Below are 122,468 nucleotides of genomic sequence, written 5' to 3'. Positions count from 1 at the left end.
AAAAATATATACATTTACAGATTGTGAAATTTTTAAGAGAAATTTTCTACTATGTATGCTGGCTTATTTTTTAATTTAAAACAGGGTTTCCGTGAGCGCTGTCGGAGGCGGGGGAAGAGCTGCAGCCCCTCCCTCCCTCCCTCCCCCACGGCAGCGCTGGGGCGGAGGGTTCCGAAACTCTGGGAGTTGACAGAAACCTGCTGAGTGTATTTTGCTGTTTGTTCTGGGGGGCGGAGCTGGGCCGGGGCAGGAGCTGCGGCCGCGCAGGGGCGGGCGGGGAGCGCTGGCTCCGGGCTGCCCTCCCCTGCTTCCCTCAGGCAAAAAAAAAAAAGGTTTTGGTGCGTTTGGCACTGAGCAGTGCTGAGCCCTGGTTTGAATAAAGACAAGAACCTTTGGATTAGAAACACCAGCCTGTCTCCATTTTTCTGGTTTTTGGGGTTTTTTTTTTGCTTTTGTGAGTGTGGGTTTTGTGGAGAAGTGCCTTGGGAGTCCTCAGGGGGTGTGGTGGCAGCAGCTGTGTCCTGTGCCTGTCCTGATGGGTGGCACTGCCAGGATGGGCTCTGAGCTGGGGAAGGATCTTCCAACCTGGATCAGATCCAGCTGTTAAAGAGCTTTGATCCAACCTGGTGTGGTGAAGGGATTGGACTGGGTCCAACCAGGTGAAGGATCCTCCCACCCTGGACCGGATCCCACCTGAGCCCATCCCAGGGAAAGGCTTTGATCCAACCTTGTGTGAAGGGCTTAGATGTGCAGGGGTTCCAAGGATTCTGCAGCCTGGATTGGATCCAGGCTGTGCTCTGGCCTGGGGCACAGCTGATGTGCTGAAGGGTTCCAACCTGGATCAGATCTGACCTGACAAAAGGCTCCTAAACCCCTTGGCCTGGCCCCATCCTGGGTCACACATGGTGGTGGCAGTGACACAAACGCTGCTCTTCTCCCTTCACCTCAAGGCACTGCAGAAAATTGGGTTATTTATGATTTCCCAGCACCTTTGGTGGGTATCAGTAACTTTGCCTTGCATCTTCTGGACTTTCACCCTGGGGTTTGGGGTGGAATTTGGGGCTAAGCTGAGGTGGGAGTGTCCCTTGGCTCAAGGGCAGCCCCAAATCCTGCCCGTGGATCTGTCTGCTGTAATTAATCACTGTTAATGAGGTGGAATTGGGGGTGTGTTGGGATGTGGAGGTCGCTGGGTCGCTCCTGGCAGGACTTGCATCAGCTCAGAGCGTATTTTGTATTTTGTATTTTGTGTGGATCTGGTTCTGCTCGCTGTGAATCCTCCGGGCTCGAATCCTCGCTCAGTTACATCTGTGAGCTCAAAACTCACTGGAACAGCGATCTTTGTGCGGTGTCACTTTGAGTCCAACAGGAGCCCCTCGGGAAATGCCCCAGCACCCCTGGACGCCTGGAGCAAGGACACCCAACACCTTCACCCTCTGCTGGGATAAAAGATTTGGATCCCGCCTGTGCAGAACCAGCTCTTCCAGCCCCGTGTGGGTCTGCAACCTCCAGCCCAGTGCCAGACCGGCTCAACCTGTGCCCAACGAGCCGGTTCCTCGTGTCCTCACCGCAGAGCTGCTGGCTCCCGTGGGAAGAGGAAGATCCGCGGGTGAAACACGAAGGTGGCTTCCAAATATGTGCGGGATGCTCCGAGCTTGTCCCTGTGCCCTGTCACTGCTGGGTTCCACCTTGTGCCAGCGGGACGGAGCGGCTTCATTGGAACCCGAAGGGCAGGTCCAGGGGGAAGGAGGACGCTCCGTCCCTCACGGTGTCGCCGCGGTGTCCCCGCGCTGCGGGCGCGGTCCCTTTAAGGGCAGTGAGGGCGGAAGTGCTGCTCGGGCGCGGCCCCTTTAAGCGCAGTGAGGGCGGAAGTGCCACTCTCCGCCCGTTCCGCCCGCGCCGCTCTCGCGAGATTCGCCGCTTCCGGCGCGGGCCCGGCCTTTCCGAGCAGCCCCGGCCAAGATGGTGGGTGTGGGGGAGGCCTGCCCGGTGCTATCGGGCTCCATCCGCCGCCATCCGCGCCCCATCCGGGCCTCACCCACCTCGGCGGCGCGGCCCAGGGCTCGGGGCTTCCCTGGGGGACGGGGAATGGGCGCTGCGGGGGCCGTGGGTGCCCCGGCCGGACGGGGGGAGGGAGAGGCCTGGGCGCCCCGCGGAACTCGGTGGGGCCGCGGCCTTCCCGTGTGCGGGGCGGGGAACGCGGGACCTTGAACCCCCTGATCCCCCTCCCGGGCGGCCGCGACCCCCTGGCCTGACCCCCCTCTCCCGCTGCAGGCGGAGGTGGAGCAGAAGAAGAAGCGAACCTTCCGTAAATTCACCTACCGCGGGGTGGACCTGGACCAGCTGCTCGACATGTCCTAGTAAGGGCTGGGAAGTGCCCGGGCTGGGGCTCGGGGAGCTGCCCCGTGCTGGGGATGTGTTCAGATACCGGCACTAACGCGGGGTTGGGTGTTCAGCTGCTGCTTTTGGGGCTGTTTAAAGTCCCCCAGTGGGTGACACCGTCAGGGTGGGGTCCTGGGGCCCTGCTCCACACGCGGTTGGTGATGCTGTGGGTGTGCGGTCCCTGGAGCTCCATTGGGGTAACACTGTTATTTTGGGGTGCTCGGGGGTCTCCCCAAGCTCAGTCTGGGTGACACAGCGGTTTTGGGGTCTCCTCGAAGCTGTACCCCAGTTCAGTTTGGGATCCCCGAGGTCTTCTCAGGCTCACCTTGACTCTTGGGGGTTTCCCTGGGGACCTTAGTTTGGGTAATCCTGGCTATGGGGTCACTGGGGGTCTCTCCAGGATGTACCCCAAACTCAGTTTGGGGTCCCTGGGGGTGTCCCAGGCTCAGTTTGGGGTCCCTGGGGGTGTCCCCAGGCTCAGTCCAGGTGACACCCCTGGGTCTGGGGCCCTGGGAATCCCTTGGAGCTGTACCCCAGGCTCAGTGTGGATAACTCTGGGGTTGTCTCTGGGACTTCCCCAGGCTCAGTTTGGGACCCCTAGGGATGTCCTCAGCCCATACCCCAGGCTCAGTTTGGAGTCCCTGGGAATGTCTTCAGGCCATACCTCAGTCTCAGTTTGGTGTCCCTCTGGGGGTGTCCCTGGGCTGTTCCCCAGCTCAGTTTGGGGTCCCTGGGCTGTACCTCAGGCTGTGTTTGGGGTCCCTGGGTGTCCCTGGGCTGTCCCCAGGCTGTGTTTGGGGTCCCTGGGTGTCCCCAGGCTGTGTTTGGGGTTCCTGGGTGTCCCCAGGCTGTGTTTGGTGTCCCTGGGCTGTTCCCCAGGCTGGGTTTGGGGTCCCTGGGTGTCCCTGGGCTGTGTTTGGGGTCCTTGGGTGTCCCTGGGCTGTGTTTAGGATCCCTGGGCTGTTCCCCGGGCTGTGTTTGGGCTCCCTAGGTGTCCCTGGGCTGGGTTTGGGGTCCCTGGGCTGTGTTTGGGGTCCCTGGGTGTCCCCAGGCTGTGTTTGGGGTCTCTGGGTGTCCCCAGGCTGTGTTTGGGGTCCCTGGGCTGTTCCCCGGGCTGTGTTTGGTGTCCCTGGGTGTCCCCAGTCTGTTTGGGGTCCCTGGGCTGTTCTCCAGTCTGTTTGGGGTCCCTGGGCTGTTCTCCAGTCTGTTTGGGGTCCCTGGGTGTCCCCTGAGCTGTGTTTGGGGTCCCTGGGCGTCCCCTGAGCCCCTGTCCCGTTGCAGCGAGCAGCTGATGCAGCTGTACAGCGCGCGGCAGCGGCGGCGCCTGAACCGGGGCCTGCGCCGCAAGCAGCACTCGCTGCTCAAGCGCCTGCGCAAGGCCAAGAAGGAGGCGCCGCCCATGGAGAAACCCGAGGTGGTGAAGACCCACCTGAGGGATATGATCATCCTGCCAGAGATGGTGGGCAGCATGGTGGGCGTCTACAACGGCAAGACCTTCAACCAGGTGGAGATCAAGGTGAGCTGGGGCCTGGCAGGTGGTTCTCACACCGAGCTTCTGACTCTAAATCCTGCTCGTTCCCTGTGTCTGGGAGGGCTCCAGGCTCCTCCTTGGAGCGGGGTTGGCTCAGAGGGACACCTGGAGGTGCCATCTTGGGAGCTTCAGGATGCTCCTTGGAGTGGGCTTGGCTCAGAGGAACACCTAGAGGTGTCGTCTTGGGGTTTTGGACTCCTCCTTGGAGGGTGGTTGGCTCAGAGGGACACCTAGAGGTGCCATCTTGGGAGCTTCAGGATGCTCCTTGGAGCAGGCCTGGCCTGGAGGGACACCTATAGATGTCATTCTGGGGGGTTTAGGCTCTTTCTTGGAGCAGGGCTGGCTCAGAGGGACACCTGGAGGTGCCATCCCAGGACTGGCTCAGAGGGACACCTGGAGGTGCCATCCCAGGGCCGGCCAGCTCCCAGAGGGATCTCTGTGGCTCTGAAATACCTGTGGGGTGTTCATGTGCTCAGCCCTGGCTCCCAGCCTGCCAGCACTGCTTTGGGATGAAACAGATCCCTGAGCAATCCCAGGAGTGGAATTACCCACAGGGTGGTGTCACTTGATGCCACCAGAGGGATTAAATGCCCCTTGTTGCTCTGAGCTGGCATCAGATCCCACCTGGAAGGGCACAAATGCCCTGGTGGCTCCCGTGTCCCCTCTCTGGGAGGGGCAGAGCTGGGGAAGCCCCTCTGGCTCCACATCAAGCTGCAATTACCAGCTGTGCCAGGCTCCTGGGGATGGGAGGGGGTGTCCCTGTGCCCCCTGGCACTGTCCCAGCAGGGATCTCTCCTCTTGCAGCCCGAGATGATTGGCCACTACCTGGGCGAGTTTTCCATCACGTACAAGCCGGTGAAGCACGGCCGGCCCGGCATCGGCGCCACCCACTCCTCCCGCTTCATCCCGCTCAAGTAACTCCTGCAGGGAGGGGAGGGGAGGGAGCCTCGTGCAGTGTAAATAAAGAATTTCCACCTGGATCTGTCTCCTGCCTCTCCATTCCTTGGGGTGTGCTGAACTCCAGCCTGGTTGGGAGATTTCCTGAGTGTTCCCAGGTTTTTTGGCGCTGCTTTCTGTGGGCACCTGCAGCAAACAAATGGTGTGGGTTTAATAAATGAAGGAAATTCCTTGGTCTTTGCTGGAAATGGGGAATGGCACGTTAATATTTACAGCATTTCCATGTATTTAACTTTATTTGTTAATACAAACACTGGGAATGTGGGATTGGGGGAAGGCAGGGGAGGTTCCCAGGGCTCAGACCCAGCCTGAGCTCCAGGAGAAGCTGCCAAGGCCCATCACAGGATGTTGAAACCCCAAACCATCGTTTTCTCATCTTTAATTTGGGAACCCAAAGGGTTCTGGTGACAGGGGTCACAGAGTGGCATCAGGAGGGGGTGAACTGGGATTTGCAGCTCAGGCAGGGAGGGAGGGATGTGTTCTGGGGAATGCTCTCAGGGATGAGGGTGAGGATGGGAAGGAAGATGAGCTGATCTCGGCTGGATGATCCAGTTTGTCCCTGAACTGAGCCAAAAGACCCCAATGCTCATCACCACCACCATGTCCCACGCTGAAGCCATCAGTGAAGAAGGACCATTTGTCCTCAGGGTAGTCCTGCCTTGTCCCTGCTGCTGGCCAGGGTCCCTTGGGGGTTCCTCAGGGCTCCCTCAGGGCCCAGCTCAGCTCTTTACATCTCGCACCCTCCCATCCCTTTTCTGTCACCAGTGTGGCTGGGGCCATTTGTCCTTTAGGGAAGGTCCCCAGGCCCCTTTCTGCTCAAGCAGTGTGACCTTGGGACTCCTCCCACCCTCACTGGTGGCAGTGGGGACAAGAGGGCTGGGGTCACTTACTGTCCAGCTGGGGTCAGTGTCCTGCTGGGGTCACTGTCCAGCTGGGGTCACTCGCTGTCCAGCTGGGGTCACTGTCCAGCTGGGGTCACTCACTGTCCAGCTGGGGTCATTGTCCAGCTGGGGTCATTGTCCAGCTGGGGTCACTCGCTGTCCAGCTGGGGTCACTGTCCAGCTGGGGTCACTCACTGTCCAGCTGGGGCCATGTGGGCACTCAGCCCCGGGGGATGCCCCAGTGGGGCGTGGGTGACAGTGGCCTCGGTTGGTGACAGTGACCTCTGTGGCTGACAGTGACCTGAGCACATGGCAGGAGCCACGATCACGGGAGGGATCAGGGTCGTCGTGAGGGTCCCTCTCATCCCGGGGGGGACACCGGGGCTCAGCCGCTGCTGCCGCACCTTGGGTGGGTCCCCAAGGACATGGGGACAGCACCGGGTGGCTCACGGGGACAGATTGAGCCGGTTCGGTGTGAGGGGACCGGTTCGGTCTGGAAGGGCAGGTTCGGTCTGGGGGGACCGGTTCGGTCTGGAAGGGCAGGTTCGGTCTGGAGGGACCGGTCCTGCCGGGAGCTGCAGGTGCGCTCCGGGACGCGGGGATGGGGACGGGGCCGATCCCGGCGTTTTTGTGGAGGCTCAAAAGAGTCGGATGGAGGAGAACGGAGCCCACCGGGGACCCCCGCCCGGCACAGTCCGGGGGGGCCGCGGGGAGCCCCCGGTGCCGCCCTCTAACGGCGGCGGCGCCGCTGGAAAATCCCGACCGGGAGCGGGGGGGCGGGGGCGGGATGCGGCTGCTCGGGGCCGCGCCGGAGCCTCGCCCAGCTCCGCACCGCTCCGCACCGCCCCGCGCCGCTCCGCACCGCCGGGGATGAGGTACGGCCGCACCTGCCCCGCACCCCCGAGCCCCCCGAGCCCCCCGGGGGTCCGCCAAGGATGGGGGGAAGCGGAGGGGGGGCTGCGCGGGGAGATCGGGGTGCGGTGCCGGTTTGCGGGGGTTGGATGCAGGGGGGGTCCCGGGATGCCCCCGGCCCTGGGTGCGCTGCGTCCTGCGGCGGGCGCGGCTCCGATCGGGGGGATCGGGGGGATCGAGCGGATATTGGGGGTCAGGAGGGTTCAGGGCGGATCGGGGGGTTCAGGGTGAATCGGGAAGGTCGGGCAGCGTTTATCGCCCGCATCCTGCAGGGACAAAAGGCCGGACAATGCCGGGGCTCGGCGGGGTGTCCGCGGCGGGGGGGGGAGAGGAGCAGCACCTCCCGTCCCCATTCTCACCTTCATCCCCTTCCCATCCCATCCCATCGCCATCCCCATCCCATCCCCATCCCCATCCTGCGGGCGAGGCGGGGGGGTCACCCCTGGGCTCACAGCAGCTCCCCCCGCCCCGATGCGAGCTCGGCTCCCCGCAGTTTCCCCCTCCCGATGCTCCCCCAGCGCGGCTGGGCCGGGGATTGCGGCTGAGCCCCGAACCTGGAGCCCCAAAACCTCACCCAAACCAACCCCACCCCGAATCCACCTCCCAAACCGCTCCCTCAAAAACCTCGGCCTCTAAACCAGCACGAAAACCCCCCCGGGGGGCACCCCAAGGGTCTCAGTGCGGTGTCCCCGGGCAGGGGTGTCCCCAGGCACCCGGAGCGGGGTGGGGAGGTGGCTGCTGGCCCCAGCACGTTCCACCCTCCGGCTCCCCAGGGTGTGGGGTGGGTAAGGGGGGCCCTGCATTGTGGGGGGGCTGTGCTGGGGGTGTTGGGGACCCCGATGCTCGCCCCACCGGGGCCCCACATCCATCCCCAGGCCGCGATGTCGGGGTGTGTGTGTGTGTGTGTGTGTGTGCAGGGGCTGTGCGGGGGCTGCGGGGTCCGTGCTGTGTCAGGAGAGGGTGACGGATCACAAATCTCTGTGTGTGCCCCCACATGTGTGCAGGGTCGAGATGGAGGGGGGGTCTGTGCTCCCCGGGGGGGGTTTGCTGCGGTCGGGGGTCCCCGGGGCCGGGTCGATCAGCCCGGGCTGGTGACAACATGCTGTTTGTTTAATGTCCCCGGGGGCTCCGGGGGCTCAGCTGTGGCTTTGGCGATGTGGCTGCACTGGGCTGATGGCTGCCGTCCTTGTCCCCAGCCCCTTCCCCAGAGCTGCTGCCAGGCTGGAGTGAGCCTGGAGGGCTGCAGGGAGCTCGGGGTATCCCCAGGGCCCCCCAGGCCCTACCCTGGCCGAGGTGGCATCACATGTGGTGAGCAGTGACCGGTGGGCAAGAAAGACACTGCGGTGATGAGCAATGCAGGGGGTGGTGGGGTGGTGGGCAATGGCTACTGTGGGCAGTGCTGTGGGCATTGTGGGCAGTGCAGTGGGCAGTTGGCACCCTGGACAGTGGGCAGTGGCCTCCCTGGGCAGCGTGGAGGACAGCAGGGTGTGCTGGGCAGTGCAGCTGCTGCTTCATCTGCTGCAGCACCTGCCCTGCCAGGAAATTGCTGGATGGATCCAGGCCCCACCAGCGGCCGCAGCAGAGAGAGGCCTGGGGTACCCGCAGCAGAGAGAGGCAGATTTTGGGGGTGGGAGGAGACACACCCAGCACCCCGAGCCCTCACATACCCCCAGGGTCAGCCCGTGGCCCCATGTGGGATCCAGCCCATGGGGGGACCCCGGGTCCTGTGGGACAGTGACCATCACTGTGCTGGAATGTACCTGCAGATGCACCTGCAGCCCTGGTCCCCTTTCCCACAGCCCTACCCCCCTTTCCCACCCTCCTGGCCCCCTTACCCGCAGCCCTATTCCCCCTTTCCCACCCTTCTGGCCCCCCTTTCCCTTTCCCGTCGTGTCTCGCCGCTCCGTGGTTGCAGGTGCGGCCCCAGCCCCTCCCCGCAGGCTGCAGATCCCGGCGCCGCTGCGGCCGCTGCGCTCGGCCGGCCCTGCCAGGAACTGGGGGGGCAGAGCTCAGCACCGCGCCCATAAACCCCCCGAATATTCCAGCCCTGACCCCCCGGGAGGGGCAGCCGGAGCACCCCGGCTTCTTACAGGGTGGGGTCCCCCAGGGGAGAGGGCTCTGACTGAGCAGTTGGGTGAGACCCACATGTTTGGGGTGCTGGGGAGGGGGGAACGTGTTTCCCTGGAGGAGTGGAAGCCCCTGGCTCTGCAGGGCTGAGCCCCCCCATCCTCCCCGTCTGAGTCCTCGGGAAGGGCCGGGAACCGCCTGTGCTCCCCCATCCCTGTCGCCATGGCAACAGCAGGCCGAGCTCATCCCGCATCCATCATCCATCATCCCGCATCCATCATCCATCATCCCTCATCCCTCATCCCGCATCCATCATCCCTCATCCCGCATCCATCATCCCACACCCCACATCCCGCATCCACCGCCCCACCTCCCTCTGCCACATCCTGCGTCCACATCCCCCATCCCTCACCCCGCATTCTGCATCCCTCACCCTGCATCCCGTATTATTTATGGGATAAATAAACCACCGATCATCCCACACCTCGCCCTGCCTCCGTCATCCCTCATCCCTCATCCCTCACCCGGCATTCCATGTTTCCACATCCCGCATTCCTCATCCCCCATTCCATGTTCCCGCACCCCTGATCCCGCATTCCGTGTTCCCTCATCACTCCCCCACCCTCCCCCATCCGTCCCTCCCGAATCTCTCATTGTCCATCCTGCACCCCCAATCCCCCACCCCACACCTCCACCCTTCCTCCCCCTGCTCCCCACCCTCTCCCGGGGTTATTTCTCTCCCGTGGGGAATTTTTGGCAGTTGTGGGGGGTTGGTTTTGCCTCCCTTGGGAATCGCGAGCAGATGTGGGTGCTGGGAGGGGGGGACCCCACAGAGCAGGATGTGGGATCCACTCCCTGTGGGGTGGAGGGTGAGGGAGGGGATTGGGGGGCCCGGGATGGCTCCTGGGGGTGTGAAGGACATCGATGGGGCCTTGGGGGGTGCCGGGTCCCATCACTGCCCGGTGGGGCCTCTGTGCTGGAACGGGGTGCTGGGACACCCAAACGGACTCAAGGAAGCAGAAGGGCCCCAGGGAGCCGCTGCGGGGCAGATTTGGGGGTGTCAGAGCCGGGGGGGGATCGATCCCTGCCTGCCCTAAGCTGCTGTTGGGGGGGATTTGGGGTGGGGGCAGCAGAGGGGAGCCCCAACCCCCCCATCGTCCCCCATCGCCGGCTCCCCCGCTCACACGTGATGCTGATTGAGGCTCCGCGGGGCCACCGAGCTCCCGCTGCCGGCCCGACCCTCTGGGGGGGTGACGAGGGGTCCCCGGTCCCCCCTCCCCGCGTGTGACATCGTCCCGTGTGTCCCCCCCGGGCAGGTGCGAGGGGCGGCGGCGCTGCGGCAGGAGGAGGTTTGGGGGGCTGGGGGCGGCTGGGGGGGCACGGGGGGGCTGGGAGGGTTTTTGGGGGGTGCAGAGGGGGGCGGGGGGGCCGTGCAGGGGCCGGGGCTGCCCCCGGTGCCGGAGGGAGCGGAGCGGGAGAAGGTTGGGAGCGGGAGAAGACAAAAGCGAGACAAAGGGAGCGGAGAGCGGAGCTCTGCGGAGGGTGGGAGCCAGGCGGGGGCTGGCGGGGCTGGGGGGGCCCTGCCTGGGGGCGGCGGGGCCGGACCCCCACCCTGAGCCTCTGGGGGGGCTTGGGGGGGCACCAGCTCCTGCAGAGCTCAGGGGGGGCAGGTGTTGGGGTGCCCAGCGCTGTGCCGTGACCCCAGGCGGGTGCTGGGTGCTGGGGGGCTCTCTGAGGGTGCTGGGGGGCTCTGAGGGTGCTTGGGGACCCCCCCCGGGTGCTGCCCACCCCCAAACCCCCCCCGCAGGCGCTGGAGGAGGTGAAGATGTCAGGCTCCATCGCCTCGTACGACCAGCTGGTGCGGCAGGTGGAGGCGCTGAAGAAGGAGAACAGCCACCTCCGGCGGGAGCTGGAGGACAACTCCAACCACCTCTCCAAGCTGGAAAATGAGACCTCGGACATGAAGGTGGCGACGGGCCCGCTTGGGAGTGGGGCACAGACCCCGAACTGGGGGGGTTTCCATCCAATCTCCCCCTCCTCAACGGCTCCATCCCTGTTTTAGGAGGTCCTGAAGCACCTCCAGGGCAAGCTGGAGCAGGAGGCCCGGGTCATGGTGTCCTCGGGGCAGACGGAGGTGCTGGACCAGCTCAAAGGTGAGTGCCCGGGCAGGGTGGGGAGGGGGTGACCCCGCCAAGCCCACCCTGACAGCGCTGTCCCCACCCCCAGCCCTGCAGATGGACATCACCAGCCTCTACAACCTGAAATTCGCCCCGGAGGTGATGAGCACCGGGCGGGGCGCCGAGGAGAGCCCGCCGGCCCCCGCCTCGCACCGGGACGGCCCCGGGGAGCTGGGCAGGGCCACCTTCCGCATGCTGGAGGAGCTGGACCGCGAGAGGTGATGGTCTGGGGGGTGAAAGGGGCTGGGGGGGCCGGGGGCTGTGCTGAGGGGTCCTCCCCTCTCCGCAGGTGTTTCCTGCTGGGGGAGATCGAGAAGGAGGAGAAGGAGAAGATCTGGTACTACGCGCAGCTGCAGAGCCTGGCCACGCGCCTGGACGAGCTGCCCCACGTGGAGACGGTGAGCGGGGGACACCCCTGTCCCCTCCACGTCCAGGCCACGGGGACCCTGCCCCGCTCACGCCACCCCCCGTGCCCCCCAGTTCTCCATGCAGATGGATCTGATCCGGCAGCAGCTGCAGTTCGAGGCGCAGCACATCCGCTCGCTGATGGAGGAGCGCTTCGGCACGGCCGACGAGATGGTGCAGCGGGCACAGGTCGGGTCCTTCACCCCCAGAATCCCCCTGCTCCACTTCTGGGGGGGTCCAGATTGATGGGATTGGCTCTGGGTACCCTCACAAGCAGTTCTGGGTACCCTACAGCAGCTCTGGGCAAACTACAGCAGCTCTGGGCACCCTACAGCAGCTCCTCACACCCTGCAGCAGCTCTGAGCACCTTACAGCAGCTCTGAGCCCCCTACAGCATCTCCTCATATCCTAAAGAAGCTCCTTACACCCTATAACAGCTGTGGGCACCCTACAGCATCTCCTCACATTCTAAACCAGCTCCTCACACCCTACAGCAGCTCTGGGCACCCTACACTGGCTCTGGGCACCCTACAGCATCTCCTCATATCCTAAAGAAGCTCCTCACACCGTACACCAGCTCCTCACACCCTAGAGCATCTCCTCACCCCTACAGCATCTCCTCACACCCTACAGAAGCTCCTCACGCCCTACAGCAGCTCTGAGCATCCTACACCAGCTCCTCACACCCTACAGCAGCCCTGGGCACTCTACAGCATTTCCTCACACCCTACAGAATCTCCTCACACCCTACAGCAGCTCCTCACACCCTACAGCAGCTCCTCACACCCTACAGCAGCTCCTCACACCCTACACCAGCTCTTGGCATCTTACAGCATCTCCTCACACCCTACAGCATCTCCTTGCACCCTAGAGCAGCTCTGGGCACCTCACACCAGCTCTTCACGTTCCTTGCACACTCTCACCCCTCCCTCCCATCTCTGGTGGTCCTGGGGGGTCCCAGCCCTGTCCAACCCCCTCTGTGCCCCCAGATCCGCGCGTCCCGGCTGGAGCAGATCGACAAGGAGCTGATGGAGGCGCAGGACAAGGCGCAGCAGCCGGAGCCGCAGGTAGCGGGGCCGGGGCGATCCCGATCCCCGCGGGGAGGGGGGAGGAGGGTCCAGCACGGCCCCCCCGCCATTGTCCCCGCGCTGTCCCCACGGGCACAGCCAGGGCTTTGTGCGGCTCGGGCACCGTGAAATGGGCAGTTGCCATGGCGACCAGAAGTAGGCCACGGCGGGCGGGCGGCGCGGGGGCTCCGGCGGCTTCTGCTGAGCCGGGTGGGCAGCGTGCCATCGTCATCGTCACCGTCATCCGCACGGGCTGCCATCACCATGGCTCCACTGTCACCCACAGCCCTGCCATTGTCACCATCACGGGCTGCCATCACCATGGCTCCGCTGTCACCCACAGCCTCAGCATCGTCATTGTCCCACAGTCACCCACAGCCCGGCCATTGTCACCATCACAGCCTGCCATCGCCATGGCTCCACTGTCACCCACAGCCTCAGCATTGGCATTGTCCCACTGTCACCCACAGCTCCATCATCATCGTCATGGGCTGCCATCGGCATTGCCACACTGTGACCCGCTGTCCTAACACTGCCACCACGCAGTGTCACCCACAGCCCAGGCAGTGTCACCATCACGGGCTGCCATCACCATTCCACTGTCACCCACAGCTCCACCATCATCATCATCGTCATCGCCACACTGTCACCCACTGCCCCAGCATTGCCACCACCCACTGTCACCCACAGCCCTGCCACTGCCACCATCACGGTCTGCCATCACCATTCCACTGTCACCCACAGTCTGGACATTGTCATTGTCACAGGCTGCCATCACCATCGCCATTCCACTGTCACCCACAGCCCTGCCATCAGCACAGTCCCATCATCACCCCCCTCCCACATCACCCACAGCCCCAGCTGGCAGCGCCCCCGGCCCCATCACCCCCAGATCCTCCCAGCCCCCGTTTCCATCCCCTCCATCAGCCCCAGCCCCCTCCCCGCCGCCCACCCGCTCGCTCGCCCACGCTCTCCCTTCCCCCCATCCCAATCATCCCTGATTTTAGCTCAAAACACCCCCTGGCACTGACAGAAGCGAGATGGGAACTCAGGGGGTGGCGGGGGAGCGGGGAGGGGCTGCCATGGGGGCTCAGCAATGCAGCCCCCCCACCTGCCCCCTCCTCTGCAGCTCTGCGGGAAGGTCCCGGGCACGGAGGGGGACCCGGGCAGCCTGGACCCCCCGACCCACCCCGAGGAGGGCGGCAACACCAAGGTGAGGGGCAGAACAGAGCCCGGCTGGGGCGGGCTGAGCCCGGGGAAGGGCTGGGAGTGACCCCCTGTGCGCCCCGCAGGTGGAGGTGGTGTTCTGGCTGCTGTCCATGCTGGCCACGCGCGACAAGGAGGACATGTCCCGCACGCTGCTGGCCATGTCCAGCTCGCAGGAGAGCTGCCTGGCCATGCGCAAGTCGGGCTGCCTGCCCCTGCTCATCCAAATCCTGCACGACTCCGACGGGGAGCCGGGGCCCCCCGAGAGCCCCACGGGAGCCAAGGACGCTCGGATGAGAGCCAACGCCGCCCTGCACAACATCGTCTTCTCCCAACCCGACGAGGGCCAGGCCAAGAAGGAGATGCGGGTGCTGCACGTGCTGGAGCAGATCCGCTCCTACTCGGAGACCTGCTGGGACTGGCTGCAGATGCAGAGCCGGGACGGGACACGGGGCCCCGAGGGCGCCGGTACGGGAGGGGCTGCGAGGGGCTGGGAGGGGCTGGGAGCGTCCTGTGTGACACAGGGGACTGAGCCTCATCCCCTCGCAGTGCCAGTGCCCATCGAGCCGCAGATCTGCCAGGCCACCTGTGCCATCATGAAGCTGTCCTTCGACGAGGAGTACCGGCGGGCCATGAACGAGCTGGGTGAGCGCGGGGAGGGGGCTCCTTCCCTCTGCACCGCACCCACACGGGGTGCTGGGGGTGGGGGAACCCCAAATGACCCCTCCCTCGTCCCGCAGGTGGGCTGCAGGCCGTGGCAGAGCTGCTGCAGGTGGATTATGAGATGCACAAGATGACCAACGACCCCCTGAACCTGGCGCTGCGGCGCTATGCGGGCATGGCCCTCACCAACCTCACCTTCGGAGATGTGGTCAACAAGGTGGGGGGCGGTGATTTGGGGGGGTCAGCAGGGTCTGGAGGTCACGGTGTCACCCTCACCACTGTCATCCTCCCCCCAGGCCACACTGTGCTCCCGCCGGGGCTGTATGGAGGCCATCGTGGCCCAGCTGGGCTCTGACAGCGAGGAGCTGCACCAGGTGGGTGCTGGTGGGGTTCCCTGGGGTGGGGGACAGGCAGGGGACAGTCCCCGTGGTCACTCACCCCGCTCTGCCCTTCCAGGTGGTCTCCAGCATCCTGAGGAACCTCTCCTGGCGCGCTGACATCAACAGCAAGAAAGTGCTGAGGGAGGTTGGCAGCGTCACCGGGCTGACACGCTGTGCCCTGCACGCTGGCAAGGTGAGCCTGGGGTGGGTGACAGTGGGCACAGGGTGACCAGACAGACCTGGGAGGGTTGTGTGTCCCTTTGTGGTGTGTGACAGTGAGCACAGGATGACCAGACAGACCTGCAGGGCAGAGTGTCCCCCCTGGGGCAGGTGACAGTAGGCACAGAATGACCAGACAGACCTGGGAGGGCTGTGTGTCCCCCTTGGGGCAGGTGACAGTGGGCACAGGGTGACCAGACAGACCTGGCAGGGCTGTGTGTCCCCTCCGGCGTGTGTGACAGTGGGCACAGAATGGCCAGGCAGACCTGGCAGGGCTGTGTGTCCCCTCTGGAGTGTGTGACAGTGGGCACAGGGTGGCCAAGCAGAGCTGGCAGAGCTGTGTGTCCCCCTGAGATGGGTGACAGTGGGCACAGAACGGCCAGACAGACCTGGCAGGGCTGTGTGTCCCCCAGGGGTGTGTGACAGTGGGCACAGGGGGACAGGGACAGGGCTGACAGGAGTTGTGTGTCCCCTCCCGGGGCAGGAGTCGACACTGAAGAGCGTCCTGAGCGCGCTGTGGAACCTCTCGGCGCACAGCACAGAGAACAAAGCAGCCATCTGCGGGGTGGAGGGGGCCCTGGGCTTCCTGGTCAGCACCCTCACCTACAAGTGCCAGAGCAACTCCCTGGCCATCATCGAGAGCGGGGGTGGCATCCTCAGGAACGTCTCCAGCCTCGTGGCCACGCGGGAGGATTACAGGTGAGGGGCACCTGAGGGACCCAGGGCACCACCGACCCCAGGGTGGCACTGGGGGATGCCATGGCTGGGGGCAGGATGGGAATGGGGGACCCTGGGTACTGTGAATCCCAGGGATGGTGTTGGGGGATGCTGTGACTGGGGGGGTAGGACAGAGATGGAGATGATGGAGATGGAGTTGGAGGAGCTGAAGATGGAGATGGAGATGGGGATGGAGATGGAGACGGAGATGATGGAGATGAAGGACTTTGGGCACTATGGATGTCATTGGTTGGCCACGGTTGTGAGTGAGGATCACCTTGCACCCCTGGAATGGGGCAGGAAGGACTTCAGGACCATCCTGACAGAGGTTTCCCCTCTGTCCCACAGGCAGGTGCTCCGGGACCACAACTGCCTGCAGACGCTGCTGCAGCACCTGCGCTCGCACAGCCTGACCATCGTCAGCAACGCCTGCGGCACCCTCTGGAACCTGTCTGCCCGCAGCCCCCGCGACCAGGAGCTGCTGTGGGACCTGGGGGCCGTCAGCATGCTCCGCAACCTCATCCACTCCAAGCACAAGATGATCGCCATGGGCAGTGCGGCCGCGCTGCGCAACCTCCTCACCAACCGGCCCCCCAAGTACAAGGACGCGGCCGTGGTGTCGCCGGGCTCCTGCATGCCCTCGCTCTACATGCGCAAGCAGAAGGCGCTGGAGGCCGAGCTGGACGCCAAACACCTGGCAGAGACCTTTGACACCATGGAGAAGCAGAGCCTGAAGGGGCAGAGCGCCAAGAAGCCGATGCGGCACATGGAGAGCCTGGTGAAGGACTACGCCTCCGACTCCGGCTGCTTCGACGACGACGAGGTGCCCAACATCTCCACCGGCGTGGAGACGGCCAGCGCCTCCGTGCTCTCCATGTTCCTCAACTCCTCCTTCCTGCAGGGCCAAGCGCTGCCGCGGGCGCTGGCGCAGCGGCGCTGCCCGGAGCCGGAGAAGGACGGCAGCGGGAAGGCGGCCGAGCCCAAGAAGCCGCCGCTGCCGGAGGACGACGTCTCGCTGGCCGCCGAGAAGTTGGCCAACAAGATCTCCAGCACGGTGGCCAAGATCGACAAGCTGGTGGAGGACATCTCCACCATGCACAACTCTTCGGACGACAGCTTCAGCCTCAGCTCCGAGGATCACTGCCTGGACTGGCAGTACGGCCCCGAGGACGGGCACGAGGCGCGCGCCCAGTCCTGCTCGCCGTGCCGGCTGTCGGACGCCGGCTTTGCCAAGAGGGAGAGCCTGAGCCGGGCGCACACGCTGCTGCGGCTGAAGACGGCCTACACCAGCCTGTCCACCGACAGCCTCAACAGCGGCAGCACCAGCGACGGCTACTGCACCAAGGAGCACATGAAGCCCTGCCCCAGGGCTGCATTCCTGGACTATCGTGATGAGCTGCAGCGCTACCAGAAGCGCCCCAGCCGGCTCGACCTCAAGAACATCCTGGGCAAACCAGAGCGGGCAGAGCCTCCTGCGCGGGACCCGGCCGAGCCAGACAAACCTGAGCAGAGGGAGCTGCCCGAACGGGCCAAGAAGGTGGTGACTTTCCCCAGCCCCAAGGTGCCAGAGAAGGAGACGGAGTGGAAGAAGGAGGTGGGCACCAAGCCCCCCACTGACCCCCATGTTCGCACCATCAAACTCTCTCCGTCCTACCAGCACGTCCCCATGCTTGAGACGCTGGCCAAGAGCAGCGCAGCTGCTGGCCACCAGCCCTCCCTGCTGGGCAGGAAGCAAGCCTGGCTCCCCCCGGCGCTGCTGCAGGCGGCCGAGCCCCTGAGCAAGATCCCAGAGAAGCTGCCGGCCCAGCCACCGCCCTCGGCAGAGCAGGAGTCGGTGCAGAAGTACTCGGTGGAGGACACCCCAATCTGCTTCTCCCGGTGCAGCTCCCTGTCCTCCCTCTCCTCAGCAGACAACGTGCTGGACGGGCAGAGCCACAGCGAGAACGACCTGGATAGCGATTCCTCCCTGGAGATCCTGGAGATGGAGGAAGGGGACGCAGAAGGGGAGGATGGGAGGCAGGAGAAGGAGAAGGCGGTGGATCCGGGTCCCACCACGCCGGTGGGGATCTCCCAGCCCATCACCATCCCCTTCCCGAAGCGGGACAAGGTTTTCCTGCGGGAGGCTTCGCCCTCACGCCAGGAGGATCTGACGCCCTCGAGCTCCTCGGAGAATTACATCCAGGAGACGCCGCTGGTGATGAGCCGCTGCAGCTCCGTCAGCTCCCTGGGCAGCTTTGAGAGCCCCTCCATCGCCAGCTCCATCCAGAGCGACCCGTGCAGCGAAATGATCAGCGGCACCATCAGCCCCAGCGAGCTGCCCGACAGCCCCGGGCAGACCATGCCCCCCAGCCGCAGCAAGACTCCCCTCTTCGAGCTGGGCTGCCAGCCCGAGAAAGAGACCAGCCAGTTCAACATCCAGTGGGAGAACAACGTCAAGAAGTTCATGGAGATCACCGACTTCAAGGAACGCTTCCAGCTGCCCCAAGATCTGGACTCCATGGTTTACTTCACGGTGGAGAAACCCAACGAGAACTTCTCGTGCGCCTCCAGCCTGAGCGCCCTGCCCCTGCACGAGCACTACGTGCAGAAGGACGTGGAGCTCAAGCTGATTCCCACCTTCCCGGAGAAGAACAGCCTGAACTTCGCGGCTCACGAGAAGAGGGAGGAGCGGCGGGAGGAGCGCTACCTGGAGGGCAGGCGAAGGGCCGAGCGCCCCGAGCCCCCCGACGACGACGACATCGAGATCCTCAAGGAGTGCATCAGCTCGGCCATGCCCTCCCGCTTCCGCAAGGTCAAGACCTCGCTGCTGTCCGGCCAGGTGCTGCACCCGCAGACCAAGAAGCCGCTGCACGTCCCCGTGTACATGCTGGTGCCGGCCCACGCCCACCCCGGTGTCCCCAAGCACCTGCGAGCCACCGCCCGCGACCTCTTCAAGGACGACGACTCCTTCACCGACTCGGCCGACGGGACCCCCGTCAACTTCTCCAGCGCCGCCTCTCTGAGCGACGAGACCCTGCGGTACCCGGCGGGCGAGGAGGGCGAGCAGCCCGTGCCCGAGCGGCGCCGCCAGCCCGGCAGCATCCCGGCCCGCAGAGCCGCCTCCGGCAGCTCGGCCCCCGCCCGCCTCGGCTCGGCCGGGAAAGGCAAAGCGGGGCCGGGCCGCGGGGATGGGAAGCGGAGCCAGACGCTCCCGAAGGGCACAGCCAGCCTGGAGCTGGGCGTGGGCAGGGCCAGCGGTGGTCCCGGGAGGAAGGATGACGCCCTGGAGGACGGGGTGATGTTCCAGTCGCTGTGCCACACCACGCCGACGGAAGAAGCCGTTTACTGCTTCTACGATCCGGAATTGGACGAGCTGCCCGAGGCGGGCAGGGACGGCTCCGGCAGCAGAGCCCAGCCGGGCCGGGCGCCGCGGAGGGAGCGCTGGGGAGGCTCCGTCCCCCACAAGGACCCCGAGCCCGGTCCCCGTCCGGCCAAGACGAAGCCTCAAAACAACCTGATCGCCGACGAGACGCCGCCGTGCTACTCGCTGAGCTCCTCCATGAGCTCCCTGAGCGATGCCAACCTCTCCGAGGGCGAGGAGCGGGGCCAGCCCTGCGGCAAAGCCACCTGGCCGCGGGCAGCTGCAGTGGGGCAGGCGCAGGGGGGCTCGCCCAGCTCCCCCAGCCTCAATTCGGAGGATGATCTGCTGCAGAAATGCATCGGCTCGGCCATGCCCAAGCGCCGGCGGCCCGTGGCTCGCCGCAGGCTGGTGGAGAGAAAGCAGAAAGCTCCAGGCGCCGGCGGGAGGGAGCGGAAAGCCGAGACCAGGCATCAACACCCCGAGGAAGACCCCAGCTCCGACCGGGGCTCGGACCTGGACAGCGTGGAGTGGCAAGCCATCCAGGAGGGAGCCAACTCCATCGTCACCTGGCTGCACCAGGCTGCGGCCTCGCTGTCCCGGGAGCCTTCGTCCGAGTCCGACTCCATCCTGTCCTTCATGTCGGGGCTCTCGGTGGGCTCCACGCTGCAGCTCTCGCTGGGCAGGCAGGAGAAGCAGCGGCCGGGCAGCGCTTCAGGCCGAGAGCCGGCGAGGAGGGAGCTCAGCAAGGGCCGCCCGGAGCGCAAGGACGCGGCCGGGGCTCGTCCCGCCGGCCGGGCCAGCTCCAGGCCGGAGCGGAGCCCGGCGCCCGCCAAGCCCGTGCCCAACCTGCCCGTGGTCTTCCGCGGCAGGACCGTCATCTACATGCCCAGCCTGGCCAAAGATGCCCCCAGCCCACGGGCTACCCCGAAGAAAACCCCCGCGGCCAAGCCCGAGGCGCCGCCGGCCAAGAACCTCTCTCTGAGCCAGCAGCGCTCGCGGAGCCTGCACCGGCTGGGCAAAGCCCCCGAGAGCGCGGAGCTGGCGCTGCCCAAGAGGAGCACGACTCCACCCGCCCGCATCGGCAAAGGCCCCCCCTCCTCGGGCTCCTCCCGCACCTCCACGCCCTCCCAGCACGCCCCCAAGAAGCTGCCGTCGCCCTCCCAGGGCACCAAACAGGGCAGCCCGGCCTCCGGCAAGGCGAGCGGCTCGTCCTCCCCGCCGGGACCCCCGGGCAGAGCCCCGGCCCCCAAATCCCCGGCTCCCAAGCAATCCAAGACGCAGAAGTCGCCCGTGCGCATCCCGTTCATGCAGAAGCCCAGCAGGAAGGTGCTGCCGGGCCGGGGGGCCATGCCGGTGCTGGAGGAGCAGGTCGATGGCTCCAAGGCTCGGCCCGCAGGGCCGGGGGGCAGCCGGCTCAACCTGGTGCGGATGTCATCGGCCCGCTCCAGCGGGAGCGACTCGGACCGCTCCGGCTTCCTGCGCCAGCTCACCTTCATCAAGGAATCCTCGAGCCTGCTGCTGCGCCACCGCTCCGACCTGTCCCCGGCACCGCCGGCCACCTCGCTGCCTCGCCGGGGCTCCCCCCAGCGCAGCCGAGCCGCGCTCCCGGCCGTGTTCCTCTGCTCCTCCCGCTGCGACGAGCTCAAGGCGGCCAAACCGGCCACCCCCGGCCAGCGGCCGCTCATCCCCAGAGCCCAGCCCGGCGGCAAAGCCACGGCCGGGGTCAAACCGCCTCGCCGGACCAGCTCCGAGAGCCCGTCCCGGCTGCCGGTGAAGACCAGCGCGCCCTCGGCCGAGCCCTTCAAGCGCTACTCGTCCTCTCCCAACATCAGCGTGCCCAAGCGAGCGGCCAGCCCGTCCTCCGTGCGCTCCGAGGCGGCGGCGCGGCGGCGGCAGAACGAGCCGGCTCCCGGGGGGCCGCCGGGAAAGCCGCCGGTGGTGATGATGAAGGGCACGTGGCGGAGGATCCGCGACGAGGACATCCCGCACATCCTCAAGAGCACGCTGCCCTCCTCCGCGCTGCCGCTGGCGGGCTCCGGCGACGAGGAGGAGCCTCCCGGTAGCCCCGGCACGCCCAGGAAGACCAGCGACGCCGTGGTGCAGACCGAGGACTTCGCCACCTCCAAGACCAACTCCAGCACCTCTCCCACGCTGGAGAGCCGCGAGGGACCCCCGCACCCCCGAGTCACCGGCGATGGTGAAGCCCCCGCGCCCTCCAAGGCTGCTCTGCCCATCTCCTTCGGCCACGAGGCGCCCGCCGGGACCTTCCCCAGCAGCCGGCACGGCTCGCCCAGCAAGGCCGCCCGGGTCACCCCCTTCAACTACGTGCCCAGCCCCATGGCGGTGACGGCGGTGGCCGACAAGGCGGTGGAGAAAATCCAAGCTTGATGATGCCCCAGTGAGGGTGGTGTGGCACTCCCGGTCCCGCGGGAGATGGCCAGGACAGTTTTTGGGACACACATGGGGATGTGGGACAGCTGGGGACCGCTGAGTCACCCCGAGCCGCTGCTGGCCCCGGCTGGGGTCGTGCTGTGCTGGAGCATCGCAATTCCCAGCAGCAAGGGCTGGACAGAACTGGGAACGTTCTGGGTGTGACACCCCGAGCTGGGGCGGTTCTCACGGACCATCTCCTCCCACTGATGGACATCCAAGCTGAGGTGGGGCCGTGTCCCCACGTGTCCCCATCCTGCTCACCCAGGGGAGCTGGCACAGCACATCCAGCACCAGGAAAACCCCACACTGTTCTGCTTGACTGGCACCAACTCTAGCAACAACGATGGCAGCTCATTTATTATCAGGGGACGGGATGCAGGGGAGAGACTTTGGAGGGGGAGACAGGGACAGAGACCCCCGTTTGTGCTGCTGGAGGGTCCTGGTTGCTGATGGGTGGTCTGTGCTGCTCAGAGGTGGTGGCAGGAGGAAATGTGCAGGAGGAGCAGGGCAGGGCTCGTGGGGGAGGCCGGGGTCCCCATGGGCTCATCCCAGAGGCTGCTCACAGGGTGCTGTCACCAGGCTGGGGGGCTGCTCTGGAAGTGGACAGGGTGCTGAGCTGGCACCGGGATGCCCAACCCCCAGGAAAGGGTCTGGGGTCCCTCACCCTCACCCAGAGCCCCCCAGCCTCCCACCCCCAGGGCAGGAGAGCCTCAGCTGGCAGCCAGGATCCCGGTGTGTCCTTGTGGATGTGGACACGAGTCCATCCAGGACTGGATTACGCCCACATCCCCAAAACCCTGGGGACATCCCCCCCTCCTGCTGCCAGCCAGGCCCAGGTGCTGAAACTGGGCTGTGTGGGAAGTGCCTCACCCCTGGGAGTGGGATGGGCTGCAGAGGGACCCCCAGTCCAGGTGGTCCCAGACCCCTCGGATACCTCCCAGTCCTACAGCCCCTGCTTTGGGTGGGGTGACCTTTGTGCCCCCCATCCCACTGGGGGGGCTGCAGGGACACACACAGGGCTATGGGGACACGTGCAGGGGACACACCTGGGCGGCAGTGGGTTGTTGGGGGCCAGGGGGACGCCAGGACTTTGGGGATACACAGGGGGTCCCCAGGGATGTGCACTGGGGTCGGGGGGTCAGGGGACACACCCTGATGCCCACCGGAGCCCCCCTGCCCTGGCTGTGACCACCACGGAGGGACCAGTGGCCGGGACTGAAGAAAAGGAGGAAAACCCCAGGAGTAGCAATCACTCCCGAGTGCAGGGAGCACAGGGGTGGCAGCAGGGCCAGCATCGCCCCCGGGGGCCAAGCCACCGCCCTCCCCCTCCTCCACCGACAATCCCGCCGGGCTCCGCTCGCCGCCGCTGTATCTATGTACTAAGGATGTTCTTTTACCAGACCCTGGACAGTATTCCCAATTAAAAGCCAACCTGTGTAAATAGGAAGGGGTGTTTGGTCTATGCCGTGTGTTTGGGCTGGGCGGACCCACAGCCCTTCCGCAGCGTTTTCTGGATCCATTTCTTGCACTTCACGGTCGAGGTGGCCACGGGCGGCTTGAAAGGGTCAGTGGGGTTCTTGCTACTAAAGGACATCACTCCTGCCACCGCCGGCCGCTTCCCGCACACCAAGGGGCTCCCCGAGTCACCCTGAGGGGGGGGTCACACCGGGGAGTGGATCCCGACCAGGGGACAGGGACCCCCAACATCTCACCTGCTCGGGGGGAGCATCCTCCGCACTTTGCACCCCCAAGCTCTCACCTTGGCGGGCGCGGAGCCGCACTGCAGCCCCTGGAAGCAGATCATGGCCGGGCCGATTCCGCCCTTCCAGAAGCGGCTGTTGTTGCACATCCGCACGTCCATCACCGTCACCTCCATCTCCTGCAGGGTGGGTGACAGCTCCCCGTCCCCGCGGGACCCCCAGCCCGCCAGGCTGCACCGCGCCCCCGCAGCCGGCTCCTTCCTCGCCAGCGGGATCAGCCGCCGTGTCCTGCTCGGTGTCACCGTCGCGTTCAGCTGCGGGCGGGGGGCGGTGTCAGACCCCCCCCCCATGGGCAGGGAGCACCCCAACACCAGGGGTGGGGGATCGGGGGGATCCCGCAATACCGCAGGGGAGGGGTCAAAGGGGAGCACCCCAAAACCGCAGGTGAGGGGTCGTGGGGAGCCCCCAATGCTGCGAGAGGGGGGACAAAGGGGAGCACCCCAGTGCTGTGGGTGGGGGGTCTCGGGGACCCCCAATGCCACAGGTGAGGGGTCGTGGGGAGCCCCCAGTGCTGTGGGTGGGGGGTCACAGGAGAGTACCCCAATGCTGTGGGTGGGGGGTCGAGAGGGAACACCCCAATGCTGTGAGTGAGGGGACAAAGGGGAGCACCCCAATGCTGTGGGTGGGGGCTCGCGGGGACCCCCAATACCGCAGTGAGGGTTCAAAGGGGAGCCTCCAGTGCTGTGGGTGAGGGGTCAAAGGGGAGCACCCCGAAACCGCAGGTGAGGGGTCGTGGGGAGCCCCTAGTGCTGTGGGTGGGGGGATAAAGGGGAGACCCCGGTGCAATGGGTGGGAGGTCGAGAGGGAGCACCCCAATATCGCAGGTAAGGGGTCGTGGGGAGCCCCCAGTGCCGTGAGTGGGGGGTCATGGGGAGCACCCCAGTGCTGTGGGTGGGGGGTCTCGGGGACCCCCAATGCCACAGGTGAGGGGTCGTGGGGAGCCCCCAGCGCTGTGGGTGGGGGACTGAGGACGAGCCCCCCAACACCACGGGTCGAAGGGAAGCACCGAGCCGGTGCAGCGCCCACGGGAGCGCGGAGATGACACCGAGGTGTGAAACCTCTTGCGGGTGAGAAACGGCAATGTCACCGAGCCGTGCCAACAGAACACCCCGCCCCTTCCCGGCACCGCCGCCGCTCCAGCCCCGCCTCGGAGCCTTCCCCGCGGCTTCCTTCCCACCTGCAGCAGGAGCAGGTCGTTCTCCATCGTCTTTCGATCGTAGCCCGGGTGGGGACAGGCAGCTTGGATGGAGAATCTCTGCGTGCCCGAACCGCGATCCCGCCAGTTGTGCAGTCCCGCCACCAGCAACCCTTTGCGCCACTGCCTGTCCCGGCCCGGGAGCGGTGTCAGCCCGGTGCCGGTCACCCGGAGCCCCGTCCCTTCCCCGGGCAGGACACAGCCGTGCCGGACTCACCTGTCATCTATGCAGTGCGCGGCCGTCAGCGCCCAGCGCCGGTGCACCAGCGCTGCCCCGCAGGAGTGATTCCAGGAGCGAGAGCGAGACTTCCAGAACTGGAGGGACACCATGTAGGGCCGGGAGTGGGATTTGGCATCGTGTCCTCCGATGATCGACGGCTGGAGCAAGGGCTCGTCCCCACCAGCACCTGGCACCGGCCCGGGCAGTGAGTCCGAGCCCGCGCTGGCCACGCCGGACGCACCGTCCAGGTGCTCAGCCCAAGGGAGGGACGGCAGCAGCAGCAGCAGCAGCGGCCCCAGGCAGCCTCTCGCTCCCATCCCGCCCGCTCCGCCTGTCCCGGGGCTGCTGCCGAGCTGGAGGAGCCCCAGGTCGCGTGTGGCAGCAGAGCAGGACAGCAGCGGGGTCCCGCTCAGGGGGGCAGGAAGAGGAAGCAGCACCCACAAGGTGACACCGGCGGGGGTGGGAAACGCCCACGGCCCCCCCAGCGCTCGGTTTGCAGACAAAAAGTGGCACCTTCAGCTCCCGAAAATGGGGGGTTGTGAGATTTAGGACAGCTCACAGTGCTGTGTGACACATTCCCACCACCTTTATTAGCAGTTTTTTACACCCTGGGGCCGTGCTGGCCACCCACCCAGCCCCTCTGGTGGTCCCTCAGTGTGTCCCCTTGGGCGGGACCCGCCTGGCCCCGCGGCCCGGGCGGGACCTCAGGTTGGCCAGGAGCCGCTGGAAGAATAATTCATTCTGATATTCCAGCGCGACCAGGTGCTGCAGGAACGAGGGCATCTCGTCTTTGGTCACCCCCACGCGCACGGGGAGCACCTTGGGGTCGCGCCGGTGGATATTGCGGAACAGGCTCCACTGGGACACGCGCTGGCACCACGGGTCGCCCACGGACTTGGGCGAGAGGAGCAGGATGGCCACTCGGCTGGCCTCGATGGCCTCCATGGCCGTCAGGATGACGGATGTCCCGGCCACTCGGTCCTGGTGCTCGGTAAAGCCCCGAAATCCCTCCTCCCTCAGGCGCTCCGCGATGCGGGAAGCGACGTGGTCATCCTCGGGGCAGTACCAGAGGGAAAAGTCGTAGGGAGCAGAGGACGTGTCACCCACGGAGGACATGGCAGCCGCCTCAGGGGCAGAAGGAGGGGTGCAAGCCTCGATTCCAGCACCAGGAAGGTGCCCCCGGGCTGTCCTGGCAGATCCCAGCGCTCCCTGGGTAAAGGGTGGGGTGCCACAGTCCTGGCACACCCGGATCCTCCCGATGCAGACGCTTTGGTGAAGGTGAAACCACGGCGTGGGGTGCCCACCGCGATTCCTCAGAACGCCTTTTGCCTCATCTCCGCGATTCCACGCTCCAGCTCCTCCCCGACCCTCCGCAGCTCCCGGCGCCGCTCCCGCAGCCGCTCCCGGGACTGCTGCAGCCGCTGGTTCATCCCCACGTAGGAGCGGATCTGCCGGTACAGCTCCTCGGCCGCGGGCTCGGGGCAGCCTGGCGGGCAGAGCCGGGGCTCAGCGGGGCTGGGGGGGATCCCCACGTCCCCCCAACCTTCTCCCCAGTGCGGGCTCACCTGGAGCGGGGCCGTGGTCCTGCGGGGGCTCGGCGGGGAGGACGAAGACGGGGTCGGTGGGGAGCGCGCCCCGCACGTCGGCCAGGATCTGCTCCACGCTGGGGGGCTCAGGGCGGGTGGGCAGCACCCGCTTGGCCTTGGAGCTCATCCCGGGGGGCGCGCATGTGGCGGGGGCTGGGGAGGGGGGAGGGTGAGGGTGCCGGACAGACAGACAGACAGACAGACAGACACCCCCACTCTTCTATTCCCCCAGGACGGACAGACCTCCTGTGCTGCCCTTTGGACAGACAGATGGACACTTCGCAGCAGGGAGAGCCCCCCGGATGGACAGACAGAACCCCCCCCACCTTCCCGTCCGGACAGACAGACACCTGCTCCTCCCCCCCAGTTAGACACACAGATCCCCTGTGCTGCACCCCCCCCCAGACAGACCGACTCCGCTCCCCCCACACTGACAGACTCCCCACCTTCCCCGCCCTTTGCACGGACAGACAGACGGGCAGACCCCTCCCTGCCCCCACCCCCGGACAGACAGACAGACGGACAGAGCCCCACCCCCGCACAGACAAACCTCCCCCCTCCGCCCCCCGGACACACAGACAGAGCCCCCGATCCCCCTCGGCGGACAGACCGACCCCCCTGTGCGGCAGACGGACCGACAGACCGACACCCCCGTCCCGGCCACCGTCCGGCCGCACTTCCGCCACGCCCCGTGACGTCATCGAGATAGCCCCGCCCCTTTCCCAAAGGCTCCGCCCCCCTCCCGGCCGCTCTTAAAGGCGCCGCGCGGTGTCACGGAACAGGTGGGACGGGAGCGGCGCTTGGGGGCACCGGCGTTTATTGGGGGAACAACAGACTGGGACTGGAGAAACTCGGGATCCCGGACGGGTTCGGCCCGGGCTGCCCGGTACCGTGAACGGGGCCAAGGTGCCGGTACTGGGAGCACTGGGAGCCGGTACCATGAACAGGGCAATGGTGCTGGTACTGGGAGCACGGTGCCGGTACCGTGAACAGAGCCATGGTGCCAGTACTGGGAGCATTGGGAGCCGGTACCGTGAACAGGGCCATGGTGCCGGTACTGGTAGCACTGGGAGCCGGTACCAGCGTCTGTACGGGGGACTTCAGTGCCAGAACGGAGGATGCCGGTACCAGTACCGGGAGCATGGTTCCGGTACCGGCTTCTGTGCCGGTGGCAGAATGGGGGCTGCCTGTACCAGTACTGGGAGCGTGGTGCCTGTACTGGGGCCGCTGGTGCCGGTACTGGTCCCGGTACCGGGGCTGTAGTGCCGGAACCAGAGGCCTTGATGCTCTTCTTACTTCGCCTTCTGCAGGTTCAGGGCTGGTTTGATGCCTGCGGGGACACGGGTGGCGTTAGTGGCTGTCCCCGGGGCAGCGGCCGGTGTCCTGAGGCACTGCCCGGTGTCCTGGGGCACTGCCCGGCCCGGCCCCGCGTCACCGTCCCGTTCCCTCCCTGTCCCGCTGAGCACGGGGGTGACAGCCCGCCCTGCCCTCCCCGCCCTCCTCCAGAGGGGAGCAGCGCTGAGGAGCAACAGGGACGGACACACGGATGGAAACACGGACGGACACACGGACAGACACACACGGACGGACACACGGATGGACACACGGACGGACACACACAGACGGACACACGGATGGACACACGGACGGACACAAGGATAGACACACGGACGGACACAAGGACGGACACACGGACGGGGTCTGGCTACAGAGAAGCGGGAGGGAAGCGCCTGCTCTACCCACGCCACGGGAGAAAGGGCCGGGGGTGCGGGAGCCGCGCCGGTGCCTGCGGGAGCAGAGCGGCTCGGGCGGTGCCACGGTGGGCACGGGACCCGGCGGGCGCCTGGCATGGCCCGGCCCCGTTCCCGTCCCCGTACGGCCGGGGGGCAGCGGGAGCCGCGGCTCGTTACATACGGGCAGGCTGGGCTGCGGGGCCACCTCGGCCGCCAGCCGCGCTCTGCTGTTGGCCAAAGTCCGCAGGACTGGACCGTGCAGCACAGAGAGGAGAGAGAGGTTAGAGAGGGACTGTGCCTGTCCCGGGGCACCGAGAAATCATCACTCACTGCTAACTAAACCGAGCTGCCCACGCCCCTGCGCTGGGAAAAGCGGGACACGGAGCAGGATGGAGGGATGGGGGACCTGAGTCACCTTCTCGGGTGACAGTGGAGGCGGCATCCAGGGCCTTGGTGCCGATGTCACCCATCACGTTGTCCACGGTGCTGTGGTGCTTAAGGAAGAAGGGCCGGATGACATTGTGGTAGATGACCTGGGAGCCGTTCCAGGGCACTGGGGCCATGCACCACACCAGGAACACGCACTGCGGGGACAGGAGGGGCTCAGCTGCTCCACATCCAAGGCTAGGGTTTGCTGGAGGTCGCGGGATCTGAGCTGGGTGCAGCTCCCTGCTCCTGCTCAGAGCCCCCCACACTCAGCTCCTCCCTGTTCAGCCCCAGGACGGGAGCAGCCCGGCACAGCCCTTACCTTCCCGGCATAGTAGAAGGGGAACCAGTAGAGGAAAAGGTCGGAGAAGAACTCGGCGACGCTGAAGACGCCGTACACCACCCAGTACGTGAGCCACATGGTGTCATCCTCCTTGCTGTTGCTCTCGATGGCTTTGATGCTGTGGCAGGACAGGGGAAGGAAGGACATGGCTGCTGCAGGGCTGGGATGGGCTCCCCAAACCCCCCAAACCCCCCAAACCCTCCAAACCCCGAAGGGAACCTGCCCGCTGGTGCTCTGGGCTGTCACGGTCCCCGCGTTTTCAGGAAGGTCTCAAGAGCAACCCAGCCACGATTGCCTCTTCACTGAGCAGGGAGACCCTCAGCGAAGGGCAGGGAACGCTCTCCAGGTGTGGACAGGTACTTACGACACGTAGGCGGGGTAGACGAAGCCGATGATGTTGCAGAGCAGGGAAGCGCCATAGCCGAACATGAGGTACAGCCCCAGGAAAGCCACGGAGCCTGCGGGGCACAGGGGACGCTCTGGTGCCTGCTGTCACCAGGCTGTCCTGAGCGGGATTCTCATCCCAGAGCCGTTTAACCACCACCCCCAATTAATTGCAGGACGCCGATGTAACGAGGCACGTGGCGGAGTGTCCCCCGAGGTCCCCGTGACCTGCTCCTGTCACCGTCCGTCCCCTCCAGCGGCTGCTTTGGGACTTTAGCACCTCAATCTCGCAGCGCTTTCGCTCCTGGAGCGCGGCCAGGGCGGCAAGGAACCAGAGACGCTGACAACACACAGCCATGGTCCAAAGTCAAGGCTCCGCTCTCCTCCCCCGGAGCCGCTCGGCATTCCCAGAGCTCCCGCTCAAGGACGAGCTCTGCTCCCGGATCAGGCGCCCGGGATCGCGGCTCCTCCCGCAGGCGCTGCCCGTGGCAAAGGAAGGCTTGGCTCCCCTGGGAGCTGCAATCCAATCCCGCTTCCCTGCTACTCAATTAGATCGTTAAATTAAATGTGAGCCGCGGGCTTTGGTGGCCTGGAGCCTGCCCAGAGCTCGGACACTCGCTGGAGCAGCGGAGCTGGGAGAGAGGGGCAGTGGGGAAGGTGGGACAGGGAGATTTTGGGATGAAAAGCACAGCACAGCCTCGCTCACAGCAGGGCTCAGAGGGCAGGAGAACCTCAGGGATACACGGGACAGAGCATTTTGTCCAGCCCAGCAGCTTCTCCCCAGCGCTGGAACAAACTCCTCCATCAGCAGCAAGGAAGCTGGGAATTAACCTGTCTGTGCTGGTGAATTAAAGTCCTTGCTCGGGCTTGGAGGGCGGATTATCCCAGCTCTGCTCGCTGCAGCATTCCTGGGCTGAGCTGCGGCCCCGATCCGGGGCACCCACAGCTCCGGGTCTTTCCTGGGAGACGGGCAGGAGCAACGTGGCTTTGGAGCAATCCCAAACCTCCCTCCGAGGAGGGCAGGCAGGTCCAGGCAGTGCTGGGTTTCATTCCCCAAGAGCCTTAGAAGGGATTTTGCAGGATTTTAACCCCCAGAGAAATTTATGTAACAGCAAAAACCAAGGGAAAGGCTTTGCTGAGGGAGCAATTCGAGGTGGTGCTGCCCAGGGGTTGCTCCAAACTCCAGCCCATGGATCCAAACTCAAATTAGGGATTGCTTCAGAGCCATGGGAGGGAGAAATCGGGAATTTTTAGTTCAGCAACAGCTTCTCCTTTCCAGGACAGGGATCCAGAAAGCAGAACCATCACTTTTTGGTGCGCCCACTCTTGTTCTACCCCCAGAAGTTCATCACTGATCAAATCCCCGGGATTGTTTGAGGACGCCTGAGTGACACCACATCCAAACACAGCAGCCCGAGCTCCTTCACGGACACTGCTCCCCTCAGAGTGGGAACCAGCCCTGCTGCAGGGGAAGGGACAGCAAATCACACCTGGGGGCCAAAGGCCTGGAGGGACACGGCGAACAGGGAAGCCCCGAGCCCTCCCCGCAGGAGGTCTGATATGATATCTCAAATTGGAGCACGTGGCCGAGGCCGGCTGGAGTTGGCAGAGAGGGCACAGGGCCGAGGGTCAGAGAGAGGGGGCACAGTGTGCCAGGAGGAGGAACCCTGGGGAGAATCCGGCTGGTTCCTCATTAATGAACAACAGGGATCCGGTTAGAGGCCGGATCCCCACGGTCCCACCGGTGACACACGGGGACGAGCTGCCATCCCCAGCGCCCCATCTGACCCACCACGGTCTGGGGGCTCACCCAGAACCGGGACCCCCACTCTGCCAGTGCCAGGGGTCTCGAGGGTCTCTCTGACACCTCTGACACTCGGACCCCGCGATCTTCGGGATTTCGGGATCCGTGCCGGCGGAAGGCGAGGGCAGTGCGGTGACAGCGGCGTCACCCCCGGTACCGCCAGTCCCCTCCAGCACGGCCCCGCTGTGCACCCCCAAACCTGCCTGCCCTCCCCGTGCCCCCGTGCTGAGCCCAGAGCCATGGCGAGCAGCCACCAAGGCACCCCAGGATACCGGGGAGAAGGGGACAGAACCGGAGAACCGGGGAGACCCCGCGGTACCGGTCGCACCTGAGGCCAGGTAGAGCCGTTGGACGCCGGTACGGGCTTCCAGCTGACCCAGCAGGTCACCGATCGGGCCGGGGCTGTAGAGGAAGCGCTCCAGGCGCTGCTGCAGGGAGCCCATGGCGGCGGTGGCGATGATGACGGTGATGAAGCAGCGGCGGCGGCCCCGGAGCGGCCCCGGACCGACCCCGCGCCCCGGGCAGTGCGGCCGCTGGGGGCGTGGCCAACGCAGAAAGAGGCGTGGTTAGACCAAGGGGCGTGGCCAATCAACAGGTGGGGCGGGATTAACGAGGGGGCGTAGCCAATGAGAAGGCGGGGCGATGATCAATGCTGGCCAATCAGGAGAGGCCATACAGAGGGGCGGGGCCCACGCCGTTGCCATGGCAACGCGTGCAGCGGCGGCGCGGCCTCATGGCGGCCCGACCCAGGCCCGGCCCGGCGCTCTCGCTGTTCCCGGTGCTGTTCGCGCTGCTCGTGGTGGCCGCCACCGCCCCTCCGAGCCTCGCCAAGCCCCACGTGTACCTGAGCAGCTGGGCCGTGCGGGTGGCGGCGGGGCTGAGGGACGCCCCGGCCCTGGCCCGCCGGCACGGGCTGCTCTACCTGGGCCAGGTGCGGCCTGGGCGGGGAAGTTGGGCCCAGCCCACCCCGTGTGCCCCTGGCCCGACCTTCTTGCTCGTAGCCGCCTTGTGTCGCCATTGTTTGTCCCCTTCGCCTGTGCCGTTGGCAGCGACGTCTTCCATTAGACCAGGCTGCTCTAAGCCCTGTCCAACCTGGCCTCAAACACTTCCAGGGAATGTGGGAATCCTGTGCCAGTGTTCCCCCCACCCTCAGAGCAAATAATCCACGAGCACGCAGGGCTGAGCGAGAGACCCCCAAGGGCACTCACCCCCTCCCCAGGACTTCATTCTGTCTCCAAGTGACACTTTCTGCTGCTCCTGAACTACAGCTCACCTTAAATTCCCCATTCTGACCTGCACAGCCCATGCAGGGCTGGCACTGTTTATCCCAGAAAAGCTGACAGCAGCTCTTTGTGCCCGCAGGTGATGGAGGGAGAGCCCTTCCATCACTTCAGCCACCGCGGCAGCAGGCAGAGAGCGCTGAGCAGGCACTGGGGGTGGCACATGCGGCTCAGCAGGGACCCCCAGGTAGGGAGAGGGGCACAGGGGACCCGGGGGACAGCTGTGGGCAGGCACTGCCTGGCACCCACAGCGCTGCTCCCCGCCCAGGTCCTGTGGTTTGAGCAGCAGACGCTGAAGAGGCGCTCCAAGAGAGGCAGCGGCGTGGTGCCCACGGACCCCTGGTTCCCCAAGCAGTGGTACATGGTGAGAGCAGGCTGTTCCCCTCCTAATCCTCCTCAAAATCAGTGATGAAAGGGACCACAGTGGGGTATCCAGTGCCACCTCCCTGCTCAGAGCACAGGATTGTGGCTGGATTGTTCTGGGGTGTCCCCAGGGAGGGAGACTCCACAGCCTCTCTGCTCTCTGTTCAGGGCTCTGCACACTGAAAAAATTCCCTGGGGGAATTCCTGGGAACTGTCCCTGCCTGTTCCTCTGGTGCCGCTGCTGGGCCCTCCCCTGACACAGGGACACACAGGGACACCCAGGGACACCCAGGGACACCCAGGGTTGGGGGTCCCTCCCAAGGCTGCACACCCCCAGCTCCCTCAGCCTTTCTTTGTCAGAGATGCTCCAATCCCTTCCTCAATTTGTGACCCTCCCCTAAAGCCTCTTCAGGAGCTCCATGCCCTGAGGATCCCAGAGCTGGACACAGCACCCCAGAAGTGCCTCCCAGGGCTGAGCAGAGGGGCAGGATCCCTCCCTGCCCTTCCCAGTGCCCTGCCGAGACATAAACCGAGCTAATACCGGCAGTGATGAGGCAGCAGGAGCCCTCCAAGGTGACCCCGGGCTGCCCATCAAATTTAATCTGTTTTCCAGAACAACGACATCCATCCCGACCTGAACATCCTCACGGCTTGGAGCAGAGGCTACACGGGGCTGGGCGTGGTGCTGACGGTCCTGGATGATGGGCTGGAGAGGGATCATCCCGACCTGGCTGCCAACTACGTAACTATGGGGGGTGCAGGGGCCAGTTCCCTTCAGGGAGGGGGGGTCAGTGCCTTCATCCCACCCCTGACTGGGCAGGGGGAGCTCGGCCTCTCCAGGGCTGGCTCCAAGGTTTGGAGTCTCCTGCAGTGAAATCTCACACTGAGGAAATGTTAGAACTTGTACACACACCAGAGCCCCCGAAATAGGTGTAATCACAGCAAGCTGCAAAGCCAGTAAAGCTGGTAAACACTGCTGTGCTCCCCGGGGAAGGAAAGGCAATCCTGGGTGTTTGTAACACCACCAGTTCCGTGGTTGTGGTTCCTCTGTCCCGGCTGTGTGGCCAGCGAGGGGCAGCCTCAGGTGATTGGGCTCTGTCAGGGAAACAGCAAAGCTGTGCTGCTTTCAGCCCTTTCTGCAGAATCCCAGAGTCACCGAGGTTGGAAAGGGGCTTCAGGATCACCAGCCCAGAGCACCCAGTGCCACCTCCAGGGATGCCTTGGACACCTCCCGGGATGGCCACTCCAAACCTCCCCTTTCAGTTCCTGCCCACCCTTTCCATTAGGAAATTCCTGCTGCTATCGCACCTAGCACAGCTTGAGGCTGTTCCCTCTTTCCCTGCTGTCCCCTGGGAGCTCAGCCTGACCCCCACGGCTGTCCCCTCCTGTCAGGGGGTTGTGCAGAGCCAGAAGATGGCCCCAGCTCCTCCTTTTCTCCAGCCTGAGCCCCTTCCCAGCTCCTTTCCCCAGCTCCCTTCCCTCTCAGGACTCTTCAGCTCCAGCTCCCAGTGCAGCTGGGCACGAAGGGGCCCCGCCGTCCCCCCGGGCTGGCAGGCGGTGCCAGCGCCGGGCTGGGTGCCAGGCGCCTGTGCCGAGCTGTCACAGCCCAGCCCGAGCCCTTGGGCTCACGGCCGCGCCTCCTCCTGTAACAGGACCCGCTGGCAAGCTACGACTTCAACAGCAACGACCCCGATCCGCAGCCCCGATACGACGACGGGGACAACAACTGGTGGGTCCTGCCCATCTCCCCACACTGGGGGGGTTCATTCTGGGGGGGCTGGGGCTGTCCCAGGCCCCCCACCCCTCACAGGGTCACTCTGTCCCCCCAGGCATGGCACACGCTGTGCAGGGGAAGTGGCAGCTGTGGCCAACAATGGGATCTGTGGTGCAGGTGTTGCCTACAACGCTAAAATAGGAGGTGAGGAGGTTGCCCCCGTGGGAGGGAAGTTGGAAATGAGCTCCAGCCCGCTGTGGGAATGCCCAGGTGGGGCTGCTCTGGGTTTTAGGGGTGTCCAGGGTGCTGCAGTGTCACCCCCACACCAGGGGTTTAATGCTCAGCCCGACAGGCAGCAGGGCAAGCTCAGGCTCTGCTCTGGCACTGAGGGTGGCAAAGGGGGTTAAAAGCCGGGAGCACTCCCTGGGCTTAATTACAAAAGGCTTAAGGAGGAGCTTTGGGAAGCTGCTCATGGGCACAGACCCGCTGGGGCCTGATCTCCTTAGGGCAGGGTCATGTGAAAGCTGCTGGAAGCTGGGGGGGGCCAGAGGGGCCTGGCCAGGTGCCCCCAGGCCCTTCCCTCGCTGTGGCACGTGTGTGGCTCCTGTCCCCTCCCCGTGGCACGTGTGTGGCTCCTGTCCCCTCCCCGTGGCACGTGTGTGGCTCCTGTCCCCTCGGTGCCACCACGGCCTCTGGCGCTGCCGGCCCCCAGGCGTGCGGATGCTAGACGGCTCCATCATGGACATAGTGGAGGCTCAGGCCCTGAGCCTGCAGCCCCAGTACATCCACATCTACAGTGCCAGCTGGGGCCCTGAGGATGATGGCAAGACAGTGGATGGGCCTGGAGTCCTGGCTCAGGCTGCTTTCCACAGAGGGGTTGTCGAGGTAAGCCCAGCCCTGTCCCCAGGGACCACAGGGACACGGGGACACCCTGCTCACCCCTCTCTGCTCTTCAACAGGGGCGGGGTGGGCTCGGCTCCATCTTCATCTGGGCCTCAGGCAACGGTGGCACCAACTATGACAACTGCAACTGCGATGGCTACACCAACAGCATCTACACGGTGTCGGTGGGCAGCGTGCTGGGGGACGGGCAGCGGCCGCGCTACAGCGAGAGCTGCCCCGCCATCCTCACCACCACCTACAGCAGCAGGACCAGCAGCAAGGTGCAGATTGTGAGTGTCACAGCAGCTCTGCCATGGCAGCACCACCAGCAAGGTGCAGATTGTGAGTGTCACAGCAGCTCTGCCCCAGCAAGGTGCAGATTGAGTGTCACAGCTCTGCCCCAGCAGCAGCAGCACCAGCAAGGTGCAGGTTGTGAGTGTCACAGCAGCTCTGCCCCAGCACCAGCAGCAAGGTGCAGGTTGTGAGTGTCACAGCAGCTCTGCCCCAGCAAGGTGCAGACTGTGAGTGTCACAACAGTTCTGCCATGGCAGCACCACCAGCAAGGTGCAGATTGTGTCACAGCAGCTCTGCCCCAGCAAGGTGCAGATTGTGAGTGTCACAGCAGCTCTGTCCCAGCAAGGTGCAGATTGTGAGTGTCACAGCAGCTCTGCCCCAGCAAGGTGCAGGTTGTGAGTGTCACAGCAGCTCTGCCCCAGCAAGGTGCAGGTTGTGAGTGTCACAGCAGCTCTGCCCCAGCAGCAGCACTAGCAGCAAGGTGCAGATTGTGAGTGTCACAGCAGCTCTGCCCCAGCAAGGTGCAGGTTGTGAGTGTCACGGCAGCTCTGCCCCAGCAGCAGCGCTGGGGCAGACACAGATCCCAGCACGGGCTGGGCTGGTCCCAGTTCTTCTCTCAGTGCAGAGCTCAAAAAAAGAGGGACCCAAAAGCAGGATTTGCTGGAGGTGCCCAACTCCAGGCAGATTTTTTGGAATCAGGGCTGAGACCCCTCTGTCCCCCCAGGTGACCACAGACCTGCACCACCGCTGCACAGACAAACACACCGGCACCTCCGCCTCGGCCCCACTGGCCGCGGGCATGGTGGCCCTGGCACTGGAGGCCAAGTAGGTGACACTGAGGGACACCACCCAGGGATGAGAACGGGGAGGGACAGCAGGGGGGTTGGGGTGCAGAGTTGTGGCCTTCCCCCAGGGCCAGGGGAGAGCAGGAGGGTTGTCCTCTGGAGCTCCTTGCTCCCATTTTGGCACTGAAGGACGTTGTGGGGGGGATCAGTTGCTCTACCCACCCCAGCAGAGCCAACCCCCCCCCTTAAAAACCAACCCAGACCTCTGTCCCCACATCCCCCTTGCTTCCAGCCCAGCCCTGACCTGGCGTGACCTGCAGCACCTCATCATCAGAGCCTCCAAACCCGCTCACCTGCAGGCAGACGACTGGGCTGAGAACGGCGTGGGGCGCAGGGGTGAGTGCAGGGCCCGGCCCCTCCAACACCTTCCAGCAGCTCCCGGTGCCCTGGTGGCACTGAGGGGTCACGGCTCCCTCTCTTGGTGCACTGAGGGGCTCACGGCTCCCTCTCTTGGCTGATCCCAGTGAGCCACTACTACGGCTACGGGCTGCTGGACGCGGGGCTGCTGGTGCAGGCGGCCACCACGTGGGCAGGGACTCGGCCTCAGGAGAAGTGTTCGGTCCAGGCCGTTCAGATGCCCAGGTAAGGGACAGTGACACCAGGTCCAGCCCCCAACACGGGGGGGGTTAATCTCCAGTGGGGACGGGGCTGGCCAGTCCCCCCACCCCTCACAGGGTCACTCTGTCACCCCCAGGTATGGGACACTCTGTGCAGGGGAAGTGGCAGCTGTGGCCACCGCAGGCACAGGGACCCAAAAAGTGCTGCACAGGGCTCTGCTGTGCTTGGAGGCCACAGGGGAGGGCAGGTTGCCCATGGCAGGGGAGGGAATGCCCTCACCTGCAGCTCGTCCTCCACAGGGACATCGGCTCCAGGCTCACCATCTCCACTGATGCCTCCTCCTGCTCCAAGAGCATCCTCTCCCTGGAGCACGTCCAGGTCCAGCTGTCCCTGAGCTACAGCCGCAGGGGGGACCTGGTGGTGGCTCTGAGCAGCCCCATGGGGACAACGTCCACGCTGGTGACAGTGCGGTAAGGACAGGGCGAGCACCGGGGCTCCCGTGGGCCAGGAGGGTCCCACAAAGGGCCCAAAGCTCCTCTGGAGCCCTGCCTCGTGGGAATGTCCCCTCAGAGCAAGCACAGGGTGACCCTGCAGGTGACACCCTGCCCCTGCAGGCCCCTGGGCTGGCACTCCCAGCTCTGCTCTCCTCCTGCAGCCCCTACGACACCAGCCAGAACGGCTACCAGGACTGGACCTTCATGTCCACACACTTCTGGGATGAGAACCCCAAGGGGATCTGGACCCTCCAGCTGGAGAACAGGGGTGATAACAGGAACACAGGTGGGTGTGAACCCCACTTTTACTGGGGTTACCCTGTGCTTGGTCATTCTTCCTTCCCCCACCTGCATGGGCTTGTTGCTGGTTTTCTTCTCCTTTTCCTGTGTTGGCTTTGAGAGTCTCCCTGGCCACACAACCCCAAATCTTGCAGTCACCTGGCAGCCCCCTGTCCCTCCTGTCCCCAGGCCAGCTGACCAGCTTCATCCTGCACCTGCATGGCACAGATGAGGACATGCTAGCCAGGCGTTCTGCAGCCACCGGCACCGATGAGTGCCTCAAGAGGGACGAGCAGGGAGCCTGCGAGGGTGAGTGAGGTTTAGGGGGGACAGTGCCAACGCTCTGCTCCCCAGAGCCTCACCCCAGCCTCTCTCCCCAGACTGTGGCAGCTCCCTGTACACCCACCACGGCTCCTGCCTGTCCTATTGCCCCCCACACTACTACGGCCGTGCCAGGAGTGCCACCCCTAGGGACACCGCCCGCGTCTGTGCCAGCTGCCACCCCTCCTGCTACACCTGCCAGGGCGACTCTGCCCACAACTGCACGTCCTGCCCCTCCGGCCGCACCTTCGAGGGCACCACCCACAGCTGCCACCGCCCCGTACAGGGCCCCCCCGACCGGCTGGGGCTGCACAGGGAGCTGGGGGCTGTCACTGCGCTGGTCTGCACCAGCCTGGTGCTGGCAGGGGCGGTGTACCCCATGTACCGCAGGGTCCTTCGCTCTGGCCAAGCAGTCCCCTGCTGGCCCCAGGCCGGGAGGGCAGAGCGACACCAGCCTGGGTTGCAGGGACAGCCCGGGACAGAGCTGGGATAGTGCCTGGCTTCCGGAATAAACCCCTTGTTGCCTTTCCAGCCGCCCTCCCCAAGGGTGATTCCCCTTCCCAGCAGCGCCGGGGATGGTCTCACCCCACGTCCAGCTGGGCGAGGGGACAGCGGTGGTGGCTCCTCCCACAGCCCTGGGGACAGAGACATTCCCAGAGAGGGGCTGGGAGCGCTGTGCCCTTTCCCAGGCGCGGAGGGACGAGATGGGACATGTCCCCAAACAGCTGCGCCCGTGTGGCCACGGCAGGAGCTCGGCCACGAGCCCGCCTGGCTTCCGGCAGAGGCCAGCCCAGACCCCTCCAAAGTCCCCAATTCCTGTTCACCAGCAGCTTCAGGCTTTAAAAAAGGGGTCCCAGGGTGGTTGCAGCCCCCTGCCCTGTGTCCCACCGGGACTGGCAGAGGCGCAGTGGCAGCTATGCCCCGGCACGCGGCTCCCGTGGCACCGGGCAGGGATGGGACAGGGACAGCTGCCAGCTGGGGCCCTCCTGGGGACACCAGCCCCGTGCCAGGACCCTGGGGGGGTGGTTTGTGTTCCCCCCTTCGCTTGGCCGTGCCACCCCCAGCACAGTGTGTTTGCTCAGCTGAAGAGTTTTGGGAATTAAGGCAGAGCCAGACTTTTCTCCAAGCTTATAATGACCCGTGAAAACCTTGGCTGGACCTTACAGAGCAGGGAGAGGGGATGGAGCTTTGTCTCCAAAGGCAGGGGCTCTCCTTGGGGGCACCCCCAGGGATGAGCTGGGAGCCCTGAAAACACCGAGGGAGATTCCTGGGACCATCAACCAGTCCAGTGTTGTAGGATGAGGCACTGGATGCCCCCCCAGCTTCCCCATTCCTCTCCCAGAGATTTTTCCCCTTCCTGCTCCTCCAGGCTGGCCTAACCCTCAGTGGGCAGCTGGCAGGGCTGGAATTGCCGCTGGATCTCGGGACGCACGTCCTCCTGCACAGAGAGGAGAGAGGGGGTTAGGGGAGGGCTGTGCCCAGAGCTCCTGTCCCCCTCCTGTCCCCATCCCCCTGTCCTGTCCTACCTCCTGGCCCAGCTGGCTCAGCGCTGGGATGAGGCGCAGCAGCTCCTCATCCTCAGGGTCCCCAGACCACGCCGGCACCGAGATCCAGTTGGCAGCCTGGGGGGACAGGGAGAAGGTTGGATCCTGCACACCCACGGTGCTCCCAGGGGCTGAGACACCCAAACTCCCCCTACCTGGGCAGGAAAACCCTGCATGGTGTGGTCCAGGGCCACTGTCTTGGCCAGGTCCCTGCCCAGGCGGGTCAGATCCTTCCAGTAGCAGCCCTGGGAGCAGACACAGTCCGACTGGGAGAGGCAGTGCCTGGCAGGGAGACAGAGCCGAGGGGACACTGAGCCGTGGGGACACTGCCCTGGCACACAGGGGGTCCCCAGCAGGGCAGCACCAAACCTGATCAGCTTCTTCTTGGGGTCCAGCACCTCCAGGAGCTTCTTGGCATAGTCCTTCTTGGCAGTGGTGTAGATGAAGATCTGGCAGAGAGAGGGTGAAGGTCTTTGCTCGAGTCCCCCCAGGGGTCACCCCACAGATCCTCCCCCTCCTTGGGGGCTCTGGTACCTCATAGATCTTGGAAAGGGTCTCCAAGAACTCCTGCACGTGTGGACGCAGCTTCACGTGGACCTGGGAGGGAACAGCACCTTGGAAAAGCAGCAGCACCCCCATCCTGCCACCAAGGTGAGCCCCAAGGGGGGGTCAGAGCCCTCAGCAGGATCCCTCACCCCGGGGCTGCAGAGCCCCTTCAGCTGCAAGGGGCATCGGCACCGAGGCCACACGGGGTGGCAGTGAAGAGCCACATCATCCATGGCCCCAAATCACAGCCCCCCAGCGCCCCCAGACCCAACACCCTCCATCCCACCCCCCAAGGAGCACCCACCTTGTAGGAGCTCGCCTGGAAGCCCATGGTGAAGGTGGCCGTGGCATCCTGCTGCCCACGGGCGAGGAGGGAGGAGTAGAGCAGGATCCCATCCTGGGGACAGGGAACAGGGTCAGCCCCCAGCCCCAGACCCTTCAGAGCCCCCCCAGCCCTCCCATCTCACCAGCTCCAGGACCAGGGTGTGCTGCAGCTTGCACCGGATCTTCCGGGGACCGGGACCGTCCCTGCCAGGGGTCAGCACCCCAGGGCTCGGCCTGCAGGGTCAAGCAGAGGGTCAGCAGGGCTGGGGGGCTGCTGGACCACCCACAACACACCGGGGGGCTGTGGGGACCCCCCTCATACTCACAGGCTGGGAGCCACGGGGACAGCAGGGGACAGATGCTCCACCTTGGAGAGCCCTGAGAAATAGGAGCCCTCGGGGCGGGGCAGTGGGGGGGAGCTCGCACGGTCTGTGGGGCAGAGGGGGTCCTGTCAGCACAGCCAGGACAGCCCCCCCAGCCCCACAGAGGGACCTCCCCGGGCAGGGACGCGCTCACCGCTTTCCTCGGGGCCGGGACAATCGTCGGGTCCCCGCCGGACCAGCCGCCCCTTGCCAGGTGTGCTGGGGGAGCCGGGGACCCGCGCCCACCCCCGCGGGACGCTCTGCTCCTCTCTCTGCCGGCTCTTGGCACCGCCACGAGCCGCAGCCCTCGGGGTCGAGAGTCCCTGCTCATCCTTGGAGGGTTTCTTGGTGCGTGGGGTGGCCCCCAAACCTGCCATAGCTGGGAGCTTGCCCGGCGTGCCCAAACCCCCCCAGCAGCCCCAAATGAGCCATGGGGCGGTGAGGGAAGGAGCGTTTTTATAGGGTGGGGGGCGCCTTTCCAGCCCAAACCACCCCGGAGCACCTGGAATCACTCAGACTTTACCGGGACCAGCTGGGCATCGGTTCTGGGCTCCCCAGCTGGTCCAGGGCTCATCTCTGATGTCACCCGATGTGACAAGGACCCTCCTGGGCTGGCAGCTGCCATTCAGGGCACCCCGGGACCGTCAGAACCCCGGTTTGGGGACAGTCCCCATCCACACGAGCTGGGAGGGCTCCGCTCCCCCACCCCCAGGGAGCCCCGAGCTGGCGAAGCCCCCGGGGGTGCCCCAGTGGCCCCGGTCACATCCTGTCCCCACAGGGGCCCCGCGGTGGCCGCCACCAGCCCGAGGGTTGGGTTACGGCGGGGTGGGGGCTCTGGCACGGGGGGGGGACACGCTCGGCTCCGCCGGAAGGGAGATAAGCGAGAGGTCCCCGACCCCGGCAGGAGAGGCTGGCACGCGGCCATGGGGACAGGGACACGCTGCGGGCGGGGACAGCCGCTCCTGGGGCTCAGCGCGGGGACACGGAGGGGACCCCCTGCTCATGGGGACACGGAGGGGACCCCCGGAAGTGAGGGGAGAAGGAGGGGACCCCCCTAAAGTGGGGAGGACACACAGAGGAGCTCCTGAACCAGAGGGACATGGAGGGGACCCCCAGCCCACGGGGACACAGAGGGAATCTCCTAAAGTGAGGAGACACGGAGGGGACCCCCCTGAAGTGGGGGGGACACAGACAGGACCTCCTGAACCTTAGGGACACGGAGGAGACCCCCAGCCCACGGGGATCTCCTAAAGCGGGGGGACACAGAGGGGACCCCCCTGAAGTGGGAGGACCCCCCAGGCCATCCCCAGCCAGCAAGGGCCACGCAGCGAGCGAGGGGATAAACAATTTATTTTCTGCAAAAATAATAAATTACCACCCCCCCTCCACCCCCCGCTGCCACGTGGACCCCAAGGACGGCGAGATGGGCGGGGGTCCGCGGGGAGGGGGCGTGGGAAGGGTTCGGTGCCCGACAGGAGCACTCGGTTCACCCTCAGGGTCCCATCCCGGGGTCGGTGCAGCCGGGGAGGGCTCAGGGTGGCCGGGGGTGGGGACAGTGCCGAGCCGCCTCCCGCACCAGCCGGGCCTCGCGGGGCGTCCAGGGCCGGGCGTAGCCGCCGTCCTGCAGCAGGATGCGGTTCAGGGTGTGCTCGTGGTTCACGTGGCGCCGAGCCATCAGCAGGTACTCCCTGCCCTCGAGCAGCTCGGGGCAGCCGCAGGTGCTGGGCACCCACAGGTACTCGCGGGCCACCAGCGGGAAGCGCTGCCGGTACCGCGCTGTCACCTCCACCTCGTAGCGCGTCTCCTGTCCCACCACGCGCCGCGCCAGGATCCGCCCGTGGAACACTGCGGGGTGAGGGTGGGGACACCTGAGTCCCTTCCTGTCCCTGGTATCGCCCTGAGGCCTTTCCATCCCCGGCGTCACCTCTGGCATCGCCGCCAGGCTCTTCCCATCCCCAGCACCACCCTGAGCCCCTTCGCGTCCCCAACAGCATTCCTGGCATCACCCTGAGCCCCTTCCTGTCCCCAGCAGAATCCCTGGCATCACCCTGAGCACATTCCTGAGCTTGACATTGTCCTGGCAGTGCCCTAAGCCCTTTCACACCCCTGGCATTGTCCTGGTATCGTCCTGGCATCAACCTGAGCCCCTTCCTGTCCCCAGCAGCATTCCTGGGATCTCCTTGAGCACATTTCCTGTCCTTGACATTGTCCTGGCAGTGGCCTGAGCCCTTTCACACCCCTGGCATTGTCCTGGCATCAACCTGAGCCCCTTCCTGTCCCAGCAGCACTCTGAGCCCCTTCACATCCCTGGCCTCACCCCGAGCCCCCTCCCATTCCTCTCTCCATCCCTGGCCTCACCCCGAGCCCATTTCCATCCCCGCATTCTCTCTGGCCTCATCCCGAGCTCCTTCCCGTCCCCAGCACGGCCCCGCTATCACCCCGAGCTCCTTCCCACTCCTGGATTGTCCCTGGCAGTGTCCTCAGCCCCGTCCCACCCCCGACATCCCCCCGAGCCCCCCGAGCCCCGGCGCTCACCGAAGTCGCTCTGGCAGAAGTGCCGGATGCGCTGGGAGCGCCCCTTGGGCGGGCGGCACCTCCCGCAGCGCCCTGCGGGGATAAAGCTGCAGCAATTCAGGGGGCAGAGGGGACTCCTGACCCCCCAAACCCCCTCATGCAACTTTGGGAGGGGAGGTTGCTAATCCAGACTCCAGGGAGGGGCTCCTGAGAGCCCTGGTGAGAGTTTTTAGGGTCCTTTTTAGGCTCCCCGTTTTTTAGCTCCTCCTGGGCAGGCCAGGATGCTCCCAGCAGGGGCTGGGGGCTGTGGGGACCCCCGAGGAGACACCAACGGGGGCCTCCGAGGAGAAACCAGAGGGGATCCCCGAGGAAATTCCAGTGGGGACCCCCGAGGAAATATCAGCAGGGACCCCCGAGGAGGAACCAGTGGGACCCCCAAAGAGACACCAGTGGGGACCCCTGAGGAAATTCCAGTGGGGAGCCCCGAGGAAATACCAGTGGGGACCCCCGAGGAAATATCAGAGGGGACCCCTGAGGAGGCACCAGCGGGGACCCCCGAGGAGGAACCAGTGGGGATCCCCGAGGAAATATCAGAGGGGACCCCTGAGGAGGCACCAGCGGGGACCCCCGAGGAAATAGCACTGGGGACCCCCGGGGAGGTACCTGCGGCAGCCCCGTCCTGCCTCTGGCCGGGGGAGCTCCTCGGCGGCGGCTCCGTGGCAAAACCCCCGGGCTGTGGGGGCGGCGCGGGGGCCGGGCTGAGCGGGGGCTCCGGGGGCTCCGGGGGCTCCGGGGGCGGGGGGCTGCCGGCTCCCCGGGGCTGGGGCTGCCGCAGGGGGCTCGTGTCACCGCGGCCGAGCTGGGGGTGCCCGCGGGGCAGCCAGAACTGGTACTCGATGCCGGGGTTGGGCTCCTGCAGCAGCGCCTGGGTGGGGAGGGGGGACACGGGCAGGGCTGGAGCAGCGATGGCAGCCGGGGGGTGGCTGTCCCCACCGCAGTGTCACCCTGCCCTCACCATCACGTGCAGGTCCTCGTGGGTGGGTCCGGGCGCCTCCAGGCTCTCGGTGCCGTCGGGGGCCCGGCTGTAGGTCAGGAGGGTCCCCGCAGCCTCGTAGGGCCCCGGCCAGGCGATGGCCCAGTCCCCGTTGAGGATGTAGCGGCCGTCACTCGCCATCAGCGCTGCGGGAGGAGCGGCTCCGGTAATCCCAGCCCCGCACGGCCCCCGGGACCCCCGGGCCGGTCCCCACCGGGGCCTCTCCCGGCGCGGGAGGGCAGCGTGGGCCGGGGAGCCGCGCTCGGGGCTCCGGGAATTTGCGTTCCTGGAGGATCTTGGCTTCGGGCCCGAGCTGCAGCCAAGCCCTGGTGTGCAAACCCAGCCCCGAGCCCCCAAATCCCGGCTGGGATGGGGGAAGGGGATCCAGCTGCATGGGAAAGGGGACGGGGGATGGGGATGGAGGTCCCTGTCCTGGTGCTGTCCGGGCTGGGCTGGCCCCGATCCAGCTCAGCCCTTCCCAAAACGCGGCCGCGGCCTCTGGAAAATTGCCCCGAGCGCTTGCGAGTTCACTGACCCCGCGATGCTCAAAACAGCATCCGAGGGAGGGAGCGGCACGGCACGACATGGGACAAACATGGGACAAACATGGGACAGCACGGCGTGACACGGCCACCCCTGCCCTGCCCGCACAGCCGGCACCAGCCTGGCCCCGCTGGGATGGACTGGGATGGACTGGGATGGACTGGGACGGACTGGGACGGACTGGGACGGACTGGGACAGAGGCAGTTCATGTCCTACCCAGGTAGTTGCGGCTCTTGTCCGTCACCTTGATGTGGGTGGCCCCGGCCGGGATCTTGGTGACATTCACATATCCCAAATATCCTGTGGGGTGGAGCAGAGTCAGGGCAGAGCCTGGGCAGGGCCCAGGGGACACCACGGGGGGACAGAGAGGGAGGGGACAGGGCAGAGGGGACTCGGCTCTGGGGCATTAACCCAGCTGGGCTTGTGGACAGTGACACGGGGACACAGGGACCCTGAGTGTCCCCAGCACCCCTGGACACCCCTGGGGACATAACAGACCCCCCCACCCCAGGAGTGACCCCTCTGCAATGAGTTCAATCCCCCAAAGTGGAGGGGCTGCTCCATGTCCCTGTGTGCTGGGGACAGGAAGGGACCAGGGACAACAACCCTAGGGATGGGGAGGGGATGGGACAATGGGGACCCAGGATGGGGACAGGAGGACAGGGGAGCCAAGAGCCAAAGCATTCACCCATGGAGGGGGCCGGGGCAATGGTTCATTCACCGGAGGAGGGGTCCGAGCCCTGGAACAGCCGGTGCACAAGGACACACGAGCCGTGGCCGCTGCCGCAGTGGCCGCAGGCGTCGGGGCGAGAGCCCGAGCCCAGGATCCCGTCACAGCCCACGCTCTGTGGGGAGCCCAGACACCCCCTCAGCGCGGGGGGCTCGGGATGGGGGTCCCGGGGGTTCGGGGGTGTCCGTGTGCACCCACCAGGCAGCGCCCGCCGACACACAGGTCCGGGGAGCCGGGGCTGCAGCGGGTGCCGTCCAGCACCCGGCCGAAGCTGTAGTAGAAGTTGTGTCCCTCGGCCAGGCAGTTGAGGTCGCAGAGGTTTGGGGCTGCCAGAGCAGGGTGGGAAGGGGTTGGGGTGACGGTGGGACAGCCGTGAGCCCGCAGTGACGCTGTCACCGAGCCCGGACTCACCTCCGTGGAAGGGCACCCAGCGGTAGCGGGCGGCCGTGCCCAGCACGGGCCGGTTGTCGTACAGGGAGCACTGCATGGCCCGGAAGGGCACGGAGCCGCTGGGACAGCCCTGTGGGAGCACCGGGATGGAGCTGGGGGCCACCCTGGGCACCGGGGACATCCCGTGGGTGCTGCGGTGCTCACCTGGAGCTGGCAGAGGCGGTACTGCCGCGGGTCCCCCGTGCACGGCAGCTCCTGGCTGGTCCTGCGGTGACAGTGACAGCACGTGTCCCCACAGGGACCCCAGCTCCGGGGCCACGATGCCACCGCAGCGCTGGGGGTGACACGGCCCCACAGGGCAGCAGAAGAGGAGTGGGGATCCTGATGTCCCCTTGGAGCAGCACCCCAGGGTGGAGGCAGCACCCCAGGGTGGCGCTGAGGGCCCGGGGGACACCAGGGAGTGGTAAGGCCTGGCCATGGGATTTGGTGCCACACGGGGTTTAGGAGCTGCCCTGGGGACACCCCGGGGGGGGTCTGGGCTGCCCCGTCCCCCACTCACCGCAGGCACCTCCGGCTGCGCAGGGCGACGCCGTCCCCACAGGAGCTGGAGCAGGAGCTCCAGGGTCCCCAGGACCCCCAGGACCCCCGGGGCCGAGCAGGGGCTGGGGGCTCAGGGACCCTCGCTGGTGCCACCAGGGCTGGGTCCTGTGTGAGGAAGGTGATGGTCAGCGCTGGGGGTGGGGTGAAGGAGCCTGGGGGTGCCACCGTGTGCCCCAACCCCCTCACCTGCCCCCCAACCACCTCAACTGCCCCCTCGCCTTTCCCCAGCCCCCTCACCTGTGCCGTGCCCCCCAGGCTGAGCCAGGCCAGCAGCAGCAGCCTCCAGGACCTGCCGACCAGAGAGCCCTGAGCCCCAGGGACAGGGGGGCGACACCGGGGTGTCCCCCAGCCCAGAATCAACACCGAGGCGGCGCCACTCGCCAGCCCCACCCCGGGGACCGCGGGGAAGGGGACGGGGTGAGCTGGGGGCCATCCCAGAGCCAGGGAGGGGATGTGGGGTCCGGTGCCACCAGCGGGGCCGGCGGGTGGGGGACACCCAGTGGGTGACACCGGCGGGTGACACCGTGTCCCCCCACGTGCCCACAGAGCCCCGGTTGGGGCGATGGCCCCGCCGCCCCCAGGGCCCCGCGGCGGGCGCCGGGCCGCGATCGCTGCCTGCCGGGGCAGGACCAGACCTGCACGCCGGGGCTCCGCGATCCCGATCCGGATCCGGCCCCGCCATGGGGCGAGCAGGGTGGGGGGCAGCAGAGCAGGGGACAGCGGGGGACAGCAGGGGACAGCGGGGGACAGCGGGGGTCCCCCCCACCCCACAGCGCCCCATCCTGCAGCACCCAAAGCGCCCTGCCCGGGGCTGTGGGAGGTGCGGGGGGTGCGGGGGGTGCCGGGTCCCAGCCCCGTGTCGGGGAATCCCCCGGCCCAGCCGGTTCTGTCCCGCCGCGCAGCTCCCACGGAGACCGGGGGTCGCGGGTGGCCACCGGCAGCCCCCGGCTCTGGGTCCCCCCAGCAGGACAGGGGAAGGGCCGGGGTGGGGGGGGGGGTGTTGGGATCGTCCGGACCCCTCCGAGGCTCGGGCGGTGCCGGGTGGGTGATGCCCAGACCCCGCGGGGGACACCGCGTGCCTCAGTTTCCCCTCAGGAGCTGCGGGAGTGCGGGGCGGGGGGGTTAAATCAGAAATCAGGAGCTTACCCAGCACCGTGGGGTCCCTCGCGGGGGTCCCGGCCGCCCCCACGGCCCCCCCCGGCCATGCCGCCCCTCGTCCGCGGCGTCCCGGTGCCTCAGTCCCGGCTCGGCGTCCCGGCGGCGGCGAGCGGGGGGGACCGAGGGCGAGCGGGCATCGCCTGCGCAGCTCCGGGGGGGCCGGGCGAGGCTTCCCCCCCCCCCAACACACACACACCCTCCCCGCTCGCCTCCCGTCCCTCCCCGCCGCGTTATTAATATCCAGCCCCAAAGGTGCGCCCAGCCCTCCCCGGCCGCCCGTTAACCCTTGGGGGCCCGGAGCTCCGGCGGGCGGGGGGAGCTGGTGGCGTCCCCGGGGGCTGCGAAGCAACATCAGCGCCTCCCCGGGACCCCCTCAGCCCCAGCGGAGGAGGGGAAGGGGAGCCAGGACCCCCAGGCACCGCCGTACCCCGATCCGGGACCCCCCGGGTGTTCTGGGGGGGTTTAGGGGGGACAGAGCGGTGCGTGTTGTGTGCGGGGGGGGCAACAGCAGCCCTGGGAGCCGTGAGCAGCACAGCCCGGAGCTGAAGGGGTTACGGGCCGGGGTGCGGGTGTCCCTCGGGGTGTCCCTCGGGGTGTCCCCGGTGCCGAGCAGAGCGGGCAGGATGGGCCCGGGCAGCGCAGGGGCTGAGCGCCCCCCGGGCTGGTACCTGCGGGACCGGGGCAGCGGGGAGCTCTACAGGAGGGGACGGCTCCTGGGAGAGGTAAATCCAACCCTGAACTGCCCCATGAACTACCCCCCCCTCTGATCTGCCCCTCTGAACTGCCCCCATGAACTACCCCCCATGAACTGCCCCCCCTGAACTGCCCTCCTCTGAACTACCCCCATGAACTACCCCCCTGAATTGCCCCCATGAACTGCCCCATGAACTACCCCCCCTCTGAACCGCCCCTCTGAACTGCCCCCATGAACTACCCCCCATGAATTAACCCTCCTGAACTGCCCTCCTCTGAACTGCGCCCCCTCGAACTGCCCCCTCCGAGCTGCCCCATGAACTACCCCTCATGAACTAACCCCCCTGAACTGCCCCCCTGAACTATCCCCATGATCTGCCCCCCCTGAACTGCCCCCCCGAACTGCCCCATGAACTATCCCCCCCTCTGAACTGCCCCTCTGAACTACCCCATGAACTACCCCCCCTTAACTATCCCACCTGAACTGCCCCCATGAACTGCCCCCCCCGAACTGCCCCGCGCCCCCTCCCCGCTGGGCACACAGGGGGGTCCCAGGCCCGCACCCCCAGGGGGGTCCCCGAGATTCCCCGCTCCAAGGGAGACCCCCCCCAATCCCCTTTGGGGCAGGGAAACTGAGGCACAGCACTGAGCCCCATCAGTTCCGGACCCCGGGGCTCCTCACCCCACATCCAGAGGCACCAGCGTGGGCACCCCAAACCCCCCGGGACCCCCTCCTGCCCCCCCTGCTGCCCATTCCCACGGGGACACCCGCAGGGCTCCTTCGGCCGCTGCTACCAGGTGACAGAGGTGACCAGCGGCCGGCTGTTCGCGGTGAAGGCGATCCCGCGAGCCCGGCTGGCTGCTGCGGGCATCGGGGACAGGGTGAGTGCGGGGAGGGGACACCCCCAGGGAGAGGGGACACCCCCCGGAGAGGGGACAGCACCCGAGGGGTCCCCCCGAGCCGCGCAGCCCTGCCCGTGCCCCTCCCGGGGCTCTGCGCGGGTTCCCGTCCTCGGGGGGTTCGTGTCCCGAATCTCGGGGCTCCTGTGGCTGCAGGTGGAGCGGGAGCGGGAGCTGCAGTGTCGCCTGAGCCACCCGCACATCGTGCGGCTGCACGGCCACTTCGGGGACCGCGGGCACCTCTACCTGCTGCTGGAGCTGTGCAGCCGGGGGGTGAGCACCCCAAAACTGTCCTGAACCCCCAAACCGAGCCCCTGCACCCCCAAACCCTTCCTGAACCCCGAAACCGAGCTCCTGAACCCCGAAACCGAGCCTCTGCACCCCCAAACCCGTCCTGAACCCCAAAACCGAGCTCCTGAACCCTGAAAGTGAGCCCTGAACCCCGAAACCGAGCCCCTGCACCCCCAAACCTCTCCTGAACCCTGAAACCGAGCCTCTGCACCTCAAACCTCTCCTGAACCCCCAAACCCCTCCTGCACCCCCAAACCGAGCCTCTGCACCTCCAAACTGAGCCCTGAACCCCGAAACTGAGTCCCTGCATCCTGAAACTGAGCCCTGAACCCCGAAACCGAGCCCCTGCACCTCCAAACCGAGTCCCTGCACCCCCAAACTCCTCCTGAACCCCGAAACTGAGCCCTGCACCAAACTGTGCTCCTGCACAGCAAAACTGAGCCCTTGAACCCCGAAAATGAACCCCTGAACCCTGAAAGAGCGCTCCTGAACCCCGAAACTGAGCCCCTGCACCCCTAAACCGAGCTTCTGAACCCCCAACCGAGCCCTTGAACCCCGAAACTGAGTCCAAACACCCCAAAACCGAGCCCCTTAATCCCCAAACTGAGCATCCTCAGAGCGGGGCTTCAGCAAGGCCCAGCTTTGTCCTGTCCTTGTCCCTGTCCCTGTCCCTGTCACCGCATTCCCTGTCTCGGTCGCTCTGTCCCCCTTCATCGCCCCCCGTCCCTCCTCATTGTCCCCAGTCTGTCACTCTGTCCCCAGTCTCTGTCTCTCTGTCCCTGTCACTCCGCCCCAGTTCCTATCACTGTCCCCAGCCCCTGTCGCTGTCCCAACCCCTGTCACTGTCCCCAGCCCCTGTCGCTGTCCCAGCCCCTGTCACTGTCCCCCAGCCCCTGTCACTGTCCCCCAGACCCTGTCACTGTCCCCCAGCCCCTGTCGCTGTCCCCAGCCCCTGTCACTCTGACCTCAGTCCCAGTCGCTCTGTCCCCAGTCTCTGTCGCTCTGTCCCAACCCCTGTCACTGTCCCCAGCCCCTGTCACTGTCCCCAGCCCCTGTCACTGTCCCCAGCCCCTGTCGCTCTGTCCCCAGCCCCTGTCACTGTCCCCAGCCCCTGTCGCTGTCCCCAGCCCCTGTCGCTCTGCCCCAGTCCCTGTCACTGTCCCCAGTCCCTGTCGCTGTCCCCAGCCCCTGTCGCTGTCCCCAGTCCCTGTCGCTGTCCCCAGCCCCTGTCACTGTCCCCAGCCCCTGTCGCTGTCCCCAGCCCCTGTCGCTGTCCCCAGTCCCTCGCGGACATCCTGCGGGCCCGGGGCCGCCTGACGGAGCCGGAGGTTCGGTACTACCTGCGGCAGCTGCTCTCGGGGCTGCGCTACCTGCACGGACACGGCCTCGTGCACCGGGACCTCAAACCCAGTGCGTGGGGCTCGGGGGGACCGGGGGGTGACCCGGGGGGTGGCTGAGGGTGACACCAGTCGTGTCCCCTCTTCTCTCCCACAGGCAACTTCTTGGTGACGGAGCGGATGCGGGTCAAGATCGCGGACCTGGGGCTGGCGCGGCCGGAGGCACCGCCCGGGCGGCGCTGGGGGTGAGCGGGGCCGGGGGCACAGGGGAGGGGGGACACCCTGTCCGTGTCCCCGAGTGTCACCTCTCCTGTCCCCTGGTGTCACCCTGCCCGTGTCTCCCGGTATTCACCCTGTCCGTGTCCCCGATTGTCACATCTCCTGTCCCCGGCTGTCACCCTGTCCGTGTCCCCGATTGTCACATCTCCTGTCCCCGGCTGTCACCCTGCCCGTGTCCCCGGGAGTCACCTCTGCTGTCCCCGGCTGTTACCCTGCCCGTGTCCCCCGTCTGTCACCCTGCCCGTGTCCCCGAGTGTCACCCTGCCGGTGTCACCGGGGGTCACCTCTGTTGTCCCCCGCTGTCACCCTGCCCATATCCCTGGGGGTCACCCTGTCCGTGTCCCCGATTGTCACCTCTCCTGTCCCCGGGGGTCACCCTGCCTGCGTCCCCCGAGATTCACCCTGCCCGTGTCCCCGGGTGTCACCCTGCCCGTGTCCCTGAGTGTCACCTCTCCTGTCCCCGGGTTTCACCCTGCCCGTGTCCCCGGGATTCACCCTGCCCATGTCACCAGGGTTTCACCCTGCCCGTGTCCCCGAGTGTCACCTCTGCTGTCCCCGCTCAGGGCGCTCTGTGGGACACCCAGTTACCTGGCCCCGGAGGTGCTGGACCGCAGGGGACACTCGGTGCCCTCGGACATTTGGGCCCTGGGCTGCGCTGTGTGAGAGGGGAGCGGGGAGGGAGCGGGGGGGGAAATGGAGGAGGGACGGAGGATGAGGGGTGATGGGGGGAGGACGGGGGGCTGGAAGGAGGATGGAGAGGCTGGAGGGAGGGTGAGGAGTGATGGAGGGGACACAGGGACACTGGAGGGAGCACGGGGACACCGGAAGGGGCACAGGGACACCAGAGGGGGGCACAGGGACACCGGAGGGGACACAGGGACACTGGACAGAGCACAGGGACACCAGAGGGGACACAGTGACACTGGACAGAGCACGGTGGCACTGGACAGAGCACAGGGACACCGGAGGGGGCACGGGGACACCGGAGGGGACACAGGGACACTGGACAGAGCACAGGGACACCTGAGGGGACACAGGGACACTGAAGGGGACACAGGGACACCGGAGGGGACAAAGTGACATTGGACAGAGCACAGGGACACCGGAGGGGGCACGGGGACACCGGAGGGGGCACGGGGACACTGGACATAGCACGGGGACCCCGGAGGGGGCACAGGGACACTGGACAGAGCACGGTGGCACTGGACATAGCACGGGGACACCGGAGGGGACACAGTGACACTGGACATAGCACGGGGACCCCGGAGGGGACACAGGGACACCTGAGGGGACACAGTGACACTGGACATAGCACGGGGACACCGGAGGGGACACGGGGACACCGGAGGGGACACGGGGACACCAGAGGGTGCACAGGGACACCAGAGGGGACACGGGGACACCGGAGGGGGCACGGGGACACTGAACATAGCACGGGGACACCGGAGGGGACACGGGGACCCCCGGCCCTGCCTCCCCAGGTACGCGGCGCTGAGCGGCCACGCCCCGTTCGAGGCCCGGCACCGGGCCGAGCTGAACCGGCTGATCCGGGCCGCTCGGTACCCGCTGTCCCCACAGCTGTCACCCCCTGCCCGTGCCCTCATCGCCCACATGCTGCACCCCGAGCCCGCGGCACGGCCCAGCCTGGCGGCGCTGCGGGGACACCCCTTCCTCTGCCAGGTGCGGGGGACACGGGAGGGACATGGGAGGGACAGGGGAGGGACAGGGGAGGGACAGGGGAGGGACACGGGGGACAGAGAAGGGACATGGGGAGACACAGGAGGGACACTGAGGGGACACTGAGGGCCATGGGAGGGACATCGGAGGGACACTGAGGGACATGGGGGGACACCGAGGAACACGGGGGGACACGGAAGGGACACATGGAAACATGGGAGGGATATAGGGAGGGACACACGGGAACACGGAGGGGACACTGAGGGACACGGGGGCACATGGGAGGGATATAGGGGGACACGGAGGGGACACTGAGGGATACAGGGGACACTGAGGGACACAGGAGGGACATGGGGGGACACAAGAGGGACACGGGGGGACACGAGGAGACATAGGGGGACACTGAGGGACACAGGAGGGACATGGGGGACACAGGGAGACAGAGGAGGGACACTGAGGGACACAGGAGGGCCATGGGGAGACATGGGGGGACACTGGGGACACGGGAGGGACACAGGAGGGACACTGAGGGGACACAGAGGGACATGGAGGGACACGGGAGGGACACGAGGGACAGGGGAGGGACACTGGGGGACACGGGGAGACACAGGAGGGACACTGAGGGCCATGGGAGGGACATCAAAGGGACACGGGGGACATGAGAGGGATATAGGGGGACACTGAGGGACACAGGGGAGCACGGGGGACACGCGGGACACTGAGGGACATGGGGGACACTGAGGGACACAGGGAACACCAGAGGGACACTGAGGGCCATGGGAGAGACACTGAGGGAGACAAGAGGACACTGAGGGACACAGGAGGGACACGGAGGGACACAGCAACGACACTTAGGGACACGGGGGACATGAGAGGGACACGGGAGGGACACGAGGGGGACACTGAGGGACATGGGGGGAACACAGAGGGACACTGAGGGCATGGGAGGGACATCGAAGGGACACGGGGGACATGAGAGGGATATAGGGGGACACTGAGGGACACTGAGGGACACGGGGGGGACATGGGAGGGACACTGAGGGACACGGAGGGACACTGAGGGACACGGGGGGGACACTGAGGGACACGAAGGGACACGGGGGTCACTGCCTGTCCCTCCCCAGGGTTTCACTCCCCACACGCTGCCACCCCGCGCCTGTCACTCCGTGCCCATCTTCCCGCTGAGCCGGCTCGTGCGGGGGCTGCGCTGCTGGCGGGGCTGTGGCTGTGTCCCTGTCACCCGCGGGGGTGGCGGTGGCCGTGCCCCTCCCCAAAGCACCCGAGGCTGAAAAATCCGCGGAGGAAAAACCTTTATTAGTGTTGTTGTAAAATCCAGCCATGGAAAGAAGCGGGGCGGGACGTGAGCGGAACGAACGGCACACACACACCGGTCTGCCCTTCAAACCCTGCCCAGGGAAAAGCCAGCCCGGAATCCAAACCCCTCCCCTCCAAAAAAAAACAACAAAAAAACCAAAAACCGGAGCTCTCTTCCCTGCCAGCCTGGGGTGGGGATGGGGAGTGCAGCTCCATGTCCCACGGAGGGACTGGAGAGGGGACAGGGGGACACTGGAGAGGGGCCAGGTCACCCCCCAGGGACAGTGGGGACATTGGAGAGGGGCCAGGTCACCCCCAGGGGACAGTGGGGACACTGCAGAGGGGACAGGTCACCCCCGGGGACAGTGGGGACACTGGAGAGGGGCCAGGTCACCCCCAGGGACAGTGGGGACACTGGAGAGGACCCAGAGGGAGCTGTGGGCTGGGAAGGAGGGAGCAAAGTGCGTGGTTTCCCTGTTCAGCTTCACTTCTCTCTCTCTCTGGAGAGAAGAGTCGCAGAAAACGCTGAAATTCAGTAAAACAGGAGACTAAAAACAAAAACACACCCGGGGCAGCGCGGGGCCAGTGCCTGAAACACGGAGGGAGGGGACAAGGACAAGATGCTCAAGCACCGAGGAGCCACTCCCAGATGGGCCAGGGGCTGTCACCAGCCTCCAGGGGCTGTCACTGCCCTCCAAGGGGGTGTCACTGCCCTCCAGGGGTTGTCACTGCCCTCCAGGGGCTGTCACTGCCCTCCAAGGGGGTGTCACTGCCCTCCAGGGGTTGTCACTGCCCTCCAGGGGCTGTCACTGCCCTCCAAGGGGGTGTCACCAGCCTCCAGGGGTTGTCACTGCCCTCCAAGGGGTTGTCACCGGCCTCTAGGGGTTGTCACCAGCCTCCAGGGGTTGTCACTGCCCTCCAAGGGGGTGTCACCAGCCTCTAGGGGTTGTCACCGGCATTCCCGTGTCACCAGCGGGCTCTGGGGGAGGGAGGTGACAGCAGCGACTCTGCACCGGGGAGGAGCCACTCCCAGCGCCAGAGCCGCGCTGGTGACAAAGGACAGGAAGGGTGACTGGGATGGGGCTGTCACTCGTGTCCCCAAAGCACGGGATGATCCCACAGCCCTCACACAACACACCCGAGGCTGGCACACAAACCCTGGAGCTCCTCAGCTCCAAACCTTTCCCAAGCCGGGAGCAAACCCTGGGGGTCAGGAGCCTTGTGTCACCAGGTGCCACTCAGGGTGCTGGGGCACTCTGGGGACAGCCTGGGGCACTCTGGGGACAGCCTGGGGCAGGTGGCACAGCCCGGGCTGGCTGCTGGCCCTCCCCGTGGCGCCGCAGCCGCAGCTCAAGGCCTGGCACGGGGCCCAGGGGATATTTTTATCCAGGAATTTGTGTTGTTTGAAGCTGTCAGCTCGGTGTTTTCAGTCACAAACACAACCCTGCCCTGTCCTGGAGCTGACAGCGACAGCAACACCCTCAGCTGAGCCCCCTGGCTGCCCTGGGGTGACCCTGAGATGGCCCTGGGACAGCAGAGCACACAGAGGCCACGTCCCCAAAGGTCTGGGAACGGCTGCAGCACCCACCTCTGTCCCCTGGCAGGCAGGAAGGTCCTTGAGGGGCTCAGGATGTTCCAGTTAATTCCCTGTGGGTTTTGAGCTCTGGGGGGGAGCAGGACTGTCCCTGCCCTGGTGACAGCTGTGCCTGCCCCAGGGCACAAACCAAGCCAAGGTGGCAACAACAACAACAACAGCAACAACAACAACGAGGTTTCCTCAAAGAGAAGGGATTTAAAACCAAAGATTCAAGTTTGGGAACTCCTCTCCCCCTCCTCCTCCCTGGCTCCAAACGAGGCCAAAACTCACCCAGGTGCAGAAATCAGGTTCAAAGTTCAGCCAGTGGGTGTGGGTGACACACAGCCCCGGGGTGACAAGGGCAGGTCACCTGTGTGTCCCCACAGAGCCCCAGAGCCCGGGGGGGGCTCGGAGGGGCAGCTCCAGGCAGGGGTGGCCCGGGGGGGGTTTGGTGACAGGAGCCAGGTGAGGGCAGGTGCGTGGGCAGGTGTCCCCAGCCAGAGCAGCCCCTCAGGCCGAAGGCACCGAGTTGCTGTCCACCTTGAGCCCCTTGCTGGCCAGGAAAGCGTCCTGCCTGGGCTCCCTGCCCAGGAATTTCCTCAGCATGTCCGAGGCGTCCACGGAGCCGCCGGGGTGCAGGATGCAGTTCCTGTAATCCATGCCCACCTGCGGGCACAGGGGCAGGGTGGGACCCTGGCCTCACCCCCACATCCCTGCCAGGCAGCCCAGAACCCTCTCCCTTACCTTGCAGTTCATGATGCCCTCCTGCTTGAAGCGGGTGTGGAACATGTCCATGGAGTACACCTCGCTCCACAGGTAGCCGTAGTACTGGGCGTCGTAGCCACCCGCCAGGTGGCCGAAGGTGGCCGGCATGTTTGTACCTGAGGGGACACAAGGAGTCAAAAAAAACCAACAAAAACCCCTCCAGTGCTGTCCCAGCAGGAGCTGGCTCAGCTGTTGGCAACCCAGGGAGGAACTTTCCGCGTTTTTCCCGAAGCCAGCACAAAGTGTCCCCAGGCAAAGGGATTTGCTGAGCCCACGTGTGCAGGGTGGCACCTCGTACCTGGGGTGGCAGGGACACCCAGCACCTCCTCACAGAGCTGGGCAAACACCTCCACGGGGTCAGCCTTGGTCTGGGTGTGCAGTGCCTGGTCCACCTTGGCCAGCACGATCTGGCGCAGGTTGAAGAGCCCTGTTCCCAAAAAGAGGAGGAGGAGGCAAACTGAGGCAGCAGGGCCACATCACACCCTCATCCTCATGGCAAGGAAAAGCCTTTCCTGCCCCCAGCCAGGTCACTGAGTGTCCCCTCCCCATCCCCACAGCCAGGGATCATCCATTCATTCCCTCCAACCTGTGTTTGCCTGCCGGGATTTAATGAGTTTCTCCAGCAGCTCATCTGGGATGGGGCTCCCTGTCTTGTAGTGCCTGGACATGCGAAGCAGAGGCTCCTTCTCCCACACCCAGTTCTCCAACATCTGGGATGGAGCCTCCACGAAGTCCCTCTCCACGTGTGTCCCGCTGAACATGGCAAACTCCGCCTGGGGGGACACGGCCAGCTCGGAATTCGGGGAGAAAAGGGGAAGGGGGAAACACCCCGAGCTGTGGCAGCGCAGGGAGGCCTCACCTGAGAGCACAGCTGGTGCATGACGTGCCCAAACTCGTGGAAATAGGTCTCCACCTCGTCGTGCTGCAGCAGGGAAGGGGCGTCGGGCGTGGGTTTGGTGAAGTTGGCCACCATGGCGGCCACCGAGATCTGGCGGCTGGAGTCGGGCAGGAGGCAGCCGGGCTGGAGGCCGAAGCAGGCGGCGTGCCCGTACTTCCCTTCCCTGGGGGAGGCACAGCAGGCTCAGGGATCCTTCCAGAAGCCAGCTACACTGCGGTGCTCAGAGCAGCAACCCTCAGTGACCCCCTTGGTGACACCTCGGTGACATCCCCAGCACACAGCGCTGCCTCCATTCCACACATCTTGGAGCAGGAATCTCCTCTTCCTCAGGCTCTGCTCCCCCATCTCCCCCAGCCCCCACCATGGCTCTGCTCCCCCATCTCCCCCAGCCCCAGGGCTCACCTTGGCTCTGCTCCCCCATCTCCCCCAGCCCCAGCCCCCACCATGGCTCTGCTCCCCCATTTCCCCCAGCCCCAGCCCCCACCGTGGCTCTGCTCCCCCATTTCCCCCAGCCCCAGGGCTCACCTTGGTTCTGCTCCCCCATTTCCCCCAGCCCCAGGGCTCACCTTGGCTCTGCTCCCCCATCTCCCCCAGCCCCCACCATGGCTCTGCTCCCCCATTTCCCCCAGCCCCAGGGCTCACCGTGGCTCTGCCCCTCCATCTCCCCCAGCCCCAGGGCTCACTGTGGCTCTGCTCCCCCATCTCCCCCAGCCCCCACCATGGCTCTGCTCCCCCATCTCCCCCAGCTCCCACCGTGGCTCTGCTCCCCCATTTCCCCCAGCCCCAGGGCTCACTGTGGCTCTGCTCCCCCATCTCCCCCAGCCCCAGGGCTCACTGTGGCTCTGCTCCCCCATTTCCCTCAGCCCCAGGGCTCACTGTGGCTCTGCTCCCCCATTTCCCTCAGCCCCAGGGCTCACTGTGGCTCTGCTCCCCCATTTCCCCCAGCCCCAGGGCTCACCGTGGCTCTGCCCCTCCATCTCCCCCAGCCCCAGGGCTCACTGTGGCTCTGCTCCCCCATCTCCCCCAGCCCCAGGGCTCACCGTGGGTACAGGTCCAGGTAGAATTTGCCGATGGTGTCCCCGGAGGATGCGTCCTTCACCGTGTAGAGCTGCACGTCCTCGTGCCACACCTGAGCCTTCTCCTCCAGGTGGAAGGTGAGGCCCAGTAGCTCCTGGTAGATGGCCAGGAGGCCTGTGGTGACCACCTGCATGGGGAAATACTCCTTGAGCAGGTTCTGGTCCACGCTGTACTTGGTCTCCTCCACCTGGTTCATGTAGTAGCGCATGTCCCAGGCGTTGATGCGGTTGTCGAAGTCCAGCCCGCGCTTCTCGCACTCCTTCTTCTTCAAATCCAGGATCACAGCTCGCTCCTTCTCCCCCAGGGGCTTCAGCTTCTGGGCCAGCTCATCTAGAGGAAGCCAGGCAGGGTTGGGGTGTGGGATCAGGGCAGCAGAGCCGCCCAGGATGGCCCTGCTGGCCCAGGACGTACCCAGGAACGTGGCCACTGTGCGGCTGCTCTTGGCCATGTTCATCTCCAGCACAAAGTCAGCGTGGGTGCTGAAGCCCAGCAGACTGGCCTTCTGAGCCCTCAGGTCCACCAGCTCCTTCAGGATCAGGCAGTTCTCCTGCAAGGCACAGAGTGAAGTACATGGGGGAGAAGGGAAACAGTGGGAAGAAACAAAAATCCCAGGGGAGAGCCCCTGGTCAGTCCAAAGACCCAGGGGAGAGCTCCTGGTCAGTCCCAAATCCCAGGGGACATCCCCTGGTCAGTCCCAAATCCTAGGGAGAGCCCCTGGTCAGTCCCAAATCCCAGGGGACATCCCCTGGTCAGTCCCAAATCCTAGGGAGAGCCCCTGGTCAGTCCCAAATCCCAGGGAGAGCCCCTGGTCAGTCCCAAATCCCAGAGGAGAGCCCTTGGTCAGTCCCAAATGTCAGGAAACATCCCTTGGTCAGTCCCAAATCCCAGGGGAGAGGCCCTGGTCAGTCCCAAATCCCAGGGGACATCCCCTGGTCAGTCCCAAACCCCAGGGGACATCCCCTGGTCAGTCCCAAATCCCAGGAGACAGCCCCTGGTCAGTCCCAAATGCCAGGGGACATCCCCTGGTCAGTCCCAAATGCCAGGGGACATCCCTTGGTCAGTCCCAAATGCCAGGTGACATCCTCTGGGTGCCCTGGTCAGTCCCAAATCCCAGGAGTGAGCCCCTGGTCAGTCCCAAATGCCAGGGGAGAACCCCTGGTCAGTCCCAAATGCCAGGAGTCACCCCCTGGTCAGTCCCAAATCCCAGGGGACATCCCTTGGTCAGTCCCAAATGCCAGGGGACATTCCCTGAGTGCCCTGGTCAGTCCCAAATCCCCTGGGTGCCCTGGTCAGTCCCAAACCCCAGGTGACACCCCCTGGGTGCCCTGCTCAGCCCCACTGACCTCTTTGCACCTGGAGTTGAACATCTCCTCCACCTTCCTCCTGGTCTCAGGCACATAACACTTCTTGAGCAGGGGGAAGTAGTGTGGGTACTTGAGGGTGACCTTCAGCTTCCCATCCTCTGTCTTCTCCAGGGAGTTCAGGAAATCCTCAGGGAGCCCCCCTGGGAAAAGAGCAGCCAGGGGGTGAGGGAGAGCCCAGGATGGTGCAGGGGATCACCCAGTGATCACCTCAGGGCACCCCATACCTAATTCCTCCCTGGAGAAGGGCAGGAAGGTGGTGTCCTCATTCAGGTTCTTGTTGAAGTCTATGCACAGCACACTCAGCTTTTTCTTGATGGCTTTGATTTTCTTCAAAAAAACACAGAAAAATCAAACTCAGAGCCAGGGAGGCACTCAGGCTGTGCCCACTCTGCTGAGCTGCCCAGCCCTGAGCCTGGCCTTGGCTCTGACCCAGCCCAAGGCTGCAGAATTAATTAATGGTGGTGTGCAAAAAGTGCAGAAAGGCTCCCTGGGGTTACACCTGGCAAGGATCAGCCACCTCAGCAAGGTCCTGCCTGGCCCCTGCTGCCTCAGGAGCTGCAGGTGTTGCAGGAACAATCTCTTCTCTCCTTATTTCACCTTTTCTTCTGTTTTTTAACCCAGTTTTGAGCTCCTCTGCTGGTGCATGGTAAAAGAGGGAGGCCCTTGAGCTCCCTCACCCCAACTCCAGCCTTTAGCAGTGGGGATTTGGTGTTAATTCCATAATTTCAGCTTCCCAGGAATTCCTAAACTCCCAATTCCAGCCTTTAGCATGTGGGGATTTGGTGCTAATTCCATAATTTCAGTTTCCCAGGAATCCCTAAACTCCCAATTCCAGCCTTTAGCAGTGGGGATTTGGTGTTAATTCCCCAATTTCAGCTTCCCAGGAATCCCTAAACTCCCAATTTGTTAATGGAAAGGAAAAAGGGGAAGGGAGTGGGGCTGGAGACATCACCCAAAATCACCAGAATCAGGGGCAGAACCCAAAGCTGAGCCTCAGACCCTGCCAGGGCACAAGGGAGGATGGATTCAGACTGACAAGAAGTAGGATCAGATGGGATATTGGGAAAAAATTCCTTCCTGTGAGGCTGGGGAGGCCCTGGCACAGATTTCCCAGAGGAGTTGTGGCCTCCCCTTCCCTGGGAGTGTCCAAGGCCAGCTTGGAGCCACCTGGGACAGTGGAAGATGGGACTTTAAGGTCCCTTGAACCCAAACCATGCCAGGATTCTGTGCTCCCACCTCCTGTGTCTCCTCAGGGAGGTGCAGCCCGTTCCTCTTCCCCAGCTTGATCAGTCTCTCCAGGTACCTCTTGGCCTCAGGCTTCAGGGAAGCACTCTCTGCTTTCTCCTGGAAAAAAAAACAACAAAATTCCTCCTCTTCAGGGAGCTGCTTCCCAGTGGGAGAGCTGGAAAAGCCCCAAGGAAGGTTCTGGTTTGGAGCAGTGATTCCTCCCACATCGCTTTAAACACATCACCTTTGTGCCACGGCAGCATTTTGGGGGCCATCACCACTGGGATTTTTGGGGAGAGTAAATTTTGAGGGGCCAAGCAGCACTGAGGTGGGTTGGATTTACCAACAGCCCCTCAGCAAAGGGGTGATCAAAGCTCTGAGTGAGCTGGGGCAGAGCCCTCAACCCCGAATTTCCCATCCCTCACCAACAGCGCGACCAAACCCCGCTCCTGCATCGCTCCCCTCTCAGCTCTGGGATGAGGGAAAAGGATTTTCTGGAATTTTAGAGGGTTCCAAAGTCCTGCCTGCACTCACCTGGAGCCACACAATCCTCTGGTACACATCCTGCCTCATGCTCATCTCCACGTCGAACTCGGAGAGTTTCTTGTCGGCCTCGGTGCTGGCGGCGCGGATGGCCTTGCAGGGGGACACGTGCTGGGGGAAATCCAGCATGTTCCTACGGACTGGCAGCACAAAAAGGGGACAGGGATGGTGGATCCACGGCCCACAGCACCCCCAGAGCCAGGCTGGCAGCCCCAGAGCCAGGCTGGCAGCCCCAGAGCCCTTCCCAGAGCTCACACACAGGGATGTGAATCTGGCTCCTCTGTGTTGTTTCTCTGCTGCTCAGCAATTCCAGCCACAATCCTCCTCCCAAAATCCACAGGAATTCTGTGCCTGGGAGTCCCCAACAGCTGTGGCACCACAGGTTTGGGGTGCCCAGTGTAGGGCCAGGAGCTGGACTTGAGCAATTCCATAATTCCCAACTTCCCAGAGCTCACACACAGGGAAGGAGAGCTGGGATGTGGATCTGGTTCCTCTGTGCTGTTTCTCTGCTGTTCAACACTTCCAGCCACAATCCTCCTCCCAAAATCCACAGGAATTCTGTGCCTGGGAGTCCCCAACAGCTGTGGCACCACAGGTTTGGGGTGCCCAGTGTAGGGTCAGGAGTTGGATTTGAGCAATTCCTTAATTCCCAACAGCAGCAGCATTCCCTGTGTCCTTCCCAGAGCTCACACACAGGGATGTGGATCTGGTTCCTCTGTGTTGTTTCTCTGCTGCTCAGCAATTCCAGCCACAATCCTCATCCCAAAATCCACAGGAATTCTGTGCCTGGGAGCCCCCAACAGCTGTGCCCCAGCTGTGCCACCACAGGTTTGGGGTTGAGCAGAATTCCCTGTTTCCTTCTGAGTGGGACAATCCTTTCCTACAGACCCTTCCCCAAAATCCACCTCACCCTGCCCTGCTGCAATCCCACCTGGGAAAGCAGGAAGAGCATTTGCCAGCCCTGCAAAAGCTCCAAGAGCAGCACTCCAGGTGCTCTGCAGGCACCTGGATGCTCCCCCAGGAGCAGCTCAGCCAGGGAAGTGCTGACAGTGGTGCTGAGCTGAACATTCCTCCTGCTGAGCAACAGCAATTATTTTTTTTCCCTGTTGTTTTAATTAAAAAAAGAACAGGGAGAGGAGGAGGATGAGGCTGCTGCCTGCCCCAGACAGGTGGGACAGCTTGAGCATGAGGAGGGGCTGCCTGAATTGTCACCCTGCTGTAAATAATTAGCCAGAAAGCCACCAAAAGGGCACAGCTTTGGGGCCATCACATCATGGTACTGTCCCCAGAAAATCACAGAGGGATTTACTCCCCTAAAAATCCCAGTGGGATTTACTCTCCCAAAAAAAACAGAGCAGGATTTAGTCTCCCAAAATTTACTCCCCCAAAAAATCCCAGTGGGATTTACTCTCCCAAAAAATCACAGCAGGATTTACTTTACCCAAAAAACAGAGCAGGATTTATTCTGCAAAAAAATCAGAATGGGATTTACTATTCCCAAAGACTCTCAGTGGGATTTACTCCCCCAAAAAACAGAGCAGGATTTATTCTGAAAAAAAAATCAGATGGGTTTACTCTCCCAAAAACTCTCAGTGGGATTTACTCCCCCAAAAAAGTCACAGTAGGATTTATTCTGCAAAAAAATCAAGAGGGATTTACTATTCCCAAAGACTCTCAGTGGGATTTACTCCCAAAAAAAAACAGAGCAGGATTTACTCCCCAAAAAATCTCAGTGGGATTTATTCCCAAAAAATCCCAGTGGGATTTACTTCCCCAAAAAATCATAGCAGGATTTAGTCTCCCAAAAAATCCCAGTGGGATTTACTCCCCCCAAAAAAAACCAGAGCAGGATTTACTTTCCCAAAAAAATCCCAGTGGGAAAAAAATCACAGCAGGATTTATTCTGAAAAAAATCAGAGGGATTTACTATTCCTAAAAACTCTCAGTGGGATTTACTCTCCCAAAAAATCTCAGTGGGAATTACTCCCCCAAAAAACAGAGCAGGATTTACTCCCCCAAAAATCTCAGTGGGATTTACTCTCCCAAAAAATCATAGCAGCATTTATTCCCAAAAAATCCCAGTGAGATTTACTTCCCCCAAAAATCCCAGCAGGATTTACTCTCCCAAAAAATCCCAGTGGGATTTACTCCCCCAAAAAACCAGAGCAGGATTTACTCTCCCAAAAAATCCCAGTGGGATTTACTCTCCCCAAAAATTACAGAGGGATTTACTCTCCTAAAAAAAATCACAGCAGATTTTGCTCTCCTCAAAAATCACAGAGGGATTTATGCCACCAAAAAATCACAGATCTTGCTCTCCCCAAAAATCCCAGTGAGATTTACTCCCCCCAAAATATCACAGCAGGATTTATTCTGCAAAAAAATCAGAGTGATTTACTATTCCCAAAAATCCCAGTGGGATTTACTCTCCCAAAAAATCACAGTAGAATTTACTCCCCCCAAAAAATCACAGCAGGATTTATTCTGCAAAAAAATCAGAGGGATTTACTCCCCCAAAAAACAGAGCAGGATTTATTCTCCCCAAAAATCAGAATGGGATTTACTATTCCCAAAAATCCTAGTGGGATTTACTCCTCCAAAAAATTCCAGTAGGATTTACTCTCCCAAAAAATCACAGTAGGATTTACTCCCCACAAAAAATCACAGCAGGATTTATTCTGCAAAAAAAATCCCAGCAGATTTTGCTCTCCCCAAAAATCCCAGTGAGATTTACTCCCCCCAAAAAACAGAGCAGGATTTAGTTCCCAAAAAAAGCCAGCAGGACACAAAGCACATGGAGAGCCATTTATGCCCTGCCCCAGGAAAAAGGAAGGAGGGAAAAGTTTTTTGGATCTTTTTGTTCCCCCTGGTGCCAGAGCAGAGCCAGGACAGCCTCAGGAGCCTCAGGATTGTCCTTGGCTTCATTTATTCCAAATCTGCTCTTTGTGCTGTGTAAACATGGACTGGGAAAAAAAAAAAAAAACAACATTCTGCTGGGGAGGGAAAAGCAGGTGACAGCACAGAGCTAAAAAAAAAATTTAAAAAAATTTAATAATGGTGGGATGGGCTGGGAGTGAGCTCAGAGCTCAGCCCTGCATGGGCAGGGACATTTCCAACACTTCCAGGGATGGGGCAGCCAAATCCCAACTTCCCAGCATGAAAAATGAGGTTTAGTCTTTTGGGAAAATTGAAAAGTTGAATAAAGGACAATAGGAGATAATAAAGCAAGGTTTAAAGGTTGGGTGTTTGGCATTTAGCAAGAGCACACTTTTTTGTTTTTTTTTTTTTAATATTTTTGGACATTTTGAAGAGATTTTTTTATTGCATTAGCCCACTGCATATTCATAAACAATTATGCATATTTAAACTTTTCCTGAAATTATTTTACATGTTTCAAGAATTGTTAACATGGATCTTTTTGTGTCTGTCTTTATTATTATTGTTATTATTAATTACTTCCCTTTTTATTATTATTTCTAGTTTGGGCTTTGGTTCACACTTTTTACAGGTGCTGATGGTAGCAGGGGATTTTATCTTCTGTATCTTTTATCTTTTATGTCTTTTGGGTGTTATCTTAATCACTACAAACATAATTCTATCAGCTATTTCATGACTACATCCAATAAAAACTCTAGAGTTATAAAAACTACTTTTATTATATAATGCAATGCTAAAGTTGCATTATTAGTTATATTATTACAATAAATATAATATAATATAATATAATATAATATAATATAATATAATATAATATAATATAATATAATATAATATAATATAATATAATATAATATAATATAATATAATATAATATAATATAATATAATATAAATTGCTTTTAACATTGCACATACAGCCTCTATTTTAATATTTGTGAAAAGCCAAAGCTATAATATGTATTTATAACCCTAGGGAAGAATTCTTTTCCAATTTCTCACTGTCTGCCCATGTCTGATCCCCACAGACTGGTATAAATATATATTATTAAATATATATTATTGGTTTTTCACTGATTTTAAAATGAATGTTGCATGTATTATATCAGAAAACTTTGCTGTATGAATAGTTTTTTTTATTTCTGCTTTTAACAAAAGTTAGAAATAGTATTATTACACTGTATACAAATTAGAAATAGTTCTATGATAATTTTTTTTTATTTTTGGTCTATAACATGGTGATGTAAAAAGCTTTTTGTTCATGTAACTAACTCAGAGAATGACAAAAAAAGATAATCAGGAAATTCTTCACATTCTTGGATTATCCTGTCTGGATGAGGAACACCAGAACTGCAGGGAAGGAATTTATTGATCTGTTATCTGGGAGTGTGCTGACAAGAAGGAAACACAAGGAGAAATAAGAAAAAAAATAATTAAAAAAAAATTGATTTACAGGTTGGAGGGGGTGATTTTGAATAATACATAAATGAATATGCAACAGGTTGATTTAAAGAAATGTTTTCTGAGTTAGTGCTTGCTCCCAAGAAGGAAACACAAGGAGAAATAAGAAAAAAAAAATTTTAAAAATTGATTTACAGGTTGGAGGGGGGTGATTTTGAATAATACATAAAGCAACAGGTTGATTTAAAGAAATGTTTTCTGAGTTAGTGTGTGCTCCTGGCTGAATGCCAAGCACCCAGCTATACAATCTGGGAGTGTGCTGGCAAGAAGGAACCACATGGAGAGATAAGAAAAAAATAATTTAAAAAAATTTGATTTACAAGTTGGAGGGGGCTGATTTTGAATAATACTTGAAGATCTATGTATAGGCAACAGGTTGATTTAAAGAAATGTTTTCTGAGTTAGTGTGTGCTCCTGGCTGAATGCCAAGCATACACCTATATAATCTGGGAGTGTGCTGACAAGAAGGAAACACAGGGAGAAATTAGCAAAAAAAATAATTTTAAAAAATTGATTTACAGGCTGGAGGAGGGGTTATTTTGAATAATATATAAAGATCTATGTATAGGCAACAGGTTGATTTAAAGAAATGTTTTCTGAGTTAGTGCTTGCTCCCAAGAAGGAAACACAAGGAGAAATAAAAAAAAAAAAATTTTAAAAAAATTGATTTACAGGTTGGAGGGGGGTGATTTTGAATAACACATAAATGAATATGCAACAGGTTGATTTAAAGAAATGTTTTCTGAGTTACTGTGTGCTCCTGGCTCAATACCAAGCACACACCTATATAATCTGGGAGTGTGCTGACAAGAAGGAACCACAAGGAGAAATTAGAAAAAAAATAATTAAAAAAAAATTGATTTACAGGTTGGAGGGGGGTGATTTTGAATAACACATAAATGAATATGCAACAGGTTGATTTAAAGAAATGTTTTCTGAGTTAGTGTGTGCTCCTGGCTGAATGCCAAACACCCAGCTATACAATCTGGGAGTGTGCTGACAAGAAGGAAACACAGGGAGAAATAAGAAAAAAAAAATTTTAAAAAATTTGATTTACAAGTTGGAGGGGGCTGATTTTGAATAATACTTGAAGATCTATGTATAGGCAACAGGTTGATTTAAAGAAATGTTTTCTGAGTTAGTGTGTGCTCCTGGCTCAATACCAAGCATACACCCATATAATCTGGGAGTGTGCTGGCAAGAAGGAAACACAGGGAGAAATAAGAAAAAAAAATTTTAAAAAATTGATTTACAGGTTGGAGGGGGGTGATTTTGAATAATATATAAAGATCTATGTATAGGCAACAGGTTGATTTAAAGAAATGTTTTCTGAGTTAGTGCTTGCTCCCAAGAAGGAAACACAAGGAGAAATAAGAAAAAAAAATTTTAAAAAAATTTGATTTACAGGTTGGAGGGGGGTGATTTTGAATAACACATAAAGCAACAGGTTGATTTAAAGAAATATTTTCTGAGTTAGGGTGTGCTCCTGGCTCAATGCCAAGCACCCAGCTATACAATCTGGGAGTGTGCTGACAAGAAGGAAACACAGGGAAAAATTAGAAAAAAAAAATTTAAAAAAAAATTATTTACAGGTTGGAGGGGGGAGATTTTGAATAACACATAAATGAATATGCAACAGGTTGATTTAAAGAAATGTTTTCTGAGTTAGTGTGTGCTCCTGGCTCAATGCCAAACACCCAGCTATACAATCTGGCAGTGTGCTGACAAGAAGGAACCACATGGAGAGATAAGAAAAAAATAATTTTAAAAAATTTGATTTACAAGTTGGAGGGGGGTGATTTTGAATAATACTTGAAGATCTATGTATAGGTAACAGGTTGATTTAAAGAAATGTTTTCTGAGTTAGTGCTTGCTCCTGGCTGAATGCCAAGCACACACCTATATAATCTGGGAGTGTGCTGACAAGAAGGAAACACAGGGAGAAATAAGAAAAAAAAATTTAAAAAATTGATTTACAGGTTGGAGGGGCATGATTTTGAATAATATATAAAGCAACAGGTTGATTTAAAGGAATGTTTTCTGAGTTAGTGTGTGCTCCTGGCTGAATATAATAATATATTCTATATAATCTTTCACTCTATTATTTCTCCCTTATCTTTTATTAAACCTTTTAAAACCCACCAGGAAAGCGAACTTCCTTTTCCACATTTTAAATCCCCACCTGTGTACTCCACCTCCACGTCGGCCAGAGCCTTCAGGGTGTTCTCGTAGGAGACCTCTCCGCGCTCCTGGGCTCCCACGCGGTCGTACACGAGCTTGGTGCTCTCGGTCAGCTCGGTGGCCATGGCCTCGATCTGCTCGGCCGTCAGGTCCCAGCGCAGCTGCCGGGCCACGAGCCTCGGAGCCTGGCTGTCCACGACATTCCCTGCGGGGAGAGCGGGGGCTGCGGGGAGAGCTCCGGGAGAGACCGGGGAGAGCTCCGGGAGAGACCGGGGAGAGCTCCGGGAGAGACCGGGGAGAGCCCGGATCGACCCCTGGATCGTGCCGGGGGAGAGCCTGGATCGATCCCCGAGAGGAGCTCGGATCGTGCCCCGGGAGAGCCCGGGAGAGTCCGGATCGTGCCCCGGGGAGACCTCCCGAGAGAGCTCGGATTGATCCCCGGGAGAGCCGGGGAGAGGCCGGATCCTGCCCCGGGAGAGCTCGGATCATGCCTGGGGAGAGCCGGGATCCTGCCCCGGATCACGGCCCGGATCCTGTCCCGGGAGGATCTCGGATCGTGCCCCAGATCGTTCCCCGGATCATGGCCCGGATCGTGCCCCGGAAGAGCCCAGGGAGAGCCCGGATCGTGCCCTGGATCGTGCCCCGGATCCTGCCCCAGGAGAGCTCGGATCATGCCCCGGGAGATCCTGGATCGTGCCCCAGGAGAGCTCGGATCGTGCCCCGGGAGAGCCTGGATCGTGCCCTAGGAGGAGCTCGGATCGTGCCCCGGTGAGAGCTAGGATCGTGCCCCGGATCATGGCCCGGGCGGATCTCGGATCGTGCCTCGGATCATGGCCCGGATCGTGCCCCGGTGAGAGCTCGGATCGTGCCCCGGATCACGGCCCGGATCGTGCCCCGGGAGGTTTCACCCTCCTCCCCCGAAATCCGACCCCGTGCCCCGCCGGGTGTCCCTGCCAGGGCTGTGCCCCGCTCGGGGACAGGGCCGCGGGGCACAGAGGGCACTTGGGGGGCACAGGAGAGCCCTGAGGGGCCGCCCCCGGTCCCGTCCCGCTGTCCCCGGTCCGGCCCTGCCGCCCCAGGCCCGGTCCTGCCTCCCCCGGTCCCATCCTGCCACCCTCGGCCCGGTCCTGCCTCCCCCGTCCCGGGTCCCCTCACCCCGTCCCTCTCCCGTCCCCGCTGTCCCCACGCCTCGCCAGTCCCTCGCCCTGTCCCCGCTGTCTCCATCCCGGTACCTGTCGGAGGGGCCATGCTGGCGGTGCCGGCGGTACCGGGAGGCCCCGCGCTGCTGACGAGGCCGGGATGAAACCGGGCCGGCCCCACGCACCGAGCATGTGCCCCGACCGGAGAGGCGGGCGGGAGAGCGGGGCATGCTGGGAACGTGGAGGACCGGGCCGCTCTCGCCTCGGCCGCCCCTCACCGGGAGCGGGGAGCGGGCCCGGTCGATCCCCGCCGTGACCCTCAGAGCCGCCCGGGAGAGGCCCCGGGGCGGGCCCGGGGCGGGCGCGGAGCATCCCCGGATCCCGCCCGCCCGTTCCCATGGCAACGCCCCCGCGCGTTGCCGTGACAACGCCACATCTCTATGGTCCCGGTGTGGGCGGGGTTTCCGCTGTAAGCCACTCCCCCTCCGTGCTATAGGGAGGGGCGGGGCCGCAGCGGCGCCGGCGCGCGGAGGGCGGGGCGCATGCGCAGTGCGGGAGCGCGCCCGGCCCAGGCGAGTGTCCGGTGAGCGCGGGGGGAGCGGGGACACCGGGGGACACCGGGGGAAAGCGGGGGACAGCGGGGCACACCGGGACGGGGCCTCCGCCGGGACCCCTCCGCCTGCAGCCCCACCGCTGCCGGGCCGTGCTCCCCGCCGGCAGCCACAGTGCTGCTCCGCCTGGGGGACAGCGGCACCGGCCGGCACCGGCTGCACCGGGGCCTGAGGGGGCGGGACCGGGCAGGACGGGACGTACCGGGCTGTGCCTCCCGGTGGGACTTCTCTGTTTCCGCTACTGCTGGTGCCGGAGCTGCCCCTCCCGGTGGAGGCACCGGAGGGACCCGGCGGTGCTGCCGGGGCTGGGCCGGGATCCCCGGTTGTGAGCACGGGGGAGGCTCCGGGATCTCCGGCTGTGTGCACGGGGGAGGCTCCGGGATCCCCGGTTGTGTGCACCGGGGGAGGCTCCGTGCGGTGCTCCCGGGGTCCCCGGTTGTGTGCACCGAGGAGGCTCCGGGATCCCCGGTTCTGACCCCCGGGGGAGGCTCCGTGCGGTTTCCCGGGGCTGTCCCGGTTGTGCCCCCCGGTTGTTGTTCACCGGGGGATGCTCCGTGCGGTTTCCTGGGGATCCCCGGTTCTGACCCCCGGGGGACGTTCCGTGCAGTTTCCCGGGATCCCCGGTTGTGTGCACCGGGGGAGGCTCCATGCGGTTTCCCGGGGCTTTGGGGGCACAGCCGGATCGGTGCCTTCCCCTCCCGGTGGGAACGGGAGCTCGGACGGGCCCGGGGCTGTTCCGGTGCCCCGGGGCTGTTCCGGTGCCCCGGGGCTGTTCCGGTGCCCCGGGGCTGTTCCGGTGCCCCGGGGCTGTTCCGGTGCCCCGGGGCTGTTCCGGTGCCCCGGGGCTGTCGGGCCCGGTTCGGTTCTGTTGGACTCCCGTGATACCGAGCTGGTTTTCCCGGTGTGCTACAAACCCAATTCACGATCGGGGTAGCGGAGCTGGAGCTGGACTCCCTCGGGATCTGGGAGTTCCCAGCCTCGGGCTGTGCTTTTTGGGGTCTCTGATTTGGGGTTTGCTCCTTTTTTCCCTGCCGGGACAGCCCTGGCTACCGGGGCTGCCAAATTCCTGCTCTGGGCTTTGGTTTCAGGACCCAGCCGTGCTCAGGGAGCAGAAAATTGGGAATTTTTACTGGAGAAATCCTCAGTGCTCTTGGGTTTCACAGCCTGGGGTGCTTCCCTTTGTGGGGTTGTGCCAAGCAGAGGGAGAATCCGGGTCTGGAGAATTCCTAAAGAACATCAGGGAGTGAATCCAGGTCTGGAGAATCCCTAAAGAACCTTGGGGTGAATCCAGACCTGGAGAATTCCTAAAGAACATCGAATCCAGGTCTGGAGAATTCCTAAACAATCTCAGGGGATGAATTCAGGCCTGGAGAATTCCTAAATTACATCAGAGGGAGAATCCAGGCCTGGAGAATTCCCAAAGAACATCAGAGGGAGAATCCAGGCCTGGAGAATTCCCAGACAATATCAGAGGGTAAATCTAGGTCTGGAGAATTCCTAAAGAGCATCAGGGGGTGAACCCAGGCCTGGAGAATTCCCAAACAATATCAGTAGGTGGAATCCAGGACTGGAGAATCCCTAAAGAACATCAGAGGGAGAATCCAGACCTGGAGAATTCCTGAAGAACATCCAGGAGTGAATCCAGTCCTGGAGAATTCCCAAAGAACATCAGGGGGAGAATCCAAGCCTGGAGAATTCCCAGACAATCTCAGGAAGTTTCTGGAGCTCTTCCCCAGCCCTGAGCAGCTCCCCCACCCCCCAAACCCCTCCTGGCCTCCTCAGGAGCTCTCTGCTCCCCCAGAACTCACCCAGGGACAGCAGCAGCAAAAACCCTCTGGTTTGGTTTTTTGGTTTTTTTTGTTTTTTTTTTTTTTGATTGTTTGTTTTTTTTTTTGTTTTGGAAGCCCTGTACTCTGTGAATCCCCAATTTCTGCCTCTCCAGGAATTTTTTTTTCCCAAGCCAGGAGCTTCCAAAACCCTTTGCCTTTCACTCTTTGAATCCCCCATTTTTGTCTCCCCAGGATGATTTTAGAACACCCTTAGCCTTTGAATTCCCAATTTTTGTCTCCCCAGAGTGTTTTTAGAACACCTTTAGCCTTTGAATTCCCAATTCCTCTCTCCCCAGAGCAATTTTAGAACCCCTTTACTCTGTATCCCTAATTTTTGTCTCCCCAGGATGTTTTTAGAACCCCTTTACCCTCTGACCCCCCCCCCCCCAATTTCTCTCTCCCCAGGGTGATTTTTGTAAGCTCTTTACTCTCTGACCCCTCCTTTCTCTCTCCCCAGGGTGATATTTTGGAACCCCTTTAATCTGAATTCCCAATTTCTGTGTCCCCAGGGTGTTTTTAGAATCCCTTTACCCTTTGAATCTCTCTCCCCAGGGTGATTTTTAGAACCCTTTACCCTCTGACCCCTCCTTTCTCTCTCCCCAGAGTGATTTTTGAAGCCCTGTACTCTCTGAACCCCCAATTTCTGTCTCCCCAGGGTGATTTTAGAAAGCTCTGTACTCTCTGAATCCCAAATTTCCCTCTCCCCAGGGTGTTTTTGGCAGCTCTGTACCCTCTGGCCCCCCAATTTCTCTTTACCCAGGGTGATTTTTTGGAACTCCTTTAATCTGAACCCAAATTTCTGTCTCCCCAGGGTGATTTTAGAACCCTTTACCCTTTGACCCCCCCATTTCTGTCTCCCCAGAGTTATTTTTTGGAGCCCCTTTACTCTGAATCCCCAATTTCTGTGTCCCCAGGATGTTTTTAGAATCCATTTACCCTCTGACCCCCCAATTTCTGTCCCCCCAGAGTGATTTGTGGCAGCTCTGTACCCTTTGACCCCATATTTCTTCCTCCCCAGGGTGATTTTGGCAGCTCTGTATTCTCTGAACCCCAATTTCTCTCTCCCTAGGGTAATTTTTAGAGCCCCTTTACCCTTTGAACCCCCAATTTCTGTCCCCCCAGGATGATTTTGGCAGCTCTGTATTCTCTGAACCCCCAATTTCTCTCCCCCCAGGGTGATTTTTTGGAACCCCTTTACTCTGAATCCCCAATTTCTGTGTCCCCAGGGTGATTTTAGAACCCCTTTACCCTTTGCATTCCCAATTTCTCTCCCCCCAGGGTGTTATTTTGGAACCCCTTTACTCTGAACCCCCAATTTCTCTCTCCCCAGAGTGTTTTTAGAACCCCTTTACCCTTTGAATTCCCAATTTCTCTTTCCCCAGAATGATTTTTAGAACCCCTTTACCCTCTGACCCCCCCATTTCTCTCTCCCCAGAGTGATTTTTGAAGCCCTGTACTCTCTGAATCCCCAATTTTTCTCTCCCCAGGGTGATTTTAGAACCCCTTTACCCTTTGAATTCCCAATTTCTGTCCCCCCAGGGTGATTTTTTGGAACCCCTTTATTCTGAATCCCCCATTTCTCTCTCCCCAGGGTGTATTTAGCAGCTCTGTGCCCTCTGAACCCCCAATTTCTCTCTCCCCAGGGTGATTTTTAGCAGCTCTGTACCCTCTGAACCCCCCATTTCTATCCCCAGAGTTATTTTTTTGGAACCCCTTTACCCTCTGACCTCCAATTTCTCTCTCCACCAGGGTGATTTTGTGGAACCCCTTTAATCTGAACCCCCCATTTCTCTCTCCCCAGAGTGTTTTTGGAAGCTCTGTACTTTCTGAATCTCCAATTTCTCTCCCCAGGGTGATTTTAGAACCCCTTTACTCTGAACCCCAATTTCTGTTCCCCCAGGGTGATTTTGGCAGCTCTGTACCCTCTGAATCCCAAATTTCTCTCTCCCCAGGGTGATTTTTTTGGAACCCCTTTAATCTGAACCCCCCATTTCTCTCTCCCCAGAGTGTTTTTGGAAGCTCTGTATTTTCTGAATCTCCAATTTCTGTCTCCCCAGGGTGATTTTAGAACCCCTTTAATCTGAACCCCAATTTCTCTCTCCCAGGGTGATTTTTAGCAGCTCTGTACCCTCTGAATCCCCAATTTCTGTCTCCCCAGAGTGATTTTAGAACCCCTTTACCCTTTGAATTCCCCATTTCTCTCTCCCCAGGGTGATATTTTGGAACCCCTTTACTCTGAATCCCCAATTTCTGTGTCCCCAGGGTGATTTTTAGAACCCCTTTACCCTCCAACCCCCCAATTTCTCTCCCCCCAGAGTGATTTTTGAAGCCCTGTACTCTCTGAGTCCCCTATTTCTCTTGTCCCAGTGTGATTTTTAGAACCCCTTTACCTTCTGACCCCCTCATTTCTGTCCCCCCAGGATGTTTTTTGGAACCCCTTTACTCTGAACCCAAATTTCTCTCTCCCCAGGGTGATTTTGGCAGCTCTGTACCCTCTGAACCCCCAATTTCTGTCTCCCCAGGGTGTTTTTAGAATCCCTTTACCCTTTGAATTTCCAATTTCTCTCTCCCCCAGGGTGATTTTTTGGAACCCCTTTATTCTGAATCTCCAATTTCTCTCCCCAGGGTGTTTTTGGAAGCTCTGTATTTTCTGAACCCCAATTTCTCTCCCCAGGGTGATTTTGGAGCCCTCCCAGTCCCAGCATGGCAGAGCAGAAGCGTTTGGCCTTTTCCATCATCCAGTTCCTGCACACCCAGCTCCAGAGCGGCTCCATGTCCCCGGACGCGCAGGAGAGTTTGGAAGGTTTGGGACCCAAAATTTGGGATAATTTGGGAGTTTTTTCCCTTTTTTCTGCTCCCAGGATTTTTCCTTTTAGGGTTTGAATTTTTCCCTTTTGGGGTGGATTTTTTCCTTTTGAGGATTGGATTTTTTTCCTTTTGGGAGGGGATTTTTTCATTTTGAAGTGGATTTTTCCCTTTGGGGTGGATTTTTCCTTTTGGGGATTGAATTTTTCCTTTTAGGGTTTGAATTTTTCCTTTTGGGGTGGATTTTTCCCTTTTGGGAATGGATTTTTTCCTTTTAGGGATAGAATTTTTCCTTTTAAGGTTTAAATTTTTCCTTTTGGAGTGGATTTTTCCCTTTTGAATTTTTTCTTTTGGGGTGGATTTTTAATTTTGGGAGTGGATTTTTCCTTTTGGGATGGATTTTTTCCTTTTGGGGTGAATTCTTTTCCTTTTGAAATTGAATTTTTCCCTTTTGGGGTGAATTTTTCCTTTTGGGGGTGGATTCTTTCCATTTGGGGTTTGAATTTTTCCTTTTAGGGTTTGAATTTTTCCTTTTGGGGTGGATTTTTCCCTTTGGAGTGGATTTTTTCCTTTTGGAGTGGATTTTTCCTTTTTAGGGATTGAATTTTTCCTTTTAGGGTAGATTTTTCCCTTTTGGGTTGGGTTTTTCCTTTTGGGGTAGATTTTTCCTTGTGGATTTTTTTCCTTTTGGGAGTGGATTTTCCTTTTGGAGTGGATTTTTCCTTTTAGGGTTTGAATTTTCCCTTTTAGGGTTTGAATTTTTCCTTTTGGGATGGATTTTTCTTTTTGGATTTTTCCTTTTGGAGTGAATTTTTCCCCTTTGAATTTTTCCTTTTAGGGTGGATTTTTTCCTTTTATGGTTTGAATTTTTCCCTTTGGGGGAATTTTTCCCTTTTGTGGCCCAAAATTTGGGACAATTTGGGAGATTTTTCCCTTTTTTCTGCTCCCAGTGCTGAACCTTGCTGCAATTTTGGGGTGGATTTTTTGTTTTGGGGTGGATTTTTCCTTTTAGGGTTTGAATTTTTCCTTTTGGGATGGATTTTTCTTTTTGGATTTTTCCTTTTGGAGTGAATTTTCCCCTTTTGGATTTTTCCTTTTAGGGTGGATTTTTCCTTTTAGGGTTTGAATTTTTCCTTTTAGGGTTTGAATTTTTCCTTTTGGATTTTTCCTTTTGGAGTGGATTTTTTTACTTATGGAATTGTATTTTTCCTTTTAGGGTTTGAATTTTTCCCTTTTGGGGTGGATTTTTTTCCTTTTGGTGTGGATTTTTCATTTTGGGAATGGATTTTTCCCTTTTGGATTTTTTCCCTTTGGGGTGGATTTCTTCCTTTTAGAGTTTGAATTTTTCCTTTTGGAATTGGATTTTTTCCTTTGGGGGTGGATTTTTCCTTTTGGATTTTTCCTTTTGGATTTTTCCTTTTGGAGTGGATTTTTTTACTTATGGAATTGTATTTTTCCTTTTAGGGTTTAAATTTTTTCCTTTTGGGGTGGATTTTTCCTTTTTGGATTTTTCCTTTTAGGTTGGATTTTTCCCTTTGGGGTGGATTTTTTTCCTTTTAGGGTTTGAATTTTTCCCTTTTGGGGTGGATTTTCCTTTTGGGCTGGATTTTTTCTTTTGAGGTAGATTTTTTTTCCTTTTCTTTTTCCCTTTTGTTTTTTCCTCTCCTACTCCCCAAAATCCTGTCCCCCAATATTTTTCCAGACCTTTCCAAAGAACACTTGGCTCTTAAAAAGATTTTTTTAAAAGGTTTCCTCAAGGTTTAATCCTTGATTTGTGGGTTTGTCCTGATGTGAGGTGGGAGGGACAATCCTGGGGGAAAATATTGGGATGTAAATGTGAATTTTTGGGAGCTTTTATTTTCCTGGGTTTTTTTTAGAGATGAGATAGAGTGATGAACATAATAAATATATTAAATATTTGTTAATTAATGACCTAATTTTGCCAAAATCTGAGGATGCATCCCCAAAAATCCCATTTGGTGTGGGGAAAATATTGTGATATTTTTTCTTTTTTTTTTGATAGAGTGATGACCATAATAAATCCATAAATATTTATCAATTATTAATTAATTCTCCTTTTCCAGTGGCCATCCAGTGCCTGGAAACAGCATTTGGGGTCTCCATGGAAGACCAAGGGCTGGCTGTGTCCCAAACCCTTCCTGAAATCTTTGAAGCTGTGGTAGGGAAGGTGAGAACCCAAAAAAAAATTCAATTTTCTCTGATTTTTCTGCTGGATTTTCTCCCTCTGAGCAGTGTGGGAGGAGGATTGGGATAAATGGGAATTTTGGGAATTCTCACCTGAGTTTTTCCCTGTTCTTGGAAGGAGCTGGAACATTCCAGAACGAACTCAGAGCCCGTCACCCCCTCAGAAGACGACGTGGCTGAGGCTGAAAGACTCAAAACTGAAGGTACCAAACCCTGGATAATTAAATTTGCTGCTAATTAAGAAGGGATTTTAATTCCCTGGCAGCTGGGGAATGCTTGGAATTGAGGGGGGAAAAAAAAAAAGCAATTTTTTATTTTTGTTTCTTGCTCTGCTGGGGCTGCAGGGATGGATCAGTGTGGTTTTAATCCCAAAAATTGGATTTTAAAATGACCCAAAATTCCCTCAGTGAGTTTGAATTTTATTTTATTCCTGCTGGAATTTTGCCTCTCTGAAAATTTCTTATTTCTCAATTTTCAGAAAGCTGATGGGTACAATTAGATTTAAAAAGTGACCCAAAAATCCCCTCAGTGATTTTGAATTTTATTTTATTCCTGCTGGAATTTTGCCTCTCTGAAAATTTCTTATTTCTCAATTTTCAGAAAGGTGATGGGGACAATTGGATTTAAAAAGTGACCAAAAATCCCCCCATGACTTTAATTTTTATTTTCTTTTCAGGGAATTTTCATTCCCTGAATGATTCTTGATGTTGCCGCTTTTTAAGGTGGAGAAAATTTCATATTTTTCAATTTTTAGGAAGTTGTTGGGGACAGCAATTGGATAAAACAAGTGGCAGAAAATCCCCCCAGTGACTTTGAATTTTATTTTATTCCTGCTGAAATTTTGAATCCTTGAAAATGTTTTATTTCTCAATTTTCAGAAAGATGATGGAGACAATTGAATTTTAGAAATTACCCCAAAAATCCCCTCAGTGATTTTAATTTTTATTTTCTTTCCAGGGAATTTTCACTCCCTGCATAATTCCTGCTGTTTCAGCTTTTTAAGGTGGAGAAAATTTCATATTTTTCAATTTTTAGGAAGTTGGTCAGGACAACAATTGGATAAAACAAGTGGCAGAAAATCCCCCCAGTGTCTTTGAATTTTATTTCATTCCTGCTGAAATTTTGAATCCTTGAAATTTTTTTATTTCTCCAATTTCAGAAAGGTGATGGGTACAAGTAAATTTAAAAAATGACCCAAAATCCCCTCTGTGAGTTTGAATTTTATTTTATTCCTGCTGGAATTTTGAATCCTTGAAAATTTCTTATTTCTCAGTTTTCAGAAAGGTGATGGGGACAATTAGGTTTAAAAAGTGACCAAAAATCCCCTCAGTGATTTTAATTTTTATTTTCTTTCCAGGGAATTTTCACTCCCTGAATAATTCCTACTGTTTCAGCTTTTTAAGGTGGAGAAAATTATTTTTAAATTTTTAGGAAGTTGGTCAGGAGAGCAATTGGATAAAACAAGTGGCAGAAAATCCCCCCATTGAGTTTGAATTTTATTTTATTCCTGCTGGAATTTTGACTCCCTGGAAATTTCTTTTTTCTCAATTTTCAGAAAGGTGATGGGTACAAGTAGATTTAAAAAGTGACCCAAAAAAATCCCCTCAGTTACTTTAATTTTTATTTTCTTTTCAGGGAATTTTCACTCCCTGAATAATTCCTGCTGTTGCATCTTTTCATGATGGAGAAAATTTCACATTTTTCAATTTTTACAAAGTTTAGTGGGGACAATTGGATTTTAAAAATGACCCAAAACCCCTCAGTAACTTTGAATTTTATTTTCTTTCCTACTGGAATTTTAAATCTTTGGAAAAAAATCCTGTTTCAGCTTTTTAGGGTGGAGAAAAATTTCTTATTTTTCAATTTTTAGGTAGTTGGTCAGGACAGCAAGTGGATAAAACAAGTGACAGAAAATCCCCCCAAGGAGTTTGAATTTTATTTTCTTTCTTAGTGGGATTTTGCCTCCCTGAAAATTTCTTATTTCTCAATTTTCAGAAAGGTGATGGGGACAATTGGATTTAAAAAGTGACCCAAAATCCCCTCAGTGACTTTGATTTTTATTTTCTGGAATTTTAAATCCAGAATTTTAAACCCCTGAAAAATTCCTGCTGTTCCAGCTTTCCAGGACAATTTCCAATTCACATTTTTCCATTTTTAGGGAGTTGTTGAGAACAATTAAATTTGAAAAATTCCATTTTTTTCCCAAAGGAAACGACCAAATGAAGGCAGAGAACTTTGAGGCTGCTGTGAGTTTTTATGGCAAAGCCATCGAGTTAAACCCAGCCAATGCTGTTTATTTCTGCAACAGGTAAGGCTGGGCTTGGCTGGGCTTGGCTTAGAGCTTGGCTTAATTCTGTGTCTGCTTTTAGAGCCAGGATTAATGGAAACACCACTGAGAGTTTGCTCCTGCCTTGCTTGGTTATATTTTTCTTATTATATTTCTAATTTTTTTTCTTTTTTATTCTTATTTTTTCTTTCTTCCCCTTACTCCTCCTTACTCTCCCTTACTCCTCCTTACTTTTTCTTATTAGTCCTATTATTATTCTTAGAATAATAAGAATAATTATAATTAGAACATAATTAAAAATAGTAAGAATAATAAGAGTAGAATTAGTCCTGGTATTCCTATTATTCCTATTATTCTTATTATTATTCCTATTATTTTTAGAATAATAATAATTATTATTATTAAGAATAGTAAGAATAATAGGAAAATGAAGAATAAAAATTAGTCCTAGTATTCCTATTATTCTTGTTATGCCTATTATTCTTATTATTCCTATTTATTCTTCTTATTATTCCCCTTATTCTTAGACTAATAAGAATAATAAGAATAATAATTATTCTTAAGAATAATAAGAATAAGAATTAGTCCTAGCTATTCTTGTTATTAGTCCTGTTATTCTTATTATTCCTATTAGTCTTCTTCTTATTCCTATTATTCTTAGAATAATAAGAAAAATAATAAGAATTATTATTCTTAAGAATGGTAAGAATAATAAGAATAATAAGAATAGAATTAGTCCTAGTATTGCTCTTATTCTTATTATTCCTATTTATTCTTATTCTTATTCCTATTATTCTTAGACTAATAAGAATAATAAGAATAATTATTATTCTTAAGAATAGTAAGAATAGTAAGAATAATAAGAATTAGTGCTATTATTCCTATTCTTATTATTCCTATTATTCTTCTTATTATTCCTATTTATTCTTATTCTTATTCCTATTATTCTTAGACCAATAAGAATAATAAGAATAATTATTATTCTTAAGAATAATAAGAATAATAAGAATAAGAATTAGTCCTGGTATTCCTATTATTCTTAGACTAATAAGAATAATAAGAATAATTATTATTATTAAGAATAATAAGAATAATAAGAATAATAAGATTCTGGGGCAGCTCCTGGCTGTCCCCTGGGACACAGCCAGGCCAGAGGGACATGGGGACAGGGACACTCAGGAGTGTCACCTGTCACCTCCCTGTCACCCGCTACCCCACAGGAACTGTCACACCAGCCAGGCCAGAGGGACATGGGGACAGGGACACTCAGGAGTGTCACCTGTCACCTCCTGCCATCCCCTGTCACCCCCTGCCCCACAGGAACTGTCACACCAGCCAGGCCAGAGGGATCTGGGGACAAGGGGACAGTCAGGAGTGTCCTCTGGTGTCCCCTGATGTCACCTGGTGTCATCTGGTGTCACCTCCTGCCATCCCCTGTCACCTCCCTGCCCTGCAGGAACTGTGACACCAACCAGGCCAGAGGGACAGGGACAGTCAGGAGTGTCACCTGTCACCTCCCTGCCATCCCCTGTCACCCCCTGCCCCGCAGAACTGTGACACCAGCCAGGCCAGCGGGGTCTGGGGACAGGGACAGTCAGGAGTGTCCCCTGGTGTCCCCTAGTGTCACCTGCCATCCCCTGTCACCTCCTGCCCCACAGGAACTGTGACACCAGCCAGGCCAGCGGGGTCTGGGGACAGGGACAGTCAGGAGTGTCCCCTGGTGTCCCCTAGTGTCACCTGCCATCCCCTGTCACCTCCCTGCCCCGCAGGAACTGTGACACCAGCCAGGCCAGCGGGGTCTGGGGACAGGGACAGTCAGGAGTGTCCCCTAGTGTCACCTGCCATCCCCTACCATCCCCTGTCACCCCCTGCCCCACAGGAACTGTGACACCAGCCAGGCCAGAGGGGTCTGGGCACAAGGGGACAGTCAGGAGTGTCATCTGGTGTCCCCTGGTGTCACCTGCTGCCATCCCCTGTCACCTCCTGCCCCACAGGAACTGTGACACCAGCCAGGCCAGAGGGGTCTGGGGACAGGGACAGTCAGGAGTGTCATCTGGTATCACCTCCTGCCATCTCCTGTCACCCCCTGCCCCACAGGAACTGTCACACCAGCCAGGCCAGAGGGATCTGGGGACAAGGGGACAGTCAGGAATGTCATCTGGTGTCACCTCCTGTCACCCCCTGTCACCTCCTGTCAGCTCTCAGCATTCCCTGAGTGTTTTATTCCTTATTGTTATTATTATTATTATTATTTAAATTATTTTTATATTATTATTTTTATATTATTATTTTTATTATTATTATTTTAATTACAATTTATTATTATTATTATTTTTATTTTTCAGAGCTGCTGCCTACAGCAAGCTGGGCAATTACGCGGGGGCCGTGCGGGACTGCGAGCGCGCCATCGGCATCGACCCCAGCTACAGCAAAGCCTACGGCAGGATGGGGTGAGACAGCCCCCAAATCCCCAAATCCCCACATTTCCTCTGGGATTTTGGGTCCCTGGACACCCCAGAGCAGAGATTGGATCACTCTGTTCCACCAGGAAAAATTTCCTGCAGTCTCAGCAAGAAAATTTAATGTTTTTCTATTTTTGTGAAGTTGGTGATGAGGATAATTGGATAAAACAAGGGACAAAAACCCCTCAGTGGCTTTGAATTTTATTTTGTTTCCTGTTGGAATTTTGGGTTCCTGGACACCCCAGAACTGAGATTTCATCACTCTGTTCCACCAGGAAAAAATTCCTGCACTTTCAGGGGTTTAGAGTGGTGAAAATTCAATATTTTTCAATTTTTACAAATTTGGTGAGGACAAAAATTGGATAAAACAACAACTCAGTGGCTTTGATTTTTGTTTTCTTTCCTGCTGGAATTTTGGGTTCCTGAACACCCCAGAACTGAGATTTCATCACTGTGTTCCACCAGGAAAAATTTCCTGTAGTTGCAGCAGGAAAATTCCATATTTTTCTATTTTTACGATGTTGGTGATGACGACAATTGAATAAAACAAGGGACAGAAAATCCCCTCAGTGGCTTTGAATTTTATTTTATTCCTGCTGGAATTTTGAATCCCTGAAAATTTCTTATTTTTCAATTTTTAAAAAGTTGGTGAGGACAACAATTGGATAAATTAAATGACAGAAAATACCCCCAGTGACTTTTTCCCTGCCTACAGCAAAGCCTGCGGCAGGATGGGGTGAGACAGCTCCCAAATTCCCAAATCCCCACATTTCCTCTGGGATTTTGGGTCCCTGAACACCCCAGAACAGGGATTTGAGCACTCTGTTCCACCAGGAAAAAACTCCTGCAGGTCCAGGGATTAAAATTCAATATTTTTCAATTTTTATGAATTTGGTGGGGACAGAAATTGGATAAAACAAGGTGCATAAAATCCCCTCAGTAGCTTTGAATTTTATTTTCTTTCCTGTTGGAATTTTCAATCCCTGAACACCCTAGACCTCTGTTCCACCAGGGGAAATTTCCTGCAGCTTCAGCAAGAAAATTTAATATTTTTCAATTTTTGTGAAGTTGATGATGACGACAATTGGCTAAAACAAGTGACAAAAATCCCCTCAGTGGCTTTGAATTTTATTTTCTTTTCCCTGGGATTTTGGGTCCCTGAACACCCCAGAGCAGAGATTTGATCACTCTGTTCCACCAGGAAAAAAATCCTGCAGCTTCAGCGGGAAAAATCTTATTTTTCAATTTTTAGGAAGTTGGTGATGACAAAAATTGGATAAAAGAAGGGACAAAAAACCCCTCTGTGTCTTTGATTTTTGTTTTTTTTTCCTGCTGGGATTTTGAATCCCTGAGCATCCCAGAACTGAGATTTCAGCACTCTGTTCCACCAGGAAAAAATTCCTGCACTTTCAACAAGAAAATTTAATATTTTTCTATTTTTGTGATGTAGGTGAGGACAAAAATTGGATAAAACAAGGGACTAAAACCCCTCAGTGACTTTGAATTTTATTTTCTTTCCTCTGTGATTTTGAGTCCCTGGACACCCCAGAGCAGGGATTTGAGCACTCTGTTCCACCAGGAAAAAATTCCTGCACTTTCAGGGGTTTAGAATGAAGAAAATTTAATATTTTTCAATTTTTACAAATTTGGTGAGGACAAAAATTGGATAAAACAACAACTCAGTGGCTTTGATTTTTGTTTTCTTTCCTGCTGGAATTTTTGATTCCTGAACATCCCAGAAATGAGATTTGTTCACTCTGTTCCACCAGGGGAAATTTCCTGCAGTTTCAGCAGGAAAATTTAATATTTTTCAATTTTTACGATGCTGGTGATGATGACAATTGGATTAAACAAGTGACAAAAATCCCCTCTGTGGCTTTGAATTTTATTTTCTTTTCCCTGGGATTTTGGGTCCCTGAACACCCCAGAGCAGAGATTTGATCACTCTGTTCCACCAGGAAAAATTTCCTGCAGCTTCAGCGGGAAAAATTCTTATTTTTCAATTTTTAGGAAGTTGGTGATGACAAAAATTGGATAAAAGAAGGGACAAAAAACCCCTCTGTGTCTTTGATTTTTGTTTTTTTTCCTGCTGGAATTTTGAGTACCTGGACACCCCAGAGCAGGGATTTGATCACTCTGTTCCACCAGGAAAAAATTCCTGCAGTCTCAACAAGAAAATTTAATATTTTTCTATTTTTACGAATTTGGTGGGGACAGAAATTGGATAAAACAAGGGACAAAAACCCCCTCAGTGTCTTTGATTTTATTTTCTTTCCTGCTGGAATTTTGGGTCCTTGAACACCCCAGAATTGAGATTGGATCAGTCTGTTCTACCAGGAAAAAATTCCTGCAGGTTCAGCTTTTTAGGATGGAGAAAATTCAATATATTTCAATTTTTACGAAGTTGATGAGGACAAAAATTGGATAAAACAACATCTCAGTGGCTTTGATTTTTGTGTTCTTTCCTGTTGGAATTTTGGATCCCTGAACACCCTAGACCTCTGTTCCACCAGGGGGAATTTCCTGCAGTTTCAGCAAGAAAATTTAATATTTTTCAATTTTTGTGAAGTTGGTGATGAGGACAATTGGCTAAAACAAGGGACAAAAACCCCTCTGTGGCTTTGAATTTTATTTTATTCCTGCTGGAATTTTGAATCCCTGAAAATTTCTTATTTCTCAATTTTTAAAAAGTTGGTGATGACAACAATTGGATAAAATAAATGACAGAAAAATTTTCAGTGATTTTGATTTTCTTATCAGCATTGACCCCACCCACAGCAAAACCTCCGGCAGGATGGGGTGAGAGCAGCTCCCAAATCCCCAAATCCCCACATTTCCTCTGGGATTTTGGGGCCCTGGACACCCCAGAACTGCGATTTCATCACTCTGTTCCACCAGGAAAAAATTCCTGCAGTTTCAGCAAGAAAATTCAATATTTTTCTATTTTTGCGATGTAGGTGGGGACAGAAATTGGATAAAATAAGTGGCAAAAATTCCCTCAGTGGCTTTGATTTTATTTTCTTTTCCCTGGGATTTTGGGTCCCTGAACACCCCAGAGCAGAGATTTGAGCACTCTGTTCCACCAGGAAAAAAATCCTGCAACTTCAGCGGGAAAAATTCTTATTTTTCAATTTTTAGGAAGTTGGTGATGACAGAAATTGGATAAAAGAAGGGACAAAAAACCCCTCTGTGTCTTTGATTTTATTTTCTTTCCTCTGTGATTTTGAGTCCCTGGACACCCCAGAGCAGAGATTTGATCACTCTGTTCCACCAAGAAAAAATTCCTGCTCTTTCAGGGGTTTAGAATGAAGAAAATTTAATATTTTTCAATTTTTAAAAATTTGGTGAGAACAAAAATTGGATAAAACAACTCGTCAGTGGCTTTGAATTTTATTTTCTTTCCTGCTGAAATTTTTGAATCCCTGAACACCCCAGAACTGAGATTTTATCACTCTGTTCCACCAGGAGAAAATTCCTGCAGTTGCAGCGGGAAAAATTCTTATTTTTCAATTTTTAGGAAGTTGGTGATGACAAAAATTGGATAAAAGAAGGGACAAAAAACCCCTTTGTGTCTTTGATTTTTGGTTTTTTTCCTGCTGGGATTTTGAGTACCTGGACACCCCAGAGCAGAGATTTGATCACTCTGTTCCACCAGGAAAAAATTCCTGCACTTTCAACAAGAAAATTTAATATTTTTCTATTTTTGCGATGTAGGTGGGGACAGAAATTGGATAAAATAAGTGGCAAAAATTCCCTCAGTGGTTTTGATGTTATTTTCTTTCCTGCTGGAATTTTTGATTCCTGAACACCCCAGAATTGAGATTGGATCAGTCTGTTCTACCAGGAAAAAAATCCTGCAGGTTCAGCTTTTTAGGATGGAGAAAATTCAATATATTTCAATTTTTACGAAGTTGATGAGGACAAAAATTGGATAAAACAACTCATCAGTGGCTTTGATTTTTGTTTTCTTTCCTGTTGGAATTTTTGATTCCTTGGACACCCCAGAACTGAGATTGGATCACTCTGTTCCTCCAGGAAAAATTTCCTGCAGTTTCAGAGGTTTAGAGTGGAGAAAATTCCATATTTTTCAATTTTTACGAAGTTGGTGAGGACAAAAATTGGATTTTAAAAGTGACCAAAAATCCTCTCAATGATTTTAATTTTTATTTTCTTTCCTGCTGGAATTTTGAATCCCTGAATTTTTTTTTATTTTTCAATTTTTAGGAAGTTGGTGAGGACAAAAATTGAATTTAAAAAGTGGTCAAAAATCTCCTCAGTGAGTTTGAATTTTATTTTATTCCTACTGGAATTTTGAATCCCTGAAAATTTTTTATTTCTCAATTTTCAGAAAGTTGATGAGGACAATTGGATTTTAAAAAATGACCCCAAAACCCCTCAATGATTTTCATTTTTATTTTCTTTCCTGATGGAATTTTCACCCCCTGAATAATTCCTGTTGTTGCAGCTTTTCAGGACAAAAAAAATTCAATTTTTTAAAATTTTTACCACGTTGTTGAGGACAATTTGATTTAAAAAATGATCCAAAAATCCCCTCAGTGACTTTAAATTTTATTTTCTTTCCAAGGAATTTTCATCTCTGAACAATTCTTGCTGTTGCAGCTTTTCAGGACAAAAAAAATTCAATTTTTAAAAATTTTTACCAACTTGTTGAGGACATTTTGATTTAAAAAATGACCCAAAAAAACCCTGAATAATTTGAATTTTGCTTTTCTGCCCAGCCTGGCCCTGTCCAGCCTGAACAAACACACAGAAGCCGTTGTTTATTACAAAAAAGCTCTGGAGTTGGACCCAGAAAATGAAACTTATAAATCCAACCTGAAAATAGCAGAACAGAAAATGAAGGAGACTCCCAGCCCAGTGAGTTTATTTGGATTCAAGTTTATTTTTTGTTTATTTTTGGTTTTTTGGGGGGTTTTTTTTGCACTCTAAAAGCAGCAGGTGCTGCTTGGGGGTTGTTAAAAATGTTTCTTGTTTGGTTTTTAAAATTTATTTATTTGGGTTTTTTGTTTGATTTTTGTTTGGGTTTTTTTGGGTTTTAAAATTTATTTATTTGGGTTTTTTGTTTGGTTTTTTGTGTGATTTTTAAAATTTATTTGGGTTTTTTGTTTGTTTGTTTTTTGTTTGGTTTTTAAAATTTATTTATTTGAGTTTTTTGTTTGGTTTTTGTTTGGGTTTTTTTTGTTTTTAAAATTTATTTATTTGAGTTTTTCGTTTGGTTTTTAAAATTTATTTATTTGGGTTTTTGTTTGGGTTTTTTGTTTGGTTTTTGTTTGTTTTTTTTAGTTTATTTATTTGGTTTTTTTGTTTGGGTTTTGTTGGGAATTATGTTGGGAATGATTTGGGGAACGATTTGGGGATGATTTGGGGAATGATTGATTTGGGGAATGGTTTTGGGAATTATTTGATTTGGGAATGATTTGGGAATTATTTGGATAATTATTTTGGGAATGATTTTGGGAATGATTTGGGGATTATTTGGGAATTATTTGGGAATTATTTTGGGAATGATTTTGGAATTATTTGGGAATTATTGTGGGGATGATTTTGGGACTGATTTGGGGAATGATTGTGGGAATGATTTGGGAATGATTGATTTGGGAATTATTTGATTTTGGGGAATGATTGATTTGGGGAATGGTTTTGGGAATTATTTGATTTTGGGAATGATTGATTTGGGAATGATTTGATTTGGGAATGATTGATTTGGGAATGATTGATTTGGGAATGGCAGCAGCTCTGGTTGCTCCCCTGCAGACCGGCGGCCCCGGAGGGTTCGACCTGGCGGGATTGCTGAACAACCCCGGCTTCATGAGCATGGTGAGGGTCCTGGGATCCTGGGAGAGGGGATTCCCTGGGATGGAGCCTCCCTGAGAACTCTCCTCACATGGAATTCCTTGAGATGGATCCTCTCTGGGAGCTCCAGTGTCTCCCAGCTGGAATTCCTTGGGATGGAGCCTCCCTGGGAGCCCTGGGGTGTCCCACATGGAATTCCCTGGGATGGAGCCTCTCTGGGAGCTTTTCCCACCTGGAATTCCTTGGGATGGAACCTCTCTGAGACCCCTGGTGTGTCCCAGCTGGAATTCCTCGGGATGGGCTCTCTCTGTGACCTTTTCCCATCTGGAATTCCTTGGGGTGGAGCCTCTCCAGGAGTTCTGGTGTCTCCCCACATGGAATCCTTTGGGATGGAGCTTTTCCAGGAGCTCTCCTCACATGGAATTCCTTGGGATGGATCCCCTCTGGAAGCTTTTCCCAGCTGGAATTCCTTGGGATGGAGCCTCCCTGAGAACTCTCCTCACATGGAATTCCTTGAGATGGATCCTCTCCAGGAGCTCCAGTGTCTCCCAGCTGGAATTCCTTGGGATAGATTCTCTCTGGGAGCTTTTCCCTGGTGGAATTCCTTGGGATGGAGCCACCTTGGGACCTCCAGGGTCTCCTCACATGAATTCCTTGGGATGGATTGTCTCTGGGAGCTTTTCCCAGCTGGAATTCCTTGGGATGGAGCCTCCCTGAGAACTCTCCTCACATGGAATTCCTTGGGATGGATTCTCTCTGGGATTTTTTCCCAGCTGAAATTCCTTGGAATTGAGCCTCCTTGGGAGCTCTGTGTCCCACATGGAATTCCCTGGGATGGATTCTCTCTGGGAGTTTTTCCCAGCTGGAATTCCTTGGGATGGAGCCCCCTTTTCCCCCCACTTTTCCTCCCCTTTCCCCCCTTTTCCCAAGGATTCCCAGCCTTTCCCACCTTCCCTTTGGGGCTGATCCTGCTCTGTCCCTGCTGCCTGACCCGGTGTCCTGGTTTCAGTTTCAAACTGGGCAGAATCTCTGATTAATGCAGAGGGTTTGGTTTATTAATTTGACATTTTTATGTTGTGAGATAGGATCAGGAGGAAGGCAAAACCAGTTTAAATGGCACAAAGAAAAACTTTATTATTAGAAACTATAAGGAAAAAAAAACTCAGAATAAAACTTGGGACCACTTTCCCTCCCCCCACACTATTTTATTTTTTTAAAAACATACAGAAAATTACTTAGTTTATTATTTTTAAAATAGTCTTTTACTAAGTTATTTGGAAGAGGAGAATTTCCTCTGTAAGGAAGTTTTTTTTGTGGCCTTGATGTCACAGTGATCACCCACTCACCCACCCAGGAGAATGGAATTCTGATCATTATGCAAAAATTCCTTTATTTAATTAACAGTTTTCCCCATAATTATTATTAATAATCATTATTATATAATTTTTATATATAATTATTATTATTGAGGGGCATATCAACTTATGAGCACTCTTTAAGGATTCTAACAATTCAAATAAAAGTGTTGGGTTTTATTTATTATTTTTATTTTATTCTTTTATTCCAGTGGGCTGGTTTATATATTTATATGTTTTTTATTTTTATTTTTTACAGGCCTCAAACCTCATGAACAACCCCCAAGTACAGCAGCTGTGAGTCAGATCCCACTGTTCCTGATTCCCTCTTGGAATTTGTGGGGTTTGGCCTTGCCTGGGTGGGAGCAGGAGGGAATTGGGGCCAGGAATGTGGAATGGGATGGGATGGGATCAATGGGATGGGATCCATGGGATGGGATGGGATGGGATGGGATGGGATGGGATCCATGGGATGGGATCAATGGGATGGGATGGGATGGGATCAATGGGATGGGATGGGATGGGATTAATGAGATCCATGGGATGGGATGGGATCGATGGGATGAATGAGATCCATGGGATGGGATGGGATCCTTGGGATGGGATCGATGGGATGGGATGGGATGGGATCAATGGGATGGGATCAATGGGATGGGATCAATGGGATGGGATGGGATGGGATGGGATGGGATCCATGGGATGGAATCCATGGGATTGTTGAGATGGATGGGATGGGATTGTTGGGATGAGATTGATGAAATGGGATCGGTGGGATGGGGTGGAATCCATGGGATTGTTGGGATGGGATCCATGGGATTGTTGACATGGATGGGGTGGGATCCATGGGATGAATGGGAGCAGTGGGATTGGTGGGATGGGGTCATTGAGATGGGATGGGATCCATGGGATGGGATCTATAGGATGGGATCCATGGGATGGAATGTCATGCAGTGGGATCCGTGGGATGGGATGGGATTGTTGGGATGGGATCCATGGGATGGGATCAATGGGATCTTTGGGATGGGATCCATGGGATTGTTGAGATGGATGGGATGGGATCCATGGGATGGAATCCATGGAATCTATGGGATGGGATACATGGGATGGAATTGCATCAATGGGATCCATGGGATGGGATCCATGGGATGGAATCCATGGAATCTATGGGATGGGATACATGGGATGGAATTGTATCAGTGGGATCCATGGGATGGGATCCATGGGATGGGATGGGATGGGATCAGTAGAATCCATGGGATAGAATCAATGGGATCCATGGAATCTGTGGGATGGAATGAGATCAATGGGATCCATGAGATAGGATGGGATCAATGGGATCCATGGGATGGAATCCATGGGATGGGATGAGATCCATGGGACAGGGTGGGATGGGATCAATGGGATGCATGGGATTTTTGAGATGGATGGGATGGGATCAGTGGGATCCATGGGATCCATGGGATGGGATCAGTGGAATCCATGGGATGGGATCCATGGGATGGGATCCATGGGATGGGATCCATGGTTTGGGATCCATGGGATGGATTGGGTCACAGCCTGGAATTGGCTCTGCTGCAGCTTTATGGGATTTCAGGATTTCCCAGCTGGGTTAAAACAGGAATATTCCCATTCCTGGATGGTTGTGAGGAGCAGCTCCCAGTATTTTAGGAAAATGGATAAATTGATAAATCCAAGGAGGGCTCAGGCCATTCCTGAGCATCCCTGCGGGGCGTGGCAGGAGGGAGGGACCCTCTGGAGCCCCCAAATCCTTGGATTTTGGGATGAGACCACTCAGCTCCCATTGGAAATCCCATCTGGATACAGCCCTGGAGGGAATCCAGGGAATTCTGTTGTGGGTGCAGGGCAGGGAACGAGCAGGGCTGTAATTCCATAAATCCAGGAATATTGACATTATTATAATTATTCTTATTTATTGTTCAGCTTGATTATTTATTACAGCTGGTGCAGGGAATTCCCAGGGTGGGAAGCTGCTCCCATTCCCAGGTGGTTTTTGGGATTTTCTGGGATTTTTTCCCATCCTGACCCGTTTTTCCCCTCACAGAATGTCCGGGATGATCTCGGGAGGCCACAACGCCATGGGAGCGACCGGGAGCAGCCCCTCCACCAACGACCTGGCCAGCCTGATCCAGGCGTGAGTGGGGGGGGACATTGGGGACAACCTGGGGACAGTGGGGACAGCCTGGGGACAGTGGGGACAGCCTGGGGACAGTGGGGACAGTGTGGGGACGGTGGGGACAGCCTGGGGACAGCCTGGGGACAGTGGGGACGGCCTGATCCAGGCGTGAGTTGGGGGGGACACTGGGGACAGCCTGGGGACAGCCTGGGGACATTGTGGGGACAGACTGGGGACATTGTGGAGACAGCTTGGGGACAGCCTGGGAACATCAGGGGACAGCCTGGGGACAGCCTGGGGACATTGGGGACAGCCTGGGGACATTGTGGGGCCAGCCTGATCCAGGCGTGAGTCAGGGGGGACAGCCTGGGGACTTTGGGGACATTGTGGAGACAACCTGGGGACATCAGGGGACAGCCTGAGGACAGTGGGGACAGCCTGGGGAATTGGAGGACAGCCTGGGGACATTGGGGGACAGCATGGGGACAGTGGGGACAGCCTGGGGATAATCCTGGGGACAATTCTGGGGACAGATTGGGGACAGCCTGGAGATGTTGTGGGGACAATGTGGGGACAATCCTGGGGGATAACCTTGGGGACAATTGTGGGCACAGCCTGGGGACATTATGGTGGAGAATCCTGGGGACATCATGGGGACAGTAGTAGGGTCATGCTGGGGACGGGCCTGGTGACAATCATGAGGACAGCCTGGGGACAACATGGGGATAATCCTGGGGACAGCCTGGGGACAGCCTGATCCAGGCGTGAGTGTGAGGGGACAGCCTGGGGACACTGGGGGACAGCCTGGGGGATAATCCTGGGGACAATGCTGGGGACAGACTGGGGACATTGTGGGGACAGGCCTGGGGGACAATCCTGGACACAATTGTGGGGACAGGCCTAGAGACATGCTGGGTTCGATCATAGGGACAGCGTGGGGACAATTGTGGGGACAATGCTGGGGACACTGATGTCCCTGCTGTCCCCACTGTGTCCCTGCTGTCCCCCCTGATGTCCGTCTGTCCCTGATGTCCCCTCTGTCCCTGATGTCCGGCTGTCCCCTCTGTGCCCACTGTCCCCTCTGTCCCGGCTGTCCCCTCTGTCCCGGCTGTCCCCGTGTCCCCGCTGTCCCTGATGTCCCCACTGTCCCCCGTGTCCCCGCTGTCCCTGATGTCCGGCTGTCCCCGCTGTCCCCTCTGTCCCGGCTGTCCCCGTGTCCCCGCTGTCCCTGATGTCCCCGCTGTCCCCCGTGTCCCCGCTGTCCCCTCTGTCCCGGCTGTCCCCGTGTCCCCGCTGTCCCTGATGTCCGGCTGTCCCCACTGTCCCTGATGTCCCCGTGTCCCCGCTGTCCCTGATGTCCGGCTGTCCCCGTGTCCCAGGGGTCAGCAGTTTGCGCAGCAGATGCAGCAGCAGAACCCCGAGCTCATCGAGCAGCTCCGCAGCCAAATCCGCAGCCGGACCCCGAGCGCCAGCAATGAGGAGCAGCAGGAGTGAGGTGGGAACAGCCGGAATTCCTGATGGGAACAGGCGGAATTGTGTTGGGAACAGGTGGAATTGTGTTGGGAACAGGCGGAATTGTGTTGGGAACAGCCGGAATTCCTGTCAGGAACAGGCGGAATTCCATAGGGAACAGCCGGAATTGTGTCAGGAACAGGCGGAATTCCCATTGGGAACAGCTGGAATTCCATGGGGAATAGCTGGAATTCCCGTTGGGAACAGCCGGAATTCCTGACAGGGAACAGCTGGAATTTTTGATGGGAACAGCTGGAATTCCTGACAGGGAACAGCCGGAATTCCCTTTGGGAACAGCTGGAATTTTTGATGGGAACAGCTGGAATTCCTGACAGGGAACAGTTGGAATCCCATTGGGAACAGCCGGAATTCCTGACAGGGAACAGCCGGAATTCCATGGGGAACAGCTGGAATTGTGTTGGGAACAGCTGGAATTCCTGTTGGGGAACAGCCAGAATCCCTGACAGAGAACAGCCGGAATTCGTGACAGGGAACAGCTGGAATTCCCATTGGGGAACAGCCGGAATCCCCGATGGGAACAGCCAGAATTCCTGATAGGGAACAGCCGGAATTGCTGACAGGGAACAGCCGGAATTCCCGTTGGGAACAGCCGGAATTCCTGTCAGGAACAGGCGGAATTGTGTCAGGAACACCTGGAATTGTGTTGAGAACAGCCGGAATTCCCGATGGAAATAGCCGGAATTCCCATTGGGAACAGCCAGAATTCCTGTCAGGAACAGCTGGAATTCCCTTTGGGGAACAGCCAGAATTCCACTGGGGAACAGCTGGAATTCCCATTGGGAACAGCCGGAATTCCTGTCGAGAACAACCAGAATTCCTGACAGGGAACAGCCAGAATTAATTATTTAATTACAATTGAAATGAGATTAAAGTCATTTTTAAACAATGGAATTTAAATTATTGTTTTTGTTTAAATTGAAAAAAATGAAATTTTTTACAAAATTAGATTTGAAATAAAATTAAATTAAAATAAGTTAAACATGAAATAAAAATAGATTGAAGTAAAATAAATGAATGTCAATTGAGTTTAAAATAAATTAGATTGAAATAAATTGAAATAAAATAAATTAAAATAATGAAAATAAAATAGAAATTAACTAACATTGATAGAAGTTTAGAAATAAAAATTAAAACAATAAAATAAATTTAAATTAAATAATTTTAAAAATTTAAATATAAAATTAAATTATTTAAATTAAAAATTAAAAAGAAAATAAAGTTAATTATAAATAAAAATCAATTCAATTTTAAAAAAATTACATTGAAATAAATAAAAATTAAAATTGACATTAAAAATTAAGTTTAAAAAATCAAAATTTAAAATAAATTAGATTTAAATTAAATTAAATTAAATTAAATTAAAAAGTTGACATAAAATAAAAATGAAGTTAAAAATCCAAATAAAATTTAAAAGAAAATTTGATTGAAATAAAATAAATTCAACAAAAATGAAGTAAAAAAATCCGAATAAAATTGAAAATAAGCTCGATTTACATAAAACAAATACAAATACACCAGCTAAAATACTATAAATAAATATATTTATTATATATATCAATAAAAATAAATTCCAACCCAACTAAATTTTGTTTCCTCTCCCTGCAGCCGTTCCAGGATTTCTGCCCTTGGAAGTGTCCGAGAGGGAAAAATCCCAAACCCAGAATGGAGAAAAAGCAGAACAGTCCCCAGTCCCTGCATGTCCCCCCCAGTTCTCATTTTCCCCTCCTTTTTTTTCCCCCCTTTTTAATTTTTTTTGGCTTTTTTGGGGTTTTTTTGGGGTATTTTTTTGTTTTTTGGGGGGGTGAGTTTGGGGTTTTTTGGGATTTTTTTCTTGGTTTCTTTTTAATTTTTTTCTCTTTTTTATTTTGTTTTTGTTTTTTTCTTTTTTGTTTTTTGGTGGTTTTTTGGTTTTGGTTTTTTTTGTGGGGTTTTTTTTGTTTGTTTTTGCTTTTGGTTTTTTGGGGTTTTTTGTTTTTGTTTTTTGGGGTTTTTTTGTTTTGCTTTTTGTTTTTTTGGGGTTTTTTTTGTTTTTTGTTTTTTCCCCAATTTCCCACCCAAACTACCACAATTCCTCTGGCAAATTCCCCAATTTGCTGCCTGGGGGAAAGGAGGGGATTTATTTTAAATTTTTCTCGCTTTTTTTTTGGAGGATTTCCAAGCAAATTCTTCATATTTTTTTTTCTCCCTTTTTTGGGAACCACTTCCAAGAAGTGTTTGAGTCCCTGCTCATCCCCAGCCTGGAATTCCTGGGATTTTTCCACCTTCTGGGAATGATTTTGCTCCAAATCTGGGATTTTTGGGAATTTTGCTGCTCCCCTCAGGACTGAACCTCCCCCAGGCATTTTTGGGCTTTTTTTTCTTTTTTCAAATCCCAAAAAATCCTGGAAAAATCCCATTTTGGAAAAAAAAAATGGGAATTTCTCCCATGGAACGTGGGCAGGGAGGGAATGAAGATGTTTTTAGTGTGTTTCAAGGAGTTTTTTGCCGAATTATTTTGATTTTTTTTTTTTAATTGCATGTCCTTGATCGGCCTGGCTGGGGTAGGGACGGAGGGAACCCAAAAAAATCCCAATTTGGATCCGAATTTTGGATCCAAAAATCCGGGATTTGAGCAGGGAGCAACTCCTGGAGCTGCCTCAAATCCCACCAGAGGGATTTTTTTAAAATCCAAAATGGATTTAAATCCGATTTTTTGGCTCCTGGGGGTGGAGGAGCCCTTCTGGAACGTTCGGGAGACGGAAAAAATCATGGAAAAAAGTGATTTTTTTTTGGGTCAGGGCTCCGTGGAATTCATGTGGTTCGTGTCACTCGTGAGGAATAAAACCATTTGGACACTTTGGTTGTTATCCCCTTGTGCTCAGGTTTTTCCAGAACTTTCTGTGTGTTCAGGGCTCTGTTTTATTTCATTTTTATCTCATTTTTATCCCATTTTTATCCCATTTTTATCCCATTTTTATCCCATTTTTATCCCATTTTTATCCCATTTTTATCCCATTTTAATCCCATTTTTCCCAATTTTTGGTCATTCCCAGCACGAATTCTCTGTGTTCCTACAGCATAAAAAATAATAATTTTCTTTTTAAGATTTCTATTTTATTCCCCATTTCTCCTTCCCCAAATTGCCTTTAATTTCTCCCCAGCTGCTTTTTTGTAGCCTCACCAAAGGAATTTGAGGCTGGAAAGGAAAATATTCCAGAATATTCCAAAAATAAGGAAACCACTGAGCTCATTTTGTGCTGTTTCCTTCTTCTTATTTTTTTATTTTTCCACCTCTTTGCGTTGAGTTTTTCCCATCCCTGAATTCCAGGTGAGGTTTTCCAGGGAATTTCTCCTGCCCTGCCTGGAGCTGCTCCTGAATCCAGAGGATTTGGCTGCCCGTGAACTCCCAGACTCCTTTTGGATTTTCCCAAAATTTCTCGGCTCTACTGGGAGCTGACAGAGAGGGGGAAAAAAAGGAAATTTATTGGAATTTTATGGAATTTAATGGAAATTTATGGAATTTTATGGAATTTTCAGTTGGGTTTCAACTCTCCCTACAACATCCCGCAGCAGGAGAACGCGTTGTGGGTGTGGCAGACGCTGTTCCATTCCCGATTTTTCCCGTTTTTTCCCGGTTTTTCCCTTTTTTCCCGGTTTATCCCGGTTTTTCCCGGTGCTGCCCCGGAACCCAGCGTTGCGGAACGCGTTTCCCGCGGACCTCAATCAGCGTTACGCGAGCTGGGCGTGGTCATGTTGATTGACATCTCTGACGGCCAATCAGAAATCGGGTTTTCCGTCTCAGCCAATGGGAGGGCTCTGTGGGCGGGCGCGCGCGGGGCGGCCGGGCCGGGAGCGAGCGGGGCCGGCCGTGAGTGGAGAGGGGGGGCGGTTACCGGGGTAACGGGGGGCGAGGGGTCCTGAGGGGATGGCGGGGCCGGGGAGGCGACCCGGGGGTCACAGCGGGGCTGGAGGAGCCGGGCTTGCGGGGGGACAGGGCCGGGACCGCTCCCAACCTTGGTTTGAGGGATCGGGGCTGGGCCCGCTGTGGGTGTGAGGGGTGGGGGTGGGCGCGAGGCTCGTGGGCATGAGGGGCTGGGGCTGGGCCCCTTCTTATCCTGAGGGGCTCAGGCCGGGCCTCTCCTGACCATGAGGGGCTGGGCCCCTTCTTATCCTGAGGGGCTGGGGCTGGGCCCTTTCATCATCCTGAGGGGCTCAGGCCGGGCCTCTCCTGACCGTGAGGGGCTGGGCCCCTTCCTCGCCATGAGGGGCTGGGGCTGGGCCCTTTCCTCATCCTGAGGGACTTGGGCTGGGCCCTTTCATGTCCTGAGGGGCTGGGCCCTTTCCTCATCCTGAGGGGCTGGGGCTGGGCCCTTTCCTTGCCATGAGGGGCTGGGGCTGGGGCTGGGCCCCTTCCTCATCTTCAGGGGCTGGGGCTGGGTCCCTTCCTCATCCTGAGGGGCTGGGTCCCTTCCTCACCATGAGGGGCTGGGGCTGGGCCCCTTCTTATCCTGAGGGGCTGGGCCCCTTTCCTCATCTTGAGGCGCTGGGGCTGGACCCCTTCCTCATCTTGAGGGGCTCAGGCCGGGCCCCTCTTCACCTTGAGAGCCCCTCCCTCATCCTGAGGGGTTTGGGCTGGGTCCCTCCTTACTGTGAAGGGCTCACCCTGTCTGCCTGTGAGGGGCTGGAGCTGCACCCCCTCCCCACTTTGGAGACCCCAGCCCCCTCTGAGGGTCTTCCCAGCTGAACTCTCCCCCTTTGAGCTGCTCTCCCCCCTCTCCCAGCATCCCTGAGCGCCCTGCCCTCATCTCTGCTCCCTTTGGGTGTGCTCAGGGTGGTCTGGGAGAAGCCCCTTCCCCATCACCTCCTTTCTCAAAGCGATGGGACACTCTCAAAGGCTTGGCAGGGCCGGGTTTTAACAGAAACTCTGGGGTTTAGAGGCTCACGGCTGAGGAACCCCTTTGTTTTCCCTCCCACAGAGCCCTGCCTGCTTTATATAATATTTTTCATCGCTTGGATGCTTCGTTATGAGTCACTAATTGGAGCAGGAGCTGAATTAATCCCTTGTAGCAGCAGTTTTGGGGCTGGGGACACGGCCCAGGTGTGCAGGAGGAGCAGGTGAGGAGAACCAGCTGCTCCTGGGGCTGCTCCAGCCCCTCTCAGGGATGCTGGATGTGGCTGCTCCACCTGAGCTGGGGAGCTTGAGGCTTTGGGGGGGGCTGGTTTGGGTTAAAAAGGGGGAAAAAAGGGGGGAAATGAGGTTCAGGGGTGAGCTCTCCAAAAAAGAGGATTTGAACCCTTCCCTCTGCCCTGGCACAGGAGTGGGGGGTGCCTGGACTGGGATTTTGGGCTTGGCCACAGCTGGAGTGAGGCAGTGTCACTGCTGGGCTCTGAAATCCTCTCCTTGTCCCTTAGAGAGGGGCTTGGGCCTGGGGTGACAGGACAGAGGGAACGGGTCCCAGAGGGTTGGGAAAGGTGGGATTGGGGAGGGGAAAGGTGGGATTGGGGAAGGGGAGAGATGGGATTTGGGAAGGGGTTAAATGGGATTTGGGAAGGGAATAGATGGGTTTAGGGAAGGGGTTAAATAGGATTTGGGGAAGGGAGTAGATAGAATTTTGGGAAGAGGATAGATGGGATTTTGGGAAAGGATTAAATGGGGTTTTGGGAAGAGGATGGATGGGATTTTGGGAAGGGGTTAGATGCGATTTGGGAAAGGGTTAAATGGAGTTTTGGGAAGGGGTTAGATGGGATTTTGGGATGGGAATAGATGGGATTTGGGGAAGGGAATAGATGGGTTTAGGGAAGGGGTTAGATGGGATTTTGGGAAGGGAAGAGATGGGATTTTGGGATGGGAATTGATGGGATTTTGGGATGGGAATAGATGGGATTTTGGGAAGGAATTCCTCCCTGGGAGGGTGGGGAGGCCCTGGTGAAGATTTCCCAGTGGCAGAAGCATCCAAGGACAGGGTTTGGAGTCCAGCTTGGCCTCAGATACCTCCAGGGAAGGATGGTTTGAGCTGCCCACAACTCCAGGACTTTAAAACAACTTCTGCTGCTCATAAAACAAAACTCTGCATCGCTCCCACAAAACTCTGCATCACTCCACAGGCTGCTCCTCTCCCCGTGCAGCCCCATGCCTGCCCTGTGACCGCCCCCAGAGGCTCCCTGAGTGCTGGGCAGCATGAGGATCGTGGTGGCCAAGGTGCTGTGCCTGCTGGGGATCTGTGTGCTGCTGCTGGCCGGGGCCCTGCTGCCCGTCAGGCTCATCGAGGCCGACTACGAGAAGGCGCAGCGCTCGCGCCGGGCCCTGGCGCTCTGGAACGCCTTCGGCGGCGGCGTCTTCCTGGCCACCTGCTTCAACGCCCTGCTGCCTGCTGTCAGGGGGAAGGTGGGTGCTGCTGGGACCCTGGGGGTGCTGCTGGGATCCTGGGGGTACCAGAGCCCAGCTGGGGTCCTGGGGGTGCCAGGAATGCTGGCAGTGGCATTGAGGGTTTGTGTGCTGCCTGCTGTCAGGGGGAAGGTGGGTGCTGCTGGAGTCCTGGGGGTACTACTGGGGTCCTGGGGGTGCAGGAGTGCTGGAAGTGGCACTGAGGGTTAGGCCTGCCTGCTGTGAGGGGGAAGGTGGAAGCTGCTGGGATCCTGGGGGTGCTGCTGGGGTCCTGGGGGTACCAGGAGTGCTGGGAGTAGCACTGAGGGTTAAGTCTGCCTCAGACCGTGAGGGGGAAGGTGAGTGGGTGGGTGCTACTGGGGTCCTGGGGGTGCCAGAGCTGCAGGAGCCCATCTGGAAGTGGCACTGAGGGTTTGTGTGCTGCCTGCTGTCAGGGGGAAGGTGGGTGCTGCTGGGGTCCTGGGGGTGCCAGAGCTGAGCTAGGAGTGGCACTGGGGGTTTGTGTGCTGCCCCAGACTGTCAGGGGGAAGGTGGGAGCTGCTGGGACCCTGGGGTTGCTGCTGGGATCCTGGGGTTGCTGCTGGGATCCTGAGTGTGCCAGAGGCTGCAGGAGCCCAGCTGAGACTGGCACTGAGGGTTTGGTTGCTGCCCCAGACTGTGAGGGGGAAAGTGGGTGCTGCTGGGGTCCTGGGGGTCCTACTGGGGTCCTGGGGGTGCAGAAGTGCTGGGAGTGGCACTGAGGGTTAGGCCTGCCTGCTGTGAGGGGGAAGGTGGGTGCTGCTGGGGTCCTGGGGGTGCCAGGAGTGCTGGGAGTGGCACTGAGGGTTAGGTCTGGCTGCTGTGAGGGGGAAAGTGAGTGCTGCTGGGGTCCTGGGGGTGCTGCTGGGGTCCTGGGGGTGCTGCTGGGATCCTGGGGGTGTCAGAGCCCATCTGGGACTGGCACTGAGGGTTTGTGTCCTGCCTCAGACTGTCAGGGGTAAGGTGGGTGCTGCTGGGACCCTGGGGGTGCCGGAGCTGCAGGAGCCTATCTGGGAGTGGCATTGACGGTTTGTGTGCTGCCCCAGACTGTCAGGGGGAAGGTGGGAGCTGCTGGGGTCCTGGGGGTCCTACTGGGGTCCTGGGGGTGCTGCTGGGGTCCTGGGGGTGCCAGAGCCCAGCTGGGACTGGCACTGAGGGTTTGTGTGCTGCCTGCTGTCAGGGGGAAGGTGGGTGCTGCTGGGGTCCTGGGAGTGCTGCTGGAGTCCTGGGGGTGCCAGGAGTGCTGGGAGTGGCACTGAGGGTTTCTGTGCTGCCCCAGACTGTCAGGGGGAAGGTGGGTGCTGCTGGGATCCTGGGGGTACCAGAGCCCATCTGGGATCCTGGGGGTGCTGCTGGAGTCCTGGGGGTGCCAGAGCTGAGCTAGGAGTGGCACTGAGGGTTTGAGTGCTGCCTCAGACTGTGAAGGGGAAGGTGGGTGCTGCTTGGGGTCCTGGAGGTGCTGCTGGAGTCCTCGGGGTGCTGCTGGGACCCTGGGGGTGTTGCTGGGGTCCTGGGGGTGCAGGAGCCCATCTGGGACTAGCACTGAGGGTTTGGGTGCTGCCTCAGACTGTGACAGGGATGGTGGGTGCTGCTGGGACCCTGGGGGTGCTGCTGGGACCCTGGAGGTGCTGCTGGGGTCCTGGGGGTGCTGCTGGGACCCTGTGGGTGTTGCTGGGGGTTCTGCTGGGGTCCTGAGGGTGCCAGGAGTGCTGGCAGTGGCACTGAGGGTTAGGCCTGCCTGCTGTGAGGGGGAAGGTGAGTGCTGCTGGGGACCTGGGGGTGCTGCTGGGACCCTGGGGGTGCTGCTGGTGCCAGAGCCTGCAGGAGCTCAGCTGAGAGTGGCACTGAGTGTTTGTGTCCTGCCTCAGACATCACTGCTGGCTCAGCAGGGGCAGCTGTGCACACCTCCTGCTGCTCTGCAGGAAAAAGGGGAGAGTTTGGGGGTGCAGAGGAGGCTGTGGGTATCAAACAGCAGGGCAGAGATTCCCTGTCCTGAGCTAAGGGTGTGACAGCATCACAGATCCATGGAGTGTCCATGTGGGAATGGATCCCTTCAGGGGATAAAGGGGTGGATCCCTTCAGGGGGATAGAGGGATGGATTCACTGTGGGAATGTGGGAATGGATCCCTTCAGGGGATAAAGGGGTGGATCCATTCAGGGGGATAGAGGGATGGATTCACTGTAGATTTCTGTCCATGTGGGAATGGTTCCCTTCAGAAGGATAAAGAGATGGATTCACTGTGGGAATGTGGGAATGGGATAAAAGGATGGATTCACTGTAGGTTTCTGTCCATGTGGGAATGGTTCCCTTCAGGGGATAAAAGGATGGATTCACTGTGGATCTGTGGGAATGGTTTCCTCCAGAAGGATAAAGAGATGGATTTGCTGTGGATCCTCCAGAGGAATGAAGGGATGGATTCACTGGGGATCTGTGGGAATGGGAAAAAGGGATGGGTTCATTGGGGATCTGTGGGAATGGTTCCCTTCAGAAGGATAAAGGGATGGATTCACAGTGGGAATGTGGGAATGGTTCCCTCCAGAAGGATAAAGGGATGGATTTGCTGTGGATCCTCCAGAGGAGTAAAGGGATGGATTCACTGTGGATCTGTGGGAATGGGATAAAGGGATGGAATCACTGTGGATCTGTGGAAATGGATCCCTTTAGAGCGATAAAGGGATGGATTCACAGTGGGAATGTGGGAATGGATCCCTCCAGAGGAATAAAGGGATGGATTCCTTGTGGATCTGTGGGAATGGGATAAAGGGATGGATTCATTGGGGATCTGTGGGAATCTGTGGTTCTCTTCAGGGGGATAAAGGGATGGATTCACTGTTGGTCTGTGGGAATGGGATAAAGGGATGGATTCATTTGGGATCTGTGGGAATGGATCTCTTTAGAGGGATAAAGGGATGGATTCACTGAGGAAATGTGGGAAAGGGGTAAAGGGATGGATTGATTGTGGATCTGTGGGAATGGTTCCCTTCAGGGGGATAAAGGGATGGATTCACTGTGGATCCTCCAGAGGAATAAAGGGATGGACTCACTGTGGATCTGTGGGAATGGGATGAAGGGATGGACTCACTGTGGATCTGTGGGAATGGGATAAAGGGATGGATTGATTGTGGATCTGTGGGAATGGGATGAAGGGATGGATTCACTGTGGATCTGTGGGAATGGGATAAATGGATGGATTCACTGTGGCAATGCCTCCCTCCAGAAGGATAAAGTCCTGAATCTTTTCCTCCCTTGCAGCTGGACGAGATCCTCAGGCAGAACAACATCACCACGGACTACCCTGTGGCCGAGACCATCATGATGGTCGGCTTCTTCCTCTCGGTCTTCGTGGACCAGCTCTTCCTGACCTTGCAGAAGGAGAAACCCTCCTTCATCGACCTGGAGACCTTCAACGCCGGCTCTGACGCGGGCAGCGACTCCGAGTACGAGAGTCCCTTCATGGGCTCGGCGCGGGGGCGGGACCACGGCCCCCACTCGCACCTGAACCTGCCCGAGCTGGCGCGCTGCGGCCCCCGCCGCCTGCTGGGGCTGGTCTTCGCCCTCTGCACCCACTCCATCTTCGAGGGGCTGGCCCTGGGCTTGCAGGAGGACGGCAGCAGAGTGGTCAGTCTGTTCCTGGGAGTGGCCGTGCACGAGACGCTGGTGGCCGTGGCGCTGGGGATCAGCATGGCCAAGGCGTCGCTGCCGCTCAGGGACGCGGCCAAGCTGGCGGTGGCCGTGTGCTTGATGATCCCGCTGGGGATCGGCATCGGGATGGGCATCGAGAGCAGCAGGAGCGCCGCGGGCAGCGTGGCCTCCCTGCTGCTGCAGGGCGTGGCCGGCGGCACCTTCCTCTTCATCACCTTCTTCGAGATCCTGGCCAAGGAGCTGGAGGATAAAAGCCACCGGCTGCTCAAGGTGCTGTGCTTGGTGCTGGGCTACGCCGCGCTGGCCGGGCTGGTGCTCATCCCGTGGTGAGCCTCGGCATGCAAAGGGAGCAAAACTTGGGCTCTCCCCTCCCACCGGCACCGGGAGGAGCCGCCCCTTTCAGCGCTGGAACGGCCCAGCCCGGGCGGTGTTTCCATGATGAGCTCGAGGAGGAGGAGGAGGAGGGGAATCTCTTCCGTGTGCTCAGAGTGAGGAATCTCCCCGGGGATCGGCCCTGCCCCAGGGCCTGCAGGGATTAGCGGACACAAACATTCAGGATCCGGGTAAAATCTGCTTCCAAGAGCTCCTCGAGTGTGTGTGGCTTCCTGCAGTGCCCAGAGCCCTCTGTGCCTCCTTCCCTCAGGCCAGGAGGAGGTGAGGAGCAAACAGGAATGGAGGCAGAGCAGGTGGGAGCAGGGATTGCCAGCCTGCACTAAGCTGCTTTCGCTGGCTTAGTTCAGAGCAAAACCTGCTTGTAAGAGCTGCCAAAAATAACATCCCTGTGTGGCTCTGGCCTTCCAGGACCTGCTGCCTCCACACAGCTTCCAGTGCCCCGCTTGGGGCTTGGGGAGCTCAGCTTTGCCAGGGATTCGGGGAGGAAATGAGGCTGAGCTCCTCTACCCTGCTTCCTTCTCAGCTCTGTATCCATGGGCTGGGCATTCCCTAAGGGAAATCAGAGGATGAATCCCAGCATGGTTTGGGCTGGGAGGACCTTAAAGCTGATCCAGTGCCATGGCAGGGACACCTTCCACCATCCCAGCCTGGCCTGGGACACTGCAGGGATGGAGCAGATCCTCACATTATCCAAACCTGGGATCTCTCAGCGTGCAGGAACAATTCCCAGCACTGACATTTTGGGGCAAACTTGTGTTTTAATTTGCAATCAGATGAGCTGAGCAGTTCCCATCAGGGGCTGCTCCAGGGCTTTTCCAGGTTTCCAAAGGAATGGAATCACCTCCCTTGAGGGGGGGAGTGGAGATGCACACGCTGCTGATCCCGCTGGATTTACCCTTGGGAGCCAGGAGCTGGGATCAGAGGCTGGAGCTGGGAATGTGCTCCCCTCCTGGCTGTGAAACACAGCCTGGCTCAGGCAGGGGCTGCATTTTAATTACCCAGAGCCTCCTCTCCTGCAGCAGCTTCCGCCGGGCTCCTGGAAGCGCTGATGGAATTATAAGGATGGCGCAGTGCCGGCAGCGGGAAGGAGCCTCCGAGCCTCGGTGGTGGCCCAGCTGCAGCATATGGAGGCAGCTGAGCATCATCTGACAGATCCTGGGGCTCGTTAGTTTAATTGCTGCAACATCCCCGAGTCAATTAATCTTCCTTTGAAAACCTGGAGTGGAAAGGGGGGGAGGTGGAGCGAGGTTATTTTGGGCCTGGCGTGACACAGAGCGGCAGGATGAGGAGAACGTGATTTGGTGATTTGCCTCGGGGTGCTGAAAACCTCGGGGCTGTCTCACCTCTGCGCTGGGGGGATCAGATCAGGGGGGACAGGTGACACTTGTTGGGGCTGTCACCTCCATGTCACACCCTCCTCCTGCTGCAGTGTGGGGTGGGGGGGCTGTGAAGTGCTGGGGGGTGCTGAGCTCCCCCATCCTCATCCCACCGCCCTGGGGGGTGTGAAGGAGGAGGAGGAGGAGGAGGAGGAGAAGAAGGCCCTGCTGCCCCCAATAAACTCCCTGCCCTTCTCTTCTCCCCTCGCTGTCACTCGCTTTTTTTTGCTGCTCCACGTCCAGCTCACGCGGCGCCCGCACGTGCCCGGCCCTGGCGTGGGCTGAGCCCCTCCTGGGCATCCAAACCCCCCTGGCCAGACCCCCCCGAGCCCCGCTGAGCCCGGGGGAGGGGGCGCAGGACCCCCCCAGCACCCCCACGGGCACGGCCGTGATTCAGCCCTGCGTGAGCGGCCGCCCCGTTGCGTCAGGCCCGGCGGGGAGCTGCGGCTCAATGGAACGAGGAGGAGCCGCAGCAGCGCGATCGAGGCAAAACTCATTCATTGCCTCTCACCAGGAGGATCCCAGCGCCGCGGGGGCGGGGGGCGAGGCTGCCACCACCCCCCCCGAGGTCCCCGTGCCCCCCCTGGCACCCCCATTCCCGTGGGGACGCGTGGGTGCCACCGTGGCCCCGTGCCCGCCGGCTGCTATTAATAGAGCTGCGGATTTTAATTGCTGCCGGTGAGGAGTGGGGCGGGGGGAGGCGGTGACAGGGACTGCCAGACCCCCGGTGGCACCGGGCACAGCTGGGTTGGGTCACCCTGGGGCTCTGCCATGAGCAGGTGACAGAGTTGGTGACAAAGGTCCTGTGGTGTGTGCACAAGCTCCCTGTCCTGTGCTGGGGTGGCACCATGGCCTTTGTGTCCCCAAAGCCTGGCATCGCTGCCCAGGCCACCCCCAACTGCCACGGGGGCTCAGGACATCTCTGCCACCCGTGCCCTGCCTGGCTAGGACGTTGGCATCTGTCTGTCCTGTCCCTGTGTCCCCTGTCACCACCTGTGGGGTTCTGTCCCCATCCACGCGTCCCTGGGCTGTCCCTCCTCGTGTGGATTCATGTCCCCACCTGTGCACGTGTCTGTGTGGGGTCCCTGTCCCTGTGTCCCTGTCCCTGTGTCCCCATCCCCGTGTGTCCCTGTCCGTGTGTCCCTGTCCATGTGTCCCCATCCCTGTGTGTCCTCATCCCCCGATGTCCCTCTCCGTGTGTCCCTGTCCCTGTGTCCTCATCCCCCGATGTCCCTGTCCGTGTGTCCCTGTCCGTGTGTCCCCATCGCCATGTGTCCCTGTCCGTGTGTCCCCATCCTGTGTGTCCCTGCCTGGCTGTCCACCCTCACCCCCATGTGTCCCCATCTCTCTCCGTGTGTCCCTGTCCCCATCCCCTCATGTGTGACCCCCTTCGTGTGTGACCCCTCATTCGTGTGATCCTGTTTGTGTCCCCATCCCATTCCTGTCTGTCTGTCTGTCCCAGTCCCTGTCCCTGTGTTTCCATCCCATGGATCCCCATCCCTGTCCGTGTGTCCCTGTGCCCATCCCTGTCCGTGTGTCCCTGTCCCATCCATGTCTGTGTGTCCCTGTCCCCATCTCTGTCCGTATGTCGCTGTCTCATCCCTGTCCGTGTGTCCCCCTCCCTGTCCATGTGTCCCCATCCCTGTCCGTGTGTCCCCCTCCCTGTCCGTGTGTCCCTGTCCTATCCCTGTCCATGTGTCCCCGTCCCTGTCCGTGTGTCGCTGTCCCATCCGTGTCCGTGTGTCCCCGTCCCTGTCCGTGTGTCCCTGTCCCCATCCCTGTCCCTGTGTCCCTGTACCCGTCCCTGTCCGTGTGTCCCTGTGCCCATCCCTGTCCATGTGTCCCCATCCCTGTCCGTGTGTCCCTGTGCCTGTCCGTGTGTCCCCATCCCTATCCCTGTCTGTGTGTCCCTGTCCATGTGTCCCTGTCCCCAACCCTGTCCGTCTGTCCCCATCCCTGTCCGTGTGTCCCTGTCCCATCCCTGTCCCTGTGTCCCCGTCCCTGTCCGTGTGTCTCTGTCCCATCCGTGTCCGTGTGTCCCCGTCCCGGAGCCGCTCAGGGCCGGGCCCGGGGGTCCGGGGCCCCGGGCGGGGCGGGCGCGGCGGGCGGGGCCGGCGGCGGGGCGGGATCGGCTCTGCGGCGACCGAGCCGAGCCGAGCCGAGCCGAGCCGAGCCGAGCCGAGCCGAGCCGGCCCCGCCGCACCGAGCCGAGCCGAGCCGCGCCGGGCGGAGCGGAGCCGCCGCCCCGGGCCGGGCCATGCGCTGAGGCCGCCGCGCCGCCCGCAGCCAAGGGCGGATCCCGGGCAGGACACGGTGAGGCGGCGGCACCGCAATGCGACCGGCGCGGTGGGGGCCGGGGGAGCGCGGCCGGCACGGGCGGGGACCGGGGGTGCTGCGGGCACGGGCGGGGAGCGGCGCGGGGGGACCCGCGAGCCACCCCCGCCATCTGGCCGTGCCCTTGTGCTGCCGCCCCGGCTCCATCCTGAGCGGGATGCTCGTCCCTGCTGCTGCTGCTCCTCCATCTCCATCCCGCCCCTCCATCTCTGCATCCCCGTCCTGCTCTTGCTCTGAGCGCGATGCTCGCCCACCCTGCTCTTCCTCTGCCCCTCCGACCTCCATCCAGCCCCTTCTGCTGCCCCTTCATCCCCGCATCCCGCCTTTCCCTGCCCCTCCATCTCCGCCCTGCCCTTCCCCTGCTCCTCACCCCTGCCCTGCCCTCCGTCCTGACCCCCAGGTCCCCACCAGTGTCACCCGCAGTGCTGGGGCCCGACTGGGAGGGTGCTGGGGGGTGCTGGGGGGTGCTGGGAGATCCTGGGGGGTGCTGGGGGGTCCTGGGGGGTGCAGAGCCCCCCGGCAGGATCAGGCCCGGGTGTTCCCTGCCCACGAGCTGAGGGGGGGCCGTGCTCCGGACCCTGGGGCACCTGGGGCTGTTGGGATCGGGGTTCTGCTGGCCACAGGCCGTGGGGTCACCCCAGAGAGCCCCCCAGGCTCTGTGAGGGTCTGTCCAGCCCAACCCCTCTGCTCAGCGCCCCATGGCGGGGCTGTGAGGCCGGGGGCACTTCTGGCTGTGGGACACACAGGTGGAACAAGTGGGACAGGACAGGGTGGGATGGGTGTGATGGGACAGGTGGGACATTGCCAGCCCCGGGTCCAAGGCTGGACGTTCCCACGCGCCAGCTCAGCCCCGGCCCCCGCTCCAGCCCCAGCCCCCGGGTGCAGGTGACGCTCCCGGCGCGGGGGGATCCGAGGAGCCCACGGTGGGATGAGCTCCTTGGCTGCCCGAGGCCGCGGGGATGGGCTCCCCCAGCTCCCAGCCTCAGCTGGCTTTGGTGTTTGGGGTTTTGGGGCTCCTTTGTGGGCTCTGGACCCCCCGGTGCCCGGGGGTGGGAAGGGGCTGGTTCCCCTGGAGATGCTCAGGGATGCAGGAGCCGCCGTGCCCGGGGCAGCCACCCCTGCTGCTGTCCCCTCCCCGAGCTGGGGTGGCAGGAGAGGAGCTGGCTGGGGACAGTCCTTAGCAGCACTCAGACCCCCTTCCCTCCCCTCCTTCCCCCTCATCCCGTGACTGGACACCTTTGGAAACGCTGTCCCGTGGTGGTTTGATGTCCCCAAGGCTGTGTCAGGGTCCCACACACCCTGGGGACCCTCCTGGGACATTGCTGGTGCTGCCACCCCTGCGCTGCACTGGGGGAACCGGAGCAGGGCCCAGCCCGGGGCTCTTTGTGCCCCCTCATTTCACACTCGGGGGGCGCTGGGGACCGTGCCCAGGTCCAGGTGTCCCCTGTGGGTGGGCACCGAGGTTTGGCAGTGTGAGAATGCCCGGGGGGGTCTCTGACCCACTGCCCACGCACCCCACGGCCGTGCCACGCTCCTTCCCTCCTCTCCCCAACCCATCCCCGGGCTGGGAGCAGAGCAGAGGGATGGCACAGGGAGTGACAGCAGTGACAGAGGTGACAGCACGCCAGCTGCACGGCCTGTGTGGAAGGGCACCTCTGTACCTGGCCAGAGAGCCCAGCTGGGCACTCCTGCTGCCCTCACCGTGCCAGTGAGCGCCCTGCAGAGCTGCTCCCTCTGCCCAGGCGGGCTCGGGGGGTCCCTGCCCAGCGAGCCCCCCCCAGCAGCCTCGGCAGCAGCTGCGGTGCCGGTGGCCACGCTCGGCCATATGGCCACAGCGGGCGGCCGGTAAAAATAACCGAGGCGGCTGCACCCCGGGCCCGACCGGACCGGCAAGGGCGTCCCAAGGGCAGCGAGCCCAGCTCCCAACCGGGGCTGCATCTCACGGGGGGGACACCCGCTGCATTCGGGGGCTGAACCCTCCCTGTGCCCCCCACAGCCAAGATGCCGGAGCAGAGCAACGATTACCGCGTGGTCGTGTTCGGCGCCGGCGGCGTGGGCAAGAGCTCGCTGGTGCTGCGCTTCGTCAAGGGGACCTTCCGGGACACCTACATCCCCACCATCGAGGACACGTACCGCCAGGTGATCAGCTGCGACAAGAGCGTGTGCACGCTGCAGATCACCGACACCACCGGCAGCCACCAGTTCCCGGCCATGCAGCGCCTGTCCATCTCCAAGGGCCATGCCTTCATCCTGGTCTTCTCGGTCACCAGCAAGCAGTCGCTGGAGGAGCTGAAGCCAATCTACCAGCAGATCGTGCAGATCAAGGGCAGCGTGGAGAGCATCCCCATCATGCTGGTGGGCAACAAGTGCGACGAGACGCAGCGCGAGGTGGAGAGCAGGGAGGGGGAGGCCATGGCCAAGGAGTGGAAATGCGCCTTCATGGAGACCTCGGCCAAGATGAACTACAACGTCAAGGAGCTCTTCCAGGAGCTGCTGAACCTGGAGAAGAGGAGGAACGTCAGCCTCACCATCGACGGGAAGCGCTCCAGCAAGCAGAAGAGGACAGACAAAATCAAGGGCAAGTGCAGCATCATGTAGAGCCCCGGACTGGCCCGCGCCCCCCCCCCACTCCGGATTCCCCCCTCCCTCCTCCCCCCCACGGCTGGACGTGGCAGTGGCATCGCAGCGGGACCGTCCCTCGTCCTCCGTGTGCCATCACTGTGACTGTGCGGGGACGCTCGGCCCGGGGCCGGGGGTGAAGACGGGGCCGAGCCGAGGGACGCCCCGGGCACGGCAGCACCGGGGACTCGCCGCCGGGACACCCGGAGCGCCCCCGCCGCACTCACAGCACAACCGGGGCCACCGGGCCCGGCCCCCGGCGCTCCTCGTGGGGGGGAAGGACGGTGCCACGTGGGGGTGGCGGTGTCACCCTCGGGGACAGTCCCCCCGCGCCCCCGTCCCCACGCCATAGCGCTCTGTCCTGCGGGCAGAGACCCGGGGCGGGGGCAGCCCCTGCGCGGTGCCCGTGTCCCCCTGCCCGCTGTCCCCCTGCCCCGTCCTGGTGCCATGAGCCCCCCCAAACCCCCAGCCCCATCCTGGTGCCACGGCCCCCCCCAGCCCCCTCTTTGCCACCCCGAGCCCCCATCCCGGCACCGTCGCCCCCTCTTTGTCCCCCAGCCCCATCGTGGTGCCATGGCCCCCCCACTCCCGAGCCCCCAGCCCCCTCCTGGCGCCGCGGGCCCCCCCCGAGCCCCCCCCAACCCCGGAGCCGCCAGCCCAAGCACAAAGCATCGGGTCCGCGGGAGGTCCTGACCCAGCACAATCCTGGCGAGCTCCGGCGGGAGCCCCCTGGCCCCAGCGCCAGCCGGGCCCCCCGCTGTCCCCTCCCCGTGCCACCCTGTCCCCAGAGTGTCCCCCCCGGCGGGACCCCCCGACACCTCCAGCTCTGGCGCAGCCCCGCTTGTTCCCCCCACCCTCGGCCGGAGCGGGGTCCCCGCGCTGTCACCAGCCCCTCGTCCCCTCGAGGTTTGTCCCCTCGCTCCGGCCCCGCTCCTTCCCCCGCCGCCACCGGGGTGTCCCCGAGGGGGTGTCCCCGGGCAGGCCGAGCCCCCCCAGCCCCCCGCACCCCCCCGGCTTTTTACAGGAGGATCCGAGCGCCCAGGGGACAAGGTGACATGTAGCCTTTATTCTAGAAATAGTCTTCCTTCAATAAAGAGACGAGAAACGCGCCCGCGTCCCCCGGAGCCGCCCCCGGCCGGGCCCGGAGCCGCGGGGGGGTCCCGGGAAGGGGAGCGGGGGGAGGGGGAGGGGACACGCGTGGGACCCTGTCACTGTCCTTGGGGACACGCACGGCTCTGTGCGACACGCGAGGGGTGTGTGCGGGGCCGTGTGGGACGTGTGGCATTTGTCACATGTGTGATGTGTGACACGTGTGACATTTGTGTGTTTAGCATGGTGTGTGACATTTGTGTTGTGTGACATTTGTGTGTGTGTGACACGTGTGACATTTGTGTGTTTAGCATGGTGTGTGACATTTGTGTGTGTGTGACACGTGTGACATTTGTGTGTTTAGCATGAGTGACATTTGTGTGTTGTGTGACATTTGTGCGTGTGTGACATGTGACGTGTGTGACACGCGTGTGACACAGCTGTGACACGTGCGCGTGTGACACGTGACGTGTGTGTGTGCGCGTGCCGTGACGCGCTCCGTGCGTGCCCCGCGCGCTCCCCGTGCCCCGCGCGCTCCCGGTTCCCCGCGCGCTCCCGGTGCCGCCGTGCCCGTGGGGAGGGGGCGGGCGCGCGGCGCGTGCGTCATCACGCCCCGGTTGCCGTGGAAACGGGCGCGGGAGCCGCGTGGGCCCCGGGAGGGGCGGGGGAGGGGGCGGGGGGGGGGGAACGGGGCTGCGCGGGCACCGAGAGCACCGGCAAGGGCACGGCCCGGGGGATGGAGCGGGGCCGGGGGAGGGGAGGGATCCGTGGGGATGGCAGGGATCTATAGGGATGGTGATGGATCTGTGGGGATGGTGATGGATCCATAGGGATGGTGATGGATCTGTGGGGATGGCAGGGATCCATAGGGATGGTTATGGATCTGTGGGGATGGCACAGGTCCGTGGGGATGGTACAGGGCCGAGGGGATGGCAGAGATCTGTGGGGATGGCAGGGATCTATAGGGATGGTGTTGGGTCCATAGGGATGGTGATGGATCTGTGGGGATGGTGATGGATCCATGGGGATGGCACAGGTCCATGGGGATGGCAGAGATCTGTGGGGATGGTGATGGATCCATGGGGATGGCACAGGTCCATGGGGATGGCAGAGATCCGTGGGGATGGCAGAGATCTGTGGGGATGATGATGGATTTGAGGGGATAGCACAGGTCCGTGAAGATGGCAGAGATCCATAGGGATGGTGATGGATCCATGGGGATGGCAGAGATCTGTGGGGATGGCAGGGATCTATAGGGATGGTGATGGATTTGTGGGGATAGCACAGGTCCGTGAAGATGGCAGGGATCCATAGGGATTGTTATAGATCTGTGGGGATGCCACAGGTCCATGGGGATGGCAGAGATCTGTGGGGATGGTGATGGATCCGTAGGGATGGTACAGGGCCGAGCGGATGGTCATAGATCCATAGGGATTGTTATGGATCTGTGGGGGTGGCACAGGTCTGTGGGGATGGCAGGGATCCATAGGGATGGTGATGGATCCACGGGGATGGTTACAGATCCATGGGGATGGCAGGGATTTGTGGGAGGGCCGTGGATCCATGGGGATGGCACAGGTCCAAGGGGACAGTCATGGATCTGTGGGGATGTTCATGGATTTGTGGGGGATTGTCGTGGATCTGTGTGTATGGTTATGGATCCATAGGGATGGTTATGGGTACATATGGATGGTTATGGATCCATGGGGATGACACAGATCTGTGGGGATGGTCATGGATCCATGGGGATGGTGATGGATCCATAGGGTGGTCATGGACATGTGGGAACATTCCCGGCTCTGTGGGGATGGCAGGGCTCAGTGTGCACAGCCACAGACAGGACCCTGGGGACAGCCACAGCTCAGGGAGGACACCGTGGTTCCATGGGGACAGCCACTGCTCTATGGGGACAGCCACGGCTGTATGGGACAGTCACAGCTCTATGGGGACTGTCCCAGCTCCATGGGGACAGTCCCAGCTCCATGGGGACACTCCCAGCTCCATGGGGACACTCCCAGCTCCGCAGGGATGGCACAGCTCCCTGGCCCTGCCATGGGCACTGCTCCTGTCCCTGTGTCCCTTCTGTGCCCTGGGGGTGCCAGGGCAGGACTGTGGGACGGGCACATGGGGACACTCGGTGCCAGTCCCTGCTGGTATTTGGGGTCACACCAAAACTCAGAGCGCTTCCAGAGGCTCCACAACGCCTTGGGGCAGAAAATCTCAGCGTGCCCCGATCCCCGGCTCTCCCCTGCCCATCTCTGTCCCCGCTGTCCCCTCCTAGCGGGGACCTGTGCCCGCCGTGTCCCTCGGGGTGCTCCCAGGGATGGCCCAGAGCCCCTGCAGCCCCCCCAAAGCCCATCCCGACCCCCAAAAACCAGCGCAGGACCGCGAGGGAGGATCCTCCCCCGGGCCCAGGCTTTAAACAAAACTGCTGAGCGTTAATTAGCGGGATGAGCCATGGGATGAGAGCCGGGATGAGCCCGTTCTTCCCCAGCCGTGGCTGCAACCCGCGGCCAGAAATTTCACAAATCCACATTTTGGGACCCAAACCAGCTCCTGGTATCGGTGCTATGTGGAACGTTGTCCTTTGTGTCCCCAGCCGAGGGGACACCGCGGGCCTGGCGCCCCTCGGGGGTTCCCCACGCCCGGGAAAAGCGGATTAGGACACGGCGGGATGGGACATATGGCAGCAAACGGGATTAAAGGGAAAATCAGCCTTTTTCCCACTAACACGATTATGGAATTTCCAGCCCAATTCGCCGGTGAGGGCTGTGGGACAGCCCGGGCCGGACATTTGGAATTTCTCCGCCTCAAATCCTGCCGGGATCGCAGCTGGAGCGGTGCTGGTGTGGCCCTGCAGAGTGGGATGCGCTGGGAAGCGATGGCTGGGACGGGGCTGTGTCCCCCCACGGTGACACCCGAGGGGGCTCCGGGCCCCCCGAGCCCCGCCGGGACCGGGAACCACCGGGACCGGGCACTACCGGTACCGGGCATCACTGGGACTGGGAACCGCCGGGACCGGGCATCACCGGGACCGAGCACCACCGGGACCGGGCACCACCGGGACTGGGAACCACCAGGACTGGAAACCACCGGGACCGGGCACCACCGGGACCGGGCACCACCGGGACCGGGCACCACCAGGACCGAGCCCCGCCGGGACCACGCACCACCGGGACCGGACACTACCGGGGGGGATCAAAGCCTCTATTCAGGGCGTGATTTGCGCTCCCCCCGGTGACTCCCGCTGTTGATTCATCCCCACGGATTTTCCCCTCGGGACAACGGGGCAGCAGCTCCCCAAGGTGGGGGGAGAGCGAGGCTGAGACCCCGGCACGCAGGGCTGGGCAGTGCCCGGGGATGCTCTGGGGGATTTGGGGTGTCCCGAGTGCTGTAACGGGGTCACAGATCGGTCTGTGGGACCTGTGACCTTCCCTGCAGCCACGCAGCCCTGGGGGTCCCGCTGGAAACAGGGGGTGACCCTGCGGTGGGGCCGCTCCTGGGGTCCCTGGGGTGCATCCAGGTCCCGCATCCTGCACGCCTCACTTTCGGGGGGCACGGTATGAGGGAGTGTCCCGGCAGCGCCTCCCCCGCCGTGTGTCCCCCCCGGGGGTGGCAGCGCAGCGTCCCCGCGTTCCGGGGGTGTCGCAGGGCAGCGCCGGTGGCTCCCAGAGGGATCCAGCCTGGGGGATCTCGGGGAGCCCTTGGGGGGCACCAGGGGACGTCACCCACCGGGACATCCCGGGTTGTCCCCTCGGTGTCCCCTCGGTGTCCCCTCCCGGCGCCCCGGCCGCCACGAGCCCCTCCCACCTCATTAATATTAATGAGATACACACATAACCACGCCCTATTTCCCGCCCCGCTCGCTGATTGGCCGTTCCTCCCGCCGCTCCTCCGCCGGCCCCGCCCCCTCCCCGCCCTCCCTCCGCGCCGCCGCCGCAACCGAACTTGGCGGCCGCTTGTGGTCCCGCCCCCCGTTCGGACCGCCCCCCGCGCGCCGCTCTCCGCGGGCTCCCATTGGCTGGTGGTGCTGTCAGTCAGGCGGAGGGGGCGTGGCCGGCGCCGCCCGCGGGCCAGCAGGGTGCGTTGCGCCGCGCGGTGTCTGAGGCGGCGGCTCCGCTCCGCGCCCGCTGCCGCCGGTACCGGTGAGGAACCGCCGCGAACGGGGCGGGACGGGCCGGGCACAGCGGGAGGGGACGCCCGGCTGGCTCAAACCGCGGCTTGGCGGAGCTCCCACCCCGGCGCGGCCCTGCCCGGGGCCCCTCTCCACCCGGGGGGGGCGGCGGGGCTGGGCCGGGGGAGCCCGGGGAGGGTGAGGGGGCTCCGGGGAGGGTGAGCGGGGCCGGGCTGGGGCTGAGGGCGGGGGGAGGATCAGGGGGTGTGGGGGACAGGGCAGCGCCGGGGGGAGCTGGGCTGGGGGGGCTCCGTGAGGGGAGGGCTCGGGGTGAGCTCGGAGGGGTCTCAGCACAAGGCTCAGGGATGGGATTTGTGGGGCTGCCCTGGGATTTTTGGGGGGGTCTCTGCCCTGGGATTTTTAGGGTTTTTGTGTGAGGGAATTGAGGGGCTGGGGGCAGAGGGGACTGAGGGACATCTGTGCCAAGGGACAGCAGGACTGGGGGGCTGGGAGGGTTCGGGGTGAGCAGCTCGGAGGGGATTTCAGCACTGAGGAGGGATTTCAGCACAAGGCTCAGGGATGGGATTTGTGGGGCTGCCCTGGGATTTTGGGGATTTCCAGGATTTTGTGTGAGGGAATTGAGGGGCTGAGGGGGCTGAGGGGACCTGAGGGGGGGTGGCACTGAGGGACATCTGTGCCAAGGGACAGCAGATTTGGGGCCCTGGGAGGGTTCGGGGTGAGCAGCTCGGAGGGGATTTCAGCACTGAGGAGGGATTTCAGCACAAGGCTCAGGGATTTGTGGGGCTGCTCTGGGATTTTGGGGGGGTCTCTGCCCTGGAATTTTTGGGGTTTTTGTGTGAGAGAATTGAGGGGCTGGGGGGCAGAGGGGGCCTGAGGGGGGGTGGCACTGAGGGACATCTGTGCCAAGGGACAGCAGGTTTGGGGGGCTGGGAGGGCTCGGGGTGAGCTCGGAGGGGATTCCAGCACAAGGCTCAGGGATGGGATTTGTGGGGCTGCTCTGGGATTTTGGGGATCTCCAGGATTTTGTGTGAGGGAATTGAGGGGGTGGCACCTGAGGGACATCTGTGCCAAGGGACAGGAGAATCCATGAGGGGACAGTTCAGTGCCAGCTGCTGGTGAATTAACGGTGAGCCAGAGGCTGGTTTGGGGTGAAAAGGAGCTCGGCAGGACATGGAGCACGGCAGAATTGATTTGTTGGTTCCCCACGTGCGAGCTGAGGGTGCAGAGCAGCCAGGACAGCGCTGGGATCCCGCTGGAGCAGGGCAGGGCTCGGGAATTGTGTGGGTTACATAAAGGAGGGGTGGCTGCAGCATCGGGGATTTGTCTTCTTGAGGTGTAGAGGAGGGAAGTGGGTGCTGCAGACAAAGGGAGAGAGAGAGAGAAAATCTGAGGGAGATCTGTCTCTGCTCCTCACTTCCAATTGCAGCTGTGCAGTGGGGATGGGGAAGTGCAGGGAAGCAGAGATGGATGTTTTTTATTTTTTTTGTGGGTACAAATCTGGGATTTGGCTCATGCTGGGCTGTGTCCATCAGGTGTGGCCCTAAACCAAAACCAAACAGGCTGGGCTGGGGCTGTGTCTGCTCTGAGACACCTCTGCTGCTGCTTGGAGGAGCTTATTGTGGCTAAATTTGGTTTTTTCCTTGGGAAAACTGGCACCCTCCAGCTTTGTGAGCTTCTTGTGGCACTGCCCTGGGGGTGATTCCTGCCTGGTGTGGGACAGACCTCAGGAGTCAGCAGCTCAGTGTTTGAGCTGGGTAAACTCGAGGCCTTTTAGGTGATTTTTGGGTTTTTTTCAGCTTTTTCAGAGCCCCAGCAGTTCCACAGGTCTTTGTGGGATATCCACAGGCACATCCTTGAGCCTGCACAAAACAAATCCATCTGTTGGGATTTTATCCCATTATTTGTGGGGAAAAGCAGGCAGAGCATCCCCCCAGGAAAAGGCAGCTCAGTTCAGTGAAGCAGAGCTGGTTGTGCCCGAGGTTTTCATGGAAATGGATCTGTGTGTGCCTGGGAGCTGTGGTGTCCATTCCCGTTCCTGCTGATCCCACCTCAGCCCTGGAGGGGATTCAGGAGGGGATTCCCACAGCCAGAGCTGCCCTGCAGGGTGACAGGGACACCTGCAGGGTGACAGGAACAAGGAGCTGTGTCCCCTGCAGGGTGACAGGGACAAAGAACTGTGTCCCCTGGAGGGTGACATGGACAAGGAGCTGTGTCCCCTGGGGGATGACAGTGACACAGAGCTGTGTCCCCTGCCCTGGAGGAGGGTGACAGGAACACAGAGCTGTGTCCCCTGGAGGGTGACAGGGACACAGAGCTGTGTCCCCTGGAGGGTGACAGGGACACAGAACTGTGTCCCCTGTTGTGCAGGGTGACAGTGACACTGAGCTGTGTCCCCTGGGGGGTGACAGGGACAAGGAGCTGTGTCACCTGCTCTGGAGGGTGACAGGGACACTGAGCTGTGTCCCCTGCCATGGAGGGTGACAGGGACACAGCTGTGTCCTCTGGAGGGTGACAGGGACAGGGAGCTGTGTCCCCTGGAGGGTGACAGGGACAAGGAGCTGTGTCCCCTGGGAGGTGACAGGGACACCTGCAGGGTGACAGGGACAAGGAGCTGTGTCCCCTGCAGGGTGACAGGGACACTGAGCTGTGTCCCCAACCCTGGAGGGTGACAGGGACACAGCTGTGTCCCCTGCAGGGTGACAGTGACACTGAGCTGTGTCCCCTGCAGGGTGACAGTGACACTGAGCTGTGTCCCCTGCCTGTCCCTAACAAGGGACCCCAATCCTCATCCCTGCTTTGGCTCCAGAGGAGCTGCTCACACTTGTTAAAAACTGAATTTTATGGCAATTTCCTGAATTTTATGGCAGTGTTTTCCTGATTTTATGGCAGTTTTTCCCTGATTTTGTGGCAGGTATTTTCCTGTTTTCATTGCAGTTTTCCCCTGATTTTATGGCAGTTTTTCTCTGATTTTATGACAGGTTTTCCTTGATTTTATGGTAGTTTTCCTCTGATTTTATGGCAGTGTTTCCTGATTTTATGGCACTTGTTTCCTGATTTTGTGGCAGTTTTTCCCTGATTTTGTGGCAGGTTTTTTCCTGTTTTTATTGCAGTTTTCCTCTGATTTTATGGCAGTCTTTCCCTGATTTTCTGTCAGTGTTTCCTGATTTTAGGGCAGTAGTTTATTGAGTTTAGGGCACTTGTTTCCTAATTGTGTGGCAGTTTTTTTCCTTGATTTTATGGCAGTTTTTCTCTGATTTTATGACATTTTTTTCCTGATTTTCTGGCAGTTTTTCCCTGAATTTCCAGGGACTGTGGGCAGCAGCACAGCAGTGGCTGCCCCAAAAACCTGGAAGAGCAGGGGAGGAGTTTTGGAATTGTTTGGGGAAAAAGAGCTCAGGGGGAAGAAAAATTATTTATAAAATGACCAACTAATAAAATCACCAATTAATAAAATCACCAATTAATAAAATGTCCAATTAATAAAATGACAAATTAATAAAATGACAGATTTATAAAATGTGGGGCCTGTGCTGGTGGGAGATGAGTGAGGAGTTCAGGGTGTAAATCCAGAATTATTTTCTCATTTTTCTGAGGAACCAGAGGAGCTGAGCTCACCAAAACCCTGGAATGGTTTGGGTTGGAGGGACTGAAAACACATCCAGGGAAATTCCCCCTGCCCCACAATCCCAACCTGGCCTTGGGTAAAGATCTCACATTGAGATTTGGGCTGGGAAAATCGGATTGCTGCAATTTCCTGGGGTTCCTGGGGTAGTAGAAATCTGTAATTCCAATTTTCTGGAATTTCTGTAGTGGTGGAAAACTCTAATTCCAATTTCCTGTAATTCTTGGAGTGGTGGAAACCTCATAATTACAGTTTCCTGGAATTTCTGGAGTGGTAGAAAATCTCTAATTTTAATTTCCTGTAATTCTTGGAGTGGAGGAAATCTCTAATTTGAATATTCTGTAATTTCTGTAGTGGTAGAGATCTGTAATTCCAATATTCTGGAATTCTTGGAGTTGTGGAAATCTCTATTTTGAATTTCCTGGGATTCCTGGAGTGGTAGAAATCTCTAATTTCAATTTCTGGAATTTCTGGAATGGTAGAAAATCTCTAATTCCAATTTCTTGGACTTCCTGGAGTATCTAATTTGAATATTCTGTAATTCCTGGAGTGATGGAAATCTCTAATTCCAATATTCTGGAATTTCTGTAGGTAGAAAATCTCTAATTTGAATTTCCTGGAATTTCTGGAGTGGTTCACAGAAATCTTGTGTAGATTTGGATTCTGAATTTCCAGCTGTTTCCAGTTGATTTTTTTTATTTTATTTTTTGCTTTGTCTTCCTCTCCTCTCCTCTGTCTTTTCCACAAGCTGGGAAAGGGAACAGAATTGAAAATGAAAATCCAGCTGCCTGCCTGCCCTTTGAGACAAAAATAAAATAAAAAAAAAAAATAAAAACACCAAAAAAAAGAAAAAAAAAAGGAAAAAAAAAAGGAAAAAAAACCAAACCATGTTTGCATTTGGGGTTTCTGAAAGTGAAACTCTCTCTCAAACTCATCTGAGTTTAAATTTTTCCCCAGAAAATCCCTCTGAAATGTTGTGTCTTCAACAATCCTGCTCCTAAATATCATTTTCCTCCTTTAAAACACCTGAGCAATCAATTAATTAAAAAAAAAAAATCCCAATCTAAAGTGCTCCTGGGGATGAATTTTTAAACCCCAGCCTAAAGAGCTCCTGGGGATGAATTTTTTAAAATTCAGCCTAAAGTGCTCCTGGGATGAATTTTTTAAACCCAGCCCAAAGTGCTCCTGGGGATGAATTTTTTTAAACTCAGCCTAAAGTGCTCCTGGGGATGAATTTTTTAAACTCAGCCTAAAGTGCTCCTGGGGATAATCCCAGCCTAAAGAGCTTCTGGGGATGAATTTGTTTAACCCAGCCCAAAGTTCTCCTGGTGATGAATTTTTTAAACCCCAGCCTAAAGTGCTCATGGAAACAAATTTGTTTAACCCCAGCCTAAAGTGCTCCTGAGATTAATTGTTTAAACCCAGCCTAAAGTGCTCCTGGGATGAATTTTTTAACCCCAGCCTAAAGTGCCCCTGAGGATGAATTTGTTAAACCCAGCCCAAAGTGCTCCTGGGGATGAATTTGTTTAATCCCAGCCTAAAGTGCTCCTGGGGATGAATTTGTTTAAACCCAGCCCAAAGTACCCCTGTGTTGGATGCCCCAGGCAGTGCTGCTGGTGCCAGTCAGGTTTAATTTCACTAATCCCAGGTTTAATGTCACTAATCCCAGGTTTAATTTCACAAATCCCAGGTTTAATGTCACTAATCCCCGGTTTAATGTCACTAATCCCAGGTTTAATGTCACTAATCCCAGGTTTAATGTCACAAATCCCAGGTTTAATGTCACAAATCCCAGATTTAATTTCACTAATCCCAGGTTTAATGTCACTAATCCCAGGTTTAATGTCACTAATCCCAGGTTTAATTTCACTAATCCCAGGTTTAATGTCACCAATCCCAGGTTTAACGTCACTAATCCCAGGTTTAATGTCACCAATCCCGACTGAAGCTCCATTCCCATCTCCTTTGGTGTTTTCAGCTCTGCCCCTCTCTGTTCTTTCCCTCCCACCTCAGCTCAGCTTTTCCCTGTGCCTGTCCCAGGTTAGGACTGGGCTTGCCCGGGTTTCCAGGCCAGGCCTGTGTGTCCCTGGGTTGTTTATTTGGGATCAGGCAGTGGCAGCAGAGCTCTGGCACGGGCTGGGATTGCTGATAAGGTTTTATCGCTGGAGTTTGAGCTGTTCCATGAGCTGGGCTGGGCTGAAAGGAGAGGAGAGGAAAGGAAAAGGGGCTGGGAGAGGGCTGGGAATTCCTGAGGGAGCTGGGAAAGGGCTGGAGAAATTCTGAGAGTTGGAAAAGGGCTGAGAATTGCTGAGAGTTGGGAGAGGGCTGAGAATTCCCTGAGGGAGTTGGAAAAGGGCTGGAGAAATTCTGGGAAATGGCTGGAGAAATTCTGAGAGTTGGAAAAGGGCTGAAAATTCCTGAAAAGGGGCTGGGAATTCCTGAGGGAGCTGGGAAAGGGCTGGAGAAATTTTGGAAAAGGGCTGGAGAAATTCTGAGAGTTGGAAAAGGACTGGAGAATTCCTGAGAGCTGGGAAAGGACTGAGAATTCCTGGGAAGGGGCTGAGAATTCCCTGAGGGAGTTGGAAAAGGGCTGGAGAAATTCTGGGAAAGGGCTGAGAATTCCTGAGAGTTGGGAAAGGGCTGGAAAATTCCTGAGGGAACTGGGAATTCGTGAGAGAGTTGGATAAGGGCTGAGAATTTCTGAGAGTTGGGAAAAGGCTGAGAATTCCCTGAGGGAGTTGGGAAAGAGCTGGAGAAATTCTGGGACAGTTGGGAGAGAGCTGAAAAATCCTGAGAGAGTTGGAAAAGGGCTGGAGAATTCCTGAGAGTTGGGAGAGGGCTGAGAATTCCTGGGAAAGGGCTGGAAAATTCCTGAGGGAACTGGGAATTCCTGAGAGAGTTGGGAAGGGGCTGGAAAATCCTGAGGGAGTTGGGAAAGGGCTGGAGAAATTCTGGGAAAGGGCTGGAGAAATTCGGAGGGGAACTGGGAAAGGGCTGGAGAATTCCCTGAGGGAAACTGAGAAGGGGCTGAGAATTCCTGGAAAAGGGCTGGAGAAATTCTGAGGGAACTGGGAATTGCTGAGAGAGTTGGGAAAGGGCTGGAGAATTCCTGAGAGTTGGAAAACGGCTGAGAATTCCCTGAGGGAGTTGGGAAAGGGCTGGAGAAATTCTGAGAGCTGGGAAAGGGCTGAGAATTCCTGGGAATGGGCTGGAGAATTCTTGAGGGAGTTGGAAAAGGGCTGGAGAATTCCTGAGGGAACTGAAAATTCCTGAGAGAGTTGGGAAAGGGCTGGAGAAATTCTGGGAAAGGGCTGAGAATTAATGAGAGTTGGGAAAGGGCTGAGAATTCCTGGAAAAGGGCTGGAGAAATTCTGAAGGAACTGGGAATTGCTGAGAGTTGGAAAAGGGCTGGAGAATTCCCTCCAAATCTTTGAGAATTTTCCCAGCTTTACCTCCAAAACTCCAAGGATTTTCCTGAATTCACCTCCAAACCTCCAAGGCTTTTCCAGGATTTACCTCCAAAACTCAGAAGTTTTTTCCCAGATTTCCCTCCAAACATCTGAGGTTTTTTTTCTGAATTTCTCTCCAAACCTCTGAGAATTTTCCTGGATTTATCTCTGAGGATTTTCCCAGATTTCCCTCCAAACTTCGAAGTTTTTTTCCAGATTTACCTCCAAAACTCAAAAGATTTTCCCCAGATTTCCCCCCAAACCTCTGAGGTTTTTTTCTGAATTTATCTCTGAGGATTTTCCCAGATTTACCTCCAAACTTCGAGGTTTTTTCTGAATTTCTCTCCAAACCTCTGAGGATTTTCCTGGATTTATCTCTGAGTTTTTTCCCAGATTTCTCTCCAAACCTCTGAGTTTTTTTTCTGAATTTCCCCCAGACAATTCCCATTCCTGCCCTACCACCATGGAGAGATCATCTCCTCCCTTCCTGCTGAGAAATATTTTAATTTTAAATCCATTTTCCCCCTTCCAACAACAACTTTAATTCCATTTTACCCCTCCACCATCTCATTGCTGCACCCAACCCTTCACCCTGGAGCAAAAAAAATTCCAAATTCAGCGATTTTTAATTATTTTTCTCCCATTTTTTTTGTGAATAACACTCTTGTGGAAATATTTCTCACCTCTGGAATAACTCTGGAGAGAGGCAGAGAGCTGAAAATAGCAGCAGCTGCCATAGGCCAGCCTGGAGTTTTGTTGTCAGTCATGGGAACAGAAATCCAATTCCACCTGCAGATGAAATTCCCAAAATAGCAGAGGGCTTGTCAAGCATTGTGAGCATCTCTGGTGCAAAAAAAAAATAAATTTAAAAATTCAAATTCAGGTTTCTGAGCGGTTCAGAGTCTCAGAGGTGAATTTGGGGGAGGTGGTGAGGTGGAAATTTGGAGTTTTTGGAGGAAATTTGGGAAAAATCTCTGAGTTTTGGAGAGAAATTCAATAAAAACCTTGGACATTTAGGGGTAAATTTGGGAAAAATCTCTGAGGTTTGGAGGGAAATTCAATAAAAATCTTGGAGATTTGGGGGTAAATTTAGGAAAAATTTCTGAGTTTTGGAGGGAAATTCAATAAAAACCTTGGAGATTTAGGGGTAAATTTGGGAAAAATCTCTGAGTT

At 58.1% G+C, this 122,468-nt stretch overlaps 13 protein-coding genes across 22 annotated transcripts in view; 7 read left to right on the top strand and 6 right to left on the bottom strand.

Moving 5' to 3' along the window:
- Positions 1–1,869: 1,869 nt before the first annotated feature.
- Positions 1,870–4,890, top strand: RPS15 (ribosomal protein S15). Its single transcript, XM_033082540.1, has 4 exons — positions 1,870–1,962; positions 2,272–2,357; positions 3,661–3,895; positions 4,715–4,890. Exons 1-4 carry the CDS (start codon positions 1,960–1,962, stop codon positions 4,826–4,828), a joined length of 438 nt encoding a protein of 145 aa, XP_032938431.1. The 5' UTR covers positions 1,870–1,959; the 3' UTR covers positions 4,829–4,890.
- Positions 4,891–6,555: 1,665 nt separating this feature from the next.
- Positions 6,556–22,781, top strand: APC2 (APC regulator of WNT signaling pathway 2). Of its 4 annotated transcripts, XM_033081972.1 has the most exons (16): positions 6,556–6,623; positions 7,857–7,968; positions 10,535–10,693; positions 10,790–10,880; positions 10,954–11,122; positions 11,194–11,302; positions 11,385–11,498; positions 12,299–12,376; positions 13,506–13,589; positions 13,669–14,050; positions 14,132–14,227; positions 14,323–14,462; positions 14,542–14,619; positions 14,702–14,818; positions 15,329–15,543; positions 15,910–22,781. In XM_033081972.1, exons 3-16 carry the CDS (start codon positions 10,553–10,555, stop codon positions 21,287–21,289), a joined length of 7,194 nt encoding a protein of 2,397 aa, XP_032937863.1. In that variant the 5' UTR covers positions 6,556–6,623; positions 7,857–7,968; positions 10,535–10,552; the 3' UTR covers positions 21,290–22,781. The 4 variants fall into 4 exon arrangements, with proteins under 4 accessions (XP_032937863.1, XP_032937864.1, XP_032937862.1 ...); XM_033081973.1 differs by lacking the exon at positions 7,857–7,968 and having other exon boundaries at positions 6,563–6,623; XM_033081971.1 differs by lacking the exon at positions 6,556–6,623 and having other exon boundaries at positions 7,111–7,968.
- Positions 22,782–22,790: 9 nt separating this feature from the next.
- LOC117008281 (granzyme M-like) lies at positions 22,791–24,978 on the bottom strand. Its single transcript, XM_033081975.2, has 4 exons — positions 24,507–24,978; positions 24,272–24,416; positions 23,094–23,348; positions 22,791–22,982 (listed from the first exon to the last, which is right to left on the bottom strand). Exons 1-4 carry the CDS (start codon positions 24,824–24,826, stop codon positions 22,794–22,796), a joined length of 909 nt encoding a protein of 302 aa, XP_032937866.1. The 5' UTR covers positions 24,827–24,978; the 3' UTR covers positions 22,791–22,793.
- Positions 24,979–25,073: 95 nt separating this feature from the next.
- Positions 25,074–26,792, bottom strand: C29H19orf25 (chromosome 29 C19orf25 homolog). Of its 3 annotated transcripts, none has more exons than XM_033081981.1 (3): positions 26,731–26,792; positions 26,075–26,248; positions 25,074–25,995 (listed from the first exon to the last, which is right to left on the bottom strand). In XM_033081981.1, exons 2-3 carry the CDS (start codon positions 26,220–26,222, stop codon positions 25,823–25,825), a joined length of 321 nt encoding a protein of 106 aa, XP_032937872.1. In that variant the 5' UTR covers positions 26,223–26,248; positions 26,731–26,792; the 3' UTR covers positions 25,074–25,822. The 3 variants fall into 3 exon arrangements, with proteins under 3 accessions (XP_032937872.1, XP_032937871.1, XP_032937870.1); XM_033081980.1 differs by having other exon boundaries at positions 26,710–26,785; XM_033081979.1 differs by having other exon boundaries at positions 26,706–26,783.
- A 105-nt stretch (positions 26,793–26,897) lies between these two features.
- Positions 26,898–31,321, bottom strand: REEP6 (receptor accessory protein 6). Of its 2 annotated transcripts, XM_033081977.1 has the most exons (6): positions 31,114–31,321; positions 28,962–29,055; positions 28,577–28,715; positions 28,244–28,412; positions 28,010–28,077; positions 26,898–27,425 (listed from the first exon to the last, which is right to left on the bottom strand). In XM_033081977.1, exons 1-6 carry the CDS (start codon positions 31,226–31,228, stop codon positions 27,408–27,410), a joined length of 603 nt encoding a protein of 200 aa, XP_032937868.1. In that variant the 5' UTR covers positions 31,229–31,321; the 3' UTR covers positions 26,898–27,407. The 2 variants fall into 2 exon arrangements, with proteins under 2 accessions (XP_032937868.1, XP_032937869.1); XM_033081978.1 differs by lacking the exon at positions 28,010–28,077.
- A 559-nt stretch (positions 31,322–31,880) lies between these two features.
- On the top strand, positions 31,881–38,346 carry PCSK4 (proprotein convertase subtilisin/kexin type 4). Its single transcript, XM_033082196.2, has 14 exons — positions 31,881–32,252; positions 32,334–32,429; positions 33,042–33,170; positions 34,081–34,157; positions 34,258–34,346; positions 34,855–35,027; positions 35,102–35,314; positions 36,043–36,143; positions 36,396–36,499; positions 36,628–36,745; positions 37,021–37,191; positions 37,377–37,501; positions 37,684–37,803; positions 37,875–38,346. Exons 1-14 carry the CDS (start codon positions 32,151–32,153, stop codon positions 38,306–38,308), a joined length of 2,052 nt encoding a protein of 683 aa, XP_032938087.1. The 5' UTR covers positions 31,881–32,150; the 3' UTR covers positions 38,309–38,346.
- A 517-nt stretch (positions 38,347–38,863) lies between these two features.
- LOC117008497 (CTD small phosphatase-like protein 2-B) lies at positions 38,864–40,635 on the bottom strand. The gene is made up of 7 exons (XM_033082407.1): positions 40,556–40,635; positions 40,210–40,463; positions 39,894–39,956; positions 39,729–39,808; positions 39,515–39,641; positions 39,342–39,437; positions 38,864–39,253 (listed from the first exon to the last, which is right to left on the bottom strand). The coding sequence occupies exons 2-7, from the start codon at positions 40,234–40,236 to the stop codon at positions 39,191–39,193; spliced, it is 456 nt and encodes a 151-aa protein (XP_032938298.1). The 5' UTR covers positions 40,237–40,463; positions 40,556–40,635; the 3' UTR covers positions 38,864–39,190.
- Positions 40,636–42,032: 1,397 nt separating this feature from the next.
- Positions 42,033–46,504, bottom strand: ADAMTSL5 (ADAMTS like 5; the record flags this gene model as incomplete). The annotated part of the gene is made up of 10 exons (XM_033081931.2): positions 42,033–42,436; positions 43,127–43,198; positions 43,769–44,030; positions 44,121–44,284; positions 44,899–44,982; positions 45,404–45,527; positions 45,611–45,738; positions 45,824–45,932; positions 46,007–46,067; positions 46,362–46,504. Coding segments are annotated over 10 exons (1,461 nt in total), but the record flags the coding sequence as incomplete, so codon positions are not given.
- Positions 46,505–54,950: 8,446 nt separating this feature from the next.
- On the bottom strand, positions 54,951–69,550 carry THOP1 (thimet oligopeptidase 1). Its single transcript, XM_033082358.2, has 13 exons — positions 69,312–69,550; positions 68,081–68,284; positions 61,493–61,641; positions 60,968–61,075; positions 59,956–60,058; positions 59,711–59,871; positions 58,779–58,914; positions 58,331–58,697; positions 57,252–57,453; positions 56,979–57,165; positions 56,691–56,819; positions 56,372–56,508; positions 54,951–56,293 (listed from the first exon to the last, which is right to left on the bottom strand). Exons 1-13 carry the CDS (start codon positions 69,325–69,327, stop codon positions 56,138–56,140), a joined length of 2,055 nt encoding a protein of 684 aa, XP_032938249.1. The 5' UTR covers positions 69,328–69,550; the 3' UTR covers positions 54,951–56,137.
- A 186-nt stretch (positions 69,551–69,736) lies between these two features.
- SGTA (small glutamine rich tetratricopeptide repeat co-chaperone alpha) lies at positions 69,737–94,023 on the top strand. Of its 3 annotated transcripts, none has more exons than XM_033082543.1 (12): positions 69,737–69,801; positions 74,333–74,461; positions 76,548–76,651; positions 76,787–76,871; positions 78,877–78,976; positions 81,301–81,405; positions 86,157–86,295; positions 87,193–87,255; positions 88,846–88,883; positions 90,649–90,738; positions 92,100–92,215; positions 93,859–94,023. In XM_033082543.1, exons 2-11 carry the CDS (start codon positions 74,362–74,364, stop codon positions 92,212–92,214), a joined length of 939 nt encoding a protein of 312 aa, XP_032938434.1. In that variant the 5' UTR covers positions 69,737–69,801; positions 74,333–74,361; the 3' UTR covers position 92,215; positions 93,859–94,023. The 3 variants fall into 3 exon arrangements, with proteins under 3 accessions (XP_032938434.1, XP_032938437.1, XP_032938436.1); XM_033082546.1 differs by having other exon boundaries at positions 69,771–69,790; XM_033082545.2 differs by lacking the exon at positions 69,737–69,801 and having other exon boundaries at positions 74,240–74,461.
- A 2,038-nt stretch (positions 94,024–96,061) lies between these two features.
- Positions 96,062–102,860, top strand: SLC39A3 (solute carrier family 39 member 3). 2 transcript variants are annotated; one of them, XM_033082423.1, is made up of 4 exons: positions 96,062–96,100; positions 97,209–97,347; positions 98,338–98,617; positions 101,889–102,860. In XM_033082423.1, exons 3-4 carry the CDS (start codon positions 98,411–98,413, stop codon positions 102,606–102,608), a joined length of 927 nt encoding a protein of 308 aa, XP_032938314.1. In that variant the 5' UTR covers positions 96,062–96,100; positions 97,209–97,347; positions 98,338–98,410; the 3' UTR covers positions 102,609–102,860. The 2 variants fall into 2 exon arrangements, with proteins under 2 accessions (XP_032938314.1, XP_032938315.1); XM_033082424.1 differs by lacking the exon at positions 96,062–96,100 and adding an exon at positions 96,112–96,129.
- Positions 102,861–106,277: 3,417 nt separating this feature from the next.
- DIRAS1 (DIRAS family GTPase 1) lies at positions 106,278–109,487 on the top strand. Its single transcript, XM_033082547.1, has 2 exons — positions 106,278–106,360; positions 108,378–109,487. The coding sequence occupies exon 2, from the start codon at positions 108,383–108,385 to the stop codon at positions 108,977–108,979; it is 597 nt and encodes a 198-aa protein (XP_032938438.1). The 5' UTR covers positions 106,278–106,360; positions 108,378–108,382; the 3' UTR covers positions 108,980–109,487.
- A 4,716-nt stretch (positions 109,488–114,203) lies between these two features.
- Positions 114,204–122,468, top strand: part of GNG7 (G protein subunit gamma 7) — a 42,383-nt gene continuing 34,118 nt past the window's right edge. Inside the window, exon 1 of the mRNA XM_033082203.2 lies at positions 114,204–114,234. The gene's annotated coding sequence lies outside the window, so the exon portion shown is untranslated. The remainder of the gene's footprint in view (positions 114,235–122,468) is intronic.

The sequence above is a fragment of the Catharus ustulatus genome, chromosome 29, assembly GCF_009819885.2.
Source record: "Catharus ustulatus isolate bCatUst1 chromosome 29, bCatUst1.pri.v2, whole genome shotgun sequence".
Lineage (NCBI taxonomy): Eukaryota > Metazoa > Chordata > Aves > Passeriformes > Turdidae > Catharus > Catharus ustulatus.
This window is presented reverse-complemented; position numbering and strand designations above follow the sequence as displayed.

Bases quoted from the DNA above. Each gene is read 5' to 3' on its own strand.
- PCSK4 (XM_033082196.2), top strand. From the start codon at position 32,151: ATGGAGGGAGAGCCCTTCCATCACTTCAGCCACCGCGGCAGCAGGCAG. The intron at 32,253-32,333 runs GTAGGGAGAGGG...CTCCCCGCCCAG, and splicing joins GGCTCAGCAGGGACCCCCAG to GTCCTGTGGTTTGAGCAGCA. The intron at 35,028-35,101 runs GTAAGCCCAGCC...GCTCTTCAACAG, and splicing joins TCCACAGAGGGGTTGTCGAG to GGGCGGGGTGGGCTCGGCTC.
- LOC117008497 (XM_033082407.1), bottom strand. From the start codon at position 40,236: ATGGGCTTCCAGGCGAGCTCCTACAAG. The intron at 39,438-39,514 runs GTAGGGGGAGTT...CTGTCCCCCCAG, and splicing joins TGCAGGGTTTTCCTGCCCAG to GCTGCCAACTGGATCTCGGT. The intron at 39,254-39,341 runs GTAGGACAGGAC...CTCTCTGTGCAG, and splicing joins TGAGCCAGCTGGGCCAGGAG to GAGGACGTGCGTCCCGAGAT.
- SLC39A3 (XM_033082423.1), top strand. From the start codon at position 98,411: ATGAGGATCGTGGTGGCCAAGGTGCTGTGCCTGCTGGGGATCTGTGTG. The intron at 98,618-101,888 runs GTGGGTGCTGCT...CCTCCCTTGCAG, and splicing joins TGCCTGCTGTCAGGGGGAAG to CTGGACGAGATCCTCAGGCA.
- REEP6 (XM_033081977.1), bottom strand. From the start codon at position 31,228: ATGGGCTCCCTGCAGCAGCGCCTGGAGCGCTTCCTCTACAGCCCCGGC. The intron at 29,056-31,113 runs GTGCGACCGGTA...TGTGCCCCGCAG, and splicing joins ACGGCTCTACCTGGCCTCAG to GCTCCGTGGCTTTCCTGGGG. The intron at 28,413-28,576 runs GTAAGGGCTGTG...CTGTCCCCGCAG, and splicing joins CCTTCTACTATGCCGGGAAG to TGCGTGTTCCTGGTGTGGTG.
- APC2 (XM_033081972.1), top strand. From the start codon at position 10,553: ATGTCAGGCTCCATCGCCTCGTACGACCAGCTGGTGCGGCAGGTGGAG. The intron at 13,590-13,668 runs GTGAGGGGCAGA...TGCGCCCCGCAG, and splicing joins AGGAGGGCGGCAACACCAAG to GTGGAGGTGGTGTTCTGGCT. The intron at 14,463-14,541 runs GTGGGGGGCGGT...TCCTCCCCCCAG, and splicing joins TCGGAGATGTGGTCAACAAG to GCCACACTGTGCTCCCGCCG.
- RPS15 (XM_033082540.1), top strand. The intron at 2,358-3,660 runs GTAAGGGCTGGG...GTCCCGTTGCAG, and splicing joins CAGCTGCTCGACATGTCCTA to CGAGCAGCTGATGCAGCTGT. The intron at 3,896-4,714 runs GTGAGCTGGGGC...CTCCTCTTGCAG, and splicing joins TCAACCAGGTGGAGATCAAG to CCCGAGATGATTGGCCACTA.
- C29H19orf25 (XM_033081981.1), bottom strand. From the start codon at position 26,222: ATGAGCTCCAAGGCCAAGCGGGTGCTGCCCACCCGCCCTGAGCCCCCC. The intron at 25,996-26,074 runs GTGAGCCCGCAC...TCTGCCCGCCAG, and splicing joins GGACCACGGCCCCGCTCCAG to GCTGCCCCGAGCCCGCGGCC.
- LOC117008281 (XM_033081975.2), bottom strand. From the start codon at position 24,826: ATGGGAGCGAGAGGCTGCCTGGGGCCGCTGCTGCTGCTGCTGCTGCCG. The intron at 23,349-24,271 runs GTGGGAAGGAAG...CCCCGCCCGCAG, and splicing joins ACGACCTGCTCCTGCTGCAG to CTGAACGCGACGGTGACACC. The intron at 22,983-23,093 runs GTGAGAGCTTGG...CCCCCCCCTCAG, and splicing joins GCGGCTCCGCGCCCGCCAAG to GGTGACTCGGGGAGCCCCTT.
- DIRAS1 (XM_033082547.1), top strand. From the start codon at position 108,383: ATGCCGGAGCAGAGCAACGATTACCGCGTGGTCGTGTTCGGCGCCGGC.
- THOP1 (XM_033082358.2), bottom strand. The intron at 61,076-61,492 runs GTGAGTGCAGGC...TTTTTTTTCCAG, and splicing joins AGAGGATTGTGTGGCTCCAG to GAGAAAGCAGAGAGTGCTTC. The intron at 57,166-57,251 runs GTGAGGCCTCCC...GTGTCCCCCCAG, and splicing joins TGCACCAGCTGTGCTCTCAG to GCGGAGTTTGCCATGTTCAG.
- SGTA (XM_033082543.1), top strand. From the start codon at position 74,362: ATGGCAGAGCAGAAGCGTTTGGCCTTTTCCATCATCCAGTTCCTGCAC. The intron at 74,462-76,547 runs GTTTGGGACCCA...CTCCTTTTCCAG, and splicing joins CGCGCAGGAGAGTTTGGAAG to TGGCCATCCAGTGCCTGGAA. The intron at 78,977-81,300 runs GTAAGGCTGGGC...TTTATTTTTCAG, and splicing joins GCTGTTTATTTCTGCAACAG to AGCTGCTGCCTACAGCAAGC.